At 42.1% G+C, this 121,896-nt stretch overlaps 1 protein-coding gene and 1 long non-coding RNA gene across 2 annotated transcripts; one reads left to right on the forward strand and one right to left on the reverse strand.

The window, feature by feature from the left end:
• The first annotated feature begins 51,247 nt into the window (after positions 1–51,247).
• On the forward strand, positions 51,248–121,633 carry LOC134362411 (uncharacterized). The gene is made up of 4 exons (XR_010021625.1): positions 51,248–51,285; positions 93,000–93,165; positions 101,556–101,634; positions 121,548–121,633. It is a non-coding gene; the product is annotated as an uncharacterized LOC134362411 (long non-coding RNA).
• On the reverse strand, positions 111,330–111,812 carry LOC134362937 (L-lactate dehydrogenase B chain-like). The gene has a single exon (XM_063078368.1). The coding sequence runs from the start codon at positions 111,810–111,812 to the stop codon at positions 111,330–111,332; it is 483 nt and encodes a 160-aa protein (XP_062934438.1).
• Positions 121,634–121,896: the final 263 nt, after the last annotated feature.

Below are 121,896 nucleotides of genomic sequence, written 5' to 3' on the forward strand. Positions count from 1 at the left end.
AGCACACAGGGAGCAAGCTGTTGGGGACAAGAGCTTGTCCAGACAGGCTTCCCCACAGGGGCAAAGCGGAAGAAAGGGGTTTCTAGGAGACAAAAAGAAACAGCAAGTGCAAAGGCACAGAGGTGGGAAAGTACTGAGGGTGCGTGCAGGGGTGGGAGGGAAGGGCAGGAATGAGGGCCCCACGCAGTGGGTGGTTGTTCGAGGAGATGATAAATAGTCAGACCTGTCCTTGAGAGGAAGCCTGCTGGGGTCTGGATGGAGGGCCCAATCCAAAAGAGATTTGTGAGGTGGCTGTTTCTTAGACAGCCCAGTTTCATCAGTGCTATGGGAAGGTGCGGCAAGCACCTCCAAAGCTGCCTGCTGGGTCTCAACTCATCCTCCTCCCTTGAGCCTGATCCCTCCCTGGGCTCCCCTACCACCGTCCTCTCCTGCTGCAGGGGACCCAGGTCACAGCTAGCCTTCTCCCTCTGTCCACTCCCAGGGCACAGGTGTATCTTTCTGTGATAGTGTCCAGGCATGTGTCTGATCCATTTTGTATCTTTAGCTCCTCAACTTGTGCTCCACCAGTCACACCCCTCATGAGACTGCGATGCTGTCCCCAGAATATGGAGAGAAGTTTCTGAGATTTGGGGGCTTCCTGAACATCTCAGGTTAAGAACTACCGAAGGGGAGCCCTGAATCCGGTTAGTCTTTTTTGTCCAGACAGTTGTTGACACCAATGGGTAGTTAATCAATGAAACTTGGACATTAGGGAGCAAGACAGTTGTCATATTAAAGGGCTTGCCGTTATTTATTTAGAGTAAAAATGACATGCAAGGTTTCAAAAGTGACTGAAGCTTTGGAATTGGAGTCAGATAAATCTGGGATTCAGATTCTGACCACGTGTGGACTTGAACCGGGTCCTTAACCTCTCTGAATCTGTTTCTTCATCTGTACATGAGGATGAAAGGTGTGCAGAGTGCGTAGCACAGAGCCTGGCATGTAACAGAGGATCTATTGCTCATACTCTTACCTCAGCTAAAGCATTGTGTGGAAATAGTCATGTGTTAAAACCATCAGCTGATCCGCGAGGCCCACCACTGAAAAACAGTTTATTAACAAGCATTGAGAAGGAGTGAAATTTCTATAATAGATACTTTCTTTTATAAACATCTTAGAGGTGTTATGGATAAAAGAGATTCACGAAAGACAGTAACAGGACAGGGAAAGGAACGCACTGATCAGGAAGCATTTTACAACGGATGAAAAAAAGTTTATGTGAAAAATTATTCGGCCTCACCGGGGATCAGAGAGACTGGACTCCTTCAAACTAAGTCTCTTCCTACGTTCCTTCCTTCCTTTCTTTTTCTTTCTCTTTCTTTCATCAGAGTAACAGGGATGACAAGGACATTGTGAATCAGATACTCTTATAAATGGCTACCAGTCGTCTAAAGGGATACATCTTTCTTCCTTTCCTTTCTTATTTTTTTCTCCATCCTTTCCTTCCTTCCTTCCTTCCTCTCTTCCATTTTAATGTTTTATTATGCAAAATCTCAAACATACACAAAAGCACAGGATAATGAACTTCCACGCACTCATTACTCAGCAGCTACTTGTTTACTTCTGCACCTGTTCCCTACCCCACCAACGCTGTTTGTTTGCTACAGCATTTTAGAATGAAGTCCAGACCTCATCTGTCCTGTAAAAATTTCAAAAGGAAATATATCTAATAGACAAGAGTTTTTTTAGCCAAAATTTCATAATCACATGTAACAAAATTAGTAATCATTTTTTAATATTAAAAATACACCTGTTTAGGAAATGGTTGTTACTGACGGGTCAGGCTTGGCTTGCCCTCTCACCATAAACAAATGACCTGAAAGTCCAAAAGGTGGTGCAAGGATTGGAAGGTTTATTCCGATTACAGGTTCCCAACTAAATGTCTAACCAAGCAAACAAAGAGAAAAGAGGAGCAGTGGGGTCCAGTTTAGCCTGGTCCCAATCGGCAGCGCCCACCTATTCCATTAACAGTAATTGACAAAAGCAGTTCTCCCCACTGTTTTCAGCATAAAGAAGAAAAGTATCGACTAGATTCAAATCAGAAAAACAAATAGCCAGTAGCCCTCCAGGGTGCACCTGTACAGAAGTGGATACAATCCAACCAAACAGAAGGGGGCTGGGAAAATCAGAGAAAGCTAAAGAGAACAAAGCATTGCCTTGTCAGAATTTAGGCCAGGGACTCCAGGAGAAACATGGGAGCAAAACAGTCCCAGTGGCCACTTGCCTCTTGCAGCTGGAGTCCTCACTGGTGCCCAAAGCTTTCCAATTTTTGCCAGTGATTAAATTAGGCTCTCGGATTCCAAAGTCATAGAAATGAACAATGTACCCAACAGTAAAGCAAGCAACACTTCATTACAAGAGGAGATAGGCTTATGAATAAGGTGGGTAGTGACAGTAAAGCTGCCCCCCCCAGGGGAGCTGTTCAGGGTCTTTTACAGGGAAAGGAGTTGAGGGGTGCAGGCCAGCGGCACTGGAGGTGGTCCATTCTGTTCTTCCTGGCTGTGTCATGGGCGCATGCTCAGTAGTTCCAAGATGTCAGTAGTGTTCATCATTGTCACCCCAGGAGGGTCATTGTAGCAGTCACCTTGATGCTTTGTGTGCAGGTGGGAATTCCTAAAGGGGTTTTAAGGCTAATCTGTAACCTTTACAATTATGGTGAACAAGCCTTGGGGAGGGGTTTTGCAACTCAGTAAATATCTGTTTCCTCTCTTATCTCAGCCTGTTTTGTCAGGGCAGCCTATGGGGTAATCATTTGCCCCTGGAGAGTCTCATGACTGGGTAGTGGAAAAATAACAAAGTGTCCTCTGCAGGGAACATGGAGTCAGTTTGGTTCACTCTGTTTCAGTTTGGCAGCATGCATCAAAAACATGTTCATTCATTTTGATACAATACATTTGTTTCTCCTTTTCTATCTGATGACATTTAAAAGTTTGTGCTGTAGCCTTATTTGTAAGAGAAAATGCATAATTGGAAAAACTTGAATGTCTGACAATAGTAAATTGTGGTTTGTTCATGCAATGACATTTATAAAGTTTTAAGGTTGAGTGGCAATGTTTATAGTTAATGCAACTAAGACCAAGCAGGACTTAAAATTATATGTTCTGTAAACTATTTGTAAATACATGTACAAAAGATCTCACTGAGCGTTGACGATATTTCAGGCACTGTACGAACAGTGTTCATTCCAAAAATAGGAGCCTTATTAATGCCTCTTATAGATGAGGAAATTGCTGTTCAGAGAGATTAAATAACTTTCTAGAATATCTATCAGCTAATGAAGAGTAAATTCAGGCATGGGCAAAACCCCAGTTTTGTCTGACTTCATAGCCCAAGATTTTAACCATTATCCTGTCACCCTGGGGCATCAGAGCATCAACAGTAATTGTCACTGTTTAAGCAGCACAATTATAGGTAGTTTCCTTTGTCTTCCTCACACTTTTCTTCACATTGCAACATTTTCTACTGAAGGTATTATTAGTTTTATATTAGAAAAAAAGATGTTCACATGACATATTTAAAATTTCATATTTAAAATTAAAGAGAGAACATATTTGGAACATGTGCTAGATAGAAGAGCTAATACTGTCAATGCGCAAAGGGCTCCCATAAGTTAATGAGAGAAAAAAGATAACTCAAGAGAAAAAGACGTAACTAGGAAATCCAGTGACTAATGATATAAAAAATATCCTATTCCTTGCTAGTAACTGAGTCATTGCAAATTAAAGCTATGATTGGATACCATTTTCCATCCATCAAATTAACAAAAATTAAACATTGATTATATCTACATGCTGTTGAGGAGAGAGGAAAAAAGTACTATCACCTACTGCTTGTGGGAGGGGGACTGTCGACCCTTAGGAACTAATTCTGGTAGTTTCCATTAACACTAAACACCCACACCATTTGGCCAGCAATCCCACTTGTAAGATACTGTCTTACAGAAATAAAAGCATCAATATGTAAGGATATATGATCATGAATAGTTACTGCAGCATTCTTTATAGGGAGAAAATTGGAAAAGCATTTCTATCCATCAATAAGGAAAAATTGAATATCAGGTAGCTGTTAAAAATAGTTAAATCTATAAGTAACAGCCTGTGGGGAGAAAGCAAGGCTGCAGAGTATCGTGTGCAACCTCACTACTGAAGTGTGGCCTACAGTCCAGCAGCACTGGCGTCACCTGGGACCTTGTGGGAAATGCAGGACCTTGCCCCCACCCCAGACCTACTGAACCAGAATTGGCACTTTAACAAGATTCCCTAGGGGAAGCTCTGGTTCCAGCGTGATTCCCAAAGGGAACGCTTTCTCACATATTGCAGCGGAGGCAGATAGTCATCCACCAAAATCCAGCCACTCCTTCTATGTTTAACAAACCCCTCATTTTTAGCTGGGCACAGAGCCACCCAGAGTAAAGATTATATTTCCCAGCCAGCCTTGCCTGTGGTGTGGTGTGCCCAAGCAGGCATGACTGGAAGTGAAGAATATCATTTCTTCATTATGCCCCTAAAAGGGAATGTACCTGCACCCCCCTGCTGTTTCTAGCTTTCTGCTAACTGAAAAATGTCAGCAACTAAATTAGTTACTATTAGTTACCCCAGGCTGCTGTAACATTTCTCTGGAGAACCCTGACTAATACACTCTCTCATCAATAGTACAGATGCTTCCCGACTTACAATGGTTTGGCTTATGATTTTTTGACTTCAGGATGGTGCAAAAGTGACATGCATTCAGTAGAAATCGTCCTTGAGTACCTATATAACCATTCCGTTTTTCACTTTCAGTGCAGTATTCAGTAAATTACAAAAGATATTCAACACTGTATTATAAAACTGGCTTTGTGTTCGATGTTTTTGCCCACCTGTGGGCTAATGTAAGTGTTCTCAGCAAGTTTAAGGTAGTCTAGGCTAAGCTATGATGTTTGGTAGGTTACTTGTATTAAATGCATTTTTGCCTTACAGTATTTTCAATTTATGATGGATTTATCAGTTTGTAACTCCATCGTAAATCAAAGAGCATCTGTTTTTAATCATCTATCATTGGACAATTAGATTAGCTCTTTTTAAATTTTTTTTAAGACAAGCAATTGCAAGAAATGATTTGTTACCCAGTCTTTCTGAACACCTACACCAACTTTCAAATAGTGTCTTTGGTGCCCGAGAGGTTTTTACATCTCTAAGGTCATTTCCTTTCTTTCCAGAAGCAGAAGGAGGGTAATCGTGAGAGGGAACCATTTTAAATGGTCTTATTTCCTGAAAGCTCTCTTTGTTCCTATACCCCAGGGGAAGTGTTAGGTAGCCTCAGGGTTATGTCCAGCTTGAAAACTGCTGACATGAACTGGTTAAATCCAGCTTGAAACCTGTTGTTATTATCCTCATACTTAACTAGTTTTTTCTGTTGTTATTTATTTATGAACAGCATTTGGACTATGGTAGAAATAGAATTCCCTGAATGATTAAGCCCAGAAATAAGGGAAAAAAGGTCAGTGATGATCATTTGTCTGGAAGCTGTGATATTTTAGTGATATTATTGATTTTATTGGTATTCAGTTAAATATATTTCAGCAAAACTAAAGCACTTTCATACTTTTTAAAAACATATTTCTAGTTAATATATCATGGTCAGGTGAATAGTTGATGCTCGTCATTTTAAGTTATGCCTTGGAATTACTGATTTGGAGCAATATACTGTGGTTTAGATCATACCATGAGAAAAAAGATATATAAATATTTCATCACACCTAACCCAAGTGTTTTTGATGCCCAGGTTTTCTTCCAGACTTTGCATAGCATTTGACACATGATAAGAACTTCATTAATGTTTGTTGAATCGATTGAATAGATTCTCAAGTATTACATAACCAAAATTATGGCAGCGAGTATTTAAAAGTAAAGCGATCACTTTCGTGAAGTCTTTTTATACATTGACGGGAAAGGTGTTAGAACATGATGACAAATTAGTTGAATAAAAGGCACTATTAATAGCAAAAGATAAACACCCATTACTTGTATTTTACTTTATTTAGATAATTAACCCTACCAATACTGCAGGCTATTCTTACTAGTAAAATATAATCTTAATTAAATAACTTTTAAAAATGCAATTTAAAATTGCCGGTGTGAAGTAATGTGTAAGTGTTCCATATGTGTTAGTCATCATTACTGTGGTTGTTATCCCTGAGCTCGCTCTGTTCTTTCTGTAGGTGGAACCCAGTCCTAACTACAAAATCCCATGGCAGTGTCTGTTGAACTGCCAGGGTCAATTAACATTTGAGGCAGCATCTGAATTTCTTTCATTCTTAAAATTTTATGTTTAAAAACTGTAATTTCTTTGGAGAGTTAGTGTTGTGGATAGAAAAATTTCTAATATGACGGTGCTTCAAAGAGTTTGTGGAAAAATAGAATTAAAAAATAATATGAATCTTTACATGAACTTTTTGAAGTGCCCTTGTATATTTCCACGTTTGTGTGTGTGTGTGTGTGTGTGTGTGTGTTTTGTTTGATATAATGTGTAAAACTGAGTAGAACAAAATTTCCCAACTTTCTAAAAATGATGCCTTATTTAAAAAATTTGAATAGCAATTAAATGGCACAATTAGTTAGGGGGAAAATGAGGCTTCATGCCCTCTATTTTCCCTATTAAAAAGAACCCATTTCTAGGTTGGGAGAAAATGTTAGTAAGATCATTTCTCCTATTTGAAAATCCTACAAAGCTTTTTGGAGTATCACAGGTCAGGAGTGCAACTGAATGACATCTCCTCACATCTATAAAAGCTTTGAAAGGAAAAGCTCTCAGCATGACTTTAATGTAGCATTTCTAGAATACAGCTTGGAAAGCTTTTTCCAGAGCTGAACAGAGTTTAAAGAGAATAGTTATTATCTACCTCACATTTAAAAAACAACAAAAACCAACAAACCAACACAAAGACCTACCTATTGTCCTTAGGCTCTGCTTTCAAAAGAGCCCTTAAAATATTTCCGTAAGATCTGTTTTTATTCTGCAGAGTTACGTACTACTGTATCAATGATTTTTATTCCTGTGCAATTATATTCAACTCTCTCTCTCTGAGGCCTGATGGTATAAAAGGATGATATTTCTGTTGTGGAAATTTTTGCTGAAGTAAAAAAAATGATTGAATACAATATGGAAGATTACATTTACCATAAATCACATGCTATAAACTGCATGATGAGATGAGCAAGATGCCGATACTTTCATCCATTCAATTTTGATGCTTCAGGGGCATTTTCCCTCACGGGTGTGCTGAAACTGGCTTGCACTGACTTATGAGAACTGAATGTTACGCTTCTAGGGATCATGTTGGTAGCTTGAAATCAGTCATGGAGGGAGTACTTATACCACAGAAACCAGCTGACTTACAAACCATCATTTTTTCCCCTCCAACTGTTAAACACTAAACAGCACACCATTACGTATGTATACAAAATCTCTCATGAAGTTTGTATGGTTAGGAATAAAAAATTTAACGATTAATATCCAATTGGCTATTCAAATTTTCTGTAAAGTTGTTGTACATCAAATGCACTATATCCTTGGGAGAAAGAGATGAAGGCTGGCAAAAGATGCATGCCTTGTAGAAAATAGATGAATTTGATTTAGAACATACCATTCCACATTACTCTGTCCAATTGAAAACATGTTCAGTGAACATGAATGAGTGGTTTATTATCTCAATGAATAAAGGCTCCTTTTACAACTGAACAGCTGTCTTTTTTTAGGAAAAATTTCTTATAAGATTCTTCCTCTTGCCTCAAAAAAGGACCCTAACTTATACTCGACTTCTCTTTAATATTAGGCAACGTTTCTTGGCAAAGCAGAAGAATTGTAGCGTGCTTCTGCCAGTGTAGAGTTAGCCTCAAGGCCTGCTGCTGCTCCACACACTGTTACTTATGTTGTCACCAGTTGTAAAGGCCTTCGTTGTCCCTACTGCAGCACAGGCACACACGGGGTAAGCAGGCATTGTGGGTGGGGTACTTCGAGTTGCACACGTGCTGCCTGAGCCGTTAGTATGTGCAGCAAGACTGGGTAATGTGGGGATTAGCTCACATTAGCATCGACCACGCCTAAACAGCTTTCACAATGTAATACTGACATTCCTCTCTTCTGCCCCAGAGTGTACATGTTAAAAGTTATTGAATTTAGAGATTACTAAGATTGATATGCAGACCAGCCAAGACCAAGACCCTCTCACACGCTACTTATTAATAAACTAGTGAGACCTGGGTCACCGTTCATTTCACTCACATAATTCTTTTCTTTTACACGGACAGCCCTGAGCAATAACTAGAGCTTTATCACAGTCTTGTATAACTTTATCCTTTAGTAAACTAGATGGTGGTTATGACAGAAAAACCATGTAATTAATATGGGAGTAAACTGTTCACTCATGACTGATACGGATACCTATAATTATACGATAATTTGGCTGCTTATCTTTAGTAAAGGGTTTTTACATTTCATTTTTTTACAAGATTTGATAAAATGATGTAGTATATAATTATATTTTGTAAATATTCCATTTGTATTTGAATAAAAGTATATTTCCTGTCTGAGAGAACCAATATGAAAGTTTCCTGATATGACCACGGATTTCTCAATTTCTCTATTTACATATTTTGAAGCTACAGCTGACTTTTCCTTCTTGGTAAATTATTCCCTTCATAAATCTGAAATGTTCCTTTTTGTCCTTTTGAATCTACTTTTTTGCTATGAAATATTAATACTTCAGGTTTCTTTTTATTAGTATTGACCTGTTTCAGAGGTTTTTTTCATTTACTATCTTAAATCTTTTGTATTATTTTCTTTAAATGAGTCTTTCATAAATTATATAAATAATCCTTAAAACTGAACTGTATCTGGGATTTCTTTTAAGAGATAAATTTGAGCCATTAAATTTTTTTGGAATTATTACCGTGTGAACTTGTTTTTGCCACATCACTTTTTGTGCTGGATTTACCATCCTTTTCGTTCTGTGGTGTTTCCTTTTTCACTTATCATTGGGCTGATCACTCGTGCATTTCCACCTCCACCCATAGTTTAGAAGTTCTACGTTTCTTGTAAATTCTAATTTTTAGGAGTTTCCTTAATTTTTGGAATTTTTATTGATTTCAAGGCAAGAAATTGTAAATATAGAGCTTGATGATTTTTCACACCCAGATGAAGAAACAGAATATTACTAGCATCCTGGAGGCCCCCTTCCAGTTCTAACCCCTTCCCAAGAACAACCATTATCCTTACTTCTAACATAATAGATTAGTTTTGCATGATTTAAAAATTTTTTTTTTTAGTTTTATTTTATTTTGTCAGTATACAATGTGGTTGATTATTGTGGCCCATCACCAAAACCTCCCTCCCCATCCCTCTCCCCCCTCCCTCCCAACCACCTCCTTTCTGTTCACTTGTCATATCAACTTCAAGGAATTGTAATTGTTGTGTCTTCTTCCCTCCCCCCCCAGGTTGTTTTTGTAGTTATTTATTTATTTATTTTTAGCTCCCACAAATAAGTGAGAACATGTGTTTTTTTTTTTCTGTGCCTGACTCGTTTCACTTAATGTAATTCTCTCTAGATCCATCCATGTTGTTGCAAATGGCAGTATTTCATTCTTTTTATAGCAAAGTAGTTAGTCTGACTGGGGCTCCCTCACTGGTGACTTGATGCTTCTCTCTTGCAGCTTTTAAGATTCTCTCTTTGTCTTTGAGTTTTGCCAATTTGACTATAACATGTCTTGGAGAAGACCTTTTGGGTTGAATACGTTTGGGGATCTTTGAGCTTCCTGAATCTGAAGATCTGTGTCTTATCCTTTACTTGGGAAGTTTTCTGCCACTAATTTGTTGGATATGTTTTCAATGCAATCTCTTTTTTCCTCCCCTTCTGGAAAACCCATGACTTGGATATTTGAGCACTTAAGGTTGTCTGATATCTCTGTTATGTTTTCTTCAATGTTCTCAATTCTTTTTTTTCTTTTATCTTTTTTTTTTTTTTTTGACTGCCTGTGTTATTTCAAACAGCCCATCTTCAAGGTCAGAAGTTCTCTCTTCTGCTTCTGCAAGCCTGCTGGTTAAACTCTCTGTTGTATTTTTTATTTGGTTGAATGAATTCTTCAGCTCAGCAAGTTCTGCTACATTCTTTTTCAGGGCATTGATTACCTTGTACATTTCTTCTTTCAGATCCTGTATACTTTTCCTCGTTTCATTGTTTTGTCTAGCTGAGTTTTCTTGTATCTCATTTAGTTTCCTTAGAATTATCACTCAAAATTCCTTGTCAGACCTTTCAAGGGCTTCTTGTTCTATAGGATCTAGACCTTGAGAGTTATTATCCTTTGGTGGTGTACTTTCTTGATTTTCATATTTCTGGCATCTTTCCTTTGATGTTTATTCATTGTGCCAAGGGATTCCACAGTCCATTGGTTTGACACTATTGTCTGGCTAGGATGCTGCTGGGGCTGCCAATTTGGCACAGCTGCCTTTGTGTCTGCTCGGTCACCCACTGGTGCCTCAGGTGCATGGTCACTTCGTGTCTTGGGTCTCTCCAGGGAGGCACCTCTCTGGTCGGCGTGCACTCGGCTGGGCTGGGGATGGAGTCCGGCGGTGGTGAGGTCTGTCTGCTCGGTCGCACACTGGCACCACGAGATATGTGGTCTTTGTGGATCTTGGGCCTCTCCGGCGGTGTGCCTCTCTGGTCGGCACGCATTGGGCTGGGCTGGGAATGGAGTCCGGTGGTGGCGACGTCTGTCTGCTCAGTCCTGTCTGGGCTTTTTTAAAGTTGTATTTTGCTGGTAATTACATCATCTAAAGATCCACATTCATTGATTTAAAAGATTTATAGTATTTATATGCTATAGTTTGGATGTTTGTTACCTCTAAAATTCATGTTGACATCTGATTCCCAATGTGGTACTGTTGGGAGGTGTTGGAGTCATGGGGACAGATCCCTCATGAACAGATCAATGCTCCCTGGAGAGTGAGTGAGCTCTCTCAGGAATGGATTTGTTCCCATGCCAGAGCAGGTTGTTAAAAAAGACTCTGATTTCCTCAGTTTAGCTGCTATGAGCATTCTTGTCAAGTCTTTTGGAGTCTCCTGAATTCCTGACAATAGCTAACTTCAATTCTTTCTCATTACTTAATAGAAACTGGAGGGGTCAATTTATCACGTGCTTGGACTGACCCACACACAGGTGATAGAGGCCATGCTAAATGGCAGGGTTCCAGGTCCACAAAACTAACAGAATGAGCCACACAGAGAAGTGGTTGGAGTACCTGGAGTCAGGGCTCCAGGCCACATGTCCCCTCAGCTCCACAGTACTAGCTTGGGCACTCCCCAGGGTCACATGCTGGCGAATGTTGGACCACGGACTCTGCGCAACATCCGCAGGCTGGGGCCCCAGCTACACACACCGGTGGGTGACTCCCCAGTCACAAGGGTCCTTGTGTAAATAATAAATAGTAAATCATCTTTGGTTTCTAGCAGGACACTGGAATGATAACTTTTTCCTGAGTTTGGGGGAATGAAGAAAGAAGGACGCAGCTGATTCCTTTTCCCACTTCTCGCTTCCAGGATAAGTTATTCACACAGGCTGGGTGTTTGGGGAGTTGGACGGGCTGGCAGTAAGACGCTGGTAGTGGAAATGGTTCCCATGAGGTACAGCCGGGCACTCTCTGCTGAAAGAGGAGCCGCAGGAGGCACCTGAGAGGGAAGCACGGGGAAGGCCAGTCGCTGCGGCTCCTCTCTGTGTCCAGGGCTCAGTGTCAGTCTTTCTTCCCTTAAAACCTCGGTCAGCAAAAACAAGGGTGCTCATCTAGATTACACCCTTAAAGCTTTTCCCACTGATTTCCTACACTTCTGTGGACCCTTTGTTAGAAGTCTGGCTTGGTCCTGACTAGCATAGCGAATTTGTCCAGCTAACAGAAGGCTAAGACATGTCTGGAGAGAAATAAAAGCTCCCCTCTCTGTGCACTCTCCCAAAACTGCATTCTTACTCTTCTTCACTCTCACTCTCTGAAGGAGAGATTTTTATGACAAGATTTTTGAAGAAATTCTCTATCCCAGCAGCTAAGCATTCAGCAGTAGGTTGACTTCAGGTTGTTAGGTCAAGATCACGCATCCTAATGAGTGGAAATAAGTCCAGCTGTCAGAAGACGAGAGAAGAAACAAAAGCAACAATCAGTGTTACCTGCTGGTTTGGAGCCTGTGATGGTTAATTCTACATGTCAACTCGGTTAGGCCATGGTGCCCACTAGACCTTTGGTCAAACACCAGTCCAGATGTTGCTGTGAAGGCATTTTTTAGATGTGATTAACATTTTGCTATGGTCTGAATATTTGCTCCTTTCAAAGCTTGTGTGGGAGTTTGATTCCCAGTGTGACAATATTGAAATGTGGGGCCTTTAGGAGGTGATTGGATTCTGAGGGCCCTGCCCTCTTGAATAGATTAATCCATTAATGACCTAATGCATGAATGGGTTATCATGGGTGTGGACTGGTGGGTTTATAAAGAGAACACATGAAATGAGCTCTCCCTTAGCCCCCATTATGTGACACCCTCTGTCACCATGGGACTCTGTAGACAGTTCCCACCAAGAAGGCACATACCAGCTGTGTTCTCTGAACCTTGCATTTCCCAGCCTCCAAAACTGTAAGAAACAAATGATATTTTTTTTGTCAATTACCCAGTTTCAGCTATTATGTTACCAGCAACAGAAAACTAACAAACATTTAAGTTAGTAGATATTGAGTAAAGCAGATTACCCTCCATAATGTGGTGGGTTTTGTTCAATCAGTTGAAAGTCTTAAGAGCAAAAGTCTGCAGTACCCGCAGGAAGAGGGAGTTCTGCCAGCAGACTGCCTTCAGACTTGAGATGCAACATCACCGCTTCCCTGGGCCTCCAGCCTGGCAGCCGGTCCTTCAGATTTTGGCCTTGCCAGCCCTACAATTTCATGAGCCAATTCCTTAAAATAAATCCATATGTATTCACATCTCATTGGTTTTGTCTCTGGAGAACCTGTGACTAATGCAGAGCCCACACTGGCAGGGTCTGGGATGACATGCGGTGGAAGGTGGCTGGTGCTCAGGGCTGCTTCCCCACAGTATGCTTGCTGTCCCTTCCTCATTGTTCAGTCTGCCTACAAGTCAACAGGAGAGTAGGTACAAACACTTGGGAGTCTAGGAAGAGGGTCAGGAAAACGGGTATGAAAAAATACCCACAATGAGGGTGGCTTTGCACCACCAGTAAATCAGACTGTGGAACACACACTGCTGAAAGAACTAGGATATGCTTTCTGTTTCCTAAGCCAGGCTCACACCCACCCCTCCTCCCAGCTTTCCACTCCTACTCTGGTGGTCCCAGGGGTAGTGTGACCATCCCCACCCTGACTCAGTTGGAAATGATCACTGCCGCGTGCTCCGGTTCAGTATCTTTTCTCAACCAACAGCCTTTTAGCAGCCTCTACCTGCCAAACATTATGTGAGACACTGAGAACGCAAAGCACTCATTGACCAAAAAATTTCCCGAGAGGATAAGTCGTGCAGAAGCCTGGCCCAGTGCATTCATAGATTATTCACTAATCTACTGGAAAGTCCTGATGGGTCACTGTCAAAAAGTTCAAAACCTGCAGTGTGCCATGAACTAAGTGAAACCTTTCATCAGACTCCAGGTTTCAGGGCCAGTGTGATCCTGCTGGCTTTACAAGGTGAATGTCTGGTGTTTACACGGAAGCTCCCAAGTCCCTAATTCATTCCGCATATTTCACTAAAAAAGAGTTCCTGATAGAACAGAGAATGAGTTAAAAGAAACAGCAGGGTTTGGCAAACCCTGGCTACACCCCAACTATATCTGTAAATAAAATTTTATTGGAACATTGTCGTGCTCATTGCATAGTTTTGATGCTGCTCATGGCCTACCATGGAGTAGTTGCTGCAGAGACCATATGTGGCCCATAGAGCCTGAACTGTTTAATATCTGGCTCCTTCCACGAAATGTTTGCCTAACTGGAATTATTCGTTGTGTGTGTGTCTCTCTTCCATATGGAAGGCACGGGCCCATCTCTATCCATTTTCCTCCTTCCTCTCTCACGCTTTTTTATCTTGTTGCCATGTTTTAGTTTAAACCGAGCCCAAGGATCTGAGCTATGTCAGTGATGATGTATTCATAGAAGGGTTCCTGGAAGCTAATGATTGCCCAGAGCCCAATTGGTTACAGTTCTAAGGACTCCTGTGGGAGACTGACCCTTGCTATCATTTTACAGCAAATTAGAGAAAGCAGAACCCCCACTAGAAGAGAGGTGGAGATATTACCTGGAGGCAAAAGAAGTGACAGAACATCACTCTAGCCTTCCTCCCAGGCGCAGGTTCTCTCTGGCAGGATGAAGCATCAATTCAAGAGGAAAGACTGACCCCCAACTCTTCTAGTACAGTGAAGGGGGACATCTTTCCCCTAGGATGGGAGCTGGACGGACGGTGTGGTCTCACTAGGAGGAGAGAATCAGATGGAAGGAAGAAAAATATGGAATATGCTCAGGAAGAGGTTTGTTGAGGCAGACTGCACAGCATGGTCTCTGGAATGTCTAAGCCACTCAACAGTGTTTCCACCCCAAACTAACAAATGAAAGTAAGGAGAGAAGGAGAAAGGGAGGGAGGGAAGGAGGGCGGGAAGGACGGGAGGAAGGAAGGAAAGACGGAAGGTGAATATGTGAATCTTCCCTTGAGTCTTAAGATCTGCTGGCCACAGGCACACACACTTCTCAGTTACTCAGACCTGCAGTCTCATGCAATGCTCAATGGCAGCTTCAAAGATAGCTCAGGAGAGGATATCACCACTGTTGTGGACTTTCAGAGTATATTTTTATTGTACACAGCTTTGGACGAGTGAAAGGGGTAGAAAGAAGAAGATCTGGGACGAGACAGTGAGGGGAGGGTTAAGTGGTCTGAACTGTGTCTCAGAAGAAGAGGCTGGTGTTCAATAAGAGGAGTTGGGGTATCAGGAAAAGACAGGAGGGGACTGGAGAAGAACGGATGTCCGAGGTCTGGAGGATAAGGGACGCCAGCAGGAATGACCACGCCACCCTGGCCGGTCTGTCCCAGGCCTCGCCCCTGGTTCTGCAGCACAAATGGGCTGGAGAACCACATTCACTGAGCGGTTTCCTCTGTCCTCAGTCCTGGGGCCCTCCAAAGGGTGATGGTTCACAGAGAACTGGAAGCCAGTGGGTAAAGGAGAAAGTGCTCCAGGGCCTCTGTCACCCGGAGGCAGGAAGAGAGCTGCTCTGTGTCATCCAGCTACCTGAGACCACACCTGGAGAGACATAAGAAATAGGAGGGGAGGGGAGGCTGGGGGCGGTGGCTGGGAGCCCTGCAATGGCCCTATTGGTCCTCACTGTTTCCTCAAAACCATGGAGCTGTGGACACTCGGGACATCAGGGAACTGGGAATCACCAGGAGTTCAAAGGTAAAGAAAAGTAAAAACACAAATGGCAGGACATGAAATAACTTATGTAAAAAGAAAATGAAAAGCAAAAGATCTTCCTGAGGAGATGTGTGTGTACATGTGTGTATGTGTGTGTGCTGTGTGCACATGTATTTGTGTATGTGTATATATATAACACATATCCATATATATAAGGATAAAGCTTTGGAATCGTGGATACCTTCTGGAGAGGGAATCAGGTGTCAGTGGGGACATTACAATCATCTTTATTGCTGCCTTCTGTGTGGAAACTATACTCGTCCCGTGTTTGAGTAGTTTTATACATAAGACCATAAACAAGGAGCTCCTGGGAGTGAGGTGACATTAGTGTGCAGAGCCCCAGAGGATGTGCAGTAGCAAGGATCTGTCACAGCAGGCGCTGCAGTCCAGCAGCATAAACACACGCCACACACACACACACACACACGCCACACCCGCACACGCCACACACGCACACGCCACACACACGCACAGGACACACACACGCACAGGACACACACACACGCGCCACACGCCACACCCGCACACCCCACACACACACGCGCCACACACACACGCCACACACGCCACACACACGCCACACATGCACACGCCACACACCCGCACACCCCACACACACACGCGCCACACCCGCACGCGCCACACACACACGCACCACACCCGCACGCCCCACACCCGCACGCCCCACACCCGCACACACGCCACACACACGCGCCACCCCCCCCCCCGCGAGCGCGCCACCCCCCCGCGCGCGCGCCACCCCCCCCCCCGCGCGCGCGCCACCCACGCGCGCGCCACCCACGCGCGCGCCACCCACGCACGCGCCACCCACGCACGCGCCATTTATGCAGTACACACGCTTGAGTGTTTGCCCTGAACTTGTCCTCTGGCACCAAAGCCTTTAGATAAAATCACATATTCGCCTTATCTGAAGAGGATGATCTTTATTAAAGACATAGTCGATAAGAGAACACACTTCCAGAAAAGCAGTTCTGTGCGTCTCAGGTTCCGGTGTGGACACGCCTGCACCGTAAAGAGGAAGAGCGCACTGAATCCGGGCATCATGGGCAGCTGTAAAAAATGACGAGATTCCTTCCTGCTCTTTACGTACAATTCCTATGGGGAGAAATGGCTGTCCAGAAAAAGGTAGATATTCCCTTTATTCTACATGAAAAACTTACTAAGAAAACTTCATATGCTTCCATAGAAGAAAATTTATAGTATCCAGATTCATTGAACATGGTTCCCATGTTCCAGAAAAACATTCAAATTCATCTTTCCACCAAAACATACTGTAATACAAAAGTTTTAAAGTCTTAAAACTTCCCCCAGATATACAAATGCAAGGTATTAACACTGGTTCTCTCCAAGTAACCAACCTTTGGTTGTGAGATAGGAGTGGGATTAGTCCTACGGGATACTGCAGACTGGGAAAGGGAATTTGATCCTTGTTGGCCAACCTTCTACCCAGGCTCCAATATTTCAAGGTAGGAGATGCTGAGCTACTAGGCAGGGGGAAAGACTCTGATCATGTTTCATAGAATGACAGAATGCCTGGCTAGAAGAGGGTGTGGGAGTCAAAGAGAACAAAGCCCCTAATTTCTAGATAGCAACACAGGGGCCCAGAAAGCACATGGGAATCCTTGCTTCCCAGAGGCCTTCACAAGAGTAGAAATCTTGGCTGGGCCTGGATCCTATAAAAGAAGAAGCCTAAACAACAATGTCAGCAGATTGCCGGGCAATCTTCCCGCTAGGATCCAGTACCTCCCACCTGAGAGCCACCTTCTTCTTACCTGGCCCCAAAGAAGCAGGTGGAACAATAGATCAGAGATGCACTTCCTAAAAGTCAGCACCCTAAAGGAGATAGCACTTGAATGGGAAACAGACACTGAGGTTTTGCTTATTGAAAACAAGCAAATCTTTGAAGCTGGCTTTCAAGCAAGAGCATTGGTCCTCCTCCCACTACAACCCACACAAGGTCCCTGGTCAGCCCTCTCAAGCCCTTTAAGAAAGAGCTTGATACCCACACACCTGAGCCCAGGGTCCAGGTACAGGAGGGGAAACAGAGGCCCCTCTTGGCAACCCCAGAGTGGCAGGTCACTGGCAAGCATGGCTTCTACTGCATGACCTGCTACCATGGGTTCCCCTCCAGGACAGCCATGGTGGTGCCCACAAAGTGCTGTAGAAAAGACGGATTCAGCTGCTATGTCTTCTACCAGGAGATGCTGGAGAGGCAGCAGCCTGCCTCAGAATCTTGGAGGCCCAAACAGAAAGACCTGGTCAAATGGTTGCCATAGTGGCAGAAATGGAAAAAATGCAAAGAACATCTTGAATGTTCCAGGAGCAGCTGCAGAGGCAAGAAAAAGAGCTGCGCAGCACACAGAGAGAGACATGATGCCCACCGGGAAAAGAGAGATCTCACCTTATGATGCTTAGACCTCCAAGGAGCAATCAGAAGAACAAGGGTAACCACACTCCTGTAAAAAAAAAAAAAGTCTCCATTCAATTGGGATCTCCCTCAACTTCCCCAGTCTCAACTGCACCATGAACACAGGGCCAGGAGCAGGTGTACCACAAGAGTCAAATAGGTGACTTCAGAGGCCAGGACAAGCTCAAAGCAGTACCTTGGCCCAGGAGAGCTCAAAGCAATACCTTGGCCCATACGGACCTCATCTGGATGTCAAGTCCTCAGGATGCTGATGGTGAGCTGAAAGAAGAGCACAGTTGTAGGAAAAGAGAGAGAGAGAGAGATAGAAAAGGCTGGAGGAGCATCTAGGAAAGGCAGCTCTGAGACTTGGAAGGAGATGGGGTAGTATTGGAGGATGACTTAACTGGACTTGTGCAGATTGGACATGAAGTCATGGGAAATCTAGCAGCGAACAATCATCTAAACAGACTAAATATCTCCACAGCCATGTACTGCCTGCTCCCCTTCCTTCCCAGCACATGGAAGAGGAGTCTGGACCATGAGAAGAGAAGGGACCATTCTCCCTGCTGTCAGGAAGAATTATGAGCTCACAAAGTCCAAGGCCATGCGTCCCACATTTCACGCACAGTTGAGGTGTTTGTCATTGTTGACTTGTCTTTGGCCTGGGATGAGTGGGGCTCTTTGCTTTTCCCAATTAGCACCAATTGGGTTTCTCTGTTCCTGGTGCCCAGGGCTCTATCAGTGACTTTGGACAATGGGCTGTCCGTATGTGGGGTGGGGTGAGAAGGAGGAATGATGGTGAAAGTTATTCCTAATTTCAGTTCTGATGGTTTCTCTGTCTCTAAGGCAAAAGAGGCTATTGATGGGGATTTGAGTCAAAAGGATGTGACTGGTCTCGCCGAGGCTCAGGACTGAGTGCAGCACACCACAGAAAGGAGAAGGGCAGTATGGAGATATCAAAAAGTTATTACTATATCATGCAGAGGCTGGGTTGAGGGCATCTCTACTTTCTCTGGGCTCTGCCTGCTGACTCAGACTTTCTGGGCCTGGGGACCTTTATGAGCAATGCTGGGCCCTGAAATGTCTGAGGAAGATGCATCCTGTGGCAGAATCGTGGATGCATTGGGTACAACTCAGGACCTTTTGTTTGAGTTTTTAGCTATTGACATTGAAACACACTTGGTTCGATTGTCTCTCTTTTTGGTTCTAAGATCTTAAGACTGAAAAATAAGGCCCAGCTACTCTGGGAAGAGCAAAAGAGAGGATGCTAGTTGGACTCTTGGAAGAGGTGGAGACCCCCCCCCCAGCTCTCACAGGCAGGGATGGGCTGTGTTCAGATCAGAGGACAGTTAGGAAAGGCTAACACAGCTACATCATCAAATGTGAGTCTTGTGAGATTCTGGCGTGACACTCTTCTGGAAATTCAGACCCAAAATGGCAGACGGAAGTCCTCCAGGATAAAGGGGAGGTGGAAGTGGGCTAAGGAGCTGGTGTGTCCATTCACATGGCATCATGCTTCTATTTCCCACACTGAGAGTGGTGCCCCAGGGATGTTACCCACTTGTAAAAGAGGAGTGGAAAACAGGTGTCCAGCTTAGACAGGACTCTGCACATACTTAAGCTCAGATAGGCAAGTCCAGGCTGATCTGAGTGGTAGAAAGAGAGGGTCTGGCATTTCTGGGGGTGGGCCCAGACCATGCTGGGAGCTGCAACTGTGTGAGATACATAGGCAGACTGACAGCATTCTGTGTTCTGGAAAGCTGTGTCAATCAAGGCAAGGTCCTTCATGCTTTCTCTTGAAAGTAAGTCCTGGATATAGTAGGTGTGTTTTCTAAAAGAGGATATCCCGGGACCAGGATGAAGTAGCATATCTGTTACAGATTGCATTTTGATCACATGTACTGACAAAGTATATATCTTTATTATTATTATTATTATTTATTTATCATTTTGTTTTACATTCTAAAATGTTGTTGCAGAGCATTTGGGGGAGGGAGGGGGGAAAGAGTGGTGGAGGAGGGGATGGGGAAGGAGAGATGGAGGATGGGGTGAGGGGCTGGCCCATGGCTGGCTTCTTCCCTGGCCTGGCGAGGCCCGTGGCCCTTCCCCCATTCTGGTTTGGGAGCCTGGTGTGCTTCTGGCTGGGTCATTGCTAGGCAGGATGCCCACTGTCGGGGGAGCATGGTGGAGGCCCTCGGCTCTCCCTACCCTGGCTGGGGAGCTGGGGGGCTTCTGGCTGACAGCATATATTTTATAGCCTTTCTAGTTCACTAAACTATACATCAAACGTGCTCAATACGCGTTTGAGGAGTACTTATAACAACATCAGCGAAGTAATTTTTGTCATTCTAGGTCTGGAGACCCGAAGAACATGTTAGATCTAAACAGAAAGTGATAAAATCTACCTCATTCAAAGAATACAAAGTTATGCACATGTCAAAACAAATTCGTTGGTTGTATTCTATTTCTCTATATCCTTTCTTTCTTATTTTTTTTTTTTTTTGTCTTTTTGTGACCAGTAAGGGGATTGCAACCCTTGGTTTGGTGTCGCCCACACCGCGCTCAGCCAGTGAGCACACCGGCCATCCCTATATAGGATCTGAACCCGCAGCGGGAGGGCCCCTGCGCTCCCAAGTGCCGCACTCTCCCGAGTGCGCCACGGGGCTGGCCCTTCTCTATATCCTTTCTAACTTTTGTCTGCTAGACATGTCTGATTCTGAAATAACTGCATTGAAAATCTTCACATTATACTTTTGTCATTCTCCATGGATTGATCTGTATTGGGTGTTAATTTATATAAGCATTTTTATATTAAAATTACATATGTATGCATAGTGTGTATTTACATGAACAATATATAATATTACTTTGAATGCTTTTAAACTTTATATCAATTCTATAAATCTTTACATTTTTCCACAATTTACTTTAGCAAACATCCCACCATAGCCCATATTAAATAGCTTGCAAAAGAAATAAGGATAATTTTAGTAAGATTTCAAGCAAGCAGGAAAGGGTTTGATATGCTTAAATTAAAAGGATAAACATTAAGAACTGCAAAGAATTTTATCAAGCATAAATGATTTTTTATCACAGAAAAATAAGCAGCGATATTAAAATATTAGACTGTTATAGTTCCCAAAATAATTCAATAAAACTAAAATCTCCGTACAAATGCATAAATCCAGAACATTCTTTGAAAGCTACATAGCAAAAATTCATAAGAATGATAAGTTTATCTTTCCATAGTTTCTAACTGCTCTTTGAATAGCTCTCAAACACATGCAACAGAACAGCAAACTCATCAATAATTAGTTTCAGTTTTTCTGTATAGATTATAATTATCAGAAACAATTGTTAGAAGAAAGCTGAGGCCACGATATTTAATGAAATCAGCGGGGCTGGCCTGTTATCTCAGTTGGCTAGAGCATGGTGTTATAACACCAAGGTCACAGGTTCAGATCCCTGTACTGGCCAGCTGCCAAAAAAAAGAAAGAGATAAAAGATATCAAATGAGGCTGGGGGGAGGGGTCAAGATGGAGGTGTCGCTCTCTCCCACAGAGCAGCCAATTTGCAGCTTTTGAGGAGTAGTGACAGAGGACCTGAAATCTGTGCTGGAACAGACAGGAGCCGCCCGCCGCGGGACCCCAGTTCAGGTTGCTCCCCATTTTGTAGAGAGACTTTAGAGCTTTTGGGCCCACACACCCCAAGCTTGCTGGCCAGAGAAGGCAGGCAGGACCAGGGTGGGACTTCCAGGGCAGGCTGTTCCTTCTCTATGAACGAACTGAGAGGCAGGGGTTCCCAAGTCGTGAGCCAGATGAACTGGTGAAGGCTGACAGGGTGGGAATTTTGGTCCAGGCCATCCCATGTCGATGAGTGACCTGAGAGGCAGGGGCTCACAAGCCCCGAGCCTGACAAGCCAGTGAGGGCAGGTGGGGCAGGACTTCCAGCCCAGGCCATCTGTCTCTGTGAGCAACTTGAGAAGGTCCGGACTCCCATGCCACCAGACCAGCCAGTGAGGGCAGGTGGGGCGGGAATTCCAGCCCAGGCAGTCTGTCTCTGTGAGTGACTTGAGAAGCTCTGGACTCCCATGCCACCAGACCAGCCAGTGAGGGCAGGTGGGGCGGGACTTCCAGCCCAGGCAGTCTGTCTCTGTGAGCGACTTGAGAAACTCTGAACTCCCATGCCACCAGACCAGCCAGTGAAGGCAGGTGGGGTGGGACTTCTGGTCCAGGCCAGTTTCTGTTGCCAGAAGCAGCAGACCCTTCAGGTTCCAAGCCAGACATCAGGGTGAAACGAGTGAACTGTGATACCCCCAGCCACAATGACAAAACACCAAAGGAAAGAAACCAGAAATAGGAAAAATCAAGAAAGTACATCACCACCAAAGGAAATTAATAACTTACAAGTGCTAGATCCTATACAGAACAGGAAGTCTTTGAAATGACAGACAGGGAATTTAGAGTAACTAATCTAAGGGAACTAAATGCGATGCGATTCAAGAAAACTCAGTGAAACAACACAATGAAATGAGAAAAAACATACAGGATCTGAAAGAAGAAATGTACAAAGAAATCAATGCCTTGAAAAAGAACGTAGCTGAGCTTGTGGAGCTGAAGGATTCATTGAATGAAATAAAAAATACAACAGAGAGTTTAACCAGCAGACATGAACAAGCAGAAGAGAGAATTCCTGACCTCAAAGACAGGCTGTTTGAATTATCACAGACAGACCAGAAAAAAGAAAAAAGAATAAAAAAAATTGAAGAGAATTTAAGAGAGACAACTGACAACCTTAAGTGCTCAAATATCCTAATCATGGGTATTCCAGAAGGGGAGGAAAAAGGAAATGGCATTGAAAACATTCTCAATGAGATAATAGCAGAAAACTTCGCAGGTATAGGGAAAGTCACACATCCCCAGATTCAGGAAGCCCAAAGATCACCAAACACATTCAACCCGAAAAGGTCCTCGTCAAGACATGTGGCAATCAAACTGACAAAAATCAAAGACAAACAGAGAATCTTAAAAGCTGCAAAAGAGAAGCAGCAAGTCACCACAAAAATTACCAGCCAAGAATACTTTACCCAGAAGGCTATCCTTCCAAAATGAAGGACAAATAGTGTATTTCTCAGACAAAGAAAAACTGCGGGAGTTCACTACCACATGACCAGCCCTACAAGAAATTCTCAAGGAAGTACTGGGTTTGATACCACAAAAACAACCATCACTACCATGAATACACAAGAAAGAACAGTACTTACCAGGAAAACAAAAATGCTAATAAAAGAGAGAAAAACTAGTTTATCACCCCAAGAAACCAACATACACAAGACAAACAGAAAATTTGAAAGAAAGGAACAAAAGATACTTAAGACTTCTAAACAAAAATCAGTATAATACTAGCAATAAACCAATACCTTTCAATAATAACTCTGAATGTAAAGGGACTAAGTTCCCCATTCAAGAGACACAGACTGACTGACTGGATTAGAAAGATGGACCCAACAATATGCTGTCTCCAAGAGACTCACTTGACCTGTAAGGACACACATAGACTAAGAGTGAAAGGACAAAGATATATCAGGCAAGTAGAAATGAAAAACGAGCTGGAGTAGCTATTGTATATCAGATAAAATAGACTTTAAAGCAAAAACCATTAAAAGAGATAAAGATGGCCAATATATAATGATAAAAGGATCTATCTATCAAGAAAACATAACAATCATAAATATGTACGAACCTAATGTCAGAACAGCCAGATTTACAAAGCAAACACTATCAGATCTAAAGAAAGAAATAGACACTAACACCATAATAGTGGGGGACCTGAACACCCCACCCTCATCATTGGACAGATCTTCTAGGCAAAAAACCAACAGAGAAACACAAGATCAAAACAATACTTTAGACCAACTGGATTTGGCAGATATCTACAGAACATTCCACCCAACAACCTCAGAATATTCATTCTTCTCATCAGCACATAGAACATTCTTCAGGATAGACCACATGTTAGGTCACGAAGCAAGTCTTAACAAATTCAAAACAATTTTAATAATTCCATGCATTTTTTCTGATCACAATGGATTAAAATTAGAAATCAAGAATAAACAAAACTCTGAAAACTATACAAACTCATGGAAATTAAACAACATTCTGCTTAATGACATGTGGATACAAGAAGAAATTAAACAGGAAATCAAAAAATTTCTTGAAGCTAATGGAAATAATGACACCTCATACCAAAACCTGTGGGAAACTGCAAAAGCAGTTTTAAGGGGGAAATTTATTGCATTGAACGCTTACTTCAGAAGAATGGAAAGATGGCAAATAAATAACCTAACACTTCACCTTAAACATCTAGAAAAACAAGAGCAATCCAAACCTAAATTTACTAGACAGAAAGAAATTATTAAGATCAGAGCAGAACTAAATGAAATAGAAATATGAAAAACAACACATAAGATCAATGAAACAAAAAGTTCATTCTTAGAAAAGATTAATAAAATTGACGAGCCTTTAGCAAGACTAAGAGGAGAGAAGACCCAAATAACAAAAATTAGAAACAAAAAAGGTGATATTACAACTGACACCTCAGAAATACAAGGAATCATTAGAGACTACTATAAACATTTATATGCCAACAAATTTGAAAATCTGGGGGAATTGGATAAATTTCTAGATGCATACAAATTACCAAAACTGAGCCAAGAAGATATAGAAAATCTGAACAGAACAATAACAATGAAAGAGATTGAAGCTGTTATCAGAAGGCTCCCAACAAAGAAAAGCCCAGGACTGGATGGGTTCACTGCAGAGTTCTATCAAATCTTCAAAGAGGAATTGACACCAATTCTCTACAAACTGTTCCAAAAGATTGAAACAGAGGCCATTCTCCCAATCTCATTCTATGAGGCAAATATCACCCAGATACCAAAACCAGACAAAGATCCTCAAAAATAGAAAACTACAGGCCAATATCCTTGATGAATATAGATGCAAAAATCCTCAATAAAATACTAACTAACAGAATACAGCAACACATACACAAAATTATACACCATGATCAAGTGGGATTCATCCCAGGGATGCAAGATTGGTTCAACATATGCAAATCAATAAATGTGATACAACATGTTAATAAAAGCAAAGACAAAAACCACATGATTGTCTCTATTGACACTGAAAAAGCATTTGACAAAATTCAACATCCTTTCATGATAAATACTCTCGACAAGTTGGGTATAGACGGAAAGTATCTCAACATAATTAAAGCCATATACAATAAGCCCACTGCCAATATCATCCTGAATGGGGAAAAGCTGAAAGCTTATCCCTTAAAAACAGGAACTAGACAAGGATGTCCACTCTAACCACTCCTATTCAACATAGTGTTGGAAGTACTAGCCAGAGCAATCAGAGAAGAAAAGGAAATAAAGGGAATCCAGATTGGAAAGGATGAAATCAAGCTGTCCATTTTTGCAGATGATATGATCCTATATATTGAACAGCCTAAAGCTTCTATAAAAAAAAAATTTTAAAAAAACTCTTAGAGTTGATAAATGATTTCAGCAAAGTTGCAGGATACAAAATCAACACACAAAAATCAGTAGCATTTCTATACTCCACCAGTGAACATGCAGAAGGAGAAATCAAGAAAGCTTGCCCATTTACAATAGCCACCAAAAAAAAATAAAATATTTAGGAATAAAGTTGACCAAGGATGTCAAAAATCTCTACAAAGAGAACTACAAACCACTGTTGGGAGAAATTAAAGAGGACACAAGAAGATGGAAAGATATCCCATGCTCTTGGATTGGAAGAATTAACATTGTGAAAATGTCCATACTACCCAAAGTGATATACAAATTTAATGCAATCCCCACCAAAATTCCAATGACATTTTTCTCTAGATGGAAAAAGCTATCCAGACATCAATATGGAACAACAAAAGACCATGCAAAGCCACAGCAATCCTGAGCAAAAAACATAAAACTGGAGGCATAACATTACCTGACTTTAAAGTATATTACAAAGCTATAATAACCAAAACAGCATGGTACTGGCATAAAAACAGACACATGGATCAATGGAACAGAATAGAGAACCCAGAAATTAACCCATATGCCTACAGCCATCTGATCTTTGACAAAGGCAGCAAGTCTACATCCTGGGGAAGAGACTGCCTTTTCAACAAATGGTGCTGGGAAAACTGGATAATCATGTAGGAGAATGAAACTAGACCCATATCTTTCACCATATATCAAAATCAACTCAAAATGGATTAAAGAATTAAATAGACACCCTGAAACAATAAAACTCCTTAAAGAAAACATAGGGGAAACACTCCAGGAAATAAGGGTGGGTACAGAATACATGAATAGGACCCAAAAAGTGCTGGCAACTAAAGGTAAAATAAACAAATGGGATTACATCAAACTAAAAAGCTTCTGCACATCAAAAGAAACAATCAACAGAGTAAAAAAACAAACAACAGAGTGGGAGAAAATATTTGCTAAATATATATCTGACACAGGATTAATATCCAGAATATATAAAAAACTCAAACAACTTTACAACAAAAAAACAAATAACCCAATTAAAAATGGAGCCAAACAGACATTTCTCAAAGGAAGTATACAAATGGCCAATAGACACATGAAAAAGTGCTCAATATCACTCAGCATCTGGGAAATGCAAATCAAAACCACACTGAGATACCATCTCACCCCAGTTAGGATGACTAACATCCAAAAGACTGAGAACAATAAGTGCTGGAGAGGTTGCAGAGAAAAAGGAACTCTTATCCACTGTTGGTAGGTCTGCAAAATGGTGCAGCCTTTATGGAAAATGATATAGAGGTTCCTCAAACAATTACAGATAGATCTACCATATGACCCAGTGATCCCACTGCTGGAAATACACCCAGAAGAATGGAAATCATCATGCCAAAGGGATACCTGTACTCCAATGTTTATTGCAGCTCTATATACAATAGCCAAGAGCTGGAACCAGCTGAAATGTCCATCATCTGATGAGTGGATAAGGAAACTGTGGTCCATCTACACAATGGTATACTACTCTGCTATAAAAAAGAATGAAATACTACTATTCGCAACAACATGGATGGACTTAGAGAAAATTATATTAAGTGAAACAAGTCAGGCACAGCAAGAGAAATACTACATGTTCTCACTTATTTGTGGGAGCTAAAAATTAATAAATAAATAAACACACAAACAAATAAAGGGTGGGGGAAAGAAGACAGAATAACCATAAAAATTCCTTGAAGTATTTAAGCCAAGTGCACAGATACAATGTGGCAGGGGCAGGGAGGGAGTGGAGAGGAACGGGTAAAGAGGCATGAAAATCAAGTACAATGTATTTTGAGAAGTAAAATTAAATTAAATTAAATTTTAAAATATATATATATATATATATATATATATATATATCAAATGAGAAACATAGTGGACTTTTCTCCATGTTAATACTGAGGAGAAGCAACTGAGATATGTCTCTATCCAATATAAAAATTACTTGGTGCTGAGAAATTATAATGAAAATTTTTAGTTTGGAACCTAATATCTACTGGTATTCAAGACTCAAAGATATTGTAAAAGAAACTAATGGCCATTTTTAATGGTGTGAGCTGTTGTCTCTTTCTCCCTTTTAGGAACTTCCTATTTTCCTTTCAACTTTCTAATATTCTGACAAAGTACACTGAAGTTTGAATATTTTAAACTTTATTTTAAGCATTGACAGCACATAAAAAATCCAGATACTAGAAGTTTATCCTTTTAATGAGTGTATACAATATGCAGTTAATTTTTTTCTGTCTTCACCATGTCCCCATAGCTTATGCAATAAAGAAAGTCCCCACTTGAATAACTGAGATATTTACACTAGGAAAATAAGCAGTGAGGGGAGAAAATTACATGTCTAGGAATAAAGATCTGTGGAGAGAACTAACATTAATGAAACAAATGTTTTTCATAGGACCTAACTTTTTAAAATTACACATAGAAATGTCAAGCTTGCAAAAATCAGAACCTTTCCCCAGGCTAAAGTCTCTGTTGTAGATAAAGAACTGTAACACAGCAAAATTGCTGGCTCAAAGGGCAGATATCCTTGGTGCAGGTTAACCTACTGTTTGATATGTTGAAAAAGTTACTTGACTGTTATGTAAATATACTGAGGAAATTGCTGTAGGAAAAGAAAGTGTTTGCTAAGAACAAGCTTTTGTTGGTGGATTGACTTAACCCTTTACAAATTGCATTATGGAATATCACTTTGTTTATTTCACTGATGTTACTAGTTTCCATTGTTAAAACTATACTTAGCCAAAACTCTGCCCATCTCCTTGTGTTCTTTGTAATGATTAAATCAACTGAATTTTTCCCCATGTCTTTACAATAAAAGGGAGAAGCTAACTTTGAATCAGGGCTGTCACATTCAGCTTTCTCCTCCTAATGGGTAATTACTGAAGTGCAGTCATTCCGGGCTTCTCAATGCATTCATACTGCTTTGAGTAATCGAGTAATTCTTTTTTACGTCTCTGTTACACAGGGGGAAGTGTAACAAAGACCACAAGACATAAAAGTTTCTCTGAAATTAAAAAAAGCCCTACAGGCCCTGGATTTAGGCAAAGATATGGGAGCCACTCACAATTCATTTTATATAAACAGACAACACAGCATTTACTGGCACCATTTAACATGTGCATTAGTCCCTGCGTATGCAGTTTTGAGTTGCATGAGTGCTATGTCAAAGAGAGAGGAAGATAATTTGGGAAGTTCAGTAAAGTCTTTTGTGTGTGGCATACTGGCTTATTTCCTGCTTAATAGCAAATCTAAGGTTGGATGACATGACATGACATGAGGGTCTTTAGAAGCCTCTTTCCTAAAGACAGCCTCCTGCGCCCCTCTGATCTCCTTCCCCAGCTGGGCTGGGGCACCTGCTGTGTTATTTGGCTGCTCATCAGTAGAAATCACATCTGTGTCATTGAGGAGCCCCAACTCACGACAAGCCTTCGTTCATTTGCTTACAGCAGAGTGTGGCTTTATTTCGAATTGGATCACTGACTAATCCTCTCTGGCTGTTGTAATACTGATGAGCATCATTGGTCCTAACCCTTCTGAGGCCGTCGGTTACACATCAAGGAAGCCTTACATTTCCTTTGCTATAAAACCTATTTTCCTTGGGATTTCCAGAAGCCAACTTTGTTCCAGGCCTCACAATAAAGTTCCATCCTCTCTGTCCCAAACGGACGGCAGGCCTCACAGTGACCAGCCAGCCTGGGTCTCAGCGCGGGGAGCTTCTCAGCAGAGGGATACCCAGGGGGTGAGCGTCAGGGGAGGGATAAGCAATTTGTACTTTTTACTCAACATCACATTAGTGACATGCATCCGTATGCATTACTTATTCACTCTCACTGCTGAATATTCAGTTTTTAATGGTTATATTAGAATTTAATTATCCATTAGGTATTTCTGAGTGTTAGGTATCACAATGTTGCCAGACTTCTCCAGGGTAATACCTATGAGTGGAACTGCTGGTTATAATTGTGCATATTTTCAACTTTGTTGGATGTTGCCGGATTGCTCTCAGGATGGATGCCTTTGTGGTCTCAAAATGGCTACAACAGGTCTAGACACTACGACAGCCAAAGGAAGAGAGAAGTTCTCTTCTGGAGTCTCTTCTTAGGAATGAGAGAGCCTTTCTCAGAGATCTTGCAGCAGGCTTTGCCTCAAATCTATCGACTGGGATTAAGTCACTTGCCATTCCTGAAGCATTGACAAATGGAAGACCAGGGATTCTCACCCTTGGCACTCTTCACATTTTGGGCCAAATCATTTTTTGTTGGGAGTAGCTTTCCTGTTCATTGTAGGATGTTTAGCAGTATCCCTAGCTTCTACTATGAGATGCCAGTAACACCTCTCCAGATGTGACAACCAAAAATATGGCGATATATTGCCAAATGTCACCTGAGGAGGAAAATAGCCTCTGTTTGAGAACCACTGGCTTAAACTAATCATTTGGTGAAGAGTAGATGGTGGGAATTCAACCACCATGACCACCAGAGACCCCAAGCTAGGGTCAGTGCAGAATTCAAACGAACCTTCCAGAGCCTTGTGGTTCAAATGCCTCCAGGCTGAATACCGCTGCTTCTGCCAAAGCCTTCTTCCTAGGAGGTGTTAGACCCATAGCTGTTTATGCTTTCAGCCTGGCCGAGGATTAATTCCAGAATCTGGAGAGTAGCAGAAGGTACCTGCAGAATGAAGCAACTTCAGTTGTACAAAGAGAGTTATAGGGACAGGGAGCCACTCGAGTTATTACTATAGAGGCATTTATTTCATTTTTTAGGTCAAAATGCAATTGAAAAACAGGTTCTAATTTCCCTTTAGGTCCTTGACTCTTTTAAGTTCTTTTCTTCCAGGGTTTCTTAGAAGTCCTTGAAAATGTTGCTGAATGCAAAACGAGATATTCCTGGTTTATTTTTTCCCCTCCCAATTTATATATATAACGTAGGCTAATTTTCAATTTTCTATTTCAGTGACACTGGCATACTATTCTTAACAGGTGGCAAAGTCATAGCCAGCTTTATAAGCACCACACTCTCCCGAGTGAGCCACAGGCCAGCCCCATAGCCAGCTTTTACTGCAGTTGTAGAACCATTATTTCAGGGTATTTCCACCCCTCCTAACTTCTTTCATTCAAAGAGGAGAAGGCTTATCCCAGGGGCTGTCACAGCCGGTAAGTGCACTTGGGTCACCTTGGCATTCTCTGAAAGCTGCTTGTTCCCCCTGGGGTTCTGTAGGCTTGTAAACTTTGGGGAAGACTATTTGATCCAAATAACACTGACTGGAAAACCCTCACAGAGACCATTCCAGCCCTTCTTTATCTCTGAGGACCCTACCTGAGCAAACTGAGGAGTCAGAAAACTCATATTCAGCGAGAGGTACAGCAGATACTTTTTTAAAAGGCCAAGGATTTCCCTCACATGTACACACAGTGCTCCCCCTTATTCTCCCACTCCTCACCCCTGCCCCACATCTAGTCTGGGTGCTTCTGAGCTTCTGCTGTGTCCCAGCACTGTCCTGTGGAGCAAGATCTGGTCTCGGCTTTCAAGGACCTCATAGAAAGAAGGGAGAGAACCCTTAATGACAGTGCAAAGCAGGATGCATCAAATCTCCCATCAAATATGAAAAGCAGGTGCTCTGGGCATCCTGAGGAAGGAGAGCTTTGTGCCTGGGCTTTCTGGAGCAGAAGCTGGGCATGGTTGAAAGAGCACTGGACTTGGGACTGAGGGTTTCACCCCCAGCCCTCCCTCCTCCAGCTTTGTGACCCTGGGCAGAGTGGTGGGGGTGGTCATGACATTCTGATCCTCTCTTTCCTCATCTGCAAAGTGGGGACAGTAACAGTTATTCATAAGGCTGGCGTGAGGATGGACTGAAGTAACAGGTGTTAAATCTCCTGCTATGGTATGAGCTCATTAAAATGATATTCCCTGTGAATTATGAGACTTCATGGGTCCTGTACCCTGGAGAAATTCAAAAAGTGGTCAAGCAGCAATGTGTAAGTAATGCGCATAACAAAAACTAACGCTTATTGAACTCTTGATCATGTGTCAGGCACTATTCTCATTGCTTCTTTCATGCATTCTCCACATATTCACCAAGTACCTACTGTGTGTTAGAGTTGTGTTTAGGAGTTGAACACAGAGCACAGAACAAGACACTCAAAGCCCCCATCTTCATGGCTCTTACATCTGGTGCTACACACAGATGATTAACAAATTGCTATTTCAGAAGCGATGAGCACTATGAGAAAAATAAAGCAGTGTAACAAGACAGAGAGGGGCCGGCAGAGCTATTTCAAGGCAGGCTGTCCAGGGTGTCAGAGACATGCAGGAAGTGAGACAGTGAAGCATGCAGATCTAAGGAGAAGGATCTCTGCAGCAAGAGAACAGCAAGTTCAAGGGCAAAGAGCCAGTGAGAGCCCAACAGCTGGAGGACCAATCAGCAGCCCTCACGGAGGAGGCAGAGTGAGCATGGGTGAGAGGAAAGGAGGACAAGGCAGGGCAAGGGCAAGGGGCCAGATATGCACGACCTTTTGGCGATGGGAAGGACATTGAGTTTTACTGTGAATGCGGTGGGAGACCATTAGGAGGTTGAGAGCAGAGTCCCTTGGTCTGGTTTATAATCTGAAAGTGTCCCTCTGGCTGCCCCAAAAGAAGGAGTTAAGGGTGGAGGCAAGGATCGCAGAAGAACTCTATTGCACAGTCCAGGGGACATGTGTGGGTGGCTTGGAGTAAAGACTGGGATTGTGATAGGAAAAGTGAGAAGAGGTCCAGTTTACTGATAGATTGGATGTGGGGTGTGAGCAGAAGAGCAGGGGCAAAGACTGTGGCCAGAGCAACTGGGTGATCTATAGTGCCACGAAAAGAGGACCAGCGGGGGAAGAGCAGGTTGGGAGGTAGAAGATCAAGCATTCTGTTTTGACCACAATAAAGATAAGATCCTCTTAGACATAAGTGAAAATGTTACGTAGGCAGTTGGAAGTATGCAACTAGAGTTCAGTCAATATGCTTTTCACATATTAACTACTTAGTCCTCTTAACAAACTGAAGCACGTACCCTACTATACCCATTTTACAGATGAGGAAACTGAGGCACAGAAAGGTTAAGCAAACTGGAACTCTTTGTGTCAGGTGAAAGGAAAATGTTCCCCCCAGCATCTTCTCTGGGTAAGGGGACATGATTCACAAATGGAGCAACTTGAGGAAGATAGAGATTGTCTCCATCAAGTCATCAGAGATGCTGGTTGGATCAGAGCAGTGACTTTGAAATCCAGACCCCAGGGAACTCAGGGCACAGGTGGGACTTGCATTCCAACTCCCCAGCTCACAGCCTTGTTGATTGGTGACTCCACATTGCCACCGAGCCCACCACTGATCTCCACCACCTCTCTCCTGCCTGCTGCCAGCGTGGGTTCTGTACAGGACCCGCTTACCTGCTGGTGGCCAAAGGGAGAAGTGGAAAGCTCTGTGGGATGTTCCTCCTGGCCAAAGACCCCTAGATGAGAAGAGTCTCCTAATACTGAGGAGCCCATGAGAGCAGCTTTTCCCACTGTCTTCTTCAGGGCAAGCTGTCTCAGAAGAAGCAGTAAGCTCATTAGTAAAGAGCCAGGGTTTCCTCGAGCTCTAGGTCTTTATTCCCTATTTAGGAGGTTCAGACCTGCTGAGGATTTAGAAGGAAAATGCTCCTCCTGGCATCTTGCACACTCCTGAACACTGAAATCACAGGAGCAAGTAGTAGAAGGAATACGTCTTCCATCCTGCCCAAGCTCTGAGGCTGCCTTTTGTGTTTCCTCTAAATGTATTCACTCCATTCATGGGACAGCCATGGAAACCAGTAGCAAAGGCATTTTTATTAAGTCCTAACTCAAAAAGCTCGATCACATTTTGGCAGCTTTTCTCCATGGCACAGAAGCATAAATCCTGTTTTCTCCCCTTTTACCCCTCAGGTTTGGGTATGAGGCGTGTCTTTATAGAACATCTCGGCAGTTAATAAGGAGAAATCGTAAGCTTCCTGACACCCGGGTTACATCTGCTTCCTTTCTTTGTGCAAACTCCTCAGCGATTTCCAACAGCAAACATTTTCCGTGGATCGATATCTCCCTTTCAAATCTGGAAATGATGAGAGGACCTGTGACATGTCATTCCTGAACCAAATATGGAAAAGAACCCATTCTGATTTCATTCATTTTTTACCAGGCCAGATTCTCCCGCTTGCTGGACAGATGTGTGTTGGCCAAGTGGGGGCTGGGCAGGGGAAGAGAGTCAGAGAAGCTGGCAGGATTGCGGAGCCATCGGAGCAGAGCTACAGCTTTACAAAAAAAAGCCAGCAAACTGAGGCCAAGATTGTCCAGCCCCGGGCAGACCAAGCACTAACACAGGCTGGGGGAGTGGGGCTGGGGACAGACACAGTGGGGCAGAGCAGAATAGTGGAGTGTCAGAGCCTGGCCATTTCAAGAAATCCACAAGAAAGGAAACAGGAATAAAAGCAAGAGGGGGATCCCCGTGAGAACAGGGCTAGTCAGAAGAATATAGGAAATCGAGCAGGCTGGAGTGCCAAGCAGCGGTGTGCTAGAGTCTAATCATCCTGGTTCATGAGCACCTACAATTTCAGGATTTTTGTGAACCAGTTGATATCGTGTTGTTAGCTGGAAATTGGCTACAGTGTATTCCTACCATAAAAATTGGTAAATGCTACAAATCTGGGTGCCTGCCTCCTTCCTCCAAACCCCCAGTGGCCAGTTGTAAAACATTTACCAGCATACTGCTGGGGGCCATGCTCCGAGGGTTCCAGTGGCTTGATCTAAAAGATCCAACTTGAGAGGTGAGCTAAACAGCCTAGCCTCCCCTTCTCTCCCCCTTGTGTTCCAAAGTGGCCAAGAGCATTATGGAGGTACCTGCTATCTGCCTCCAACAGGTCTCGGGTGGCACTCCCTGCAAAAGAGACCTCAAGATGACAGCCTAGATTAGCATTTCTGAAAAGGGGGTCTCCAGACCAGCAGCATCAATGTCACCTGAACTTGTTAGAAATGTCATTCTCAGGCTCCTCCCCAGATCTGCTGAACCAGAAACTCTGGGAGTGAGGCCCAGAAATCTGTTTTAACAAGCCCTCCAGGTGAACCGGAAATTTGCTTGACTTTGAGAATCATTGGGCCAGGTAGTGGTAATGAGAGTTGGGTCCAATCTGTGAGTTGAGACAATGCATTTAAAAATGAGTCACTGTGTAAGAGCAAGGAGGAGGAGAAAGAAGGTGGGAAGTTGAGTGCAAGCTGGCCAGGCAAATTGTTCAGGATGAAGTCTTGAATTATGTGAAGGACGGGCAGGCTTTACGATCCCAGGTGGAGGGTGGAGCTGATGAAATGCTGCAGCAGACTTTGGGGATTCCTACATATCGCTCAACACTGCACACCACAGTGACGTTTACGACATCCATCCACCCACCCCTGTACTGATGTATTCACTCATTGAACAATCATCTTGAGGACTACTGTTCTTCAAGTGTTCTGTGCATTGGAAAAACAGAAGTGAATAAGTCACCTTTCCTGTTTATAATTAACTCATGCTCTGGAGGGGGAACAGTGGGGCAAAATTTAATGACAATGCAGTGGGGTGAGAAATGGACATGTGAATAGCAAGTACCATCTGAACTCAGAGGAGGGAGAGAGCCACCCACCTGCCTGCCCTGGTTGGGAAGGTTTTCATTTACATGATATCACTTCTCATAAATAACCCTGCCAGCTACAATTGCTCCATTATACGGAGAAGGAAATGAAAGCTCAGGGAGGTGAAGTGACTTTTCAAAGGACACACAGCCTTTAAATACTAGGGCCAGGCTTGAATCCAGGTTTCCTGATGTTAATTCCAGTTCTTTTTTCCGTGCAAATGGGGCCTGAAGGATTTGATATTTCCAGCTTTACCCAGTGTTTTTTACATACCCTGTGGGTTGTAGCAACTCTTGAAGGAACAGCCCTGCCATTTCTCATTAAAGCAGGAGTCCTTTTTTTGAGAAATGCAAAGACGAAATAGGACTGCTTTTTCAAAATTAAATTAAAAGTGACAAATTTCCCTCCTCAGACACACTTCTGACAGCCCATGGCCTGACATTCTTTCTTCAGACTTATCTGTAAAGACACAGATCACCTCCTACCTGTATTTTTCTGTGGTGGGCACTAATTCTGGGCCAAGAGCAGGAGAAACTTCTAACAACACAGCCACACACTAGAACCATAGAATTGTATATTTATGCAGATTTATGAGAAAATTGTGTTCTGTTAAAATTTCTCTTGCAAAGCACTACTGTGGGGAGCATGTGGCAGAATGACCCAGGACGATCTTATTTGACATCTATTAATATTGCCGCTTCAACTCACAGCAAAAACACTGGGGACAGTTGCCTGACCCCGCTATTTAAAGCATGAGGCTCTCTACTGCCTACTTTAGGGGGGTGGGGGGGCTCCTGACATCTACTCACTCCAGCTTTGGTTAAGAGCTTAGTTACTAATCTGTAATAAAAAATTCTGACTGGATCACTGAGACCTTTTAGGGATATAGCCACACAAATAGTTTATGCAAAACAATATCCTTATCTGCGCACTGTGAAGGGCAAGACTTTGGAAACAGCCTGCATATGAATAGCAACACAAACCTTTACCAGCTGCATGACCTTGGGCAGCCTTCAACTTCCCCAACTGCAGGAGATGGAGCCTTTGCCCTCAAGAAACCTACTGTTCAGTAAGAGAAATAACTCAAGTTGCACAGCTAGCTTTGGAAATGGCAAAACAGTCAGTACTGAAAGACTGGTGCAAAGAGCTGCAGGAGGTCAGAGGGATGAAGCTCGGCTTCCTGTTGGAAAGAGGGAAGTTTGTAGAAGAAATGGAAATAGACTGAGTATCAAAGGAACGTTTCAACCAGCATAGGAAAGAGAAAGAATGCCAAACCCAAAGGGTGAAAGGAAGTCTAAGGGATAGTCAGACAGTAACCACTGAGATCAAAACCAGATAGAATTAGGTGCCAGAGGGCCGACCCCGTGGCTCACTCGGGAGAGTGTGGCGCTGGGAGCGCAGCGGAGCTACCACCGTGGGTTCGGATCCTATATAGGACTGGCCGGTGCGCTCACTGGCTGAGCGTGGTGCTGGCGACACCAAGCCAAGGGTTACAATCCCCTTACCAGTCACAAAAAGGTAAAAAAAAAAAAAAAAAAAAAAGAATTAGGTGCCAGGAAATAACTGAGGCAAATAGTTCAGAGCACAAGTTGGAGAGAGTCTGTCCTGCAGTTCCCCTTTTGTGATGGGCATAAGGGAAGCTGTGGTCCTTCCAATGCACTGGCTATGCAGAGCTGCTCAATGCCCGTTCCTGCTCACATCCTGACCCCGTAATGGCCATCCCATTCTTGTTCTAGCTAACATCTGTTGAGAAGTTTACCACATTCTAGGCGCTGTGCTAACTCTACAATCTCAATTGATTTCTGTCATAGTACAATGAAGTCTGTCATTATTCTCATTATACATATGAGGAAACTGAGGCTTAGAGATGACTGCTTAGGGTTGCACAGCAAGTAAGTGGCACATGCAGGTTTGTGAGATGCAACACCTGTATCTGTAACCACTTTAGTGTCTGTCCTCCACACATTCTGTCTTTTACTTGTCAGCTTCCGGATTATCACAAAACTAGCACCTGATGCATAAATTTTCTACCTCTGCTAAGAAAATGACCTATAATTCCAGACTACCTAAATTGGTTGAGGAGAAGGGGAGGGGGGTGGTAAATCCATGCAAATTCCTGGAAAATGTCTGATACAAAATCAAAGACAGGCCAAGCCTAGAAAACTTCCATCAGGTTTTTTGCCGACTTTATGGTTTTTAGGTCCTGAGCTCTTGAAATTGGCATGGCTGTTCTGTTTTCATTCGCAAAACTTCTCACAATAGCATTATAGCTTTGGTGGATGCTTTTGAAAGCAAAAGAGCATCTACATTTGGCACAGAAAGTCAAAAAGAAGTTTCTAAATGTGTGCTTAAACTTATGTCTTATTTAAATATGCAGATAAGTTTAAGCATTCTTCAGTGTCAACAATTCCAACCTCAAAAATCATAAACAACCACAGCAAATACATCAGACAGCATTTAAGCTATCCTTTCTTTTTTTTTTTTTTTTGTCTAGTTATAAAGCATGGGGCTGAAATCATTGGCATTGATTTACCCAATTTCCTGTTGTCAAGTTCTATGATGTGATTATGTTAATGTGCTAATTAAGTTTGGTGTCCTTTATTGTATATTCTGCTTTCGGCAAAATAAGAAAATGCTATGAGAAGTATGTTTTCCTTAAATGCAGTCTATAATGAATAGATTAAATGCCCTGTGAAAGCAGGAAATGTTATCTTTTGAGTTGAGCCGGCTTAGGTACAATTGAATTTGAACAATTGAACACATTTAGGAGGTGCAAGAAGCAAATAAAAAAGAGCATTCAAGCTGTGTAGCATTCTTCGCTTTCACCATTAGAGCTGGAACCACAGTGAGCTTGCTTGCATGTGGGCCAACGTGTTTTGGGGAACATTGCAGGGAGCAAAAGCTAAGAATATTCTGCGTATATATTTCGCTCAAAGCCATCGTTAATTCAAATTTGTATCTCATTCTTTTTTTTTTTCCTGGTTCAACTTACATAGACATTTTCATTATTTTAGTTAAGGTCACCCCACCAGGAATGGGTTTGGTATATAACTCCATTATGGCAAAATCATTGTTGTAGCCAGTTTGGCCATAGGCCAAGAGGTATGATCCATGGCAAGGATATTTGTGTTTTAAACAGTAGAAACATTTCACTACATACCTATTAGAATGGCTAAAATCCAAGACACTGACAACACCAAATGCTGGCAAGGATGTGGAGCAACAGGAGCTCTCATTCATGGTGGGATGCAAAACAGTACAGCCGCTTTGGAAGATAGTTTGGCAATATTTTACAAAACTAAATATACTGTCACCACATGACCCAGCTAGTGCACTCCTTGGTATTTACCCAAATGAGTTGACATATTATGTCCACACAAAAACACAGATGTTTATAGCAGCTTTATTCATAATTGCCAAAACTTAGAAACAACCAAGATGTCTTTCAGTAGGTGAGCGGATAAATAGGCTGTGCTACATCCAGACAATGGAAGAGCGTTCAGTGCTAAAAAGAATGAGCTTCCAAGCCATTAAAAGACATGGAGGAAGCTTAAATGCACATTACGAAGCAAAAGATACCAGTTTAAAAAAGCTACATGCTGTATGATTTCAACCACATGATATTCTGGGAAAGGCAAAACTACGGAGACAGTAAAAAGATCCGTGATTGCCAGGAGATGGTGGCAAACGAGGGGTTAATAGATGGAATGCAGAGAACTTTTAGGATAGTGAACTATTTTGGATGATACTATAAACTGTGGATACATGTCGTTATGTATTTATTTAAAAACCCTTAGAATGCACAACACCAAGAGCGAACACTAATGTAAACTAGGACTCTGGGTGATGATGACGTGTCAATGCAGGTCCATCCGTTGTAACAAGTGGACCACTCTGGTGGGGGGTGTAGGTAATGGGGGAGGCTGTGCACATGGTGGGCAGGTGGTGTATGGGAAATCTCTACACTTTCCACTCAATTTTGCTATGAACCTAAAACTGCTTTAAAAATAAAGCCTATTGAGCCGAGCCTGTGGCTGTGCAGCGCTGGGACCGGCAATGTTCCCACTGCGGGTTCGGATCCTATATAGGAATGGCCAGTGCACTCACTGGCTGAGTACCAGTCATGAAAAAGACAAATAAATAAATAAATAAAGTCTATTTTTAAAAAATAGAAACTTTTCTAGATTAAAGGAGACTAAGCAGACGTAAAGAGTCATGACAACAAAATGCAAGATGGGATCCTGGAACCTGAACCAGAATTCTTTTTTTTTTCTTAAGGTATATTTTGGAGATAATCGGACACAAACAAATAAAGCTTGTAGCTTAGATAATTATATCCATGATAATTTCTTGTTTTGATAATTGTAATGTGGTTATTTAAGTGAAAGCCGTGTTCTTAGGAAATACACACTGAAGTATTCAGCAGAAAGAGCTATAATGTCTGCAATTATTCTCAAATGGTTCAGGAGAAATAATATGGATATCTACAGAAAGAGAAAACAAGAAAGCAAATGTGGTAAAACGTAAACAATTGGTGTGAAAGGTTTATGATAGTTCTTTCTACCATTTTTACAACTCTGTTGTAAGCCTGAAATTATTTTGAAATAAAAAAATACAAAAAAATTGAGAAAATAAACCATTTCAAAGGAAATAAAAAGTACTAAAGAATATTAAACTCATTTTGAAACTATAACAACATTCTAAATTGCCTTCCTGGCCTTTTTATTACCAACATGCACAATCATAGAAGTGTGATCATACAGTTTCCTTCTTTCTTCCCGCCTTTTAAAAACCCAACATTATTTCATATAAACAATTTCTGCACTGGCAGAGTGCAGAGACCTGCTACTTTCTAGGGACAGTTCAGGATCCCACCATGTAGTTGTGCCTTGATGGCTTAGCTGCCTTCATATTATTAGGAATTTTTATTATTTCTCAGTCATTTATTAATTTCTTAGTATTTTTATTTGTTGTACAAAAAAATTGTGTGAATGGTATATTAATTATAAAAAGCTTACACCCCCGCCTTGTTCTTACACCTGCCCCAACTCATTATATGCAAGGTGCATTCAATCAGTTACCAATGACCAGTTCTCAGAGTGCTCGGCCTACTGGCTCTTGCCATCTCTTAGTATATGCACATACCTGATTTTGAATCTTGACCACGTCATTTACGTGTGATGTTAGGCGAGTTATTGAATCTCTCTAAGACTCAGTTTCTTATTACTTCATTTATTCAAGTCCTTCTTGAAAGTTGGCTGTATATCTTGCTCTATATATGCCAAGCAACCTTCTGATACCTGCTTACTCTACTTTTTGTATGGCTCCTCTATTTATAGAAAGCCTCCAAAATCTCATTCCAACTTACTTCACTAAGTTAACAAGGATAGTCACATTTCAAGTTTCTATGTTAAAATGGGATAACATCTATCAGTAGGGAGGGCTCTATTTCGCAAAAATTAGTACTTAGAGATTGAATGAGAAAGAATTTTGGAGTCAGATTAATCTGGGTTCACATATTTAGCTATGTCACTTATCAGCTGTGTGACCTTAGGCAAATCACTTAATCTCTCTGAGTATCAGTCACCGGATCTATAAAAAGAGAATAACTACATTAAAGAGTTACATTAAAGGGTTAAATGAAATATATACAGAATAATTTTGCCATTTTCTAGTTGCTTTATAGGTATAGATACAGTATAAATAGATGTAGATCTAGACACTCACATAAATATAAATGTGGTATGGTTGTTATGTAGATTGTATTGATTATAATTGGAAATTGGTGAGACAAAGATGCTCTCCAGAGAGGTCAGGGCCTGCTCAGTATCATGTCAGGGCATGACCACCGCCCGGGGTTTGGAACATGTTTTTTTTCTTTTCAGCTCAAGCAGAGCTTGTCAAGTTGAGGGACAGATTCAAATGACCAAATGTCAATTTGTTTTTAATAGAGAACATAAATGCCAAGTGTACCTCTGTGTGTGTGTGTGTGTGTGTGTGTGTGTGTGTGGAGGGATGAGAGATTAGAAAGATGTCCTTGTGGCCAATACTGCTATGACCAAATTCTGGGTCATAACAGCTTAATGTTCCCCCTTCAAGGGGAGGAACTGTCACATGATTAGTTTAGGGACCACTTGAGTCCTGGACACATTTCATTTTTCACATGTTCCTTGACAAATTTTGTAACAGGTAATTATTTGGGGTTTTTTTTTGGGGGGGGGATAATTTAGCAGGTCTCACACAGGTCTTCTAGCCCTATTCTTTTTGGTTTTGACCCAAGAAAGATCTTATTTAAAGTCAACTTCTGCCTTGAACACTTATATCTGTTTTGTGTTGAGTGTGGTATCTTGACTTTAGTTTTCTGTTGCTATGGTCAGAACTTCAGAAACAGCTTCAGAAACCATCATGCCAACTCACTAAACATCTCCTCCTCTCTTTGGGCACTGAGAGTAGGGTGATTGCGAAAACTCCTAATTAAGAATGAACCTAGCCCCTGAAATAAGAAAAGTGAGGGTTTCAAAAGCATCTTACATTTACAGTGTCTGGGGCATGCCACGATCAGCAAGGATGCTAATGTCCTGTGGGCTGGCTCACCGTGGGGACAAATTCTTATGAGTTGTGTAAACAAATTAAGTACCAACGGACTATTCAGGGACAAACCAGAATGGTTCTCACAGTGCATATTGGGACTGTCAGTGACTTTCCCATTCAAGGATAATGTAAGACAAATATGATTTGATACACCAATATTCCTTTAAATTGCAATTTTAGAAGTTCAAGTGAGGAAAAAGAGGGCAGGCAAGGATTTGTGTTCTCCCTTAAGCATTTCCTTTTCCTAGTGGTACAGTGTGCTATAGTTTAGCAAACTAAACTATAGACTACAGGAATGAGATGACCCCCAGCTCTGCCTTTAGTGTCACCCTGCATTCTTACCAGTGACTTTTCTCTGTAATGAGACATTTGACTTATAATCATGTATAAGGTTAAGAAACCCAGACATAGAGATATGTACCCTTATCAGTTTCATCATTGTCTTATTTGAGACCACAGGGGTGGGGAGGAGGGACCCAGTTCTGGAAGGTCAGGAAGGAACGATGTTTCCACTTTCAATCTTCTTTGAAAGTTGGTCATCTTAAACCAGGAATCGAGGAAGCAGGGACTTCTACCACCTCCTGGGTGCTGTCAGGAATTGAGCTCTGGACTTTAAGGTCTGTTGAGGGTTAGAGCACGTGGGAGGTGAGGGGTGTGTATGTGTGCCCGGCCAGTGGTACCAACACACTTGTGTTTCTGTTTGGTTTGGTTAGGCTTCGTATTCAGTAGATAGCAAGTTGGTTTTCAGTGCAAGTGGCAGATGAATTAATACACAGGGACATGGCTGGTTTCCGGAGCAGCCAGCAGTTACTGCAGCAGCAACTGGACAGTACTCTGGGTCAGGCCCCATGTATAGATGATGAGAAGGAGCAGGACAGGCCCTTTGTATGTGAGCAGAGCAGAGACCTACCCTAAGGCTGACCTGGGACGGCAGCTGTGTTGCTGGCTGCAGTGCCCAGAGGAATAGAAACCTAGGCGGTCACCAGAAGAGATGAGCGCCTACTGGGACTGAACCAGATGTGGCAGAGAGGTGGCTGACTGGGGTGCAAGATGCAACCAAGACAGATTTGTGGGAAATTCAAATTCTTTGAGGAATCTAAGAGATGCCTGGTGTGGGACACCTTGCAAAAGACTAGAGTTCCTCCTGACCGGGGAAGGTGGGTATTCATGTCATAATTTGGGACACAGCAATGAGGTGATCGTGATTGCTTCTCTTCCTACCCAACCCACAACTCCCCACCTCGCCCAGGACGACAGAGTGGGGCCTATCTGTCCCACTGCTGTCCCTTAATTCCCTAATACATACAATAAGCCGGGAGAATGAGGAATTTTCTAAGGTTTACCTCTAAATTATGTACCGGATGGTTTTTAAAGCTCACCTCTAAAATGTTATGACTCTGTTTAAAATAGTTAAGTATTTAAAAGACCAAAATCTAGCCCGTCTGTGAATTAGATTGAGTGTTCTCAAAATAAATTTTCTTAAACAGAAACATGCTTGATTTCCCCCTAACAGTGTGACCTACAGGAAAGGAAGTCTTTGTCACCTGTCCTGTGTTTGTGGTAACTTGCATGCTAATGATGGAGCAGTCCCAGTCCAGTCGGTTGGATAATGAACTTGGTCTAGCCGTGTTGTATCAAAGTAACCAGTGTGGACACTGGTGGAATGCTGAATAACACTTGGAAACCAAGATTAATCATTAACCAATTGCATTAATTCATTTGGTATTTTTAGGAAAAAATTACCTCTTTATATATTACACAGGAAAAGATCAATACACATATTTAGCATTACATGCTAAAACATCCAGAGAATCATATTATGCTGAAAAAGATTGTTCTCATTTGTAAGGATGATTTCCAAAACAAACTAATACAACAGGAAAGTGGTTAGCTAAATTGCAATTAAAAGTTGAATAAAATATAAAATAATGAAATACTAAAATTTGAATAATTTTATATATGTGGCATTTCTTCACCAATAAGACCAAATCAGAAATGCCCAAGCCAGTGAAATAACGGTGTTAAAGTGATTTGAAAGTCAGAAGGTGCTGTACATAGGTAAGGAGTTACAATTACTGGTAAGAGGAGTTAATAAAATCTTTCTCATAAACTGGGAGAAAATGAAGATTTATACTGAGTAGGGCAGCACTAAGTACTGAGTAGAATATCTTTTTTTAGTACCCATTTTCCTCTTGTTCTCCAAGAATAATGATGTAGCTTTTAATATGAATCAGAATTATAGCAGGGAATTAAAAATGGAAATCCAGCAAAGAGCAGTTAAAAGATAGAGAGTTGCTGGGGTTCCCTAACACTGGAAACCAGTTAGCCATTGCAGAGGGACACAGCATTGAGCTCTGTGTATCTCACCAGGAAAGAGACAAAGAGACGTGGACAGACTGTATTATGTGATCATTGATATCTGATATGATATTCAACCACTCACCCCCAAAATATTAGAATACTTTACACAGGTCAGGCTATGAGCTAGGTAACAGGGAAGGGAAAAAAAAGATGAAGACAGTAGCTCACAGCTTAATGAAATAAATAAACACGTAAAAAATAAAATAAATCCCATTGCAGTGACATATGTGATAGAATAAGGGAAAAGAAGGGACTTGGAACTCCTTCAAGAAAAGAGGCATTTTGGGCAAAGGAAATATCGTGGCGTATGTAGGAAATGACAAGTAGCTGGATTTTATTGTAGCATAATTGTTGGTGGGTGATGGGAGCAAGGGTCAAGTGATAAAAATGGACAGGAAGGTGGAATCAGAGACATGGAAGTTCTTTCCAAAGACTCACCCCTGGACTCATTTATCAATGTTTCTTTTTGTCCTTGCTAAATCAGTTTCTGCATTTACTTTGTTTGCTTTTACCTCGCTTTAATTTTTTTCCCACTTTGTAGCAGACATCTGTGGAATTGCTCTCCAGTCTCTGCCCAGCTCTTGAAACAGTATCCCCATTCTTCTGAGCTCTGCTTCCTTCTGGTTTCAGCCTCAGGGTTCCCTTGGGAGATGTATTCTTCTCACATGACCCTCTCTCCTCTCCCGGGGTGGGACTGTCATGGTCACCTGGACATGGTCACCCGGACATGGTTGCTCTAGGGGTAGGCACGTGACGCAAACCAGGCTAACCCCGACATTTTCCTGAGATGCCATTCTTTCCCTGAACTGGAGGAAGAGATGAAGTCCCTCTGTGATCATGGAAGGCAAAGACAGTTTCAGTTCTGAACATCAGGAGCGACGTTCTTCAGCATGGGGAGGGAGGAGGTGTGCCATGAGAAAGAACGGCCCACAAAGAGAAGCAGAGAAAAAGAAATATGTACAGCTAGTCCCGGTGAAGTGCAGGTGTCTGGTTCTAGTTTTCCTGAAGCCTAACTGTATCCCTGTCCATCTGGGATCTGGTTGTTAACCCTTTCTTTGGAGGATTACCTGGGCATCCCAAGCATCTTACCAGTAAGCTCACTGCTTGGAGCTAATTTGAGCTGGGGAGCTTTCATGGACAAAGTAAGGAATTCTTGTAAATTGACCCCAAGATTTTTGAGCTGAATTCTAAGTTCACTTATTTCATTCATTCCCGTTTAATAATCAAGTACTTGCAGATGTGAATTTTTCTCTAGGTGTAGCTTTTGATAGAGACAGTCATCATTACACTATATTCCAAACTGTCAGGTTTTTTTTTTTTTCAATTTGCTCCATCTCATCTTTGTCAAACGTTACTTTACCTCCCTGCTAATAACAATAATATCAACAAATATGCTACGCCAAGTAATGTTCCAGATAATGTTCTAAGCTTTTTCCAAATGTTAACTCATTTAATTCTCACAAAACCCCTAGGAGGTAAGTACCACTATTTTTGGTATTTCACAGATGAGGGAACTGAGGCTCAGGGAGTGTAATTCATACAGCAGGTAAGTAGAGTTGCTCAGATTTGAACACGAGGCTGTCTGGCTTCCACGGTCATATTCAAGAGCACCTTTGATTCTAAACAGCTTTGCCATGACTGCTCTGTGTCATAAGAAGGCCAATCCAGATGCCACCAGCAACTGAGAAAGCCAGAGAACGCAGCAAAAGGGCCAGGTCAGGCTAGTGCTGCCCTAGCACCTAAAGAAGCTCAGGCCTTAGGACACCTGGTTCTTTTAGTAAGAGAACCACTCCCAAGAGACAGACATTGCCAGGGAGGAAGATTATGCCAGTAGCGTAATGGTCCAATCATGGTTTTCAAACCCACTCAGTCACAGCTGCAGTTCCCTTGGGGCTGGGGTGAAGGGGAGGAGAGGAGTGAGGGCTAGTGTAGCTGGGTCTTAGGGTCTTATAATATGGTCAAGAGCACACTACAAATCTCCAATCAGTGTATTTTGCATTTATCTTTAGTGTTTATTCCACCTACCAAAAAGAGAAAAGGCTTGGTTAAAGTCTCCACTGCTGTTGAGACTATTGTCAGCTTCTTCTTAATGTCTAGTGGTTTTTGTCGCGTACATTTTCACACCATGTTACATGGGTTTGATTCCTAAGAGTTCATGGCTGGTACATTTTTACCATAGATTTGAGGGTACTTCTAAAAGCTCATGGAAAAATAGAATCGAAAGATAATATGAATCTTTCCATGAACTTTTTGAAGTGCCCTCATACGTTTATGTCCACTACATTTTCACTTTAAATGGTCTCTTTTTACCTGTGTAGCACAGGCAGACATTTAACTCATACCGTTCTCATTCAAACCAAATAAACTTTAACCTCTCGCATCTAATGGCATTTCTTTTGTTCACACCATCTCTTTTGGAAAGCTCAGTGTCTCTCAGGTGAATGCATAGTTGCTCTGAAGTCCTTACCCTCCCACTCTCTGCTCCTCTTCCACACGGTGTCCAGGTGGTCGTGGAGGGAGTGGAGGGGGAGAAGGGAGCCTTGGACCTTCGCTCCTCTACATTCTGCATGGCTGGGATGGTCATCTGTCTGGTGACCTTTAAGGTGTCTTTAGGAGGCCCTGCACTAGGGGCTGATATCCGTGACCCTGGTTTGGGGTCTGTGTTCATTGAGTCCTGCCCACTGTGGCCTTGTAGTCCTCACCCAGGTGTCCATTAGTCTAGACTTTCAATACCTTCGTGTCCCTTCACCAGTGGGACACCTAGCACACCACATAAGGCCATGGGGAGCCAGGAGCACCATATCCGGCACAGCTCTGTAACCATGTCTCTCAATCCCTACAGCACCACCTCACGTGGTGTCTCCTCCTAAGCTCCCAAGTGGGGAGCAGTCAAAAGCCCCTTTGCTTTTGGCTTTTTCATTGGCTTCTGTGATTTGCCTTCCCTGGGACTTGGGCCCAGAACAGGGGGCACAGAGCCCACGGGTCTGACCGCCTGCCTCCCCTCCCTCCCTCCTGTCATCTCCCTGCTCTCCATGAAGGTAAAACACTATAAGCTCCACTTTCCTGTGTCTCTCACAGACAGGAACCTGCCAAACTTTTCTTCTTCCCTCCGTAATAAAGTGCATAGAGCCCACAGCTCACTTTAATCTTTACCGTTAACTCAGCATGGTAAGTAACATCATCCCCATTTTACAGATAGGGAAAGTGAGACTTAGAGAGATTTAACAAAGTCCCAGGGGCAATAGAGTAAGTAACAGCAAAAACCTGTACCATGCTTTCTGCCTTAAAGGCCAGCGCTTATATCTTTTTGTATAAAACTAAGATTTTGACCACCTCTCATCTTTTAGGAGTCTGTGATTCTTAGTGTAAAGGAGAGACCTGATAGAGAAGAAGGCTGCCCAGACACAGAGCTTGTGGGCAGTTGTTTGCTGTGTAGAATTAAAGATAAGGAGGTAGGTGTGGGGATAACAGAAACCTACAAGCAGTTCTCTCCAGCGAAGAGAAACAAGTTAGAGAGAATGGAGGAGGGAGGAGGGTTGAGAGCAGACTCAGGGCCGAGAGAAAAAGCCCGTGAGAAGAGCGAAATCCTCAAGTTCTCTATGTAAAATAGTGTAGTATTTGCACATAAACCACACACATCCTCCCATATACTTTAAATCATCTCTAGATTACTTACAATAACTAATGTGAATACTGTGCAGATGGTGGTTATACTGTATTGTTTAGAGAATAATGACAAGCAAAAATGTCTGTACATGTACAGACTTTTGTCCTGAATATTTTCAGTTGCATGCATGGAACCCACAGATATGTAGGGCCAACTGTCTGTGGCAGGTCATTATCTGCCCTACTGCTCCCTCTGCTTCTGCAGAAGGCCATGTTTTCATTTCCAGTTTCTCGCTATCTTAAAGTGAAGTTAAAACACAATTAAAATGTCTCGGATCATGGTATATTGTGCAATGGAAGTCCTTTGTGTCTGGTGTTAGGACTCAAAGGGAGATGAGGAGGAATTGGAGAGACTGCTTTCTCCCACCATGTTAGAAGAAAAGAAAGGCTTTGACACCCTGGTATTTATCAGCACTGTGGATGGCCAATCCTGATCACTTCTAGGAGTACTGTGCCCAGAACTGTGTGCCCAGTTGGTCTGTGTTAATCTCTTAAAAAATGCAATCTCAGCTTTAAATTCAACAGCTTCCTTTGGAATTTAAAGGAGTTCTAGGCTGTTTAAAGGTTGTGTGGAATTCCTGAGCCTGTTAACTAGTCACAGTCTACTTACTCTCATAATTAACACGAGACCACTGTATTGTGTAAACGCCTCTCAGTATTCAACAATGACTTAACCGCTCCATTTCAGTCTGTTTACTTAAGAGGGGAGGCTTTCATCCACAATCGATGTTTCTGGGCATTTAACCAATTTAATACTAAAAGACAAGAGAGAAGGTGAGTAAGGGCCCAAATCACCCATTCCTCTACCCATTCTCCATGGCCGCATCTCAGCCACCAAATACCCACATTGTGGGTGACCCAGTTCTGAGTCTTGTCTGGCCATTGAGCTGTGTGACCTTGAGAAAGTCACTTCTCTATTCTGAGCCTCAGTTTCTTCATCCGCAAACTCTGGGGACTAAATTGAGTGATGTCAGAGGTCCTTTCTACCTTTGAAGTGCAGGAACTGGGATAGAAGATGAAATATCTCCTTCATTATGAAAATTCAAACCATGTTTATTACTTACTGAAAACCACAGTATGATAGAGTCCAAGCTGACTGTGGAAACTGTCCCAACCTCCAATAGCTGTTCACATGCTCTTTGATTACAATGGACAAGTGCGAGAAGCAGGAGGCTTGTGCAAGACTCAGGATTAAAGATATTTGCAGAGTGACATTTAGAAAAATGGGCAGAAGGCAACAGCACAGTAAGAAAGTAAAACTGTCAACAAACATGTATGGTTAAGTGTGTGTGTGTGTGCGTGTGTGTGTAATAGTCATGTTCTCCACAATTTTATTTTTAGGGAGACCATTAGAAATATATTTGTTTGGAGACAATACCAAAGTGAGCCAAATGTAGTGGCTGCAATAGTTGCTAAACTGATACATAAACCCCAAGGAGGGGAATTTTCTTACTTATAAGAGGTGTGGAAAGTAAGAGGATAAAAAGAACTTGGGGGTGGGGATGGGGGGAGGTGGGAGTGATGCTGTGCATGTGGATGGGCCATCTGGGACAGAGCTCCTGTGGGGAGTAGGGACAAGGGACCCTGGGCAGCAGACGCACCTGAGATGAAGTTTTACCTCATTTGATATGGAGTGAGAGAGGTGAAGCTCCTCTTGCACTTACTTACCTTAAGAAATCTCCAGTCGAGTATACATTGTGCATTAACTGAGTGGGCATTTGAGAGTGCTGTCTTTTGGAGTACGTAGAAGAGAGGCCGATTTCTCACTTGGCTTGATGTTGGGGAAATCAGGGACAGTCTATTTTGAAACTGGGGAGGGAGGAGGGGGTCCCTGCTGATATCCCGGTTGATCTCTCTCTCGTCCCTCTCTCTGAGCCTGGCCTGTCTTGTGGCTGGATGTGCACATGCTTTATCTTCCGCTTAAAATGCCTTCTCTTTCCACCTCTGCACGTCCTACTCATTTCTTCAAAGCCCTGATGACTCCAGTCCTCTCTGCTCTCATTCATTCAGCAGTGACCACAATCTAGAGATGCCCATTTCAGGGGTTCTTCCCTAAGTCCCCAAGGCAGCTGTGTGCTTCTTGAGTGTAGACACTTTGCTTCATTCCTCCCCACCCCACCCCCAGACTAGAAGCCCTTGGAGGGCAGAGCTCCTGGGGCTTCCTTTCCAGGGTGTGTCTGGCACACAGCAGATATTCAACGTTTATTGAGTCAATAAGGTATTAGTCAGATCAATAGTGACAAATAGGACCGAAGACAATGCTTATTTGAAAATACGACCGAGGCATTGTTTCTCTACTCCCCCAATTGTGTCTTTGGAGGGGTTTAGGACAGTCTGAGGATTTGGCAAACATATATACGTTTAGGGGCCATCGTGCCCTTGGCTCTAACCTGGTTGTACAGCATTTATTCTTCCATCTAACCTGTATAGGGCACCCACGATACTGACACTTTCTTCCTAAGAACCATGATGTCTCGCAGGGATCCTAGTGTTTGGTAGTAAACAGCCCCTCCAAGTTCTCTGCAGCCTACCTTCACCAGGATATGCAGATAAAACCACTGAAAAAATCTTTTTAAATTCTAAATTGGACGGTGTAAAAAAAGGCTCTTGCAACGACTTTGGGTGATAACCAGTGACAGTCACCAAGGCGCGAAGGAAAGCAGAGCGGTAACCCTTCCTAGAAGCCACGCCATTCACCATCTCCGGGGCCCGCCGCCCGAGTCTGGGTGTGTTTACCGGGCGCACTCGGAAGCTGTGTGCGGCGGTGGCCTTGGAGGTGCCCGTGGCCTTAGGAGCTTCTGGGCTCCTGGCGCCCTGCCCTCAGCTCCGGGACCGCGTCCCTGGTCCTGGGAGCCGAGCGGCGCGGCCCTGGCACGCTCAGTGGCCAGCACTGGGGCGCCTCTGCTGCTCGCGGCCGCCTCTGAGAACCCGCTTCCCTCCGAACCTAAACGGGCCTCTCCCCACCCGCGCGCTCCGGGCCCCCAGGCCAGGACACAGCGCCCCCGGGTGATGCGTCCCGACCCCTGACATGTGCGTGTGGGGGTCACCTCAGGTCAGCGAGTGCGGGACGGAGTGCGCCCGAGGTCCCCGTCCTGGCAGCACCTGCGCTGACCGGAGGGCGGCCCCGCCAGCCAGGGACCCCCAACTCGGAGGGGAGTGTCCCGCCGCCACAGCCCCAAGTCTCGCGGTGCTACAGCGCCCCCCGCCGCGCGACAAAGGCTGACCCGGGAGGAAGAGGCCGCGGAGGTGGACGAGGAGCCGGCAGAGGCGGGGCGGCGAGAGGCTTCGGCTGCGGGCGCGGAGGGAGCGCGGAGGGAGCGCCGTCCTCTGTGTGGCGGCGACTGCGGGCGCGGAGGGAGCGCCGTCCTCTGTGTGGCGGCGGCCGCGGCGGCGCTGGGCCCGCGCCTGGTCCCCGCCCCGCCTCCCGCCCGGCGCGCCGTCCTCCCGAGCAAGATGGCGACCCCGGCGGCGGTCAACCGTCCGGGTGAGTAGCGGCCGCGGCCCCGGTCGGGTGTGGGAGCGGCTGTCACTCTGCGCGGCAGCCTCAGCATCCGCACCAGCTGCGGCATCTGCATCTCGATCTCTGCCCCATTCCGGGGCCCCGCGGGCGGCCGGACGCCGGCCCCGCATCCCGGGGAAGCCCAGGGGCGCGCCCGGGAGCCCGTCCAGCTCCGAACGGATCCGCCGTTGCCTTCCCCGTCCCGCGCTCCCTTCTCTTCCGGTCCCGGCCGCTGTGGCATCGCGGCGTCAGCCGGTCCCGGCGGTTAGGGCCCCGCGCTGACGGAGGGAAAAGTTCGGAGCCGGGATTGAACAGGGCGGAACTCCCGGGGGTCTTGCCGGCCCGCCCCGCCCCCAAGCGCGGGTCCTTTGCGCCTTTGCTGTGTGGCCTAATCATTCAGGGGCACAAAAATCCAGCTTGTGATAACGTAGCGTGGAGCATCCGCGCCCTGCCCAGGTCACTTCCTCTGCATGCGGCGACGGACCTGTCCTCAGGGTGTAGTCTGTGACAACGGTGTTCATTCTGGAAGATTGCAAAAAGTAGAGTTCTTGATCAGATGAGGATATTTACGTGTTTTGGAGTTGTGGTAGGGAAATTCTGTTTCAGTTGTGAAAGTTCCCTACCTGGTGAGCAGGACTGGCTGCAGGGTGTCTGAGATAGGGAAGGTGGACACCTCGGCTGCTGCAGAGTTTTGGGTATTGTGCAGTGACTGCTATGAGCATGGCAGATTGCTAGGTCCCTGCAGAGGATGCAGGGAGAGTCACAGAGGTCAGCCCTTGGGAAATTCTTGGTAGAGGGAGGTCATGTGCTGGGGGTCAGGGTAGGGGGGGTGAACACCCGCAATTCCTAGCAGAGAAAGTGTCCTCAGAGAGTTAGGAGTGAAGGATCCCTTCCATCTAAAGTGGTCAGGGAAGGCTTTTGGAGATTGGGCATTTCAGCTGCACTTTGGAGAACTGGAAGATTTGAACACACAGAGCCAGGGGATGAGGGAAATTGCAGGCAGAAGTGATGGTGGCCTTGCTCCGAGCAGGCCCAGAGGTCAGTGAGTGGCTGGAGCACTGGGGATGTAAGAGGCAGCAGAGGGATTTAAGATGGAGTTAGTTGTGCGTGGCCAGTCTTTCGAGGGCTTTAAAGGACAGGCTAAGGAGTGTGGACTTTCTCCCTCCACATTAAGAGAGTCCTCAGTGCTATTGAACAGGGAAGTCATATGGTCACTGTTTTTCTGAAAGATTAATTTGTTAGCTATATATAGGTAACATAGAAAGAAGAGAGCAAGACTGGAGGCAGGGAGGCCAGGAGGACATGAGGCAGGTGCTGGGGAGGTCAGACTTAGTGGGCAGCAGCTTGGAACAGAGAGGAAGGAAAGCACTATTGGGCAGGTAGAGGAGTTTAGACTTGGCATTGGTTAGATTTGGGGTAAGGTAAAGGTGGAGGCCAAGGAGACACAGCGGTGAGGTGTCCATGGAGACACCCAGGTGAAGAGCCAGTGTCATTCCAAGGAGTCCCATTAACACAAATAGGGAGTTCTGGAAGAACAGACAAGGAGGCCCCCATCCAGGACACTGAGTTGGAACATGACTGGTTTAAAAACCCAACTGTGCCAATTTGCTGGAGATTGAAGCTTCAATTCCAACCCACTCAGCTACTTAAACATCAGTAGAAAATGGATACATTTATATGTTACGAAATTAGAAAAAGCAAAAGAAGTTAAATGAGGACATTTTAGTCCAATATAGGTTTATATTGGGAATAGGAATAAACTCTCAGGTGATTTACAGAATTTATATACCATTACTTCACCGTTTAAAACTGTTTTGTCCATGACGTTGTTCTGTGAGCTACGTGGAATAAAGATGGGCAAATGCCCAGCTTGGCGGTGCTGTGCCTTGGACCGCAGAAGACTTGAAAGACCCAAGTGCAGGGTGTTGTTTGTGCGTTTGTCAGCACCTGGTCAGCTTGACAGATGGTGATGTCCCTGTCTTTTCTCTGTTGACAGAGATACCAGAGATCTCGAGCATGGTGAGAATTTCTCAAGTGAAAATTCCTTGAGGTGATCGCCTTTTCTATTATCCATCATCATTTCTTTGACTGGTCCCCTGCGGTAACACTCAGATCTATGGACCATGTTGTCTTGTCCCTTGTGAATCTCTGATTTCTTCTTTCAAGGGATATAGCTCAAGGTTTGAGCCAAAGAGAGGGATTTTAGATTCTATGGGCAATTTACAACAAAAAGAGGCGTGACGCCCAAGCTTGTCACTCACAGCCTACCTCTCCTGGACAGTCTTGTGACACTTTGAATTCCTCCTACCTCTTCCTCTCTCCCCAGATGTTTTGCTTTGTAAAGAATAAGAGCTAGGTAAACACAGCCAAATAGACCGGGAGGCACCAGGATTTATTTCTGCTGCTAGTTTGTGCCCAAGGTACAAAGGTCACAGCCAGTCACCTCCCCACCCCACCCGTGTGTTCCTTTTCTTCCAGCTGACCACCGCATGCTAGTGGAAGCATTTGCAATGACACTATTCTGTGATGTGTAGTGGGGGTACTCTGGGGCCTAGGTGGTAACGGATGAAGTGGGGGTCTTCACACTCTCACGTTACTCAGTTAATATGAGTCAGGTTCGAACCTCTGATCTTCTCCTTCTAGGTCCCCTGTTTGGGTTTTACTTTAGGATTCTATCAGCCACTCTGAGGAAGGAGAAGTCTCTGGAGGAAGAAGGGTTTGGCGCCCAGGTGTTCTCCTTATGGCTTCTGTCCCAGCAGTCCGGGTGTATTTCCCATCTACTGAGGCCCCTGACACCCCCCTACTTCTGGGTCATTGTTAGTCCTTACATTGGTTGCTGATACTGTTGTATTGGCTGATTTTCTCTATTCTCTCTGGCCAGAAACAACATATGTCCTCTAGATGAGAGAATGGATGTGTGGAGTCTTCTCTGTGTGTGTGTATATATGCGTGTATGTGTGTGTTTTTATTATTTGTTTTGCTACCTTTTTGGGTGATATCAATGCATTTCTGATTTATATGAAATAGTGAAGATTTGAATTAGTTACATGCATAAAAGGGAATCTGCAGCCAAAATGGCACAATTAAGAAGGGGACTGCAGGGGGCTGGCTGCTTAGCTCAGTTGGTTAAAGCGCAGCCTTATAATACCAAGGTCACTGGTTCAGGTCTCTGTATCAGCCAACCACCAAAGCAAAAAAGATGGGGACTGTTTTCCCAATGCTATCGTTCCATCTTAATGTTTTGGAACTTAAGCATGAGGAATCAGGGACAAATTCACACCAATAAGCATTAGGAATTATGCATTATCTGGACATTCTCTGAAATGCGTTTTTGCAGAGTAATAAGACTTGCATATTTTCAAGGAATTCAAACATATGTTTTAAGAGATTTAGAATTCCATTTTTTTCTTCTGAAATCAATTATTAGACTTTTTCCTCCCTCCAAGTTTCTGGTCTTTGGCATTTTAATTTGGAATTGATTGTATAGTACAGGGAGATTCTCTGGGTAAATTGTCTTAGGTGGGAAAGACGTTTGGATCAGCTCAACAAACATATTGAATGCCTTTGATGTGCCAACCACTCTATAGGGTACAGAGTAATGCGAAGATGGAGGATGTTTCTTGACCTCAGGGAGTTCTGAGTCTAATAGGGGAGGCATAAGCAGACTAATTTTATTTTACTTTATTTTTCCTGGCCTACCCTCCATTAGTAGACTACTTTTATAACAAAAGGTAGAATGAAATGAATGTTGACAAGCTGTGTACGTAGCATAATGGGGACCCACAGGTAGCCTTGTAAGGAGGGAGCTTCTGAAACAGCCTTTTGAAGAGAGTAATTTTGACCTATAGAGAATTTAGAAAGGGTCATTTTGAGCGGGTGGTTGGTGGTGGGGGTTGGACAGGTTTGTGAAAGTACAGGGTACCATCGAGTGGTTGTCTTCTCAGTGCTCTTGCGGACCCAGCTGGGCACCCAAGAATGTGGGTTGTCTTAAGCCTGTTTTTTGTTACTTATAACAGAATACATGATGCTGGGTAATTTATAAAGAAACAGGATTTATTTCTTATGGTTTTGGAGACTGGTAAGTTCAAGGTCAAGGGGCCACATCCAATGAGAGTCTTCTTAATGGTAGGGACTCTCTGCAGAGTCCCAAGGTGGTGCAGGGCATCACATGGAGAGGGGTCAAGAAAGAGCATGCTAATGTGTTTTCTCTTGCTCTTCTAAAAAAGTCACCACTTCTACTCCCATGGTAACCTATTAATACATTAACCCATTAATCCATTCGTGAATGTAGAGCTCTCACGATTCAATCACCTCCTGAAGGCCCCACCTCTCAACACTGTCACATTGGGGATGAAGTTTAAACGTGAGTTTTGGAGGGAACATTCAAATCATAGCAGGGGTAGATTTAGAGCTTTTGAGAGATGCATTCTGTGTTTGTAAACCACCCAGCCTTAGGTAGATTAGGAACACCCAAACTAGCTGAACATACAATTTAGTCCCATTTCTCTACATACTGTCTTTCATTGAATCTATGAGTCCATCAATTGCAAGACACATCATTATTTTATGTACTGCTAAGAAAAAAACTGCTGCCAATTCAACTCTGACATACTAGCTATTATAAAACACCTTGATTTCAGTGATGTTAAAAAATGTGCATCTGAGAATCATTAAAATACTGTGCACTAAAAAGAAATTCAGCTTTGCTCCCTGACCACCTGCATCTAAAGCACATGGTCTACTTTTCAATTAAAAGGAAAAAAAAAAGCCAATAAAGTTTGCTCTTTAGGCATGCGTCAGGGAGCCCAATGATGGACGGATGGCCTTTTGGCTTCCATTGAAAGAACGAAAAGAAAGAAAGGAAGGGAGGGAGGGAGGGAGGGAGGGATAACTGAAAAAGAGAGGTTTATTTATTTTTTCAATATGTACTCGTGTGTGTGTGTGCGTGTATAATTTATTTATTTTCCAAAAAGGCTTTATTTTTTAAAAGTAGTTTTAGGTTGACGGCAGAATTGAGAGGAAGGTACAGAAATCTCCCATTTGTTTCTTGCCCCGAACACGTGCATAACCTTCCCCATTATCAACATCCCCCACCAGATTGGTACATTTGTTAGAGTTGATGAACCTACACTGACACATCATTATCACCTAAAGTCCATACTTTACATTCGGGTTCACTCTTGGTGTTGTACATTCTATGGGGTTGTACAAATGTATAGTGACGTATATCCACTATAGTGTCATAGAGGGTTTTTACCACCCTAAAAATCCCTTGTGTTTTACATTTTCACTCCTCCTCCCCCTAACCCCTGGCAACCACTGGTCTTTTTATTGCCTCCATAGTTTTGCCTCTTCCAGAATGTCATATAGTTGGAATCATACAGCACATAGCCTGTATTTCACAGTCCACTGGTTTGACACTATTGTCTGGCTAGGATGCTGGTGGGGCTGCCAATTCCATATGGCTGCCTCAGTGTCTGCTGGGTTGCCCACTAGTGCCTCGGGTGCATGGTCACCTCAGATCTTGGGCCTCTCAGGGGAGGCGCCTCTCTGGTCAGCATGCACTCAGCTGGGCTGGGGATGGAGTCGGGCGGTGGCGAGGCCTACCTGCTGCGTTGTGCGCTGGCACCGCAGGGCAGGGAGTCTCCGAGGATCATGGGCCTCTCTGGTCAGCACACGCTCAGCGGGGCTGGGGATGGAGTGAGGTGGCGGCCTGCTTTTAAATTTTATATAAATAAAGTCATGTGGCATTTATCTTTTGTTGGCACTTTTTTTTTTTGGCTGACATTATGTTAGTGAGATTTATCCATATTGTTGCATGTGGTTGTGGTAATTCATTCTCATTATTGCACAGTGCTTTGTTGTGTCACTATGCCACAATTTACTTATCCATTCTGCTGTTGATGGGCTTTGAGTAGTTTCCAGTTTGGGGCAATGACAAACAATGCAGCCATGAATATTCTAGTACAAGTCTTCTAATGCACATTAGTACTCATTTCTGTTTAGAGTATTTCTAGTAATGAGATGAGTGGGTTGTAGGGCATGTGTATGTTCTACTTTGGTAGATATGGCAAGTTTCCCAAAGTGATTATACTAATTTGAACTCTCACTGGCAGCACGTAAGAGTTCTAAGTGTTCCACAGCTTTGTCAACAATTAGTATTGTATGTTCTTTCCATTTTAGCACCTATATTTTAAATATAAAAATTTTACCTCATGCTTAAAGATAATTTTACAATAATGTTGGATAATCCTATTCATAGTACCCAAATACAATTTTTTTCCTTCTTCCCCTTCCTGCCTATATTGAGATCATTTGAGATTTTAGTTACATATTTTCATTATTATTACTTCTTGCGATACTTTACAACTACTATTACTGTTTTTATTACTGATTTTTTTTGCCTTAAGTAAGTTCTCTAGTTATTTTTTCACAGAGGCATTGTGGAAATTACATTTTAATATCTGAAAATATCTTTATTTTCCCTTTTCATGTAAATGATTTGAAATTCTGGCTTCAAAATTATTTCTTATAAATCACTGAAGATATTTCTCCATTGCATTGTATTCGTTCTTACCAATGAGAAATTCTGTGTCATTCCAATTCTTGCTCCGTAATGCGTAATGTCTTTTTTTCTCTCTGGAGGATTTTCAGATTTTTTTGATGCCCTGAAATCACCGTGGTGGAAGGGATCTTTTTCATTTATTTTACTCAACACTTTACATATTATTTCCGTTTTTTAGTTCTGAAATTAAAACAAAAATTTCAAATATTTTCCTCTCCCAATTTCTTTGCTCCCTTCATTTGCAAGTCTAGTGAGATTTCTGGAACCTTTCAATCTATCTTCTTTCTTGACCCTTTGGTGCTTCATTCTGAGTGAAATGTTACAGCTGTGTGAGTGTGTTTGCATGTGTATAATGAAACTCCATGTGCCCACCATCTAACCTCAAGAACTATAATTTTCCATTTTTGTTTTATCTATTTCTACACATTATCTGTGTATTCCTATACATGCACTATATAAATGTATGTATGTATATATGTCTCTCTATTTTTTTGCTGGAGTATTTTAAAGCAAATTCAAGCAAAAATCATTTTATCAGTGATTACTTAAATATTCCTAGTATATAAGCATTTTTATTTTTAATATAACTATAATACTGTTATCACCCCCCAAAATTAACAATAATTTCTCAATCTCATTTAACATGTAGTTAATAAAAAGTTTTCTCTGATTTCTGCATCAGTTGATTTGTTCAACTAAGAATAAGTCCATACATTGCATTTGGTTGATTTGCCTTTTAAATCTCTTTATTCTATAATAGTCTCCTATTTGTTTTTAAACTACTATTTGTTCATTGAAGAAACAAAGTCATCTGCCCTGTAGAATTTCCTATATTTTAGATTTCGTTGATTGTATCTTAGTGGTATCATTTAACATGTTTTTCTATCACTTGAATTTCCTGTAAATAACATTTTGATCAGGTGCTTGATGAAATTCAGATCCAATTTTTGTCAAGATTAATACATAAGTGGTGCTAGTATGTAATACAAAGGTAGTTCTTTCTCTCTTAGTGATGTAAAGATCAACTGGTGTTTCAGGTATTGTCTGCCTATTCATCCATTATAAAGATCCTTATCAATCATTAATGAGTGCTACATTATCTGTTTGTGGGGGCAGAAAAGTATTGATTTTTCTAATAATAGAAATTATTCTACAAAGGAACTTTCCCTTATCAAGTTTTTAGTTGCCTGAAATAACTTTTATAGAAAACGTAAGAGAAATGCTAATTATTTCACTTATTTCATAGCTTTCAGACAAAAAAAGTTGATGATCTAACAACCTCCAAAGATTGTTAGGCATAGAATTTTGGAGTGTTATTATGAACTCTTGGATTTTTATAGATTTGATGTGTTTCTATCCATTATAGTCATGATTCTTTTCAGATGTCTAAATTCCTATTTTTTAGGCAACAAGAGTCAAAATTTATCTTTACTGAAATGATACCAGTAGCCTCTGATAACTTTCTTGCTTTCTAGCACAGCGATGTGTCCCAGACTTATCTAGTGCATTCTCTGCCTCAGGCTTACAACTGGCCATTCTTAAAGGAAATCTGTTTCTTAGGGTGGGAAAAGGTATTTAGAGACCACAGTCTGGCACCAGGGTTTTCATGACTATTGGTTTGTCATTGCTTCTATGCCTTTTAAGTCGATGGTGCGAAGAAATACATGCATATTGAATAATTCCAATTCAAAAAAGATTTCTAGTGATTTTTTTTCAGCATGTTACATTTTTACTTAATTTCTTTGATTTTATATTCTATTCCACTAATATCTCAGTTGTTAATGATATTAGCATAATTTATTTGCTTTTCCTATCATACATATACAGTTATTAAAAGTACAGTACGAATATTATTAAAATATGTATATTTTGTTGTTATTTTGGAATAATTATATTTTAAAATGAAACTTATTTTTTTCATAAAAGTAGTATCCTCATTCATTTCAGAATGTCATACTTCATTTATTTATTTTATTTTTTTATTTTTTAAATTTTATTTTATTTTGTCGATATACATTGTGGCTGATTATTGTTGCCCATCACCAAAACATCCCTCCCTCCTCCCTCCCTTCCTCCCCCCACCGATGTCCCCTCTGTTTGCTTCTCATGTCAACTTCAAGTAATTGTGATTGTTATATCGTCTCCCCCCCGCCGTTTGGTGTGTGTGTGTGTGTGTGTGAATTTATATATTAATTTTTAGCTCCCCCCAATAAGTGAGAACATGTGGTATTTCTCTTTCTGTGCCTGACTTGTTTCACTTAATATAATTCTCTCAAGGTCCATCTATGTTGTTGCAAATGGCAGCATTTCATTTCTTTTTATAGCTGAGTAGTATTCCATTGTGTACATGTACCACATTTTCTGTATCCACTCATCCGATGATGGGCATTTGGGCTGGTTCCAACTCTTGGCTATTGTAAAGAGTGCTGCGATGAACATTGGGGAACAGGTATAACTTCGATTTGATGATTTCCATTCCTCTGGGTATATTCCCAACAGTGGGATAGCTGGGTCGTATGGTAGATCTATCTGCAATTGTTTGAGGAACCTCCATACCATTTTCAATAGAGGCTGCACCATTTTGCAGTCCCACCAACAATGTATGAGAGTTCCTTTTTCTCCGCAACCTCGCCAGCATTTATCGTTCAGAGTCTTTTGGATTTTATCCATCCTAAGTGGGGTTAGATGGTATCTCAGTGTGGTTTTGATTTGCATTTCCCAGATGCTGAGTGATGTTGAGTATTTTTTCATATGTCTGTTGGCCATTTGTATATCTTCCTTAGAGAAATGCCTACTTAGCTCTTTTCCCCACTTTGTAATTGCATTGCTCGTTTTTTTCTTGTAAAGTTGTTTGAGTTCCTTGTATATTCTGGATATTAATCCTTTATCAGATGTATATTTTGCAAATATTTTCTCCCACTCTGTTGGTTGTCTTTTAACTCTGATAATTGTTTCTTTTGCTGTGCAGAAGCTTTTTAGTTTGATATAATCCCATTTGTTTATTTTTCCTTTGGTTGCCCATGCTTTTGGGGTCGTATTCATGAAGTCTGTGTACATTCCTATTTCCTGAAGTGTTTCTCCTATGTTTTCTTTAAGAAGTTTTATTGTTTCAGGGTGTATATTTAAATCCTTAATCCGTTTTGAGTTGATTTTAGTATATGGTGAGAGGTATAGATCTAGTTTCATTCTCCTGCATGTGGATATCCAGTTATCCCAGCACCATTTGCTGAAGAGGCAGTCCCTTCCCCAGTGAATAGGCTTGGTGCCTTTGTCAAAGATCAGATGGGTGTAGGTTTCTAGGTTGATTTCTGGATTCTCTATTCTATTCCATTGATCAGTGAGTCTGTTTTTATGCCAGTACCATACTGTTTTGTTTATTATAGCTTTGTAGTATAGCTTAAAGTCAGGTAGTGTTATGCCTCCAGCTTTATTTTTTTTGCTCAGCATTGCTTTGGCTATGTGTGGTCTTTTATTATTCCATATAAATGTCTGGATATTCTTTCCATTTCTGAGAATAATGTCTTTGGAATTTTGATGGGGATTGCATTGAATTTGTATATCACTTTGGGTAGTATGGACATTTTCACTATGTTGATTCTTCCAATCCAGGAGCATGGGATATCTTTCCATCTTCTTGTATCCTCTCTAATTTCTCTCAGCAGTGGTTTGTAGTTCTCATTATAGAGAATTTTCACATCTTTGGTTAACTCAATTCCTAAGTATTTTATTTTTTTGGTGGCTGTTGTAAATGGGCAGGCTTTCTTGGTTTCTTGTTCTGCATGTTCACTATTGGAGAAAAGAAATGCTACTGATTTTGGTGTGTTGATTGTGTATCCTGCTACTGTGCTGAAATCATTTATCAATTCCAAGAGTTTTTTTGTAGAGGTTTTAGGCTGTTCGATATATAGGATCATGTCATCTGCAAACAGGGACAGTTTGACTTCATCTTTTCCAATCTGGATACCCTTTATTTCCTTCTCTTCTCTGATTGCTCTGGCTAGTACTTCCAACACTATGTTGAATAGGAGTGGTGAGAGTGGGCATCCTTGTCTAGTTCCTGTTCTTAAAGGAATTCCCCATTCAGGATGATATTGGCAGTGGGTTTGTCATATATGGCTTTAATTATGTTGAGATACTTTCCCTCTATTCCTAACTTATAGAGGGTCTTTGTCATGAATGAGTGCTGAACTTTATCAAATGCTTTTTCAGCATCTATAGAGATGATCATATGGTCCTTGTGTTTGACTTTATTAATATGGTTTATCACATTTATTGATTTGCGTATGTTGAACCAACCTTGCATCCCTGGGATGAATCCCACTTGATCATGGTGAAGAATTTTACGTATGTGTTGCTGTATTCTGTTTGCTAGTATGTTAGTGAGGATTTTTGCATCTATATTCATCAAGGATATCAGTCTGTAGTTTTCTTTTTTGGTTATATCTTTACCTGGTTTTGGTATCAGGATGATATTTGCTTCATAGAATGAGTTTGGGAGATTTGCGTCCGTTTCAATCTTTTGGAATAGTTTGTAAAGAATTGGTGTCAATTCCTCTTTGAATGTTTGGTAAAATTCTGATGTGAATTCATCTGGTCCTGGGCTTTTCTTTGTTGGGAGCCTTCTGAGAACATCTTCAATCTCCTTTATTGTTATTGGTCTGTTCAAATTTTCTATGTCTTCATGGTTCAGTTTTTTTTTTCTATGTCTTCATGGTTCAGTTTTGGGAGCTTGTGTGTGTCCAGAAATTTATCCATTTCCTCCAGATTTTCAAATTTGTTGGCGTATAGTTGTTTACGGTAGTCTCGAATGATTCCTTGTATTTCAGATGAATCAGTTGTAATATCGCCTTTTTCATTTCTAATTTTTGTTATTTGAGTCTTCTCTGTTCTTTTTTTTTGTTAGCCATGCTAATGGTTTGTCAATTTTATTTATCTTTTCAAAAAACCAACTTTTTGATTCATTGATCTTTTGTATTGTTTTTTTTTGGTTTCAATTTCATTCACTTCTGCTCTGATCTTAATGATTTCTTTCCGTCTGTTAACTTTAGGTTTTGATTGATCTTGTTTTTCTAGTTCTTTTAGGTGAAATGTTAGGTTGTTCACTTGCCATCTTTCCATTCTTCTGAGGTGAGCATTTAATGCAATAAATTTCCCCCTTAATACTGCTTTTGCAGTATCCCATAGGTTTTGGTATGATGCATCATTATTTTCATTAGTTTCAATAAATTTTTTGATTTCATGCTTGATTTCTTCTTGGACCCATATGTCATTAAGTAGAATGCTGTTTAATTTCCATGTGTTTGTATAGTTTCCAGAGTTTCGTTTGTTATTAATTTCTAGTTTTAATCCATTATGGTCTGAGTAAATACATGGGATAATTCCAATTTTTTGAATTTATTGAGACTTGATTTGTGACCTAATATGTGATCTGTCCTGGAGAATGATCCATGTGCTGATGAGAAGAATGAATATTCTGAGGTTGTTGGGTGGAATGTTCTGTAGATATCTGCCAAGTCCAATTGGTCTAGAGTATTGTATAGATCTTGTGTTTCTCTACTGATTCTTTGCCTAGATGATCTGTCTAATATTGACAGTGGGGTGTTCAGGTCCCCTGCGATTATGGTATTAGTGTCTATTTCCTTCTTTAGGTCTAATAGAGTTTGTTTTATAAATCTAGCTGCTCCAACATTGGGTGCGTACATATTTATGATTGTTATGTCTTCTTGATGGTTAAGTCCTTTAATCATTAAGTAGGGTCCCTCATTGTCTCTTTTTATGGTTTTTAGTTTAAAGTCTATTTTGTCAGATATAAGAATAGCTACTCCAGTTCGTTTTTCTTTTCAGTTTTCATAGAAAATCTTTTTCCATCCTTTCACTCTTAGTCTATGTGAATCTTTATGGGGGAGGTGCGTCTCTTGTAGGCAGCATATACTTGGGTTCTCCTTTTTGATCCAGTCAGCCAGTCTGTGTCTTTTGATTGGGGAATTTAAGCCTTTTACGTTAAGAATTGTTATTGAAAGGTGTTGATTTATTCCTAGCATTTTATTGGTTGTTTGGTAGTCTTAGGTGTCTTTTGTTCCTTGCTTTCTGATTTACTGTTTGTTTTCTGTGTTTGTTGGTTCCTTCGGTTGTAGATAGTGTTTTTGTTTGTTTGTTTTTTCTTCATGAATGACATTTTTATTATACTAGTGGGTTTTGATTTTTCTTGGGTTTTTATGGCAGTGGTAGTTATTTTTCAGGAACCAAACCCTGTACTCCCTTGAGGATTTCTTGTAAGGGTGGTCGTGTGGTAGTGAACTCCCGCAGTTTTTGTTTGTCTGAGAAATATACTATTTGCCCTTCATTTCAGAAGGATACCCTTGAAGGGTAGAGTATTCTTGGCTGACAATCTTTGTCTTTTAGTATTTTGAAAATATCATCCCATTCCTTTCTAGCTTTTAGGGTTTGTGATGAAAAGTCTGATGTTAGCCTGATTGGGGCTCCCTTATAGGTGATTTGACGCTTCTCTCTTGCAGCTTTTATGATTCTCTCTTTGTCTCTGAGTTTTGCCAGTTTGACTATGACATGTCTTGGAGAAGGCCTTTTTGGGTTGAATACGTTTGGAGATCGTTGAGCTTCCTGGATCTGAAGATCTGTGATTTTTCCTATACCTGGGAAGTTTTCTGCCACTATTTTGTTGAATATGTTTTCAATGCAATCTCTGTTTTCCTCCCCTTCTGGAATACCCATGACTCGGATATTTGAGCGCTTAAGGTTGTCTGATATCTCTCTCAGATTTTCTTCAATGTCTTTGATTCTTTTTTCTTCCTTTTTGTCTACTTGTGTTATTTCAAACAGCCCATCTTCAAGTTCAGCGGTTCTGTCTTCAACTTTGAAAATCCAGCTGGTTAAACTCTCCATTGTGTTTTTTATTTTGCTGAATAACTTCTTCAGTTCAGCAAGTTCTGCTACATTTTTTTTCAGGACATTGATTTCCTTGTACATTTCCTCTTTCAGGTCCTGTATACTTTTCCTCATTTCATCATGATGTCTAGCTGAGTTTTCTTGTATCTCGTTCAGTTTCCTTAGAATTATCACTTGAAATTCCTTGTCAGTCATTTCAAGGGCTTCTTGTTCTATAGGATCTAGAGTTTGAGATTTATTAACTTTTGGTGGTGTACTTTCTTGATTTTTTGTATTTCTGGTATCTTTTTTTTGATGTTTATTCATTGTGCCAGGGGGTTTCACAGTCCACCAGTTTGAGACTATTGACTAACTAAGATGTTGCTGTGGTTGCCAATTTGGTATGGCTACCTCCGTGACTGCTCAGTTGGCCTCTAGTGCCTTGTGTGTATGGTTGCCTCGGGTCTTGGGCCTCTCTGGGGAGCCACCTCTCTGGTCAGCTTGAGCTCTGCTGGGCTGCTGGATCACGTACCACAGGTTGTGTGATCTCTGCTGAGCTTCCACTTCCCGTGCAGGACTTCTCCCTGTTCCGTGCGTTCTGGCCCGGGCTGTTGGATCGTGCAGTGGCGACCCCACAGGGTGTGTGGTTTCTGTCAAGTCTCTGCCTCCCTAGCCAGACGTCTCCCTGCTCTGTGCGCACTGGGCTGGGCTGGGATGTGTCTTCTGCAACCCTCGTCTATCAGCTGGTCCTTCAAGACACCTGTTCAGCACCGCCTCTCCCAGGAAGTCTACCAGGTTTCTGCTAGGCACAGAAGACCGGTCGCTCTGGGTGCCTTTGTAGCACTGTGTCGATCTTTCTCGGGACTTATCACCTTCCTCCTGGTATCGCGGTTATTTGTGTACTTGTCTTATCTCCCACACCAGAGTGTGAGCTCCTCGGGGGAGGAGCCCGCAGAACACGGTTCACCTTTGTATCCCCCCTGCGCGGACCGAGTCCGGTGCCTGCCTGCAGTCAGCTCTCCGGCAGGTTCAAGCGGACTTGGGAATTCTCCAGGCACACTATTCCTAACTAGAAATCGGTTAGGCGTTTTTCTGAACTGGTGGCCGCAGAGATGGTATCTGCCTCCCAGTAACAGGAAGTTTACGGGGGGCCGGAGCCCAGGGTGCGGTGGAGTGACAGTCAGCCCCGCCCATACTTCCTTGCCCTCCCGACGCTGGCCGGGGACGCCCCACACCACCAGCCCTGCCAGAGAACTGCGGAGGGAGTGGGAGGGGAGGCCAGCCCGCAGGCCCTGGGAAGCCCTGCTCCGGGGCAAGCAAGTGGGAAGGCTCAGTGAGGAGCCAAGTCGGGCAAGGAGAACAGGCTTGGCTGAGCCAGGCTGGAGCTGCCACCACCTGAGAAAATGGAGGCAGTACCAGGCGCAGTGAGTGGCCCGGTGATGCAGGCGGAAGCCGGGCGGGCGTCAGCCCCCCCGAGCAGGGCCGGGTCGGGGGTCACTCACAGGGCTGTGCCAGGTCGGGCGCTCCCTCTCTGCCTCTGCTTTGTCGCCTTCCCCGTTCTTGGCTCCCGCCGCCCCAGGCTGCTTGCTTGGTCCCGCGGCGCAGCTCGGGCGCTCCCAGGAATCTTCTTTAATGCCGGCCTGAAACCTCGAATCATGAATAGGGCAGCTGGCCACCTTCAGCGCGGCCCCGGCCTCCGGGGTCCTGGCTGCATCAACCGCAGCCCTGACACCGTGTTCCCTGTTTAGAGACTCGCTTTTGTAGCTGTGAAACAGTTCTTTTCCTGCTCTATACTTCAAAGCTGTTGCCTGTAAATGAGGCAGCCTCTCCTGCCAAGGGCAAAGTGGCGGTCAGCCCCCACGACCGGCCACCAGCAGCGGTCCTCCCTTAAGAGACAGCAAGAGGAAGGTCCACAAGTTTCCCGGCTGCCTAAGGCCCAGTGGCCGCCTTTTCCACCTCAGCTACTCCGCACCGGCCGCCGCAGCCACCGCCATCTTGAAACCTCCTCTCATACTTCATTTAAAGTTGTTTTTTTTTTTCCTTTTGTTCTATTACCTCTACTTCATCAGATGCTATTTATTTTACTTTTGTTTTTGGTGCCTCACTTTAAAGGCATTTGATAGAGTTTGGATGTGTTATCTCCCCAAAACTCATGCAGAAATCTGATCCCCAGTGTGTCAGTGTTGGAAACTGTTTGAGTCATGGGGGCAGGTCCCTCATGAATGGATTAATGCTCTCCCTGAGGGAAGGGGGATTAATGAGTGAGTTCTCGCTCCGTTAGTTCCTGTGAGAGCTGGTTGTTTAAAAAGACCCTGGCACCTTCTCTCTCTCTTTTGCTTCCTCTCGCCATGTGATCTGCTTGTACCCGTTGGCTACCTGCCGCTTTCTGTCATGAGTAGAAGCAGCCTGAGGCCCACGCCAGATGCAGCTGTCCCAGAATCATAAGCCAAATAGACCTCTGTTCTTTATAAATTACCCAGTCTCAGGTATTTCTGTTATAGCAACACAAAATGGACTAATACAGCATTGGTTCTGTTTTGTTTTTCCAATTGCTTTTCTTTGTATTTGAGGTTCTTTTCCACCTTGATTGTAAATGCCATACTGCTTAGTTCAGCCTATTTTGAGTAATTATGTGGTAGAGGCAGGACATATTGCAGAGTATCAATATGCTTGTGGATATGAAGACTTTCCTCTTCTTTTACCATCAACTCACTTGAGTTTCTGCCGTTTTGTCCCTAGCACCTTCAGGCACTGCCCGTGCTCTGTAGCCCATCACCTTATGATGGTACAAGCAAGGAGGCGGCATGAGGGCTGGGGTGGAATGTAGCAAACTGACTGGCTGTCACCTCAGCGGTCTCCTAACCAGTCACTCTGATCATTGTCCCAGAACTGGTTCACAATTGGGAAGCTTGGAGCAACTCTTAAGCATCCCACTTTTTTTGCAGAGGTCTCTGCAAAACAGGCAAGCTTGTTTCGGGTCGTGCTTTTCTCGTTCAGTTCAGTCACATCAACCTTTTGTCTTTCGGGAACTTCTGATATCTGGTCCTCCAGTGCTTCTCACTGTTGTCTCTATGGAAATTTTAAACATATCTATTACCACATGGAAACATATAGAAATAAATCCTATGCTATATAGAAATATGTCATAAGTTATTCTATGAAAACTCTAAACACATTCAACAATTATCATAATTTTTGTAATCTTGTTTTACCCTTCCTCCAACTTTTTTTCTGGATTATTTTCTAGCAAATTGTATGCAGGGAAGTTCAGCTTTTTTGTCTATATTTGACAAAGAGGTCTGCAGCTATTTTACCCAAAATATCCTTCTCTCCTCCACAGGACTTAAACATGAATGCAGAGGCTCATTTGGTTGGGGGACAGACTCAGATGGCAGCCCCATGCTCTCCTTCTTGATAAAGAACACTTTCATCTCAGTCCAAGCACAGGCTTCAATGGCAGTGTAACAAATTCCACATATTTAGCAACTTAAAACAACACCCATGTCTGTTTCTCATCCCGCTGTTCTGTAGGTCTAGACAGGCTCCGCTGGGTTCTCTGCACAGGTCTCCCAAAGCCAAAACAGTGTCAGCCAGGCTGGGCTCTTATCTGGACGTTCTGAGGAAGAATCTGCTTCTGAGATCATTCAGGTTGTTGGCAGGATTTAGTTTCCAGTGACAGGAGGACTGAGGTTCACATTCCCCTGGTGGCTGTCTTCTAGGGATCCCTCTCACTCCTGGTGGTCTCTCTTCAGTCCTTGACCATGGTCCCCTCCGTCTCCACAGCCAGCAACAGTGTGCCAAATCCTTCTCGTGCTTTCAGTCTCTCTGACTTCCTCTTCTGCCACCAGCTAGGCAAAATTCTTTGCCTTTGAAGGGTTTCTGTGATTAGATAGTCCACCCAAATAACCGCATGTTTGATTAACTTGGTCAACTGATTAGTAACCTTAACTACTAACAGAACCACACATGTGCTAACTCATCATATTCACAGGTCCAAAGATTAGGACAGGTTGTCTTCACGGGCTATCTTAGAATTATGCCTACCACAGTCCTGCTCGTTTTTCTTTCACTTTAGCCTTGTTTGGGATGAGTTAGCTCTTAAAAGTCTTCTGAGGGCTGGCCGGTTAGTTCACTTGGGAGAACATGGTGCTGATGCCTGATACAGGCCAGCTGCAAAAAAAAAAAAAAAAAGACTCCTGAAAAATAGGCTACGGTGAACCTTTCCCTCTGCCTTGAAGGGTATGCCTAGAAATATTAGAATTTCAGATTATGCTGTAGTTGAGACACATACTTCATATATAAAAAGACAAATCTGTATTCAAAACAACTTTTGAGTGTTAATATGATTCTCTCACTTGGGGGAATGCTTAAATTCTCTTCCATAAAAACATTTAGCTCTTCTGGTAATATTGCATTTGAGAAGACTATCTTTGAAAGAAACAAGTTCAAATAATTTCTGAGTCTGGCAGTGTGTTCAGAAGTGTTTTCTAAATTTGTTTTTTTTTCAAAATACCAACAGTTCTTATTAAATGAAAGGTCATGTTAATCCTTTTGGCATTTTAAATCAGCATCTTTAACTTGTTTAATTGACTTGGCATTTAATACATGATTGTACCTGCATTCCACTGTTATTATATGGAAATACTGATTTGGATTCAGAAGAATATTAAAACAATTATGAGTTGGTTCTAATTGTGCTAATCTCTGCATTTAATTCTCTCCATTAGTTTAATGAAATGAAATAACTTTGCTTTTACAAAATGTACTCCCTTTGCATTTTAGCTTATGCTTATGAAAAATAAAGGTTCAGGATGCTCTTATGATGTAGTAATAACACTAACATTTCCAACGCAAAAGTGATATGATCATTCTGTGTTCAAAAGAGGAAAATTTTAATGGTAGTATTTTACTTTCAAGGAAGAACAATAGCAGAAACTTAACTTTTATCCTAACTCTGCTCTTTAGAGATGGTTTATGCTAATTTAGAAAGTGGGAATTCTGTTATATGCTTTACTTCCTATTCTTTATAGTAGGAGGAATAAAGTAGGTCAATCTGGTGAATAGGATGCAAGTTCTGTTTGACCTTCAATCTCTCTGTATCATTTAGTTTCCCCTACTTGTGCCTTGGTCTTCCCAGGGAAATGGAACCTGGAACTTTATAATTTTATCATTATGGTGAACATTTCTAGACTTTGCCCAACATTCATGGCCTGTTATTTTCAAAACAGCCCTTAAATTTGCTTTGGAGGGCTCCCTCAATCTCTTTGTAGTACCTTAGTCTTCTCCTAGCTATCAGGTGTTCTCTTCTGGACAAAAGCCAGTCGAGACTAATTTATTTTTGGTCCTGATATTCTCAAGAAACAGCCTATTAATTCTTGCTCCTAGGATTTCTGGAGCTTCCCAGGTCTCCATTCTCCTTGAAGCCTTGTTCTATAGCTTTTCCTTCAATTTTTGCTCTATCCTTATGGACTTCCAGTATATTTCTTTCCCCTCTGCTCAAGTTATCAAGAGTTACTTTCTGTTGCCCACAGCCAAAGAAACCTAATTAATACATTCATTTAACTGTGTAGAAATTCAATTCAATTCCACAACCACTGTAGTTATCCTATATTTATCATGTTACTATCCTCAAAGGCTCTAATGTCCCAAGACAGTAAGAAGAAATCAAATGGATTTTGCTAAGTTTTTCCCCCTGCTATTTTGACTTCATTGATCAGTGCCTCAAATGCTAACACTTACGGAATATTCAATATATTTTTCTTTTTGTGTTAATAAAATCCTAAACTCTACGTTTGAACGCCACTACAAGAATATGGAGATCAACTCTGTGTTTTTCTTTTCTGTTTGTTTTTTGTATATTTACCATATTTGGAGGGGATTTTAATACATTATCTGTCAGACTGAAGAACTGATAGAGCTTTTGGAAGTCAGAGCTACTTGTCCAATAGCCCAGGGCAAGCTAATTTCCTGAAAGTGTGTTGGCAAAGGAACAGGCAAGGCTTTGCATGTGGCGTTTCTCAAATATTTGCCCACATTTGACTTGTGTTTTCACACATTCATACCACACTGGTGTTTTCTTAAGATTGCTCTAAGATACTATAACTATTCCTCTGTGCTATAAATTGCTGAACAATTTTCTGTGAAATTTCAGCTGGTTTTAGAAAGAATCTATTGTTTCTTTCATTACTGTAAGTTATTATGTCCTTTTTTACAATTTATCATAAGAAACATGCCATGCTATTTCTGTCCTACTTTAAAAAAATGAGTTCTGTTTGTAAAAGCATGTATTTTATAGCACAAAGAGATGTATTTGATGGATGTTAATGGGACTTATAGATTAAAAAAAATATGCTGCTGTGAAAGCTTTGCCAATTTAAAGAGATACAGATATCCAAAGAAAGAGGGAAAGGAAAGAGTAATGTAATGTTTTTAAAAGAGGAAATGGAAAAGGTTAAAGCCCTAAAATGTCTAGGGTCTTACAACATGCGGCAGTGTGTCAAATTAAACCTCATAATGACAAATGTAATGATCTGTTTGGGTTCCTATATGTGTAGGGTTCTAAACATTTGCACTCAACACCTTTGTCTGGGCTCAACTGCATCACTGCAAACTGGAAACGATGAATTCTAGCACAGTAGCAACGGTCTGGTGTCAGGCCAGCTCTGCTCCTCATCCCATGCTGACCTTGCTCTTTGTTTCCACTGGATGGCCTCTTTCCATTTGTTGCTACCATGGTTCTGATTCTAGAAATTGAGTCATGCTTTGATTTTTGTATCAAGAATCATTTTTGTAACAATTTTGTAATAACTTTGTAAGAATAATTTAATAATTTGTGTAACAGAAATTCTGAATACAGTGGCCTAAAGAATGGAGTTTATATTACATCTCACACACCTCACATAATAAGAAATCCAGTATTAGACAACACAGGGCTGATACATTGCTTCGCAATGCCATCAGACACCCAGAACTTTTCTGTATTCTCCCCCAACATCTTTACCATCTTTCCTTGTATACACTGGATCACAGGAAGGCAAGAAGGTGCTCCCTTCAGCCTCTAGGCCTGTGATGAGAATGCTGCTCCCACTCATGAGCGAGAAGCTCTTAGACCTAGTCACCTCCCCAAAGCCGTACCTCTTAATACCGCTGCACTGGGGACTAAGTGTCAGCATGAATTTTGGAGGGCACACCATCATTCAAACCCAGAGGCATAAGGACCAGTACGGAGGCCATCTAGAGGATGGTGATTAAAATAGAAGAGAAACAGTGGCTGTGGTGAGACCCTGGTATAACAAGACATACTTAGGGTATAGGATTTGGTGATTAAATTGATATGAGTTGTGACAGAGAAAGAGGAGTCAAGAATGTTGACCAAGTATCTGGCTTTGGCATCAGAATGGTGATTGTATTATTTCCACCAGAGGAGAAGCAAGTTTGAGGTGATGGCATAGTGGGGTCAGGAAAAAACTGTGAGTTAGTGTTGGACAGCTGAAACTGAAGTGCCTGTGGGACATCCAACTGGGGAAATTGACACAAGGTTAGATATTAGGGCCTGGGTCTCAGGGGAGATTGGACCTGGAATATACATTTGAGTATATATTTGGAGATTATATATATACATATGTGTATATATTTGAGATTAAATCAGGAGAGTTGTGAAGGTTAATTCTAGGTGTCAACTTGATTATATTAAGGAATGTCAAGAAATCTACTAAAGCTATTTTTTTGGGTGTATCCGTGAGGGTGTTTCCAGGAGAGATTAGCATGAGATCCTGAGTGGAGTGGGTGGGAAAGATCTGCCCTCAATATGAGGAGAAACCATTCAACCCACTGGGCGCCCCAAGAAAACAAAAAATGGAGAAAAAAGGTGAATGGCTCTATCCATTGGAGCTGGGATGCATTCTTCTCTCCTGTCCATGGACATCGGACCTTGAGACTCTTCAGCTTTTGGGTTCCAGGACTTACACCAAAGGGCTGGGGGCTACAGAGAAGCCACCGGTGACAATCTCATCTGGGTTCAGCAACATGGGTGTATCATCGGTTGGGGGATCTTGACCACCATGCTCGCTTTGGGATGAAAGGAAAGGCTGTATGTCCCAGCTTTGTCACTTTCTAGCCTGTGACTTGGGCAAACCCTTTTCCTTTTCTGGGTCTCACTGTCATCATCCGTAGAGTGACATAAAGACACCTTCCTCCCAAGTCCACCATGAAGACTCCAAACACTCAGCGCGTCCCTGCTCCTGGAAGAGTGCTGGGAGCCACAGGAGCAGGGCTGTCCTGGCCGTGAAAGGCCGAGGGGCTCGTGGGGAGCTGTGCCCTGACCTGAGGCTGGCCCCCCATTTTCCCAGGGGCAGGGTGGGCTGGGAGCCCGGGCCAGACACCTGGGCAGCTGCCTCCCCTCTGGAACAGTCCTCATTTTCTACCCTTGAGGACCTGAAAGTTGGAGTTCACTGGCTGGCTCAAAAAAAAAAAAAAAAGGCAAAGGGCGAGCAAGTGCTCCATGCATGCTGCAAGGCAGGGGTTGCCTCAGGGCTCTGTTTCCATGGGAACCAATGGCACAGGCTGGCTCCTATGGGCACCAAAAAGGGAAACTTGGCAGAGGTTTCAGGCCCCTAGCTCCTCCGTGGTTTCCCTGGAGGCTGAGCAAATGCCCATGAGCCCCCCTCTCCCAAGGACACCGAGGGGCCCTCACCCCCTTCCTTCACCACCATCTCCCCCCAGGATATCTGTCAAGGTCTGTTAGCTACCCTGTAGTTCCCAGGCAGGACGACGGCACTTGGGGAGGACTCCCATACTGCAAGGACCTATGCAGGGTGAAAGGGAGTAGTTAAGGGTCGGGGGACAGATGTACGAGGTGGAAGAAACCTTGAGTGTCACCCTGGTGATGTGGCCCCAGTGGCTGTCCCTCTCCCTGGAGGCGAGTCCCCATCTGCAAGGCCATTGCAGACTAGCACCTGGGGCAAGGTCCCAAGGGGAGGATGCTCCAGATGCCAGGGACAGGCCCCGGGCCCCTCAGGGAGATCACACCACCTGGTATCTGTGAGGGGGGGCGGCCAGATGGGGCCTGGGCTGCTGGGAGGGGAAGGGCTGGCTGGCTCTGGAAAATGCCTGCAGGAGGCTCTCTGGGCTGACTGCGGCCCCTCCCGCTCCTTGGGGCAGGAACTCCTCCCGGAGCCCCCGTCCCCCCGGGCCTGGCCCTCTGCACCCCCACTATCCCCACCCTTCCCTGGTGACCAAGAAGTGGGGGAGAAGACAGTTGTGTGTTAGAGAAAGAGACAGACATCAGGGGAGGCACAGAGAGAGACACCCAGTGACAGGGGCAGGGGAGTCCAGGAGAGCCAGGCAGAGGGACGGGGACAGGGTGAGAGGCCAGGATTAGGAACCACATACACAGAGAGCCCGGGATGGGGACCAAAAATATGCAAGACAGATGTGTGTGAGAGAGTGTGTGTGTGTGTGTGTGTGTGAGAGAGAGAGAGAGAGAGTGTGTGTGTGTGTGTGTGTGTGTGTGTGTGTGTGTGTGTGTGTGAGAGAGAGAGAGAGAGAGAGTGTGTGTGTGTGTTTGTGTGTGTTTAGTGCTATACAATTTCATCACATGGGCAGGTTCCTGGACCTGTCACCAGGATCCCTCCTGTTGTCTTTCTGTAGCCCCATCTCTCTCCCTTAGGCTTCTCCCTCCAGTCCTAACTGTGGCTGTCCCATCTGTTCTCCATTTAGAAAATTTTGTCATTTCAAAATGTTATATAAATAGAATCACACAGCATGTGACCTTTTGAGATTGGCTTTTTCATTTGACGTGATTCTCTGGAGATTCATCCCAGGTGTCATGGATGTCAAATGTTTTTTCTTTCATTTGTTTAGAACTCCATGCTATGGATGTATTACAGTTTGTTGAATCATTCACCCATTGAAGGACATCTGGGATGTTTCCAGTTTGGGACTATAACAAATTAAGTACAAGTTTTTGCTTGAACATAAATTTTCAATTGCTGTGTTTTGTGGTAGTTGCATGTTTAACTTTGTAAGAAACTGCCAAACTGTTCTCCATTGTGGCTAAAACATTTTACACTTCTACCAGCATTTCTCCAAGTCTTCACCAGCATTCAGTGCTGTTTCCGTTCTTTTTTTAGCTGTTAAGAGAGGTACAAAGTGATAGCTCATAATGGTTTTAATTTGCATCTCCCTGATGATATTGAACATCTTCTCAAGCGCTCATCTGCCATCGACATGTCCTTTTTGGTGAAGTGTCTTTGCATGTCGTTTGGCCCACTGGCTGGTTGCTCTTTGACTGTGGGTGTCTCCTGGGTGCCAGTTCTGGGAGGGGGAGAGCAGTTCACACACGGGCCAGGGACAGGTCCCACACATCCGGCTTGCTGGGGGGAAGAGACAGAGGATGCACCAGAGAACATCGTGATGGGACAAATGCAGAAGGGATACGTGCTGGGAAGATGTACAGCAGGTGCTGAGATGGGGGTATGTGTGGCAGGGCGACCTGGGTACAGTCGGGGGAGGGGAGCTCTCCCAGGATCCAACACCTGAGCGAGGCCATGCACGTCCCGGGGGGGAGAAGTGTCCAGTGCAGGGAGCAGCAGGTGCCAAGGCAGTGGTGTGGGAATGAGCCCGACGCATATGAGGAGCAGAGAGAGGTGGCGGCAGCAGAGGTGAGGCTGATGCATCTGGCCAGGAGGCTCTGATCTGAAATGCAACGGGAAGCCACTGTGGGTTCCAGGCAGGAGCGGGAGGGGGGTTAATTTATGTTTGAGACTCCTCCCTGCCCCAGTCTCCTCCACTCTGTCATCTCCCAGAACATATGCACCGCAGGGTGAGGGTTAACTCTAGTGACCAAGAGCTTCCCAAACCAAGAGAAAGGAGCCTGGCGTGGCTGTTAAACATTCCCTGACAGCTCCTCCAGACCCTCTGCCAGACAGACAAGTGTCAAATATTCCTTGGATGGCCTGGCAGTCACTGCTCCCTCCCCCTGCCCTTCCCCACAGTCTAATGGGCCAGTCCCCAGGCCCCGGCTCCCCTGGGTAGCTGTGCAGCCCTCCCTGAGCTCAGCTGTGGTGGGCTTCCCTTCCCTCCCCTTCCCTTCTCCTGGATGAGAGTCTACCACCTACCTCACAAAGGGACGCTGACAGGTCTGTGGGGCTCACTGGTGGGGTCCTGGCCCTCAGCCAGGTGGAGGAGCCTCGCCCAGGGCTCCTGCCACCACCCTCTCCTGACTGCACCAGGGAGAAAAAACACCAGGGCTCCCTAGCCTAGCAGACCATCAGGAGGACATTCATGGTTAGGAGGCTTGGGAACCCCTCCAACTTCTGAGACCTCCCCAGGGACTTGGTCCTAGAAACAGCCACAGTGGTGAAGCCTGTGGCTAAGGTCTCCTGATCTTTGGAATCAGAAGACCACATATACAGTGTGACCCTGGCATGTCCCCAAACCTCAGGGACTTAGTTTCCTCCTCTGTAAGATGGAGGTGGTGTTGCTGACCTCATGGGGTTTTCATGATGTGTGGCCTGGAATAGACACGCACTAAGGCAGCTCTCAGCCTGCCCTGTGGGCCCACCTAGTCTTCCCAGGCAGATATAGCCACTGTCAGATAGAACCCAGGTACACCCACAGGGCCTCTCCCACATCAGCCTGGCCTGGGGCTGCGAGACAGAATCCCACGGCCCACTTCAGGCCCCACTAGGGCAGCCCCTGCCAGCCAGAACCGGCACTGTCCTGGGGAGGGGGCTCCTGCCAGAGGCTCTGTGGCCCACCTTGGTTTCTCCTGCTGATGTTCTCTGCTAACTCCATGTGCAGAGCCTTCAGCAAAGAATTCATAAAATAACGAAGTACCAGCTGTCCGTCTGTCCCCTACGCACCTCCTTGACTGAAATAAAGACTTATTCATCGAGGCCATTTCCCTCCCGAATAGGATCTTGAATAATGGAAAAGGTGCCTCTCTCACCCAGCCTGGGCAGACGTGTGTGGGTGTGGCCTGTGTGTACACGTGTGCATGTGTGGGTGCACAGCACATGTGTGTGGGGAGCCTCCCTCTGCACCTGCCTGCTCCCAGCTGTCACCCTCTTTCTCCCCCATTAGCGTGGCCAGTGTCTCCCCTTGCTACAGCTGTGGGCACCACTGCCCCCCTCACTGAGGGGGTGAGCCTTGAGGAAGGGGAGGGATGGGGGTGTTGCCGAGGGTGTGAGTTGGTTTGGTGAGGGCGATGACTGTGAGCCGGGAGACTAATAGTGGGCACTTGGCTGGGGAGGACGGCAAGCCAAGATGAGGGGTTTGGACATGGCCCTGCCTAGGTGGCCACTTCACCGAAAGTTGACCAGGAGAACAACTGCGCAGCCCCATAGGGCCTCATGGGGCCATGAGCCATGAGGCACCTGCAGGTTTCCACTGACTGGAGCCTGCAGTGTGCAGCCGACCAGCTCCTCCCCCAACATGGGGGCATTTCCACAAACTCCACAATTTAGGGACATTCGTAGGGTTTCTTCCTGTCCACATTCAGGAAATTCCCTATGGAACGCATGACATGAGAGCATAAAGGCCAGACACCGGCTTTCTCCTCCCTGTGTGGCAGGGGGCAGGCATATGGCCGGCGTGGACAGTCAGGTTCCTCCATGCTTGACTTTGATCCTGCAGCCAGCGATGCCACAGAGCAGCCTCCAGATTCCAGAGGCAGCGGGGCCCTGAGGTTGCTGTGGGTCCCAGGCTGGGTGCCCCTGGATAGGGGCCAGCATTAGCCAGCAGTGGCAGGGGGCCCTCACTGGCCTCTTCTGCGGGCTGACATGGCCGAGCTACAGCTGCCAGCCCCGCTTTCTGCTCTGGTCTGTCTCCCAAGCCTGCATCTCTGTCCTCCCAGGAGGATGTGGCTGGCCAGGGCTCCCTGCAGCCAGTTCCTTTCTGGTTCAAATCAGCCTTGGTCAGTCTCAGGTAGAGGGAGAGCCTGGCAGGGAGTGAAGAACCCAACTTTGCTGTGTGACTCTGCACATCTGCTGCCCTTTCTGGGCTTCTGTCAAGTGAGGGATTTGCATGTGATTTCTAAAGGAGCGTCTTGCTCTGACAGCCCAGATTGTGTCCCCACGGCAGGGGATTTGATGTGCTCACTGCTGACCTCCCCTCTCTGGACTCTCGCCTTCCTCATGCCAGGACCCCACTGTATGCAGTACAGAGTGTAGAGTGGGAGAAACCCACAGAGGTCTGGCATGGATGGTCAGTACCGGGAGCAATCAGAGTTCATTTGGGACAGCAAAGCCCTGGGAATTCTCCAGCCAGGACTGGGGCTCCTGGCACGCACCGTGAAAGGCAAACCCGGGTGGGGTTAAGGCTGGTCTCACCTGGAATGTCAGGGCAGCCTGGAGATGATCCAGAGATCCCCTCTGTGACCAAGGGCTCAACGCTGCTCCACCTGTTCCTGCTGCAAGAGGTGATGAAGGCGTCGGACGGCAGCCTCCTGGGGGACCCCGGACAAACTCCGCTCAGTAAGAAGGAGGGCATCAAGTGGCAGAGGTTACGGCTCGGCCACCAGGCCCTGATGCGGTGCTGCTTGGTCAAGTGGATCCTATCCAGGGCAGCTCCACAGGGCTCAGGTAGGGGCTGGGGTAGGTGGGGGTGAGGATGGGGGTGGAGGATCCATTCTCAGTTCTCTCCTTTCTGAGGTCTCAGAAGCCACCCTGGGACCCCAGCCTGGGCCACACTGCCTCTCCCTCTGTAGGGAGATGTTTTTATTCAATCACGCCCTTCCTCATTCATTGAGTGACTGCTGCATGCAGGGCACTGAACTCCACGCAGGAGCCATGGAAAGTAGGGACAGAGTGTTGGGCCACACTGGTCGTGGCCGGGAAGATGGAACCAGGATCTGCCCCTCCCCATCACTCCCCACTGGGTAACCTTGGGCAGCTCATTTATCCTTTCTTTTAAGTCCTCTATAAAGAGGGGCCAGCAACCCCCACCCACAGGGTACATTTGAAGGTGGGTAATAAGGTGTGCAGGGGCTTGGCGAGGAGGAAGCTCTGCCCAGTGCACCCTAGGGCTGTGCTGGCTCTTCCCCTTGGGCTGCAGTCTGGGGTGTTCTCGAGGGGACCTGCAGAGATGGCTGCCCCGGGCTTGCAGTTGGCGATATTTGGTGTTTGCTGAGTGTGACAGAGCAGGAGATGCAGAGGCAGCCTCACATGGCCCCCACGACCTCATGCTCACGTGCACAGTCCTCACATGCACGTGCATGTGGGCGCCACACACACTCGTGCAATCACATGCACACACACCATGCACACTAGTGATCACACGTGTGTATGAGTGTTTGCCTCTTTGACCGTAAGGAAAGTCAAGGCCTGGACAGCTGCGTCTTGTTTGCTGTCTTAGACACTCTCTAGCTGTGCAATTTCTAGGGAGTCTCAGCCCCTTGACTGGAGGACAGGCATAATGAGGGTCCCAGCCTCCTAGGCTTGAGGGTGGTCATGCATAGAGGGGATCGGCTGAGGGGCCCAGGGCAGGCAGCAGCCACGGTAGTTGGCACCCACAGCAGCCCGTGCTGTGCATGGGTGGACAGGTCTGTGGCATGCCAGGTCCCCACCCTTTACCTGCAAACCCTACTCCAGGGTGCTCTCAGCACAATTCCAGCCCCTCCCTTCCGCCCCTGTCATCTCCCCTACCCCACAAAGCCCCTGCCCATCTGCACCCCAGAGACTAAGGTCAGCTCTGACTGGCACAGCTGTGTGTCACTAGAGGCTGAGATTCCCTCCCGGCCTCAGTCTTCCTGGGTTTTCTTGGTGACGGTGAGTGTTCAAAGGGATGTTGGAGCAGACCCACCCTTTGCTCCCATACGTCCTGCAGACATGGCTCTTTGTCTCTGCCTGGCAGACAGTGGTGGCTGGGAACGAGGCTGGTGTGTGTACCTCACTGAGGATTTCTGCACACCTCTGACATCAGCAGCTGTGCTGAGTGGGGGTGGACAGGGAAAAAAGCCAGCCTGGCAGCAGGCAGGGTATGTGCAAGGTCACCATGGGTGGACAAGGGGACCATACCCACATACCCCACCCAGCTCAGGGTGGCTTCCTGGAGGGAGGGCCTTTTTACATTTGGCCCCCACACTGAGCTGTCAGGATGTTTACTAAAGGATATGTCGAAGGCATGCAGTAGAGGGGACAGGGCAGGGCAAGGACATCATCGATGGGTCTGACCAGCCCAGCACATTCCCCTAGGTGGACACATTTACCAGGCCTCATGCCGGGCACTGAGAGCAGATGTGAAGAACAGAAATGAGATCCTACTTCATTGTGTGAGGCAGGCAGCGCAGGTTTCATCACCCTGCTTTACTGAAGAGTCCACTGAAGCTCAGCAGGTGGCATGAGGCATGTCATGGAGCTCTTTCCCATGCTCTGGGCAGGGTGCCCACCATGATGTGTGACTTCCATGGGAGCTGAGGGATGAGGCAGCCCAGGGACCTCCCAGACTGAGGAGCAAAGACCCCTCTGTGCCCATCTCCCTTGGGCATAGCACAGAACTCATCTCAGTCCAAACACATGCCATGTGTGTCCCTCAAGGAGGACCCTGCCACTGTGTGTGGTCACAGTCCAAACACATGCCATGTGTGTCCCTCAAGGAGGACCCTGCCACTGTGTGTGGTCACACCGAGGGCTTTGTGCGCATGTGAAATGTGACACTATGTGCAGACAAGGCACCTCTGCCACTTGGGAGCCTCATCTGGGTGCAGAGAACAAGGGGTGCCATTCAGTGAGGCCACCTGCAAGGCCTCGTGAGGTGTCCTGGGCACTCGGGTGCCTGTGGAAGTCAGGTGGCCCAGACACTGTGCCCCTGTTGGGGTTTTTCCATTCAGCAGGAGGAGGGCCAGAGAGACAGATGTCTGGGATGGCTGGGAGTGGAAGCCAAGGCCCAGCGTGGGTGTCTCTGAGGCTTGGACAAGGTGGAACCTCGGCAAGGAGTGGGTGGGACTCGGGCCTGGAGACACGAGGCCAAGGGCTGGACCTGCTGTGGCTGTGTCCTGGGCTGCGCAGACCCTTTGGTGGAGTTGGGAGGTGGGCAGCAGCGGTGGCCTCTAAAATGGGTGGGCCCAGGAAGAGGGGAGTGCATGGTGGGTGATTGGGTCTTACCCACCCAGGAGAAGTGCCTATCTTCAGCCAAAGCTCAGGGGAACCTTCCTCTGTGACCCAGAAGCTGGGACTCTGACCTGCTCTGCTGTGTCCCCCAGCACCTAAAATCCTTCCTGGCAGGATGGTCTCTGGGCATGGCTGAAGCCACTGACCTGACAGACCTGCTCCTCAAGTGCAGCTCCACACTAGGGCTGTGGGGCTCAGGTTTCCCCAACTGCCAAACTGGAATAATAATATGAGCCTCAAACAACCTTGGGTCTTGGCTGCAGACAACTGAGTCTGGGTTGGCTGGTTTAAGCATTTGCTCTAGGCCATGGGAAGTTTGCAGAAACTCTGGAGGACAAGAGACCAATGCCTGTATGTGACAGCCAGGGCCCCATCTGCTGCTGTGAGTAGTGCTGGCAGGAGCACTGGAGCTTCTGTGCGACGCAACACAACTATTCCTCACACAATGGGTCAATCCCTCTCCCTGCCCCAAAGAGCAGACCCACAATCTAATCAGTTACCACAGCCATCTCTGGGAGATTCTCAGTCCTCCTGGGGTTCTGTCACAACCCCATATAATGTGTGGTAAGAAATAAATGCACCTCAGAGGCATTTGTGACTTCATATTTTCTGTTTAATACAATGATTTTAGGTCATCAATTGAAGCAGACATCAAGGCCAACCCTGCTGAGCTGTGACCCCTGAGATTTAGCCCCTGAGTAGTACCACTGTCAGAGCTGCACAGTCCAAACAGGCAAAAGGGTTGAAATGGAATTCCAATTCTTCAACCTCTGTAAAGACAGGAAAGGGGATCCGTTTCTGAGCACTCAGCAAAACATCAGTTAACACATCTTGTTCCCCTCTCCTGTCCAGTTCTCTCAAATTCCACACCCACTAGAGCCTTTCATTTGCCAAAACCAAGGCAAGAAGGGGAAAAAAATAGAAAGTAAAATAAATAAGTAAATAAATACATAGAAACTTCCTTTTCAATGCCCATTCCGGAGCTCTTTCTTTCTCTCTTTTAGCAGAAGTGAGCGTTCATTCATTACTTAAATGACTAATTAAGAGATATATTCATTGGCCAGCCTCCAAGCATAAGACACCCCCTCCTGGTTCTCACCCCTCCCCCAAAACTAAGCGTCCAGGCTCAGGGTCAGCCGCCCTGACACCTGCCTCAGGGACCTAACTGATCAGGACCCGCCGTAGGGCTGACCCCCAGCTCCTCCTCTACCCGGCTTCTCTCCCAGACCCCTAAAACCTCTCCCATCCAAAGGGGCCCCAGAAGTCCAGCCTCACAGCCAAGACACCCCAACACTCACTTTCCCAACAGCGACCTTATAGGAGACAGCAGGGGATGGGGTCAAAGAAGGTGGCATGACAAGGATCCCTGGTCCAGGGCAACCTCAGAAGGCTCTGCCCCCTGCCACCCCCTCCGCCGGCAAGCCCCCAGCCCCACCAGTGCCTACCTTGGTCTGCTGCATCCTGGGCGCTGAAGGAAACTGTTGCTGGTCTCCCCAGTGCCCAGCAGAGGCAAATGGGACTGCTCGGCCCGGTTGGCAGCTGCCTCATGTTTGCTGGACCCGGATGTGATGGTCACCGGTGGCTGCTCTCCCGCCTCCTGCCCACTCCACCCTCCCTGCCGGCTTCTCCTGCTCCAACCTCCCTCTCTGCCTCCTCTCTCTCTCTCTCTCTCTCCCCCCACTCTCTCCCTCTCCCCCCGCTCTCTCTCTCTCTCTCTCTGTCTCTCTCTCTCTCTCTCTCTCACACACACACACGTGTCTGTCTTGCATATTTTTGGTCCCCTCCCAGGCTCTCTGTGGATATGATTCCTAATCCTGGCCTCTCACCCTGTCCCCGTCCCTCTGCCTGGCTCTCCTGGACTCCCCTGTCACTGGGTGTCTCTCTTTGTGCCTCCCCTGATGTCTTGTCTCTTTCTCTAACACACAACTGTCTTCTCCCCCCACTTCTTGGTCACCAGCGAAGGGTGGGGATAGTGGGGGTGCAGGGAGCTAGGCCCGGGGGGGTGCTCCGGGGAAGAGTTCCTGCCCCAAGGAGGGGCAGGGGCCGCAGTCAGCCCAGAGAGCCTCCCGCAGGCATTTTCCAGAGCCAGCCAGCCCTTCCCCTCCCAGCAGCCCTAGCCCTGTCTGGCCGCCCCTCCTCACAGATACCAGGTGGTGTGATCTCCCTGAGGGACCCGGGGCCTGTCCCTGGCATCTGGAGCATCCTCCCCTTGGGACCTTGCCCCAGGTGCTAGTCTGCAATGGCCTTGCAGATGGGGACTCGCCTCCAGGGAGAGGGACAGCCACTGGGGCCACATCACCAGGGTGACATTCAGGGTTTCTTCCACCTCTTACATCTGTCCCCTGACCCTTAACTATTCCCTTTCACCCCGCACAGGTCCTTGTAGTATGGGAGTCCTCCCCAAGTGCCGTCGTCCTGCCTGGGATGGAGGTTGAAACTACAGGGTAGGTAAGGGACCTCACCAGATATCCTGGGGGGAGATGGTGGTGAAGGAAGGGAGTGAGGGCCCCTGGGTGTCCTTGGGAGAGGGGTCTCATGGGCATTTGCTCAGCCTCCCAGGAAACCACGGAGGAGCCAGGGGCCTGAAACCTCTGCCAAGTTTCCCTTTTTGGTGCCCATAAGAGCCAGCCTGTGCCATTGGTTCCCATGGAAATAGAGCCCTGAGACACCCCCTGCCTTGTAGCATGCATGGAGCACTTGCTAGCACTTACTCACAAAATTCATATTTAAATCATCTTTATTTACAAAATACTACCCTGAGAATTATAATTCCATTAAGCTCCAATTTGAGCAAAAAAAGTAGTTACTTAAACTGAAAATGAGGGATAAGTCGAAACTATTTATGAAGAGAGACCAAAAATATCATCAGGTTTCTTGCTGTTCTTCTGCATTTCAGGAACAAGCTCATTTGAGCATGGAAGCGACCCTGAAGGGAACTCACCCCTACTTTCAGCATGTGGGGGTGGAGGTGAAAACCCAGCTCTTACAGGAACATTAGGAGGAAAATCCCTCAGTGAATAGACATTTCTCATTGCAAATGGAGGTGGTGGCCGGGCAGGGAAAACCCTTGGTAGAAAATAATTTCGAGGAGCTCCATACATACTTCCTGGAGGAGGTGGAGGAAAAGGAGGTTCTCTTCTCATTAATGGACCCCTCATATCCACTGGAAACAATGGACCTCTGATTGCAGGAAAAGGTGGAGGAGCAAAGCCAGGGCCAGTTGCTTCCCTTTCAGCAGGTCCAGATGAATGAGGCACATTTACATTACCAAGGTCGTCTTTGGTATCATTTATCCTGGATTCCGCTTGTGAAGACTTTGGCCCATCCACTTTATCCAAAGAAGGCAGATTAAAACTTCTGAGTTCTGCTGGTCCAGACGGTCCACCAGGATTAGAATCAAATCCGTCTTGCCTTTTTGGAAGAAGAGCTGGATCAGAACATGGGTGGCCTGGTGGAGGGATCGTCATCCTCCGGTGCTGTTCCCATGGAGGTGACAGGAACCCAAATGGAGGTGGTGGCTGGGCAGGGAAAACCCTTGGTAGAAAATAATTTTGAGGAGCTCCATACATGCTTCCTGGAGGAGGTGGAGGAAAAGGAGCTTCTCTTCTCATGAATGGACCCCTCATATCCACTGGAAACAGTGGACCTCTGATTGCAGGAAAAGGTGGAGGAGCAAAGCCAGGGCCACTTGCTTCCCTTTCAGCAGGCACAGATGAATGAGGCAGATTTACATTACCAAGGTCATCTTTGGTATCATTTATCCTGGATTCCGTTAGTGAAGAATGTGGCCCATCCACTTTATCCAAAGAAGGCAGATTAAATCTTCCGAGTTCTGCAGGTCCAGACGGTCCACCAGGATTAGGATCAAATCCATATTGCCTTTGTGGAAGAAGAGCTGGATCAGAACATGGGTGGCCTGGTGGAGGGATCCTCATCCTCTGCTGCTGTTCCCATGGAGGTGACAGGAACCCAGAAGGTGCTCCATGAGAATCAGTTAACCTGTCACAGCCCGATTCTCCTCTTTCATTGCTCATCTCATGGTCCAGAGTATTCTCTGGGCCTCTTGAGCCTCTTCCTCCTCCTCGCCCTGGAGTCAAAGGTGCGAGTGTGAGTGGAGAGAGAAAAGCTCTCGTTTCGGATGAAGGTCAACCCACTGGTGAGGCACCACATGGGGAATGCTCTCCGCCAAATGCTGTATTTGGAACATCAAGTGCAGAAGGATCTTTTTTGAGAAGTTCAAATTTAAACTCTTTTTCAGCTAATTTTTGTCTCTTGTAAACATTTCCTTTCCTTAAATAACTGAGGTGTCTTTCAGCAGTCTCAGCTGCCACCCAGCTGCCATGCGCTTCTTTCTCATAGGCCGTCAACTGCCCTTGATAAGAACGAACGCTTCTCTCCAATTCTCCTTCCACATCTCCGGCTCGCCTTCTGTAGGTCTCCAGTTCCTCAGCTGCATGGCTCATCTTCTCTCCTACTTTGGAAAGTTCCTCCTCCTCCTCTAACCGGTAACTTTCCTCTACTATTAGTTGCCTGTGGAGTTTCATTCCATTTTCTTGATACAGTTCAGTCATTAAGTTTCAGCCGAAGCTTCTGATTTTCACTTTCCAACTGTGTGTTTTCTGATTGTAAAGATGCTTGTTCAGTCTGAAGATTTGTAATATGCTCTGTAAGCTCTTCCTTTCTTTTATCTACTTCAGATAACCGAGTGTGAATTTGGTTTCTTTCTCCCTCTAGGGTTTTTAAAGAAGCATTTAACTTAGCAGCGTGAATTAGTTTCTTCAAAGCTCCTTTGGGCAGATCATCTAAGCGAGCAGCATTTTGTGATTCACTCTTCATCTCCAATTCCAAGTCATCAGCCATCATGTCTTCTCCAAGCACAGCAGCCCAGTCTGTCATCTTGAGCACGCGTTCAGTCAGAGACTTGATCTGATTTTCTTTATCACTCAGAACTTGTTCTGCCTGGACTTTGGAGTCTTCAAATGTTTTTTTCTGTTTATGAAGTTCACTCACTTTTTCTTTCAATACTTCCGCTTCTTGTAAAAGCTTTTTTTGGCTTTCCTGAAGTTGGGAATTTTCATTCAAGGCATCTTTTATTGCCACCTTCAGATGTTCTTCATTCATTTGAAAGATTTTGGAGATTATTTTGGCTTCAGCTACTTGTGATTTGAGGGATTTCGTTTCATCTTCTAGGGACTGTATCCTTTTTGAAATATCTGCCATCAATTCGTCTTGCTCACAATGTTTAGATTTCTGTTCTTTTAATTCTTTTGCTAGAAAGACTATTTCATCCTTAAGTTTAGATTTGGACCTGTTCAGATTTTCATAGGTTGCCTCCAAGCTTTGTGCTTCTGTTGACTCCTTCTCAAAGCTGGCATCCTTCACAGCAGACTCTAAGCCTTCATACTCCTCTTGAGCAATGCAAAGTTTGTCAAGTAGTTTACATTTTTCTTCAATTAGTCCAGAAAGCTCTTCAGCAAGCTTTTTCTCTCTTCTTACATAAAGCCGGCTTCTCACTGATCGAACACTTCTCCACAAAAACAAGAGAATCAAAAATGCAGTAACAGCCTCACATGTCACCAGTTCCCACGGAAAACCAGGGCCTGATCTCAGGTCTTCAGGCCATGCTGCCACAGTCCTGCACAGCTTTCCCAGGACCAGCCCCAAGTACGGCTGAAGGGCAGCCCTGGGCACCTCCATTGTCTCTGAGGCTGCTCCGGCTGTGGCCGCGATAGCCACGGCCTGGCCGAGCCACAGCTAGCAGCTGAGACAGCTCTGCGTTCTGTCGGGAATGCAAATCGGCCCCGGCGACAGCAGCAGACACGGCGGAGCCGGCCGAGCAGGGAGGCGGGGAGCACTGGCGCCCACCAGCCTCAGGCGTCCCCCACACGCACCCTGGCAACCAGGCCCCTTTGTGATGTCACTTCCGCCACACGGTTCCGAGGCACCCCCCCACACGCCTGTGACACGCGCTGTCCTCACCACCCCCCACCTCGGATCGGTTTTGGCTGGGCCACCGCCGGATTTGAATCCATTTATAACATGTGATGATCAAGTGTGGGTAAGTAGCAAACTCATCACTCAAATATTGTCATTTCTTTGTGCTGGGAAAACTCAAAATCCTCTCTTTCAGCTATTTGAAATTATCTAATAAATGGGTGCTGACTCTAGTCACCTTACAAAGCTATAGATCACTAGAAATGGTGCCTCCTGTCCAGCTGTAACTTTGTATCTGTAACCTCTGCCTTTCTCCTCGCCTACCCTTCCCAGGCTCTAGTAACCACTATTCTGCTCTCTACGTCTATGAGATCAACTTTTGTTTTGGCAATTTTTTAAAGGAAATTTTGTGGTTTTAATTTCTTTCAGAAGAGCATCCTTTCTTAGATATCTGCCAAGGAACAGAAGTGTTTACTTTGAGACGAACTTTGCCAAAATAGCCATAGAATGTGGCAATGGAAAGAGGCCTGGGACACTCTGGGCTTCACCTGGCCCAACGCTTTCTTTCTAGGTAACGAAGCAAAGGTCTACAGTAAGTGCACTACCTGTCCAGGGGTGTTTAGCTATTTAGTGGCAGAAGAGTGCTGTATTTCGTGTTCTGCTGAATGTCAGTGAAATGCTCTTTGTTTAAAAAAACACTTTATTGAGGAATGTTTTATATAACATGTAATCCACCCATTTCAGGTATGCAATTCAATGAGTTCTAGTAAGTTTGTCAAGTTGTGCAGCCATCACTACAAATCAGTTTTAGAACATTTTCACCACATCAGTAAGCTCTCCTGTACCCATTTATTCTTTTTTTAAAAAAATTTATTGGTTATGAATATTCATGGGATACAAAGCTGATTGTCACCATTCATGCCCAAGCTGTGACGGCCATATTCATACTGGTCGCAGGCCCGTTACATTTATTGTATCACATTTATTGACTTTCATATGTTGAACCATCCTTGTATCCCTGGGATGAATCCCACTTCATCACGGTGTGTAATTTTTTTCATGTGTTGCTGTATTCTGATTGCTAATATTTTGAGGATTTTTGCATCTGTGTCCATCAAGGATATTGGCCTGTAATTTTCTTTTTTTGTTGTGTCTTTATCTGGTTTTGATGTCAGAGTTATGTTGGCCTCATAGAATCAGTTTGGGAGAATGGCTTCTGTTGCAATTTTTTGGAATAGTTTGAGGAGAATTGGTAATAATTCCCCTTTAAAAATTTGATAGAATTCAACTGTAAAGCCATCTAGACCTGGGCTTTTCATTGTTCGAAGGTTGGCAATTACTTCAATCTTGTTGCTGTTATTGGTCTGTTCAGGTTTTCTGTCTCTTCTTGGTTCAGTCTGGGTAGTTTGTATGTGTCCAGAAACTTATCCGTATCTTCCAGGTTTTCATACTTGTTGTCATACAGTTGTTTATAATAGTCTCTAATGATTCTTTGTATTTCTGTGGTATTGGTTGTAAAGTCTCTCTTTTCATTTCTGATTTTTGTTATTTGGGTCTTCTCTCTTCTTTTTTTTTTTGTGTGTGTGTGGTTTTTAACCTATTGAAAACCTATTTTTTATCTTCTCAAAAAAACAACTTTTTGTTTTGTTGATCTCTGATCTTAATTATTTCTCTCTGTCTGCTACCTTTAGGATTGGATCGTTGTTGTTTTTCAAGTTCTTTGAGGCGTATTGTTAGGTTGTTTATTTGAAGTCTTTCCGTTTTTTTGATGTAAACATTTATTGCAATAAATTTGTCTCTCAGTACTGCTTTTGAGGTGTTTTCATTAGTTTCAAGAAATTTTTTGATTTTCTGTTTAATTTCTTCTTGGACATAGAGGTCATTCAGGAGCTTATTGTTTAGTTTCCATGTATTTGTATGGTTTCCAGGGTTTTGCTTGTTTTTAATTTCCAGTTTTAGTCCATTGTGGTCTGAAAAGATACTTGGAATGATTTCAGTTTTTTGAAATTTGCTGAGACTAGATTTGTGACCTAATATGTGGTCTCTACTGGAGACTGTTCCATGTGCTGATGAGAAGAAAATGTATTCTTTAGTTGTTGGGTGAAATGTTCTGTATATATCTGCCAGGTCCAGTTGGTCTAAGGTGTAGTTTAAATCCTATGTCTCTTTGTTGATTTGTTGCCTGGAAGATCTGTCCCATACTGAGAGAGTAATATTCAGCTCACCATGCAGAGACCATGCTGTGCAGTCTGCCTCAATAAACCTCTTCCTGACCATATTCCATATTTTTCTTCCTTCCATCTGATTCTCTCCTCCTAGTGAGACCACACCATCTGCCTAGCTCCCATCCTAGAAATGGCAGGGCTGTTCCTTCAAGAGTTGCTACAACCTACAGGGTATGTAAAAAAACACTGGGTAAAGCTGGAAATGTCAAATCCTTCAGGCCCCGGTTGCACCGAAAAAAGAGAACTGGAATTCACATCAGGAAACCTGGATTCAAGCCTGGCCCTAGTATTTAAAGGCTGTGTGTCCTTTGAAAAGTCACTTCACCTCCTTGAGCTGTTGTTGTATAAAACCATGCAAACAAACTTTCTTTTCTATTTAGGATATGAAGACTTACAATAGAATTTTTTATTCTATTTTTACAAATTGACAGATAAAATTATGTATATTTACCATGTGCAACATAATGTTTTGAAATATATTTTCGTACATTGTGGAATGACGAAATCAAGCTAATTAACATACGTATTACTTCACGTGCAGTCATTTTCATTGTGAGAAAACTTAAAATCTACTCTCAGAATTTTTTTGTATTGTCAGTGTATGTAATTAAGGCCAAACTTAATGCTCATGCAATCATTTATAATATAATTGTTTTTTGGTCAAATAGCAGAGAACAATTAAATCAATCACTTCTTGTAGTGCTTTAAGAAGACATTTATCATTATTCATCATTGTATTCAATGAGTATGTATATTATATGTTGGCTTTATAAGCAATGATGATTATATTTTAACTAAACCAGTTAGATCTCCTCCCAGTTTAAGTACACCTTTATTCATAGGGCTCGTCATGAAATCAGGAAAAGTTATACTGAAATAATTAAAATAGTAATAAGTTAGCAAATGCTTTAAAAACATTTACTTATTTTTATCATGAGCCTTAAAATAACACTGTGAGTGCTATAAGAAGAGATTGTTTTCTACTGCAGGGAACTTTGAGAGTGTAGATTTATTTGCCAATTCATATATTTGGTAATTGTTGGACCTTGAAGCTGAACAGATCCAAGGTCTATATTTTGTTCTTTCATTCATCATGCAACATTTTAGTAGAACTAGCTTGTCTTCTGGAAATTCTGCCTGAAGATTATTAACTGGAAATACCATTTGGATCCTCCGATAATATTGAATCACAAATTTAAATTCATATCTTATTTTTACTGTGTTGATACTCTTAAAACTTTTGATGAATGTGTCTCACTTCATTGCCTTGATATAATTTGACATGAAGTAGACACCGGAGTTTTAAAATCACCAAAGTGTAGCAGCAGTTCAGTAAAAAATTGAGAAAAGTTTGAGAGGAACTACCATTAATGTGTAGTATAAAGCTATGTTGGGTGTAAAAAAGAAGAGACCCTTTGAATTGGCCTAAAGAAAGAACAATTCATGTGCAAAGCTTCCATTGTTTTAAAGAAACAACAGAAGAGTTCAGGAGAGATAGTTTGGGATTTCACTGCTTAATTTTTTCCCTTTTAGTTCAAAATGTATTAATTTCAAAAATAACTTCTAAAACTTGATTGAATCATTAAAAAATTACAATTCTTTTGGCAAGAACAATGCCTGGTAAACTTGGTTTTAAATAAATAGTTGTACTTTCAAAGTATAGATGTATAATTTAGTATCCTAAATTTGGAATAAAAGGCTTATGCCTTATATACATATTTACCTCAACCATAGTAGCACCAGGACATCTGCAAATTGGTAGATATTAACAAATGTTCGGTGAATGAATGACGCTACACTACTTCCAGGTTTCTGTGGCAATGACTTTCCCATTCTACTCCCTACCTACACATTCACACCCAAACTCAATATTACCTGGTCTAATCAGTGGAAGACAGTGAACTGTGTGCAGGCTTATTCAGAAGCTCATATAGAATCCAGCTAAATAAGAATCTTCCATGCAGGTGTTTAAAATGCTCTAATGTGAGTATACAAGAACAAACTGTATTCTCACATCAACCTAGAAAAATATACTTGATGAAGTCTAAGGAAAAACAAAGAAAATAACTTTTAATGTTACGGAATAATCATGTGATTCTCAAAAAGAGCATCACTTTCAAGAAAGACAGGCACTGTTGATGATGGATAAATCCTTCTCTTAATGGCTTAAGAAAGAAAGAAGGATGGATAAAAGTTGATATTAAGGGAAGAGAAGGAAAATGAGAGAGAGAGAGACAGAGAAAAAGGGAGAGAAGGGGAGAGAGAGAGAAAGAGAGAGAGAATGACATACAATAGAAATCTTCAAACTGCTTGTAAAAATGGGCTTCATTTCTCCAGATCGTGCTTTCCTCATCTGCACTATATATTTTCAGACCTATTCCTGATCCATTTCTCTATGAACTATAATTTTCCTGAAATCAGCCATTCTTTTGGCATATTGTTAGGATGGCAATACTTCAGGATATAGAAAGACCTTTTCTGATACAGTAATATTCATTGTAAATATTGACATGAGGTCCTGTGTAGGAAAGAATTTAACCAATCCCAAAAAGAGAACGGACCATTGCACGTGGCTCCCACAAGGTCATCTTTGTTTGTCTGGAGGCCTTGGGCTAGCTAGCTAGGCAGTAAATGCGTGATTTAGAGTGGGACCTAGCCACACGTTAGGGTAAGGAGTAGAAATGACAGAAAGAGCAACAATGTGATTTAGGGTGGAGGCTTAGGATAACAAAGAATTAGTTTCTTTAGAGACTGAGATCAACCACATGTACATCTATCAGTCAACCAATCAATCAATAATGCCTATTAATGGAGCCCCAATAAAAATTGTGAACTCAGCATTCAAGCAAGTGTCCATGGTTGACAATACTCTGTGAGTACTGCCGCACATGGATGCCAGCAGAGTAGCAGAAGAGAAAAACAGAAGTCTGTGTTCAGTACTTCTCCTGGACTCTGCCCCATGCATCTCTGGCTGATCTTAATCTGTATTCTTTTCCTCTAATAAACCATAACTCTGATTATAACAGCTTTCAGAGAGTTTTGTAAGTTTTTCGAGTAAATTGTCAAACCCAAGAGTAGTTTTGGGAACCCCTCAAACTCACAGTCAGAAGTGAACATGGTTTTCTGCATATTACTGTAGTTTCCCATAAACTTTGTAGTTGTGTCATTCTCAAAGTTGGCCCAAGCTTTTGAAGGACCACAATAAAAAGTGCCAGCTTTGCATCTACTTCTATTCAAATCAAGAATTTCTTAGCATCTACTATCTATAAGGCCCAACACTGTAAGTTATGTGTAATATAAAAGGGAATAAACATTAATATCTAGTCTCTAACATCTCACAATCTAGTGAAAGAGACAGGCACATGCAGCAATTTAAGTGTAATGTAGTATGATGTGTTGAAACAGAAAAACAGAGAAGGACAGAAAAAAGCAGCCCCTGACACCAGAGAGATGGCACTGACATCTAGACCTTGGTGTTGCTAGAGTCTAGCCTGGCGCTCTCGGTTAGGACATGGTTTTCTTAAGATGTCTTTGAACAATTTCATAAAACAGCAATATCAGACAAGACCACACTGTGACATAGTAGAGCAAGACAAAAACAGGCCATTCTATAATTATTTCTGATAAACGTAAGAGCAAGAACACTACCCTAAGCCCCCAAATGACCAAACATTTCTTTTTATTGCTAACATGAGCAACTACCGCGGTGTTATAAACAAGTACAATTTTAGACCTGTTTTGTTCCCCCTGCCTCTTAGATAAGATCGATAAAGATGCAGAAACAAAATAATTTGGGCTTCTAGAGCATATCCAATTAAGTCCAAAACTCTTGCTTGTTAAACTCTCCCCAAAACCATCTAACACTTTCCCCAAACCTTGACGAAGTCCCTTTTACCATTCTTTTACTGAGAAGCCCTGCGTTTCCAATGGTGTGCCCTCCCCGCATTGCAGCAAGTCAATAAACCCAACTTTGTTTGACTATAGCTGTGTTCCTGGCAGTCTGTGACTGATGGTCATCAACAGAGCTGTGGCATGTGTGTGATTTTGAAGGAAAGATTCTAATCTGGATACGATTGAGCTTCAGTGCTGCTACTGTTGTGCTCTGCTTCCTGTTCCTGGATGAGGGGCCTTCACAAAGTTCTCACGGCAGGTGAGTGACTGAACTAACGCCTGTGCTTTTATTAATCACCACCTTAATGTTTTATGTATGACAGCATTCTGTTTTTGGTTTTTATTTTCTTTGTACTTTAGACAATGCAACTGAGAACTAAAATAAAATTTAAACGAGCACAATGTAAAATTCTGTGATGTTCAGTAATTAAATATGTGATAAATATGAAACCAAAAAATCCTAAGTGTCCATGATTATAAAGTTGGGATTAAAGACCACTGATGTTCTTTTATCAGAATATCAAAGCTAGAGGGACAGCTTTATAAGAGCTTTAGTATAGTCCTGTTTCAAGCTGTGTACTCACTTTATCGAACCAATCCAGACCATGCAATTTTACATTTTCACAATCAAAATTATGTATATATCAATCACATGTTTTTATATATCATACATAGCATGTACATATATATACTATCTATCTACATATGCATACATAATTGGTTATATACATGATTGCTCATCTATATTTTTCAAATATGTTAAAAGTAAGAATATTATCTTTTGTAATTTTGTATTCTATAGCTTTGCACCCAATCTAAAAATAAAACACAATAAAGGATATTTTTAATAAATATATCAGTGTCTGTCAAATGTGGCTCTATTAATATATATTAAATGAAAAAAGGGAGTCAATAATCAAGTAAAGTAAGGAAATGCTAGGTCCCTGAACAGGGTATTTCTCAGCGCCTTCCATTTATTAACATTTGTCAAGAATGTCAAGGACAAAAACAGGTGCAATGTGCTTTCATAAACTAGCTGATGCTTCTTCCCACACTTCCCACTGTCCACTCCCTGCCCTGGGGCTTGAAGAGGAACTAGAATTTTGTCAAACATAATCCGAAACACAGTGACTGCTTTGTTTCATTCATTTGCCTGTTTGTGAATAATTGTCTTCCTTTTGCCTCCCATACACCTGTAGGGAGTGCTCATTGTGCTGGGCTCGGAGGTGGAGAATGATGGACGGAGGGGAGGGCAGGTGGGCAGCATGAAAATGAGAAATACAATGTTCCTGACCTGTAAGATTTTACAATACAATTGGGCTAAACTCATGCAAAAATGGTTATTCAGAATGTTACGTAATTTCTCGGTATACACAGTTGCTATGTGGTTGAAGAGGGAAAAACTGACATTGTCTGAAGATTGATTACAAAGGAGAAAAAATACTGATGCATTTTAAAGAGAGAAAGGAGAATGAGAAGGATTGCAGGTGGAGAGAGAATATTTGGAGAGTCATGGGGTAGGTGTGAGGTGAAAAGGGGGAGAAGGTAAAGCAGAAGGATGAGTGGTTCAGCAGGATCCAATAAAGAATAGCTTTTACAATTTATTTCTGATGAATGTGAGCTTATTATAGAAAAATTGGACTATACAAACTTTACAAAGTGTGATAAATATAATTCCACTCTTCATGAAGACTATTATAGACATTGGTGTACATGTTTTGAAATTATTTCATAGGATTGTCATTAAAGTTTACTGGTTTTGTTTCTTTGTTTTTAAAGAAGGTTATTATATTTTCCTGTTTCTCTCGAACAAATTAGCCTCTGTCGAAGACTTTGAGTGACATAAATCATGAACTATTCCATTTTGTAGATACAGTGCTCGTTACAATATCTGAGTAGTAATAAGTAAACATGTTCCTGAAGGAAAAAGTCAATGAATTACTATTGAGATTGAATTTTTCAGGAGAACTAAGATGTAGGGAGATCATATATTATAAGGATGTAATAAAATAGCAATAACTATAATAATTGAGTGTTTATTTTATGTAAGGTGCTATGTATAGATAATTTATATACATTTACTACTTAAGACACACTCATTATAAAGGCATAATTATTATCCCCATTCATTGATGAGGGAATTGCAGCCCAGAATGGTTAAGTAACTTGCCTGACTTAAAATAGGTAGGACCTTCATTTGAAGACCTTTGGTTTCAGAGCCTCGCCAACTAACCACTATGCGTTCCACCATTGTTTACCATTAACGGATGTTAGGAAATTGAAATAGAAAGCAAGAATGGATGTAAGAATGGAACTGAGGACACGTATGTAAGGGACAATATGAAGGCAGAATTAACAGGACTTAAATCCTGTGGAATTACAATATGAGAACAACTTTTAAAAGGAGCCCAGAGTACATGGTTTAAGACTCTATTAAAAAGCATTTCTTGGTTATCTACTGTGCACCAGGCAGTTTGTTAAGTGCTGAAGTCCACCTTTGAATAAGAGTCTTCTGAATGATGTGGGTAGCACCAAGGACCAAACTGTAGAATGTAGACAGAAAAAAGTAAAATACAGAGAAAAAGACAAACTCACTATTGGATTCATTATATTCATTCACTCTTTTCTGATAAATATAAAAACACCTCTTCAATATTTTCTTCAGGAAAGTTTCAGTTTTATTTACCTCCAAATACCAGTATTAATCATCTCCATGGACTGAGTAATTGCTTTGTATGAGACACTGCACAATGCAATTTGCATGTAGTGCCTATTTTACTTACAAATCATGTTAGGACATAGGTTGCACACAAAAAAAGTATGACTTAGAAATTAAGAAATTTTACTAAGGACTATGCTTGTAAACAAAAGAGCTAAGAAGTGCCAGACTTAAAATCTGTATTCTTAATATATACTCGTTAGTCTGGATATTTATGATTCATTCAACTCTATCTTCTCATAAAAATGTACCTTTAATCATTTAGATGTCACCATTTAATTCAACATGTAGGAGATTATGGGGATCCAAAATCAGGTAGAAGTAAGACAGAAGATATAAACTGTAACTGTCCCTTGCTAATCTCTCCATAATTACATTCCCTTAGATCCTAAATAAATCTAGTTTTTTGGTAGCAAAAATAACCTTTTTAAAGTCTAGGAACGTTTCATAAAATTTGAGTCCCACTCCATTAATTTGCATGCCACATTAATTTGGCCTGTATTAATTGATAATTTTAAAGCAGAATGGATCACACACAGGTGAAAGATATTGTAAATCATAGAAATCTATCATAGATGGTAAAACCCCAATAGGCCACCTCATGCAAATGAATAGCACAGCCAGATGAGAAAGAAAAGTTACAGAGGGAGATCATAACTCTCTCCTGTCTTCAATTTTGTTAGATTGAAAAACGTTGGGCAATGGCCTCACCTAATACTGCAATGTCAAGGTATCACTATTAATGCAGCCAGACTTTTTTTAAAAAGTGGAAAAATTATGAACTCAAAGACCACAAAAGTAGAGACCAGAAATAGGACCCTCTTTTCAGTCCTATCTCTGAAATTAACTTGATATGTACGATGAGCAAGTTGGTTGACCTCTGACCATAAGTTATGTGTCTCAGAGAGCAAAGAGAAAAATGTTACATAGTTGCTTTCAGTCAGTCAGTAATTTTCCTGTTTGCATTCAAGAGTGGACTGTAGAGAAGAATGTTGCAATAAACTAGTCAGACAAGGTGTATAGGTAGCAGTAGTAAGAATGGTGACAAATGATCTCATTGTAGGTGACAATCACATGGGAATTAGCTTGAGCAAAGGGTAGGATGGAATTGGGATTTCCTGAGATGGGAAAAAATTTGAGAAAATTAGCCCTAAAGTTAGAAAGTGAATCAAGAATTTGGTTTTGAATATAATGGCTGTAAAAGGCTTTTTAGATATCCAAATACAAAAGTTCAGAAAGTGAATGTATGAGTCCAAGATTATAGACAAATCAAAATAACAATTATGTGTTTCTTGAGTCACGTTATAAGACACTTAAAACATAGTCGAGTCCAGTTGATTAAACAAGTATAATAAATATAATAAAATTATGAGAAAGTGAAATTGATAAAGATGTGGCAAATAAAAATTAGGACAAAAGGCACCAAAGCAATGAGAGTTCTTAGAGTGGTGATTTTTTTTTTCTGTTTTCTATAATGCAACATGTTGTAATTTAAAAGCCACAATTATAGTTTACCTGGAATACAGTTTTCCCGTCACCGGCACTCCCTCCCATTTGTTTGTGCTCAGTTCTAATCAATACAAAGGAAATACTTAAAAAGAGAAAGGAAGGAAGGAGGGAAGGAAGGAAGGAAGGAAGGAGGGAGGGAGGGAAGGAAGGAAGGAAGGAGGGAGGGAAGGAGGGAGAGAGGGAGAAAGAGAGAGATAGAGAGAGAGAGAGAGAAAGAAAAGAAAGAAAGAAAGAAAGAGAGAAGGAAAGAAAGAAAAGAAGAAGAAGAAGAAATACCGGGCATGCATCCTTCAGCCCAACACTTTCCACATCATTCTGGATTATAACTTTCAACTGCTCTTACAGCAAATCCAAAGTCTTTTACGTAGTGAAAAACCTCCTTCATCTGTTCTCTTCTGACCGCTTTCGCTCACTGCATCTCCCGGCCTCCCTGTCTGTTTAATTCTGGTTTTGTTGACCTTCTTTCCCTGGTGCTTCAAGGACCGTCTTCCCTTCTCAATGAACTTGAACCCCTGGTCCTTTCTGGACTTGCCCCACATGCTTCCTTTATCCTATTGTCAGTTTTCAAGACTTCAAAATTCTCACTCCCCAGAGGATTTCTCCCACCACCTGCTGAGTTATAGTTTGCACTTCAGTGACACAAAGCTGTGTCCACACTCTTATTTTATACACCTTATTATAATTATAACTAAATCACCTATATAATTATCTGCATAAATACTGATGGTCCTTTGAGATGGTCAGGTTCATGAGGGCTGTCTCTGCATCTAATTTACTCTTTTTGATGCAGCACCTAGTAAAGTGCTTTGCACATTAATAAATTGCCAATAATTTGGAATCCACCCGGGAGAAAAGAGGAGAAACAACGCGCCATTTCAATGTAATGTCAAGAATGGATGAAAGAGAGGGGATTAAAGAGATAAGATGGGGGGTGCGGAGGATTTCCAGATGTCTCAGTCTAAAAAATGCAGTGGAGGTAACGTATGGATGAATATTTTATTATGTTTATTGAAATTGCCCTGAGAATGACAGTGGTCCTTACAGAGAATGAGCAGTGACAATAACCACATTGTGTTTTGATGTCTTAAATGAGGTCCTAATTTTCCCCATGAGAAGGTTTTAGGAAGCATGTACATTTTTATTACTTTTATTAAAGTGGCTTCATTAGATGTGTTTTGGGAGTAAAATATTTGTAAAAATAATATGGTACAAAGGTCATAGGCTTCAGGGTTTTCTTTCCGTGAGTATCATTAATAGGTCAACGTTGGAACAGTCATAGTAATGATCTTAATTTCAGCTTTTGCCATGTGCTGAAATTTCAGCTTCATCTCATGTTCTTTCAAAGTTGAAATCCCATGACTTGAATGGTTTTTCTCTTTTATCTCTAGTTCAGTCACCCCTTAATATCAGGAATTTTGTACATTAATGTTATTTTTTTCTAGTTGTTAATTTGTAGTTATATTTATTCCTCGTGTAAGGGGTATTTTTTTGTTTGTTGTTTTCATTTTTGTTTTTTTTTTGTTTTTAGGTAATGATATGGATAGAAATACCTAAATAAAGGACTATGACTATAAAACAATCTGCTGGTATTCCTGTGTAAGTTTAAAAAGTCCACAGGTGTTACTTGATATACAGAGTGATTAGAGAATTAAGCTAAAAGGGAATTGAAGAAATTTTTATTAAAATTGTATTAAAATCTGTGAATGTGTTTGAATCCATTGCATAAAAACTTCCTAATATTGGTATTCACTTAAAAGAGAATGAATGTGACTAAATTAGAACAAACAATTCAAAGATAGGTTCATTATTTTGAATTTTACAAAACTGAAAAAAAAAATATAGATAAGTGATAAGATATTATGGGAATAATTAGGAAATTTTATAGATTAACAAAGCAAAAATCACACTGGACAAAGTTAAACAGACAAATACGACAAGAGTTTATTTAAGGATATAGCCACAGGGGAGTGAGACCAGACTCAGCGTGAACTCGACTCTTCTGAAACTAAGGTCTGGAGAGTGTTTAAGAGCTGGGGTTGAGGGCTGGGGTCACACAAGGGCCACGTGTGTTCGCTAAGTGGCGTTCCTGAAAGGAAAAGGAAACCTGTTCATATCTTCATGACAGGAGGTGGTTTTACAACTTGGAGCAAGGTGTCCACCAGAGTGAGTCTCCTACCCTCCCACAGAGACTGGGAGACAAGGACTCTGTCTCCCTTGAGGATGACATTTCAAAGGGATGGCTCCTGGGTCCTTGAGAAAGGCAGCCTCAGGTTGTAAAACTGGCAAGAGGCTTTTAGAAAGATTTATAACTTAAAGGGACAGAGAAAGAATTTATAATCATAAGTTTTCTAAAGTAAATGATGTAAGAAGAGGGAGAGAAGGGGCCTTTGTGCTTAGGCCATCAGGATTTCTCAGGAGCAGGGGCAAGAGGGAGGTCGGGGCCCAGAGGACCGAGGGAGTCTAAGTCTACTGGAGCTGAGGGAAAGGAAAGGCCTTCCTGGTCAAGAGCTGTGAATGGGAAGACTGGGGAGACAGAAAATGCTTGATAATGTTGCAATCTTTAGTTAAAATTGTAATGAATACATACTCAGATAAATTATAATTTATATTTGCATACTACTACTATAAATTTGGTTTCTTTTTCTCTTTTATTTTTCTTGTTTAAAATTTGTCTAGTTTATTTTCACATATTATAATGAAAATGTACATAAATATTGTCAGGTACTTTAGATTACTTGTTCAGGGTAGGTTTCAAGAGGTGAGTTGAAGTATTGAATATTCTTAATACATATTACCAAATTGAAAGGTTCCAGTTGAACCAATAATCAGCAAAATAACCCATCATTAAATATCAAACATTTAGGTTATTTGCTTAAAATTTTTCACCTGTTTTCTTTTACATAGATTCAGAAGATAAAATTTGTACAGTAAATTCTACATTTAAGTCTTAGCCAATTTGCTTTTTAATTTTAATTTATCAAATGTTTAAAGTGCACATCTAATTGCAGACCTAAGATTACGCTTTGAATGAGATAGTGTACTATGCAGAGCTAACATAAGTACAATTCAAACAAAAAACAGTTTTTGGTATTTCTGTATTACACTGTGAAATGTTTACATGTAATTTTGTGTAAGGTTTTGATTGGTGGTTCTGTGCTTAGTCCAGCAAGGCCAGTCTGATCTATCCAGCATAATGGATCCTGATAGCCTCTGGAAGACAGGTTCAGCAGACTATGAGCTCCTGGGGAGTGGAGTCCATGGACGTTCTTCAATTTCCACAGTGTTTGGGATATTACAGGCTGTTAAATTGAAATGAGCTGAACTTGTTAAAAGCACCAAAGCCAATGGAATTAACTCAAATCACTAACCTCAAGGTTAAATGCATTTTGTTCATCTTCAGTAAATGTGCTGTTAGTTTTTCTATTTCTTTTGTTGTTGTTGTTGTTGTTGGTTTTTCGTGACAGGCACTCAGCCAGTGAGTGCACCGGTCATTCCTATATAGGATCCGAACCCGCGGCGGGAGCGTCGCGGCGCTCCCAGCGCCGCACTCTACCGAGTGCGCCACAGGCTCGGCCCTAATCAATACTTTATCCTTGGTTGAAGTACTTCATGATGGAGTGCTATAATAGGTAACTATAAAACCCCTGCTTAAGCCAGAACGATGTGCATAACACAGGTACCACTTCTTGTTCAGCTTTGTAGTGTCAACAAATATGCTAAAATACAGAAGAAATAAAAAGTAAATGTTTGCTGAATTAATTTTCTGGTATCTAACCCACATATTTCTAAAGATATCAGATAAAACCCAATGATGTCATATTTATTACTTTTGACGTTTCACAAAAAATGAATAAAATTTAGATATTCTGTATCTTTTTCAATCCTTTTCCAGAAATCAAAATTGGCAAATGGTCATAAAAAATGTTTAACATGGAAAATAAATTTTGAGATATTTCTGTATGGCCCACAGTAAAGAAACTATGATGTTTTGATATATTGACAAAACACCAAAGAAGATGATAAAATCTCCAAAATTGACCTCAGAACTGGGAATTCCGTTCCATCATAATTTTAAAATGTATATAAAATCATATAAAAAGACCAATTGAGAGACTATGGGAGATCAGGGAAAATCCCTTTTTTTTTTCCTTTTAGGAAAACAAGTAATAAATAACAACTTTAATTAGTTATTTATTAAACAACTTGTAAATGTCCCATATCAACATGTTTTCAGAATCTTAGAATGTTACAGATGACAAGGACATGCTCCTTTTTTTATCCTTATATTTTGATTCTTGATTAATTAGGGTTGCTGAATTAATCCCTCATTATAATAATCACTTTTCCTTTGGCTTACCTCTTTATTATATTTCCTGTTTGAAACTCCATCCAGTTTGTAACTATTATATTTTCCCCAACAGGAATATTAACAGAATCAATCTTCAACTTTGTCGAAGACATTTCTTTGTAAGGACTTCAACTTCAATATTTTACATCGGGGTAGGCGATTTTCTTTTTTCTGTAAGTGGCCAGATAATAAATATTTTTGGCTTTACAGGCCATAAGCTTTCTGTCTCAACTAAACTTTGGTGTTGTTACCTGAAAGTAGCCATAGACATCATGTAAAGAAAAGAACATGGCTGTGTTTCCATCAGAATATATTAATGGTTATAGAAATTTGAATTTCACATATTTTTCATGTACCACAAAACATTCTTTTTTCTCTTTCTTTTTTTTCTTTTTATATCAAGATATATCCAGGAAATAAGATGAGATTTTAACAGGATATTTAAACTGACGTATCCCCAAGCTACCAAGATATCCTGTGTAAAAAATTTTAAAATCCGATTACTATACATATAAGGCAGAAAATCTTCAGATATATTTCCTAGACATTACTAGACATCTTCCCATCAATTATTAAATAGGATCCGAGTGGGGAAAGATAGGGAATATGTGCACAGGTGTCCTAGGAGAGAGGTGTTGCCACACTGTGTAGTCTAAGAGGCTGCCACGTCCTTCACTTCAACCTTAGTAAGGGGCTTCTGAGAGACCACTAAGAGAACTTAAAATGTACTCTTAAGATATTCCAAAATGGTGCTTGATTAAAACCCCAAATTAAGGCAGTCTTTGGAAGCAAACAGAAGCAACTGCTCTGGGATCTATCCACACTTACAGAACTGTGGGCTCCAGGGGACGTGAGTGTTTCCTAGGCTCATCTACACTAAGAAAGAGAGAGAGCTGGCATGGAGTCCTCTTAGGTCCTGTCAAAGAGCCATCCAGAAGGGTCTAGAATACCTCAAGGAGAATCTGAGGATGAATGCTTAGGATCAAGAAAGAAGAAGCATCTGAAGTAAGCAATCCAAAGAGTGAAGAGACAATCTGCAAAATGGGAGAAAATATTTGCAAACTGTGCATCTGACAAGGGATTAATATCCAGAACATCCAAAGAACCCAGACAACTCAATAGGAAAAAACAAATAATTTGATTACAAAATGGGCAAATGAGCTAAACAGACATTTCTCAAAAGAATACATACAAATGGCCAAGGAGTATATGAAAAAATGCTCATCACTAATCATCAGATAAATGCAAATTGAAACAACAATGAGATATCATCTTGCCCCTGTTAGAATCGTTATTAACCAAAAGACAGAAATAAATGCTGGTGAAGATGCAGAGAAAGGAGAATTCATTAATTGTTGGTGGGAATGTAAATTAGTACAGCCATTATGGGAAACAGTACAGAAGTTTCTCAAATTACTGTAGATAGGACTTCTGTACAGTCCAGAAATCCTACTACTGGGTATACACCCAAAGGAAAGGAAATCATCATGTTGAAGGGACACCTGCACTCCCTTGTTGATCACAGCTATATCCATAATAGCCAAGATGCAGAAGCAAACTAAACATTCATCAACAGATTGCATAAAGAAAATACGGTATATGTACACAATGAAATAGTACTCAGTCATAAAAAAAATATAATGAAATTCTGCCATTCACAGCAACATGGATGGGCTTGGAGAAAACAACTTTAAGTGAAATAGGCCAAGCACAGAAAGAGGAATACCACATGTTCTCACTCATACGTATTTATGAGCTAAAAGAGCTGATACTACAGAAGTAAGTAGAGAACAGAATAATGACTACTAGAGACTGGTAAGGTGGGAGGAAGGGCAGAGGTTGGTCAATGGAGACAAAATTTTAGAAAGACAGAAATAATAAGATCCAGTGTTCTATAGCAATGTAGGGAGACTACGGTCAACAACAAATGCCTATATAACCTCAAGTAGCTAGTTCAGAGGATTTTGAATGTTCCCAACACAGAGGTGATAAATGTTTGAGGTGATGAATATGCTAAATACCTTGATATAATTGTACACTGTATAAGTGTACCCAAATATCACATTATACTCCATATGCATACACACACACACACAATCATCATGAGTCCATTAAAAAATAAATTTTTAAAAAAATTCAGAAACAGTAGACTGGAGGTTATCAGAAACTGGGTAGAAGGAAGTCATTTCTTAATGGGTACAGAGTTTATGTTTAGAATGACAAAAAGTTTTGGAAGTAGAGGGGGTAGTCACACAGCATTGTGAATGTGAGTAATTCCACACCATTGAATGTTTAAAAATGATTAAAATGGCTATTTACAAAATCAATAAGTTGCATACCTGAAATATGCACAGGTTTTCTGTGTCGAGTATACTTCAATAAAGTGGTTTAAGAATAAAAATAAAAAAATAAACTTCAATAATAAATAAATAGTGGGAGAAGAAATAAAGCTGTGTTTTGTTATGTTTTATGAGTCATATTAACATAGTGGTTACAGAAGGAAGGAAGAAAGTATAGAAAGGGAAGAGAAAATGAGAAGGAAGAAAGAAAAGCATACAGATGAATTTTCCTATTTCCTTATTGTACATGAATTTAAATTGAAGACCAAAGGATTGACTTGCCCAGAGTTTCAGCATCCACCTGTGAGATCTATTCTATATTCTACAGTCTGCTCTGTACCTATTGTATTCAGGACAGAACATACAGCCTCTTGTTCCCTAATCTCATTTCTGTCATTCTTAATATATTTACATTTGAAATTATAATGTTTAAAGGAAGTCAGAAATAAATAATGTATGATAATTTGACTTTCGATTTTTTCCCAATCTGCTTTGTGACTCATAATTTTAAAACAATTCCAGTTTAAATTTCAGCTAATCATCAATGAGCTATTAAATATAGTCTACATATAACAGAAGCTAATTCTTCCAGCTGGCGACAAACTCAAATGTACCAAATCAATAGCTTCATTCTTCCCAGGAATCTGTGGTACATTAACAGCAAGAACCATGCTTATACAAAATGTTTTTTGTGGGTATTGGAAAATTATCCCAATGAGCAATGCTGTAAGTATAATTATGAACGAAAATAATAATAGCTCTTCAGGGGAGTGAAAACTCTTTTTCAATTTTTTTTTTTTTTTGTGGTTTCAATCTAAGTTTAAAATTTTTCTTGCAGAGTCAAAGCAGAGGGAAGAAAGGAACAGTTTATAAATAATAAACTAGGAAATAAATTATAAGAACTACTCAGAGCTACCCCCCCCAAAAAACACAGATGTATAATTGCCAGCAGAGAAATTTAGAGAGAAAGGACTCTGTATCCACAGTCTATAGATTTAAAGTAGCAGTAAGTTGAGAAAGAAAATCGAGATGATGGATGCACTGATAGGCCAAAATCTATTGGTTGGGGAAATATTATTAAGGTTCTACAGCATGCCCTGCGCTGAGCTAGGGTGCTAGGCAAGAAACAAACCAAAAACACATGATCTTTATGCTACTAAGGTGCCTACTGGAGAGCCAGAAAAATAAAGCTATATTACGAAGGTCCTTAATGAAATAGTTGGCTGTGTGGAAATCAGATAAAATGCTGTAGGAATTTTCAGGATGATGACAGTCAGTCAGAGGCCAAACAAGGCTGGCAGAGACAGCGTTTTTCAAAGTGTTGCTAGTTCAAAGGACTGTTATAAGAATATAAGAGCAAAGAATCTTGCTCAGTAATTATACTTGGAGATTCTACAGGATCTGACACGGCCACTGTTCTGTCTCTATTCCTGATCTCTTAAAAAGCACATAATAATGTCTGACACTGAATTCCGCAAACATTACCCAGTCATCTGTGTACAAATACACAAACGTGTATGTTTTGCATATTTTATATGTATATGTGTGTGTGTGTATATATACATATATATATAAAACATATACAGTATATTATACATGTGTATTGATTACAATTTCTGCAAGCAACTGGATAGGATATTAGCAAGTTTGTATCTCCACAAAATTTATATGTTGAAATCCAAACCCTGAAGGTAATGGTATTAGGAGGTGGGGATTTGAGGAGGTTGTTAGGGCATGAGAGTAGTTTACAGAGTACTTTCTAAATGCCAACTACTGATAATTTAACTTGCAAATTTTCCCTGTCCCAGACTTGATGCAGCATATGAAAAGTTCATTCCCCACTTTCTTCCCTAGAATTCCTCTCGTTGCCTAAGTTAAATTCCCACTTCTTCTAACCCACATGGTATTGGGGTGAAGGTAAAAGAAAAGAATGGACACAAAAGGGTTTTATTACTTGACATCTGCTATCCCCATGTGCAAAAGGGTAATGCAGTTATAGTCAAAGAAGAACTTGTGGAACAGTTGTACCACGCATGCTCTTACCACCCTATAAGGATTATTTCATTAAATCCTCAAAAGGCTATGGGGTCATGATTATTATTTTTATAGCATAGATGAGGAAAGTAAAGTGTCACAAACACTAAATACAGAGAACACAGATACACAGAAAACAGTGTGCAGTGTGAGTGTCAGGCATACAGGTGACCACCTGTATGCTATGCCCTGTGATGGCTACTTTTCTGGAAGTAGGGATAAAGATGCACATGAATGGTGTATTTCTCCTCTCTTGAGAAGGTCAGAATTCAGTAGGAAAGGCAGACATGTAAACAAACAAATGGAAAACATTTCCAAGAAAGAGGAAAGATGTAGAGCCAAGTTTCAGAGGTAGGGAGAAGCCAGGTAAACTTGTGAGTGGCAGACCTCCAGGTGGTCAGAAAACATGGTTTGGTGAGAAACTCAGAGGAGATGCTGCACAGACAGGTTTTCTCTCTCTAAATTGTAGACAATCACTTTAAGAGAAATGATTAGACCTTTACTGTGATTATGATTTTGCTTACAATACATTGATAGTACTATACATTTGCTGCCAAAGATGTTCAATTTGGGGTAGTGAAACCAGCACCACACGCTCAGTGAATAGAGCAAGATAGAGTCTCAGCGTCCTCACCAGCCACATGAACTTGAGTCCAGTAATTGTGTGTGAGCAAAAACCAGCATCTTGTGCGTGAGTGCTGTAGACTGAATGTGTGCGTCCCCATGAAATTTAGATGTTGAAATTCAAACCCCAAGGTGATGATATCAGGAGGTGGGGATTTGGGAAGGTGGTTAGGCTGAGGGTAGAGTCCTCATGAATGGGATTAGTGTCCTTATAAAGGGATCTCAGAGAGCTGCCTTCCCCCTTTTATCATGTGAGGACACAGCCAGAAGACGGCCTTCTGCAACACAGAAGGCGGTCCTTGCCAGAACCCGACCGTGCTGCTGGCACCTGAGCTCAGACTTCCAGCCTCCAGAACTGTGAGAATTAAGTTTTTGTTATTTATAAACAACTCAGTGTATGACACTTGTTTATAGCAGCCAGAACAAACTGAGATAAAGTAACTGGGAGAGCTGCCTGAGACACGGTGCGTAAAGGCATCGGGGATTAAGCTGCAGGAAATGGTAACAATCGTGCCTGAGACGCAGCTCCCATGGAGCAGAGGAGAACTGGAAGCCACAGCCAAGAGCAGGACCCTTGAGTATAAAACTGAGGATTTGGCGCTTCACCCTGATGGCAGGGTGCTGGGGAGTCATTCTTTCTCAGGAACCTGAAGGTAGATTCCCGATTGCTCTCCTTTGCCAAAGGGCCTTCATGCCGCCAGCTTCCAGGTTCAGGAAATATACCAAGATTATACTTTGTTTTCCCTTTGGGGGCCCTAAAAGACACTCAGAGCCACTTTCTTTTTTCTTTTCTTTTTTAAAAATTTTAAAGGTGGCGATCACAATTGGGAAAGATCGAGTTATAAAACACTGGGCTGCATAAGATAAATTAATTTCTTCAAGGTATCTTCTTTCTGCCACCCTTACCTCCTTCATCCTCAGACATCATATGGGCCCTGCTGGTTGATAACAGTTGTTGTGCAATTAAGCTGCTCTTCCAGCCTAAGTAGATGAACATTGTCTTCCTCATCCAGCCATACTTCTGCTTGGCTGAGTCCCGCTGGCTGCTAACTAGATGCACACACAGCTTCAGCAGGTGTCTGCTACTTCGTGTACTCTTCCATGACCCAAAGACGGTAAAATTCCTCTCTTCTGTGCTCCTGCGGCACTCAGTGTTTCCTTTGTCCTAGCACGTTTCCCTTGCACTGGAGGAGGTACAGCATCGTGGTTAAGAGCATGAGCTCTAAAAGCACACTGGCCAGGTTTGAAAGTATTTCTACCACTTGCCACCGTGGGGAACTGGAGTCAAGTACTTAGCCTCTTAGGGCTCAGTTTCTTTATCTGTCAAAGGGTGGTGGGTATCAGATTATCTCTTGGCATTTCCTCATAGATTAATTGGATTTAATCATGTAAGACACTAAGCACATGATGGGAACTCAATTATTATTACTGTGTTTGTGTCCATATCTAGTGAATCTCTCTGGGACAGTGAAGTATTTGTCCCCAGGACAGTGCTTCACACAGAGCAGATTTCAATACATTTTTAAAAATAAATTGCCTCTACCTTCCTCTTTCCTGTGTTGGCCCAGCACTAGATTTGAACTACCACCTGGGTTTTTCATACTACTGGATAACCTGGATCACGGTTCTCCTTAGGGTCCCACTGCTAACTGGGTTCTGCTTGGCTCCTCTTCTCCCCCAAAACTTTAATTTCTCCACAGTCCCAGATGCTTTTTCAGAACCATAAAATCAAATCTGCTGTGTATTTTTTCTATAACAGAGAGTAGCCTAGGAAAATAGATTTCTTCAAAAACTGTATCAGATCATATGATTCCTGTAACCTCTGTGAGGTTCAAGGTTACTTTGTCTTTTCTGTTAGGCAGGGTGGTGTTGCAGGGATCTAGATGTCCGATCTACACAGTCATCTTTTTTTTCACCTGGAACAAATTATTAGGTCAGTCACGCAAATCTCTCAACCATCATTTCTACAATCACCACCCATCCGCTTGTACCTGCTGTTTGCTGACTGGGTCATATTGCAAGGACACTTCTGGAATTTGGAAGAGTTCTTTACTGCCTCTCAGTCACTTTGGCAAGAGCTTCCCTTCTGAGTTCACATTTGCAGTGGGCACAGTTCTTCCAGTTTTAGCCTACTTCCAGCTGACTTCTCCTTCCTGTTACCCTAGGTTGCCAGGGTCCTAAACCCATGTGCAGCAATTGGACAGGACATCAAACCAGAAGTGTTTCCAAGATGGTGTTAAGGAGTCAGCAGGAACATTTTATGTATCTCTCAAGTAGACTTGTGTGGATGTGCCTGAGGTACTGTGAAGAGGCCAGAACAAATGGATACATGGATAAGTTGTCATATTCCCCTAGGAAGTTTTCATATTATTTCCCAAAACAACATATGCATCTACATGTGTTTACTTTGCTTTTGTTTTTTACTTTGTTCATGCATATATATATCTTCTCTTGTGGAAATCAGTGCATTTTTTTCTCATATAATTGTTTAAATCATTACTTGTACTTTTCGTATGTTCACTTATATGAGACTTAGAAAGTAAAACCCAACAATGCCAAATGCAGGTGTTATTTGCCAAAGAGAAACAGGAAAATGACACTCACTGCAGAGCAGCATGTGTAAGCAACATAGCAAGAAGTGTTTATCGTATAATTATGCTAAAAGTTGGCTAAAACACATATGTATTTGTAAGAAAATGAAGATATTGAAAGGTTATGAGAAATAGCTACTTGCTCAGATAGAATTATTCATGTGCAGAGAAGAAATACAATAGGCACAGAAGGTCAAATCACTGTCCAGAGAGAGCTGAAGATATATCAGCGTGGTTTAGTCAATGAAGATAAAATTCAGTGATTCCATGCTGTAGTGAGCATCAGTAGAATAGAACGTCCACATGATTTAAATTAGCTTTTGGCAGAAGCTAAAAATAAATTGTTTCCTACCAAGCAGGGTAAGTTCTGAAGAACAGAGCATGTTCTTAAAGAGTACAATACACTCAGCTTCCTCATGTGCCATTACACACACACACACACACACACACACACACACACACACACACACACACACTTACACACTTATTATATAGTGACATGTACCCCAAAGTGACTCTGGATTAGATGGGAAACAGGCATGCGATGTATTTAGGACATAGTACGTGATCTCTAAATGTTAATTCTCTCCTACCACCATGCTATAATTTTAGCATATAAGACTGATCTGTAGTCACAATATAGCTGAACAACCCTCTCAAAATATGTTTGAGGCAGTACAGTACAGTGGAAAGAATATTTGATTCTATCACCGACTGTGACTAACTGTGTGATGTTTGACATGCTTTATAGAGTCTCTCTCACTTTTTGTTTCTTCATCTTTAAATGATGATTTAGATCCTTATTCTGCCCTGCCCTGTGGATAGCATCGAGTTAAGTGGGGCACCTTGCACAGTATCTGGAACTTAGCAGCATTTAGTAAAGAACTTAGTAGCATTTTTTCTATTGTTATACTTATTGTTTTTCCTATTTTTTTTTCCATCTAAACTGAAGTTATTCCCTTTGACAGAACACATTCTGAATAGCAAGGGCTCACTCAAGGGCTCCCTGTTTCTCCATGCCCAGGACACACCGTTAGCAGCTATCCTTTAGCAGAAACCACTCCCCAAATCCTATCACCCCCAAACCTTGATAATTTTTATTACTGACCTGAGCCATGTTAAACATGATTAAACCTTTTCTCATGATCTGCATCTACAATGGGAAATGATGTGTGTGCGTTTGTGTGTGGTTTTTTTTTTCCTCCTTGAAAGAAAAATCCAAGTGAGATGAATAATGGACATTAGACCTAACAGTGTCACTTGTCCTCACATCTGCTGGAACATTCTGGAAGCCTGCTACTTGTCCTTTGTCCCCAAACAGTGTCTTACTTTGGTAGGGGTGTGATGCACAATATCTCAAGTGTACAACACTGCCAGGCTCAGCTCCACCCATGAGAAGGCGGTCAGAAGCTACTATGGACCTACTGCCTTCACAGGCATATGTGTGCTCATCTGTGTGGTATTTTCTCAATACAGTTCTTTAGTTAACATCTTTCTGGGTTTGTTTAATCTTTGCATTGTCTTCTATTCATAGTCAAGTACTTCTTTTTTCACACTACAATAATTAATTTTATTTGTTTAAGAGCTCATTTTCCAAGCCTGGGCTTTGATTTTGTGAGCCCAAATTTACATATTAATGAAGATAAAAGCAAACTGGATCCATGTACACGGATAAAACCCAAAAGCTCATGATTAATCACATTGTAGTTATAAAATTTCTACCAGCCTAGAATTCAGTAGTCACCGGCCTTTTAGGTCCTCTGGATGTCCCACAGGTATCTGCACTTTTCTTGAGCTGAGCAACCTCATAATCTTTCAGGTTCTGGGTGATAACACTGGTTAATCCCCAAGCATAGAGGTCACATGGAAGGCTCAGGAAGACTTCATTCTCAATGGCATATGTCCCCTTCACCATTGTTGACACTGAGTGAATCCTGGAAAGAATTTTCAACATGGATTCAATGAAATCAGCTACGTTTAACCCAGTTGCCCAGTTGGTGTATCCCTTCAGCTTAATGACTTCATAGGCACTTTCAGCCACCATTTAATACCCTTCCTTCCAATTCACACCATCATTGTCCATTCCCACTTCTGGATTCAGTTCCTGGAGAGAAACACCAGCCACATTCACTCCCCTTCACACAGCTACACTTGAGTCGTATGTTATCCCCAAATCCATCCATGGTAGCTGCTGGGATCAATGTCAAGTGTTTCAGCCATAAAACAACAAAATCTAGCAGAATCCAGATTACACCCACTTCAAATCACTTGGTGCTTTGATAATCCACTTAGTTTCCAAATAACATATGTAAAGATGTATATTGGGTTGGAAACCACAATTACGATGCAATCAGGACTGTACTTGATGATCTGAGGAATAATGAATTTGAAGACATTAGCATTTCTCTGCACCAGATAGAAACGACTCTTGCCCTCTTGCTGACGGACTTCCGCAGTTACCACCACAATCTTAGAATTGGCAGTCACAGAGTAATCTTTATCTGCCACAATTTTAGATGTCTGAAGTAATAAGCTCCCGTGCTTCACATCCATCATTTCTCCTTTGAGATTATCTTCCAAAACTTTCACAACAGCAAATTCATCAGCCAGAGACTCCCCCAGAATGCTGATAGCACACGCCACGCCAACTTGTCCAACACCCACTACAGTAATCTTATTGTTTGGGACCATTGCCTCCCCTTCTGCAACTGCTGCAATGAGTTTTTCCTTAAGAGTTGCCATTGTGCACAGGAGAGAGAGGGCTCTGAAGAGCTCTGTAAAACAGTCCTGAGACGGAGCCAATGTCTACCCATAGTCAAGCACTTTTTCCACTTCACCAAATTCAAATGATAATGACCTGCTATGATGCATTCGCTTTATAAAGTATGTTCACATCTATGAGCACATTCGATATTCGTAGTAGCTTTATGAGGGTAAAAATTATTTTCCCCTTTCATGGAAGGAAAGAACCAAAGCTCTTCAAGGTTAAATAGCTATTAGTTATTATGCATTTAGGCTAGATCTTAAACTTAGGTATTGCCCACATCCAGGTCTGTTTATTCTAAAATACATAGTTTTCAAAATCTCCATTTTTCTATTTACCTTTATTTTTATTATTTGAGGGAATTTGGTCGTTTTAATTTTTTTTTTCCCTTCAGAGCAAAAATATTGTTTCTGGTTTATAAATTTAATACCTGAACTCATATTATGTGTAACTTGGGGCTTCATTCACTCATTGATCCAATTAGTCATTCATTCTCTTACTAAATATTTATTAAGTACATATAGAGGGCTGTGTAAAGTTAGTCACAAAAGGCCTTAACAATCCCTGAGTAAGCAACATTAAGAAGTGACTGTAGGAACTAGGGCAAAAAATAACATACCGGTTGGCAATTGCTTTCGATTGAATGTTTCCCCCAAACTCAATGAAGTTTGACCCCCATTGTAACAGTGCTATGAGGATGGGAAATCCAATTATGGTATGTGAAAGGTGGGGGCTTTAGGAGGTGATTAGATTGTGAGGACTGTGCCCTCATGAATGGATTGATCCATTTATGGAGTAGTGGGTGTGGTTCTGATGGTGTTATAAGGAGGGCAAATGAGAAAGTTAGGTTTCTCTTGCTCAGCCCATTCTCACCATGTGACATCCTGGTCTCCGTGGGACCTTGTAGAGAGTTCCCACCCAGCAGAAGGCCCTCACCAGCATCCCCTGGACTGTGGGCCTCCCAGCCTGCAAAACTGTAAGAACTAAATGTAATATTTTTGTGAATTACCCAGTTTCAGGTATTCTGTTACAAACAACAGAAAACAGACTAATACAGCAGTCTAACTAAAGTTCCAAATATTGGTATACACCATGAGAATTGTTAAATTTGTAATTCCTCTGCATGAAAGATTTGTCTCTTCTCTTCATTAATTTTATACATTTATTTATTTGCTGGTTTATTTATTTCAGTATGGATTCATGGATATTTATTTTATACTTTGGATTATAATTCAAAACTAATTCATTTATTTTGTTGTTCCAATTCCTCTACTGTGTCCTCTGGAACATCTTTTAGCGACACCTGTGGCCCTTTGATATATCAATATCATTGGGTTTTTTTTTTGTTTTTTTTGTTTTTTTTTTAGCACTTTCTTACTTTCTGACAATACAAAATGCTCCAGGCTCATCTTATATATTTCTTGCCAAGTCATAGAATCAGTGATTTCTCCAAAGATCCCAATTCCTTTTACGGAAAAAATAGTATTACAAACCAGGATCTGGAGTGTTGTTGCTTGTAGACTCTCTCCACTGACAGAGCTAAGAAATATATATGTATACGCTAACCTGTGTATATTCACATGTATCTAGAAATACTTGTATTTCTTTCCGCAACCATCTGTATCTATATGAAGCTAAACGTTTTTGACCAGAGTTATTATGCCTTTTCCAGTATGTCATATAGTTGGAAATAGATAGTAGGTAGCTTCTAATATACCAACTGACTTTTTTCACTTAGCAATATGCATTTAAAATTTATCCGTGTCCTTTTTGTGGCATAACAGCTCATTTCTTTTTATTGTGTGCAGGTTTTTTTGTGAACAAATTTTTGAAATCATTTGGTTAGTTGTACTACTTTCCTAGTGCAGCTGTAACAAAGCAGTAAACAAACTGAGTGGCTTAAAACAACAGAAATTTATTATCTCACAGTTCTGGAAGTTAGAGTATAAAATTAGGGTGTTAGCAGGTTTGGTTTCTGCTGGAGGGTCTGGGGGAGAATATGATTTATGCTTTTCTCCTAGCTTCTGGTGGTTGTGTAGTGGCCATCGACCCTTGGTATCCCTTACACTGTAGACACATCTCTCCAGTCTCCACCTCTGTCTTGATGTGATGTTTTCTCTCTGTGTTATTCTCTGTGTCTCTTTTTTTCTCTTCATTTATAGACATGAGTCATGCTGGATTAGGGCCCATCCAACTGCAGTATGACATCATCTTAAATAGTTACATCTGCAACTACCTTATTTCTGAATCAAGTCATATTCTGAGGTTCTGGAAAGGACAAGAATTTGGGGGAGACACTTTTCAACTCAGTATAGTGGTTATGCTGTGTTTTGTTTGTTTGTTTTATCATAATAAAAATATAGTTAACGTGCTTCTACACCAACCAGTACAGATTTGGTAGGACTCCAACAGTCACACGCAATTCTTTCTCAAGGAGGAAATACTCAAAAATGTGGTCAGGTTTCCTTAGAATACCAGCTCCACTCTGATGGGACAAAATTACATTATTCTTTAGTCTCTTCAGATAATCCGTGGTCATTGATGTTCCATATCCCGGCTCCACCACTTATTATTTATGTGACCTTAAACTCCCCTAGAATTTCTATTTTCTCATCTATAAAATGGGATTAGTAACAATAGTTTCTACCTGTAGAAGAAACCAAGATATATGGGTTAGAAAAAATAAAATAAATGGAAAGTGAAACAAAGAAAAACTAAATATTTCCCACCTGATAAAAATCAGTTATGTTCACCTGATCATACATATAAGAAGAGAATGCGACCCGTCTATCCCACAGAGACTTAACTCATTTGCTGGCTCCTTCATATAGTAGACTTTGATGCGTCTAGAGAACTGGCTGTAGCTAGCTCCTGGTCTTCATCCTTCAGGCTGCTGTTACAAAGCACCATAGACTGGGTGGCTTATAGACAACGGAGACTCAATTCCCACAGTTCTAGAGGCTGCGAGTCTAATGGCAGTGTGTCAGCATGCTTGGGTTCTGGTGATATATAAGTCCATTTGTGTTGCTTATAACAGAATATCTGTTATACACACACACACACACACACACACACACACACACACACAGACACACACATATATCTGAAACTGGGTAATTTATAAGGAAATGGAATTAATTCCTTCTAGTTTTAGAGGCTGGGATGTCCAAAGTCCAGGGGACACATATGGTGAGGGCCTTCTACAGCCATGCAGGGTGTCACATGGCTCGAATGGGCTGAGCAAGAGACAGAGCTAACCTGCTCACTTGCTCTCCTTATGTAGCCATCAGAACCACACTCATTACTCCATGAATGGATCAGTCCATTCATGAGGGCACAGTCCTCACAATCTAATCACCTCTTAAAGGCTTTGCCTTTCAAATGCCATAATTTGATTTCTCCCTCTCTCAAGACTGTTACAATGGGTATCATGTTTCCAATACATGAACTTTTGGGGGCACATTTAACCCATAGCTGGTGAGGACCCCTTGGGCTGCAGATGGTCAACTCTGAATTGTATTCTCGGATGGGGGAAAGAGAGTGAACTGGCTCTCAAGACTGTATTTATAAAGGCATTAATCACATTCATGAAGGCTCTGTCTCATGACCTGATTATTCCCATAGGTCTCACCTACAAATACCATCACATGGGTGGGGGCTAGATTTCAATGTATGAATTTTGGATGCAAACATTCAGTTCATAACAGCTCGCCTATCTTGTGTTGTCAGCTCCTACCTGATATTGTCAGGAAAAGAACAGGAACTCACGTTCAGGTATATAACTTTCATTCAAGACACGATTGTGGTAATAAATAAACAATAAATAAAAATAAACATTTGGTTTAGAGATAAAATTCATAGAAAGTTCATCCTTCAGACATTCTATTGGAAAAAGCCACCTATAAATCATCTGCATGAGAAGGTTGTTTTGAAGGTTAAACAAAATAATACATATAAAGCATTGAGATCTCTTTTTGACCCAGTAAAGAGCATGTGATAGAATTTATATTTTTTAACTTAGGTCTTTGTAACTATATGTAGAATTAAATTAGTCTTTGTTTATGTTGATACTCATTGTCCCTCTTAGGTTAAAAAAAACCATTATTAAAACTATTATTTTCTCTTGGAGTTGATAAATGATTTTAGCACAGTAGCAGGATACAAAATCAACACACAAAAAATCAGTAGCATTACTATTCTCTAATAGTGAACATGCAGAAAGGGAAATTAGGAAAGCTTGCCCATTTACAATAGCCACCAAAAAAGTAAAATACTTAGGAATTGAGTTAACCAAGGAGGTGAAAAATCTCTATAATGAGAACTACAAACCACTGCTGAGAGAAATTAGAGAGGATACAAGAAGATGGAAAGATATCTCATGCTCTTGGATTGGAAGAATCAACATAGTGAAAATGTCCATACTACCCAAAGTGATATACAAATTCAATGCAATCCCCATCAAAATTCCAATGACATTTTTCTCAGAAATGGAAAGAACTATCCAGACATTTATATGGAATAACAAAAGATCATGCATAGCCAAAGCAACATTGAGCAAAAATAATAAAGTTGGAGGCATAACACTACCTGACATTAAACTATACTACAAATCTATAATAAACAAAACAGTATGGTACTGGCATAAAAACAGACACACTGATCAATGGAAGAGAATAGAGAATCCAGAAATCAACTCACACACTTACTGCCATCTGATCTTTGACAAAGGCACCAAGCCTATTCACTGGGGAAGGGACTGCCTCTTCAGCAAATGGTGCTGGGATAACTGGATATCCATATGCAGGAGAATGAAACTAGATCCATACCTCTCACCATATACTAAAATCAACTCAAAATGGATTAAGGATTTAAATATACACCCTGAAACAATAAAACTTCTTAAAAAAACATAGGAGAAACTCTTCAGGAAATAGGACTGGGCACAGACTTCATGAATACGACCCCAAAAGCACAGGCAACCAAAGGAAAAATAAACAAATGGGATTATATCAAACGAAAAAGCTTCTGCACAGCCAAAGAAACAATTAACAGAGTTAAAAGACGACCAACAGAGTGGAAGAAAATATTTGCAAAATATACATCTGACAAAGGTTTAATATCCAGAATATATAAGGAACTCAAACAACTTTACAAGAAGAAAACAAGCAACCCAATTAAAAAATGGGAAAAGAGCTAAGTAGGCATTTCTCTAAGGAAGATATACAAATGGCCAACAGACATATGAAAAAATGCTCAACATCACTCAGCATCTGGGAAATGCAAATCAAAACCACACTGAGATACCATCTCACCCCAGTTAGGATGGCTAAAATCCAAAAGACTATGAACGATAAATGCTGGCGAGGTTGCGGAGAAAAAGGAACTCTCATACATTGTTGGTGGGACTGCAAAATGGTGCAGCCTCTATGGAAAATGGTATGGAGGTTCCTCAAACAATTGCAGATAGATCTACCATACGACCCAGCTATCCCACTACTGGGAATATACCCAGAGGAATGGAAATCATGAAGTCGAAGGTATACCTGTTCCCCAATGTTCATCGCAGCACTCTTTACAATAGCCAAGAGTTGGAACCAGCCCAAATATCCATCATCAGATGAGTGGATTCGGAAAATGTGGTACATCTACACAATGGAATACTACTCAGCTATAAAAACGAATGAAATGCTGCCATTTGCAACAACATGGATGGACCTTGAGAGAATTATATTAAGTGAAACAAGTCAGGCACAGAAAGAGAAATACCACATGTTCTCACTTATTGGTGGGAGCTAAAAATTAATATATAAATTCACACACACACACACACACACACACAAATCAGGGCGGGGGGAGAAGATATAACAACCACAATTACTTGAAGTTGATACGACAAGCAAACAGAAAGGACATTGTTGGGGGAGAGAGGGGGAGGGAGAAGGGAGGGAGGCTTTGGTGATGGGGAGCAATAATCAGCCACAATGTATATCAACAAAATAAAATTTAAAAAATAAAATAAAATAAAATATTCTCTTAATAAAAAAAAAAAAAAACTATGGTAAACAAAACAGCATGGTACTGGCACAAAAACAGACACATGGTCCAATGGAACAGAAGTGAGAACACAGAAATCAATCCAGGTGCTTACAGCCACCTGGTCTTTGACAAAATCACCAAGAACATATAACCAGAGCAAGGACAGCCTCTTCAGTAAATGGTGCTGGGAAAAACAGATATCCATGTGATTGATACTAGACCTGTATAACTCACCATATACCAGATTCATCTCAAAATGAATTAAAGACTTAAATATAAGACCTGAAACAGTAAAACGACTAGAAGATAACATAGAAACACTTCAGGATGTAAGACTGTGCAAAGACTTCATGAATAAGACCTCAAAAGCACAAGCAATAAAAGAAAAAATAAACAAATGGGATTATATCAAACTAAGGAGCTTCCACACAGCAATGGAAACAATCAACAGAGTGAAAGACAAGAGTAGGAGACAATATTTGCACACTATAAATCTGACAAGTGATTAGTGCACAAAATATAGAAGGAGCTTACATAACAATAAATAAACAAATAATCCAATTAAAAAATGGGCAAAGGAGCTGAACAGACATTTCTCAAAAGAAGGCCTACAAATGGATAACAAGTATATGAAAAAATGCTCAATGTCACTAATCATCAGCGATGTGGAAATCAAAACCACAGTAAGCTCATCTCACCCCAGCTAGACTATTATCAAAACGACAGAGAATAACACATGTTGGCAAAGATATGGAGAACAGGGAACTCTTCTACACTGTTGCTGGAACTGTAAATTAGTACAGCCATTATGGAAAACAGCATGGAGGTTTCTCAAACAACAACAGTTAGAACTACCATATAATCCAGCAATCCCACTACTGGGTATATACCAAAGGGAATGGAAATCACCATGCTGAAGGGATACCTGCACTCCCATGTTTATCTAGGCTCTAATTACAACAGTCAAGATATGGAGCCAAAGTAAATGTTCATCGATGGACAACTGGATAAGGAAAATGTGGTATACATATTCATGAAATACTAATCTGCCATAAAAAGAATGAAATTCTGCTATTCGCATTTACCCAGATGAACGTGGAGAAAATTCTGTTAAGGGAAATAAGCCAGGCACAGTAAGAGAAATACCATATGTCCTTGATAATAAGTGGGAAATAAGTAAATAAATGAAACAACAATGACAATAATATGCTAAACTTTCAGGAGAGAACAGAGCTGTGGTTACTAGAGGTGGGAAAGGGAGAGTGAAGGAGGTTATCAAGAAATTGGTTAATAGACACAAGGAATGTTTATGTTTTGTGATAATGAGCATGCTAATTATCCTCATTCATTGGACACAGGTATTGATATTCAGCTGTGTACCTCACAAATATGTATAATCAATTTTGCTTTAAGTAACTTTTTTAATTTAAAAAAAAATGCAAAGCACAACAGTAACAGCCTCTTCACTTCAATCTGGTGGCCCTTCTGGGCTCTTAGGATCTGACAATGCAGTGAGGTTCTCACCTATTTTATTTGACCTGTCTCCCAAATTTGACAGCTGACCAGTCTTTATTTCTTACGTGTTTCTCTTTCCTTGGCCTTATGATAACATACCTTTCTCTTTCCTTCCTTCTCAAGTGCCTTTCTCAGCTCTTCTATCATTCTTACCATTTAAACATGATTTCTTCAAGCCTTCTTCCAGCCACTCTTCATATTCTCTCCTGAGAAATCTCATTGTCTTTCATAGTCATTTTTGACTACTTTATTGAATAATCCCAAACTCAGGTCTCTCTATTCAATCTAACCATTTAATTAATGGTTTCAATGAGATACCACAAGCATTTCAGAAACAATCAAACAAACATATCCGAAACAGTACACCTTCTCCACCAAAACAATCACATCCCAGTCTTCTCTAAGTTAGTATCATCAGCCATCTAGCTGTATAAGTCCAAAACCAGATGCTCTCCTAAAACAGGCACATATTTCACATTTGCTTGCTAATTAATGTTATCAAGTTCTATTGACTCTTCCTCCTAAATAATGCTTAAAGCTGCTCACCTCTCATGCATATATGACTTCTCATGCATATAAGGCCAACTTTGTAGTCCAAACTCCATAATCTCACCTTTGATCCACTGCAATAGGCTTTTAATAAATTTACTGCAATATAACATTCACTTTGAAGTAAGAACATGAAAGATATTCAGAATATTTAACAAGTATGGCATAGGTATGACCCATGGTTTTAGTGGAAACATTTTGCCAGAATTATTATTCTGATAGGCAAAACCAATGGCACCAGAAGGAGAGTTATAGTTGAAATCTATCATACTATTTATTAATATGTATAGAGTCTATCTCCCCTGTCCCCCTGTACTCATTTCTCTAATGGCAGACACTCCCTCAGTCTTGTTGACCACTGTAATTTGTAACCTAAAGAGTACCTGACACTGAGTAAGGTCACAGTAAACCCTTGATTACTACATCAATGGATGACTGTATGAATAAATAAATGATTATATGAATGAAGGTTAAACTTCTATATAATTAAAATGAGCAGAATCAACAAATCAAGGACCTGGCTCTTATCTATTGCTTTATTCTCATCACCCACCAATTTTCCTATATTTCAATGCCCTAAACTTGTCAAGTTTCTACCAAAATCAATAGATTTACATTCATTGTTTCTCATATATAAATTATAACCTTCCCACTGTTTGATTGGCTAACTCCTAATCAGGCTTCACATCTCTGCTTAAACGTTCCTTTTGTTTCTTGACCCAATTCAGTTCTTTCATTTCCCTGTACCTTACCTTGGCTAGATTTATCACTATGATATCAGAATCCTCTTTCTGTGTAATCATTTTAATAGCTATGATCTATTAGACAGTCAGCCTTGTGGAGCATTGTGTTTATCTCCCCTCCACTGTATCTTCAGCCTCCAGATATCGTCTTGCAATAACAGGTTCTCAAAAAGTGTTTGCTAAAAAAATACCTTGTTATTTGTTATTTTCAAAATAAATTAACATCTCATCTATACTGCAAATATCTCTAAAAAACTTGAAACTTTTATAAATCTGCTTTTGGCAAAAATGGGAAAGGGAATTTATTATAGAACTGTTTCTAGTACAGAATACATTAGAAGATAGTTAACTTTAATATGTATGTATGTATGTGTTACATTTATGAATATATGTTATGTGTCTATATGTTATATATGTAACACATGCGGTACATATATATGTAAATGAAACATATTAGTCTGGTAAGAAAATGAGGGTTATCCTCAGAGGTCAAAAATTGTGAAAATGTGTATAACCATAAAGGTACACAAGCATTGAAGCTGTTTTTTTTTTCAAAGAGGCAACTAATAATATACTGATGTATGTGAGATAGGAAGAAAACCCTGGAACCCCATGCAAAATGAGAAGTAAACTAGAGTATCACACATAGAACGAAAATAACTGAAAAGTGACTATTTTAATGATAGAACTAGGAAAAAAAGCTGTCTCTGGATGCAGAAAATTTGGGCATACTTAACTAACCTTGACCTTTATTTGGCTACAGGTAAAAAACATCTAGATTTTCATAAGAGTTGTGGTTAAAATTTATAATACTGTTTGTTCTAATAATCCCCATGACAAAATTTCATTTTACTTTCTCTGAACCGATAGTAACCCATGGACTGGACAAATATATGGACCATGGACTTGGCAAATATAAGTTTCATTTGAACGTAGAGCACAAACATATAATTCCAAAGAAGGTAAGTTCAGAATTTTCTGAAAAAAAAAAAATAGCAATTTTTCTTAATGACACACAATTATATAATAAGCAACAATAGTTTTCTTGTCAAGTTTTATGAGAACCTTTGATTTCCACCCATACAAGTTAGAATTTTATAAATAAGTAGTCCATAATAGTATGGATTTAAATTATAATATTATTGGTACAATGCAATTCTTATTTTGAAATAAACCTTTGCCTGCAGAGTTGACTTCCTGAGTTCAGAATATAAAAGTC

This window comes from Cynocephalus volans, chromosome 14, assembly GCF_027409185.1.
Source record: "Cynocephalus volans isolate mCynVol1 chromosome 14, mCynVol1.pri, whole genome shotgun sequence".
In the NCBI taxonomy this organism is placed as follows: domain Eukaryota; kingdom Metazoa; phylum Chordata; class Mammalia; order Dermoptera; family Cynocephalidae; genus Cynocephalus; species Cynocephalus volans.

What these genes read in the sequence shown, in the direction of transcription:
- LOC134362937 (XM_063078368.1), bottom strand. Translation starts at nt 111,812, where the DNA reads ATGGCAACTCTTAAGGAAAAACTCATTGCAGCAGTTGCAGAAGGGGAG.